This window comes from Pecten maximus, chromosome 9 (genome assembly GCF_902652985.1).
Source record: "Pecten maximus chromosome 9, xPecMax1.1, whole genome shotgun sequence".
In the NCBI taxonomy this organism is placed as follows: domain Eukaryota; kingdom Metazoa; phylum Mollusca; class Bivalvia; order Pectinida; family Pectinidae; genus Pecten; species Pecten maximus.
This window is the reverse complement of record NC_047023.1, coordinates 15,090,287-15,234,465: the sequence shown is the minus strand read 5'-3', so window position 1 is coordinate 15,234,465 and position 144,179 is coordinate 15,090,287. Positions and strand designations below refer to the sequence as shown.

The 144,179-nt window shown below is 35.8% G+C and overlaps 7 protein-coding genes across 9 annotated transcripts; 4 read left to right on the top strand and 3 right to left on the bottom strand.

The window, feature by feature from the left end:
• Positions 1–3,135: 3,135 nt before the first annotated feature.
• On the bottom strand, positions 3,136–5,188 carry LOC117335157 (hepatocyte nuclear factor 3-gamma-like). The gene has a single exon (XM_033895115.1). The coding sequence runs from the start codon at positions 4,978–4,980 to the stop codon at positions 4,213–4,215; it is 768 nt and encodes a 255-aa protein (XP_033751006.1). The 5' UTR covers positions 4,981–5,188; the 3' UTR covers positions 3,136–4,212.
• Positions 5,189–10,986: 5,798 nt separating this feature from the next.
• LOC117334810 (protein PRRC1-like) lies at positions 10,987–26,671 on the top strand. 3 transcript variants are annotated; one of them, XM_033894619.1, is made up of 11 exons: positions 10,987–11,098; positions 11,601–11,645; positions 12,940–13,080; positions 13,226–13,353; positions 19,449–19,486; positions 21,386–21,438; positions 22,888–23,036; positions 23,643–23,697; positions 24,030–24,139; positions 24,295–24,452; positions 24,907–26,671. In XM_033894619.1, the coding sequence occupies exons 3-11, from the start codon at positions 12,984–12,986 to the stop codon at positions 25,220–25,222; spliced, it is 1,104 nt and encodes a 367-aa protein (XP_033750510.1). In that variant the 5' UTR covers positions 10,987–11,098; positions 11,601–11,645; positions 12,940–12,983; the 3' UTR covers positions 25,223–26,671. The 3 variants fall into 3 exon arrangements, with proteins under 3 accessions (XP_033750510.1, XP_033750508.1, XP_033750511.1); XM_033894617.1 differs by lacking the exon at positions 11,601–11,645; XM_033894620.1 differs by lacking the exons at positions 10,987–11,098; positions 11,601–11,645; positions 12,940–13,080; positions 13,226–13,353 and adding an exon at positions 19,060–19,158.
• A 4,800-nt stretch (positions 26,672–31,471) lies between these two features.
• Positions 31,472–43,774, bottom strand: LOC117334809 (proline-rich protein PRCC-like). The gene is made up of 7 exons (XM_033894616.1): positions 43,470–43,774; positions 38,567–38,739; positions 37,719–37,769; positions 36,182–36,808; positions 35,501–35,530; positions 34,678–34,878; positions 31,472–34,461 (listed from the first exon to the last, which is right to left on the bottom strand). The coding sequence occupies exons 1-7, from the start codon at positions 43,711–43,713 to the stop codon at positions 34,375–34,377; spliced, it is 1,413 nt and encodes a 470-aa protein (XP_033750507.1). The 5' UTR covers positions 43,714–43,774; the 3' UTR covers positions 31,472–34,374.
• Positions 43,775–43,840: 66 nt separating this feature from the next.
• LOC117334808 (sugar transporter SWEET1-like) lies at positions 43,841–65,364 on the top strand. The gene is made up of 6 exons (XM_033894615.1): positions 43,841–44,192; positions 49,506–49,583; positions 56,608–56,731; positions 57,731–57,892; positions 61,937–62,056; positions 62,446–65,364. Exons 1-6 carry the CDS (start codon positions 44,125–44,127, stop codon positions 62,533–62,535), a joined length of 642 nt encoding a protein of 213 aa, XP_033750506.1. The 5' UTR covers positions 43,841–44,124; the 3' UTR covers positions 62,536–65,364.
• Positions 65,365–68,527: 3,163 nt separating this feature from the next.
• LOC117334806 (survival motor neuron protein 1-like) lies at positions 68,528–79,989 on the bottom strand. Its single transcript, XM_033894614.1, has 8 exons — positions 79,918–79,989; positions 76,948–77,028; positions 76,631–76,741; positions 74,114–74,314; positions 73,305–73,454; positions 71,137–71,205; positions 70,300–70,425; positions 68,528–69,902 (listed from the first exon to the last, which is right to left on the bottom strand). Exons 1-8 carry the CDS (start codon positions 79,960–79,962, stop codon positions 69,840–69,842), a joined length of 846 nt encoding a protein of 281 aa, XP_033750505.1. The 5' UTR covers positions 79,963–79,989; the 3' UTR covers positions 68,528–69,839.
• Positions 79,990–80,064: 75 nt separating this feature from the next.
• LOC117333869 (formin-like protein 20) lies at positions 80,065–104,900 on the top strand. Its single transcript, XM_033893287.1, has 14 exons — positions 80,065–80,583; positions 85,759–85,922; positions 86,207–87,754; positions 87,983–88,028; positions 88,674–88,756; positions 89,333–89,456; positions 90,994–91,112; positions 92,432–92,551; positions 93,126–93,241; positions 95,578–95,752; positions 97,125–97,222; positions 97,627–97,781; positions 99,820–99,949; positions 100,399–104,900. Exons 1-14 carry the CDS (start codon positions 80,390–80,392, stop codon positions 100,423–100,425), a joined length of 3,099 nt encoding a protein of 1,032 aa, XP_033749178.1. The 5' UTR covers positions 80,065–80,389; the 3' UTR covers positions 100,426–104,900.
• Positions 104,901–110,515: 5,615 nt separating this feature from the next.
• LOC117333868 lies at positions 110,516–143,706 on the top strand. Its single transcript, XM_033893286.1, is given in 6 exon segments — positions 110,516–110,662; positions 123,617–124,391; positions 126,978–127,140; positions 137,468–137,561; positions 140,352–140,362; positions 140,364–143,706. Coding segments are annotated over 5 exon segments (1,635 nt in total). The 5' UTR covers positions 110,516–110,662; positions 123,617–123,687; the 3' UTR covers positions 141,027–143,706.
• The last annotated feature ends 473 nt before the right edge of the window (positions 143,707–144,179 follow it).

The following is a 144,179-nucleotide window of genomic DNA, read 5'->3' as shown; positions in this document are numbered from 1 at the left end:
ACAGCATACAACTTGCTTAAATTATGCTATCAGTCCTTTCAAAATGGCGCCGTCAAGTTGACATGGAGTAACGCCACAAAGAGAAGACGCCATCAATTATGTTACTGATTCCCGCGCTTTTTGACATTGTTGATTTTTCAATATTTCAATTTCTACTCAAGTTGGACTCAATGAAACTACCAAACTTAATCTGTTTCATTTGCCCATGAATTTGACCAGATTAACACTGATAAGTGCGTATGAATACCTAGACAAAATCCTTCCGCGGAACGATTTCACTTTTTCTACATTGTTATCATAAACATGGAATAATTATTAAAATTATCAAATTCATAATGTATTCTTGTATTTTATGAAAGACCAGATGTGCTAAATACTTCTATTTTGACAAAATGATGCTGTTTTTAATCCTAAAATGGCGGACTATTTTACTCGACCGACTCGACATGCACAATCCGGAACTCCTCGGGCTTTTCCCCATTTGGACTTGCACAAGCTTCGAGACATTAATATCTAGACCGACTTTTTTATTCGAAAAAAAAAAACCAATTGAAATATAAGGATTGAATCTTGATTTGGTCGATTTCATGGAGTCATGAATTGAGTTGCTCTTGAGACAAATTCAACATGAACTGCTATAACTAAGCAGTTCATGTTGAATTTGTCTCAAGAGCAACTCAATTCATGACCCCGTGAAATCGACCAAATCAAGATTCAATCCTTAAATGCATTTCTTTTTTTTTTTGTTTTTAGCAAAAGAATGCACTAAAAAGAAAATTGAATGGTTTTCCGTTGAATATAACATATTTCACTCGTATGACAGAATATATCGATATTTTTCGTTCGTGCCTCTCACTCGTGACAATATCGATATTCTGTCATACTCGTGAAATATATGTTATATTCAACGGGAAACCAATCAATATCCTCTATTTATTGCAAACTGATGGAACTTATATCAAAAGACTTTGTGGTGAAAATATAAAATTTTGCAGTTAAAATATAAGAGCGAATCTTTGTATTCCCCTCATTAAAACTAACCAGTCGAAGCGAATAGAGATATATGGGTTGGTTTAATCAGAGACCTATATACTATAGTATATAGGTCTCTGGTTTGTGTAATGGAACATAATTGTCAATTATTTACAATTGTCCCTGTATCGTAGTAAACAATATCAGAGATCTATTTGTTATATAAATATCTGACAATATCAACGATGCAAGTCATATTCTTAAATACTGGATAGAGTGAAAAAAATACATTATTTGTCCCCTACGGCTGCCACAAAGTGAAACGAAGGGATCAGTATCTGATAAAAACCACCGACACACGTGTGATCATGTAAAATATTTTTTTTTCAATTGACAAATACTTGAAAACTTCATAAACGCCTAGATGGAGAATAGATCCTCTAGTCATCCTGAAGAGCATGGAAAAGCCGGTATTATATGTCTGACGTTTACGGAGCTAGGTAGTCTCGTATTCCCCAGACTCTCGTCCTCGCTCGAGACGCTTGAGGCAGTCTCGAGCGAGGACGAGAGTCTCGGGAATGCGAGACTAGGAGCTAGGCGGTTTTTGTTTTTTGTTTTTGTTTTGATTTGTTTGTTTTAAGTAGCTATACCCACTCCACGTGGATATTAACTTATCACTGACAAATGAAGACAATTTTGACTCGTGCCCCTACTCTGGTCCAACTTATACTTTGTTATTCTTTTCCCAATCCAACTAAACATCAAAACAACTTCCGGTGATGGACGGACACGTACAATACAATACACTTACATACGAAATTGACAGGCTCCGATTATCGGGTATTCTCCATCTTAATTTTTACATAGTAAACATTTTTGTTATTGTTACTGATTTTTCTCGAATAAAAGCATTTGCAACGGAGGGATTTCTGTTTCAATTATCGCCTTTGTTGCAAAATATTTCAAATGAATGTGGATTGAAGTACCTGTATTTGAATCCACGACGGGTAAAACCACATGCGTCTGCTTCTGGTTAGTATTTATTGATAGAATATTCAATTAAATTGACTGAGCTTTACAGCTCATCAGTAGATATACAATATAATGGTGATCACTGTATTAGACTTACTACTATACAGGGGCTAATACAAGTGTTCTATACTAACCAGGAACAGACGTCTGTGATAAAGCTAACTGTCAATCAGAGTTATAGACTTTATCAAAATGATTGCAATTTTGAAAAAAATAAATGTTTAATGATATTGAAAAAAATACTAATTTGTAAGTTCAGAATAAAAAACCATAATTAGATAGTCTAAACTCGCAGATGGAACATTGTGGAATACCAAAATAAAATACACGTATATTGAAATATGTGACGAATTTCACTATTTGATTTTTAGAGCAGATGAATATTAATAATATCAGTATCTTACGTTATCTGTGCCAGTTTATAAAAGCTTTGTTTAAAAAAGTCTTATGATTTGTCTTTCTGATTGATTCACCGTACTTATACGTTGAATACTGTATAACATGTTTATTCAGTATATCATATTTTTGAAACGAGAATTCAATAGATAAAGTTAAAACACTAGTGTCTGAAAGCAGATTGACAACGCTACTTTCGATAAACCAGGGGTTCTGACAAAACGGAAGGTTACAGTAAGTTGTACGAGGCGGTGTCATGGACGTACAACTAATGGATAAGATGTATTCACGTGGAGTGAAACGTAAGACTATTTTTATAACGGCGTTAATAAGCCGCGATACAATGCATTCCAATCAGCTGCTTGAACACAATTTTAACATTGCTCCCCAAACGTCAGACATCTTTGCCACCTGCTATGCCATGGCATCACGTAATTTGTAGTAACATTTGTAATAACTGTTCAAATGCCATTTTAAGTAATGAATATCTGAAGATTCGAATTAGATTGAAACATCTGGCGCTGATCTATATAAAATAAATGTAGTTTTTTTTTATTACAACTCGTATCGTTATCATATCTTACGTGATGGCATTTGTACATGTATATTACACTAACAGTTATTGGCACGGAAGATTTTCTTGTCTGGAATACTGAAAACGTCATATATTCACAAATCACCAGTACCTATAGTGTATTGTTTTACGTACATGTAACACGGACAATTATGTTTTCTTTTGCTCAATAACATTTATTATTTCAATTGAAACATGTATTTTTTCAGAAAAGGCAAGTAGTTTAAAACTTGTATCAGTGTAGAAAAAATATTGCACAATATATTATGATAATATTAATTAACAATTCAAACATATATATATATATTTCTACCTAATTTCTTTAAACAATTTGAAAAGTGTACATAAATCAATTAATCAGTACATTGATTGCGATATTAAACAATTAACTGAAACGGAATACTGTTTTAAAAACAATGGCAACTTTTCTTTTAAAATCAAAAATATTCAAATTGAATTTCAAAATCATTATTATAATAAACTGATTAAAATTTTAGATTTTGCGTATCAATAAAACGATGCTGTGTGTAAAATACGATAAAACTGAATGGAACAAAGTCCATGTTCTGATTAGGAGAAAACAAAATGATAAATATCTCTACAGTAACTTCTAGCAAATCTGAAGTCCTTCGCTTTGTGTTTCTTGTTCCTCCGCGTACAGAACGAAAGTATCTACCTCCAGTCGGCCATAGCATAATTAGCGACACATTCATTTGTACGAACAATTATGTCAAACTTTCATCGACGTAATAAAAGAAAAAGATAAATAAAATGGATAATAACAGATTGTTACAAAGGTCAAAATGGAGTTTCAGTGCTTAACTTTGTTAAATAACATAATAAATCTATGAATGCTTTCCAATATAATCGCCATTCTCCCTTCCTACTATTATCATTATTGTCCTGTAATATTAGGATTTTCAAGCAAAGACTATTTTGATAGAATATTGCAAAATATATTAATCTATTCCGTCAAATATATTAATCTATTTCGTCGATGTATGTATAGCATCGTGCAAACAATAAAAAATCAGGCGTACAATTATCAGACTTCAAAATAGTGAATTGATAATGTTAATTTGACATCGTGTTTAAATTAAATATTATATTATATGTACAAGATTACATGAAAAAAGACTATACATAGCACAAATCCACAGGCAAATCACAATATATGCATGATGTTTTGAAGCCCATCAGTTCAGTAACAGAAAGTTAGTTTATTTTGCCGTTCCCCACTACCAGGCAGCCATGTTCTGTGATAGATACGGGTGGGAGATGTGGTGCAACTCGGGTGGCGGCGTTTGTTGGAAAAACGATGGGGTGGACGTTGGCGGCGAGATCCCGACACTACCGCCGTCACTCACTCCGTTCTGAGCGTAGGGATACGGCATTTTGTTATACCCAACCGCAGACGACGTCATAGGGACGTATAGCTTACCGTCTCTAAAACCAGAAATAGAATCGTGCACCTCCTTCATGCTCTTTCTTGCCCGCCTTCTGGCCTGTCTACGCCGGAAATCACCACGGGAAAAGTCCTCGATGCATGCTGGATGAATGGACCAGTAGTTCCCTTTACCGTTTTCAGAGCGTCCTCTCTTCACAAAACATTCGTTCAGAGACAGATTGTGTCTGACACTGTTCCTCCAAGCCTTATTAGTGTTGTTATAAAAACTGTAATTATCCATGAAGTACTGGTAGATGTCACACAGTAGCATTTTCTGTGACGGGCAACTCAGTATCGCCATGGAAATCAAAGCTATGTAGGACTGTGCAGGTTTTGCATCGGAAGTGTCCCCTATGCTCGCCTTCATGGATTTGTCCAAAGATAGAAGCACTTTCACCATGGATTCCGGATTTTCCGACTCTGATCCGCTCGAGCTATTAGTAATACTCGGGACGGGAGAATGTCGTAGGCTGTCTTCACTTCCAGAACTGTTCTGTCTCAGTCCGCGGCGACTTTCCTTGCTCGTCAAGTAATCAATGGAAAATGTTGGAGAAATCATGTCTGAAGTATTCACTGTGCGTCAGAAAGTACAAATGCAGAAGTAGGAAGGCCACGTGGTCACTTTCGAAGACTTCCAAGCACAATGTAGCTTTACACTTGTATCTTAGCCAGCAATAATGATTTGAAGTGGTTGATATATATGAGAGTTCTGTTAACAGAATAAGCTATGACTTATCAAAGATCTAGTTTTATACCTTGAAGTTGATATAACTAGGCACCTTGTGATTGGCTAAGTAAGTTCTCGACTCCTGTCTTTCAAAACGATCAGTTCCGTTTAGTTGTAAACACTTTTCATGCTAGTACGACATCTCTACAAGGGGTACCCGTGGCAGGTGCTAATTACCCGCTAACCTGTACCTGTCAGAAAACACTCAGCCGGGCTGGTTCATCTCAATACGGCTTTCCTCGATGTCACGATTTGTAACTACAGCTAGGTATTCCAACAAATAGAATTTACACCACTCCCTACGTATAAAAAAAAGTAAGTGTCCATGACAACCGTTGCTTTAGATGGCGATGATGTATTACAACATTGACATCTCTACTTTGATCAATCCTCTCTCTCTCTCTCTCAATTAGAATATAGTCTATGGCAACCGTTGTTTTATTTATTTATTTATTCATTTATTTATCTATTTATTTGTTTATTTATTTTAAGGAAAAGATTAATAAGTCAAACATACTGTGACGATGATATATCACAATATTTAAAGCATCCTCTCACATAATCCATTTGTTATGGAGAAGTACAAATTAATAAACAAACAACCCGTGTAAAACAAACAGACATACCATTAAAAGTAGGCGCTGTTAATGACAGTTTTTTATCTGAAAAAAACAACAAAGCAGTTTAAAGGATGAACACCTATCCCATTATATGTGTTAATATGTACCGGGTATTATCGTTTTAGATGAGATTATATAACATTGTGTGTACACATTTTTATGGTTCATTCTCACTTAGCCAACATTTTGAAATTTACCTGTATTACCTGGCCAACATGTCAACTTTTACACCCGAGTGAGTTTCTGCTATAGTCTGTTCTTACTTTTCATGAAAGAAAATATGAAAATGACAAGTTGAATATGACTTATATAGATAATAAAGATTTTAATGAATTTATGTAGGCTACTTATAATAAAGCTTAGATGTTTGCGGTGAATACTTGAACAATACTCAATTTTATTTAATCGACATATATTATGAAACCTAGCTTCATCTCTAGTTTCAAGTTTAAATTGTGCTTTTGATAATAGATGTATTTAGTACAATTGTCTTTAATCACTGTTACTTAAATCTGGGTTTACGGTTGTCTTTTTTTTTAACAAACTGACGGATTTGAAAAAAAAAACCCAAATGAAATCTATTCCGTGCATACCAGTATTTATAAAGCATAGACGTTCGCTCTTACGATAAATAAGAACAAAAGTGGTGAATATTTAAACGTCGACATAGGCTATGTTATATAAAGATAAAGGTCTGACATTTAATATTCAAAGAGAATACATATTTCTTAAAGTGTCTCATAAGCCGAATACGGCTGGACATCATGTACATTTTAACAAGTTTTTACCGTAACCCATTGTACATTTGTACGTGAGGTTTTATATTTACCGTGTATAATCCTTTTTTGTGTGGTTTTATATTTACCGTGTATAATCCTTTTTAGTGTGGTTTTATATTTACCGTTTATAATCCGTTTCTATATGGTTTTATATTTACCGTGTATAATCCTTTTTTTGTGTGGTTTTATATTAAAACAAGCTGTATTTATTAATGATTCACTTTCCTCTCTTAAGCCTATAAATGCTGGTGTCCCCCAATGGTCAGTTCTTGGTCCACTTTTCTTTCTACTATACATGAATGATATTTCCTGTAATCTTTCATCTCTATCTAGGCTTTTCGCTGACGATACATCTCTATCCTACGCGTCATATGACCTCGACCTTATTGAGACGGAGGCTAAACGCGACTTACTATGAAATTTGGTGCAATGAATGGCTTATGTCCTTTAATCCTAATAAAACCGAGGCCCTCGTAATATCAACTAGACAACTTCCTTTTGTTCCGTCCTTTACATTCGACAATACCCCGATTAAAATAACAAACCACCATAAACACCTCGGAGTCATTTTGATGATTGTAAGTGGAACATACATGTAGAATCTATAGTTAAAAAGTAACTAAATATATAGCCACCCTCCGTAAATTAAAACTTATCTTAAACAGGAACACATTAGAAAAAATGTACCTTACCTATATACGACCATTACTTGAATATGCATGTGAAGTATGGGACAAGTGCGGTACAACAAACTCATTGTTATTAGAAAAGATAAATCTAGAGGCCGCAAGAATAGTCACAGGGCTGCCCATATTCACAAAAACAGAGTTCTTATATCTAGAAACCGGTTGGTTACCCCTTTCGAAGAGAAGAGATGCTCGGAAACTCTCCTTGTTCTATTCTATAGTCAATAATCTGGCACCTACTTTTCTTATCGACCTACTACCAATGTATGTTGGCAACATAGCTCCTTATAATTTACGAAATGCAGATTTATTTAGGGAACAACACTTTCTCTCTATGTCACTTATTATATTTTCGTTTCTTTATCACATTTTTGAATATTTGTATATGCCATGTTGTGACTATGTTATTGTTTATTATTTTGTTATTGTTATGGGAGAAGTCGTTTATAAGTTGGTAAAACTTGCTGACTAATCCCTTTGTCATTTTTGTATGTCAATGAAATATGTTTAAACTATATTTACCGTGTATAATCCTTTTTTGTGAGGTCTTATATTTACCGTGTATTTACCATGTATGATCATTTTTTTGTGTGGTTTTATATTTACTGTGTTAAATCCGTTTCTATATGGTTTTATATTTACCGTATATAATCCTTTTTTTATTCATACTATTCATACATATTCTATTCATACTGTCGAATTTCAACCTGATTTGCTTGTTAACATAAATTGAGATTTGAATAAAGTGATAATTACTGAAAGATTTAAGCAATTATAGGAACTAAATATCTCAATTTGAAATATGTAGCACGTACAATGAATGTGTTCGAGTGAAATGTACGTCTATGTACTCGTGAATGTAATTATCGTATCATACCTTGTGTTATTGTGATCAGTTGTAAAACTAAAGCAAATAAAGAATTTAAATCCAACCACACTGAAAATCCGCACGACAATAATTGTGGATGCCACCATCTCATTAACGCCAATTTATTATTCAATTAAAAACGTGTGAATTGGTCCAAGCGACATTCGGAACGATATGGTCGACAACTCTACGGCCATCCGCGACCAGTCCAACCTGACAGACTAATTTACATCGCTTATATTAGCTGAGTTACCGTAAGAACGACCATTGAAAGTCCAGACACAAGAAAAGTTCCCTGTCACCTGTCAAAGCCATGGCAAACTATTGTCACCTGTTCAGCTGTTGAGACACGACGACCGCCGAATTCCATATGTCAGTGCTTATATGACTATTTCACACATGACTGTTTCTGTTACAAACAACACACCCAGAATTAACGGCCGCTTTGTGTAGTACAGAACGTGTTCTAATGATTTAATGATACACGTGATATGATGTAAATACTACGGACAACAAATTTACTTTACTATGTTTTTATTTGTGATAGAAGTACACATTTTGATCAATCATATGTTAATAGTATTGTTGTTCACAAATAAAGCTTACAAATAAACAAGCGTTGTTTATCGGCTGAAGTTCAAATTCTGTGTCTTAATGCTATTTCTAGATTTGTTAAGCTAAAATTTTGTCAAGTGCTTTTTATCTTTTATCCGATAAAGCAAAATTTGTTTAAATAAAGATGCAGCTAAAAGTAATGTTGTTTATCTGATTAGGGTAATAATCATATAAAGCGCTGTTTTCTGTTAAGGTAAAATTCTGAAAAGCGTTTGTTTGTTAGTCTTATATTTGACTAGACTAACAATTTTATAACGCATTATTTACCAGATTAAATTACTTAAAAATTACGCATGATTGTTATTTATCGGATAAATTTATCAAATAAACAAATTACGCATGATTGTTATTTCTCGGATAAATTTATCAAATAAACAAACATGATGGTCTTGAATAAGGGACTATGTTGAAAAACACATGGAAATAAAGAATCTGAATCTGACTAGTCCTCACCAGGAAACTCTTTTGGATTCGAAAGCACTATTTAGTTATTTGAAAGATATTGATCTATTCAATAGACTTCGATGTAATTTTACCTTAATCTCTTGGACGTTATACATGATGTATATACATCACAAAGTTCACATCAACTATTCGTTAGATAGTGTTTACTATTTTATCAAAATGATATAAATAAACAATACGAACATTTAAAAAAAAAAAAAAAGGCCGTAAAACCTAAACAAACAAACTACACCAGGTCGGATATTTACTTCTTTAATTAGACTGTAAAACTTGATAATTGGATAAAATTTAAAATATATAACAAACCATTTACTGCGAAGCAGTTAGCCAAAAAGGTGTTATATATACCTACACTTTAGAGGTGTCTGTAAAAAACGAGCCAACTTTTTAAAGGGGCGTATATACCATTTGAACGAAGGAACGTCCCTTTAATGGAAACGCGTCTAAAAGACAGATCTCTGAATTTGTTAATATATTTCATATCGTTTGATAATAAAACATTCTAATTGTTTATAGAGATATAATAACTCATATAAAGTTTATATACATATTTCCCTACCTTGAGGGATTTCTCTGACACGTCCCTAAATTAGGTAATGCTTGTTTATCTCACATCACATTAAAATATATATACGTGTATATTACAATGAAACGTGACGTTGACGTGATGTGATTAAATTGTCGATATTAGGCCGTTGTCATTGTATTGCTACCAGCACTGAATATCTCCCACAACCTAGGGGTTGACAGAAAAATCTTGAACGGGTAAAACGGTGACAAATCTGTGAATGATATCCACAATTTCGCCGGTGTGAGATTGATAGAATTAGAATCGTTCACCCAATTGGCGGTCAGACAGGGAAATCTCAACCCGAGAGGAAGACAATACCAGGCTAGCTTGATTATTTTTCTCTTACCATGTTTACCCTCTTATGTATCTAATACTGTCGTTATACATCAATGCAAGACACTGTTGACGTGACGAGATAAATTGTTGATTTGACGTCATTGTAATGTTGCCGCGACGTCATACAATTGATAACAATTGATTGCTAAAAAAGACGTGTAGCTTGACTTTTCCCTAGGGTGAGATAAAAAAAATCGTTGAGGCAAGCTACACGTGCTCTTTGTACGTTCTGAACAATTGAATGACGTCACGGCAACAATTAATACAATGACGCCACGTCGACAATTCAATCACGTCAAGTTACATTGTCTTCATTGATGTACCGTCAATATAATTTGCATTAAAGGTAAGCCGGGCAAGAGAAAAATATCGTGTTTTGCAAATTATAATCTTCCCCTGTTTTTAGACATCAATGTCGACGTCTTGTCGCTAAAGGAGTGATATATTCTATTAATCCGTGACCAAATTATATGGGATATCTTTAATTCTTATATATGATTCTTTACATTGATGAATTCAATGTGTTATCGCCATATCCATAGATCCATGTACTATCTTGTTGTACTACAGTTGATTATTGCAGATCTTTAACGTGCCATTAATTAACACATTTAACTTAGTTTATTCTGAACGCAGGCATGATAATTGCCTCTCTATTCAGATCATAGTTTATAACATTAAGTACAGTACAGTAAGTGATTAGAAACCACATACGCTGTGTAAGATACATATATATGATACCAAACCTGAAATCAAATCAATTCCTAACGTATGTGACGCATTTTTGACAAAAAATAAGGAATATACAGTAGAAATATCGAGGCCTATCACGTCTATTTTTAGAACCGGGAAACACCGGATGTTCCAATTAAGATCCCGCAACGTGGCTATGACGTCATTAAGCGAAGGGGCCATCTTTCAAGCAGTCTGTAAACAAGTGTCAGTGTTGCTAAACAAAGTTACCAACTGCATTGTTTGATTTCAGACGTAAATTCGATTGGATTTTTCAGGTATGAGTAATTGTCACGTTTTGCACGTAGGCATCAAACGATGCATAAATCATGTTATGGGTTACAAAATATTACAGGGACTAGCGCAACTCCACAGTAGATAGCATATCCAGTCTCTGAATCCCAAACTGGGCGCACAAGACGCAGTGACCTCATTCTCATACACTAATAGACGAATACAGCAACTGCAAATGTGCTTCCAATTTGGATATAAGATAGGGATAAGAAACAGTTTCTCAACTCATAATATTGGCATGCATATCGACATTATCCCAAACCATATGACACGTACACTGTACAGTATCTTTTTAGCCATAGGAAAGGGACGCGGATAATGAGATGACACCCATTAGATCGACCAAGATACTGTCCCTTTTCTCTAGACAGAATAAATCAGTGTAACATACCAGCTATATAGTTAAATTTTCTATAATTATCACAGTGGGACATCATGTGATCATTCAAGATATATGAAGGTCTGTGTTTGTTGTTTCTCTAACAGGGAAGGAAAAATGCAACCATGCTGACAGAACGCTGGCTATAGTTGGTAAGAAGAAACATAGCAATATTATAGGTGGAGTCATGAAGGTGATGAGTCTGTATACATCTAACTAAATGAAAATGCAACTACCAGACTGTGACTCGAACCAGGGACCTTCAAACTCTAGACGGACATGTAACCATTTGAGCCTGTGTTCACCCCAGTCCTATTCAGTCACATCTCCCAGACTTGGCGCCTCTCCCCTTTCAACAAATTCTTTGAACCCAAAGACACATGAGACCCTTTACCACCTCTGTGGGTATTTAAGTTGGACACCAAATGTGATAGATGAAAATGTGTTGACCAGACGGTGAGACCGTGACGTCTTGAATCAGGATTTTTAAACTCCAGAATGCTACTGCATTCAGCCCAGTCCAGTTCTGCTACATTTCTCAAAGTGGTTAAGGTGTCACGACACTTTATCACTATATAGCCCTCCACTTCTGGGTTGCGAGTTCGAAACCTACGTGGGGCAGTTGCCATGTACTGACCGTAGGCCGGTGGTTTTTCTGCGGGTACTCCAGCTTTCCTCCACTTCAAAAAACCTGGCATGTCCTTAAATGACCTTGACTGTTAATAGGACGTTAAACAAAACAAACCAAACCAAACCAAACTGCTACATTTCGCTGCCTATCTGAGTGAGTGAGTTCTACACATCACCAGCTGTCAAACTTTCAGTAATTGCATCAAATTAACTGTGTATTTCTTTGGACAGAAATATTTCACAGCAACAAAGGGTTCTGTGGAATGCATCAATCAAATTCTTTAGAATTGAATCATAACACATAGGCAATGATTTGCAAAATGTACCTTAAATATTTAAAATCTTTACCGTTTTCACATCCGATCATATTCCATGGGGTCACTTACCCAAATAGGATGTTAAACTAAAACAAACCAAAAACAGAGCTGATCCAAAAAAGTTCATCTATCTAGAGATCGGAGGCCAACGGTTCAAGTCAGAGTGTAGTCATTCTTATTGTCCTGTTACATTTGGTGTTAATATCCATAAACAATCAACCCAGTCTGTCTACTTTCCTTTCTCTTTCAAAAAAGTCTTTGATCATACAGGCATATGTGTATGTAACCCTGGTAAATACTAGCCGCAATATACCGCTCGGCTAGTGAGATCTTCTCTTTAGCCCGATCGGTTGAGCGTAAAACTAGTAAGCCATAGGTCCCAGGTTCGATCCCTAGCGGAGGCAGATTTAAATTTAATTAATCATGCGCTCTGTTACATGTATAACATCCAATACTGTGTTGTTACAATTGACAATTTCTATGATTTTATTTCTTTCAGTACTGACTAACTGTAAAACTACCAATACTCACAAGTTTGAGGTCATGATGATGGAGGAATCTTCAGATGAATCAGCAGAGATAATAACTAAGGAAGAAGCTGAACTTGCTTCCAGGATGCAGGAGGACACACAGACTCTTGGTGTGTAGACATTAAACTAATCATCAATATAGCATTTGTGGATATTATAATAGAGTAGTGGTACAGCTTTTAGTTTGGAATCATTTGCTTCAATTCTACTAGGAATCACAATGTTTCTGTTATTATCGGTGTGTATTCATTTCAGATGAACTGGTCTCTAAACCTGACCCATCAATCCAGTCACCAGGGGGAGCTAGTTTTGGAGTCAGTCCCCCTGCTCCATTGCCAGCATTCATGAATGTCAGCTCTAATGATTCATCACAAACACCAAGTGTAGGTCTAGTATTGGATAATATTACTGACAACATAATGCATATACCCTGGTCATTATAGTGTAGATCTGACAGATGTGTAGCCGTACATTACACACCTTTAAAATTTCACCAAGAGGGGAAATGTGGCACAATTTGAAAGCGATTACAGACTTACTGTATTTGCCGTAATTAGCACAAAGGGCACTTAAAAGTGGTTACAGAGGGGGTGCTTTATTATGTAGTGCTGCAATGATACGCATCCCTCACGATATGATGCGTATCACGATATGATACATATTACGGTACATTTATTTCGCAAATAATCAATGAAATATATCAAACACCATCTGTTTCTGTTACGCGAAACCCACAATGTTTCCAAGTATTTGATTCAATGAAGCAGGTGGTTCTTTCAATTCTAAGCAGTCACTCGATGAAAGTGCTGGTTTTGGAAAATACTAATTACCATGCAGAAAACTGGAAACAGCCTGACCCGGAAAACTGTGGAAGTACCGTGATGCAAAAAAAAATAATGTTAAATGATTAGGAGGGTGTTTGTATAATTTCAATTTCTTCGCCAGAAAGGGGAGGGGCTCTTATTCCTCTTAAGAGAGTAGAAAATTCAGTATGTTTTTTGTTTATTGTTGCCCAATGTGTTGGACCAAAGTTTTTTGCGTTTGTATTTAAAGTGTACCCAGAACGAAAACGATATTCAAATATGTTATTCTATGTAACCACTTAAGAAGAATGTCGCAAACCGCATCAAAATCGGTTGGCTGAGTGCCGAGATATCGCACATCAAAGTACGCATTTTGCACCTGTTGGTCGACTGCTAATCAGCATATCTGTCAGTCACGCTGATTTGGAACTCTTCAGTCTATGACGTCAGAGGTTTAACAGAGTAACTGAAATAGTGGTGAGCAGTATAGATGACAGTGTGAACAGTAGCAACACAGACATGTCTGAATACGATCTGGACATGAGTTTTGAGGTTGATGACTTTGGCAAATATTGACGACAAGAAGTCGGAATCCAACAATATGATATTATATCAGTTTGAGCTTTTAGAAAATTAAATTTTATAGTGAAGTGGACTCTGAAAATGACCACTTGGGTAACACACACATAATCCGAAAATCACAAATAGCGGTATTTCTGCAAGTGGATTTGCAACGTATCCATTGCTTTTTTTTTGGCTAGTAAGAATTCAAATTCTACAGCATTAATAAACTTCTATTACTAGAAGTATTATAACCAAAATCAATATTGGTATGCAACAAACCATGCCCTTATGATAAAGGATATGATGTAAGTCATTACATGTTACAAAAGTCTTATTATTATAGAATATTATTCAAATGTTATACGTGTTATATACGACCAGTTAAAATAGAAAAATATTCAAATTTTACATGTTATATACAACCCGTTATAAATTTATAATAGAAAATTAGTAAGATGATACTGGTTATATTTGGTCCATTATAAAAGAAAATTAGAAAGATATTACATGTTATTTACGGCCCGTTATAATAGAAAATTAGTAAGATGTTACATGCTATATACGGCCCGTTATAACAGAAAATTATACAGACCCGTGTACGTTCGCAGTTCCGATTTAAGCGTAGCGTTTCCGTAGCATTACCGTACCATTTCCGTAGCATTACCGTAGCATAACCGTACCATTTCCGTAGCATTTCCGTACCATTTCCGTACCATTTCCGTACCGTTTGCGTCCACTCACCGTAGCATTACCGTAGCATTTGCGTTTACCTATTTTCACTCACAGTTCGTCTCATAACCGTTCGGTAGAAAATTTTGCGGAATGTGTATTTTTGATCGAAACGAAATTTAGTTAAATATACTTACCGAACGTCAAAAAAGAAATGTAGCGACAGCAAATAATTTTATACATGTAAGGAGGTGAGAATTACATAGATACGGCTATAAATCTGTTTGTATCTTCGTATAGAAAAAATAACACTCTCACAAAAAACAAGTCAAGTCACATGGTCCATCGATCTTAGTGTAATAAAAAATGGCGGATCCTAGTAGTAGTCGACGCATTACGATGGAAACCATGCAAGATGAAGATCGTGTTAAATAAACAATATTACCTTTACTGTGCTATAGTCTAACCTTTAAAACAGTTTCATATAATATGCACTGGTCAGGCTACATGTATAGGGTACAAATGCTCCAGACAGTATCACACAGGTAAACTAGGGTAGTTAGACTTAATTGTCAGCAATGATACAAACAACACAGCATGTTGTATACAGGTAAACTAATTAAGGTAAGGCATTTTGTGGACCAAGTGATATAGGTGTGAAAGGTAGAACAATAAGAGATAATTATAGCCTACAGGTAAGGCTATAGACTGATTCATAAAACGTACAACTTTAATGAGAATGTCATCGTGATCTTTGGAGTTATTCATTATTTATTTCAATTTTAAAACCCAAAGGTCTAATCACAGAATTGATAACAAATTGATAAAATCAGAGACGTATATATTACATGTGATATATATATATATATATGTCTTTGATAAAGTATAACAAGAGTAAATTAATTACATAGTAAGAGCAAATACGGTATATAAAGTGCATACACATGTGAAATAGAACTGATGTCCAAAATAGAAATCATCCAGACAATCAAGTAAGTCTTGTTATGAACAGTAAACAAGAGACCTAATTCTGAAAACAAATCTTCGTTCGACATAAATCTCTCAAGTGAAACGTTAACAAACTGTCGGGAACATGACGAAGGTAGTTAAAATTAATTAGGACTCTTTTAAGAACATTACAATTTCTTACAATAATCCAGCATTTACAGGGATAAAGCAAGGTTGAGATACTCGACCTAGTCAAAAAAAAGATGTGGAACTAAAAAGTAGTATCTTGTAAAAGTTCGATCAAGCAGACTATGTACAGATTTGAATAAAAATATATGTATCAATGCCTTCATACCAGACTAGCTAAGTTGAATTGTGTACAAATTTACATGTAATATAGACTATTATCGTTTAATTTTGATTTAAAACATAGAAATAAAAAAAATTATAAAATAAAAAATAAAACCTGTACAACTTCAATCTGGTGTACGAGTGTTTCTTGCTATGGTGACCATATTTCAGAGCAGTAATCTAACTGACTGCACTAATGTACAGAGAGCGAATAACATTTTGAAAATCCAAATATGTAGATTGGCATGACCTTACCAACCACTTATCTAACATGAAATAAAAAGTTAAGATTCGGAGTGAGCCATACACCCAAGTCTTTAGCATGTGTTTCTTTCTTTAGAGATTCCTCACCCAAGCTGTCGGGATACTCAGTTGTATATCTTTTGTTGCTAAACGTTATATAACAATTTTTTTTTTTATATAAAACGTACATTTTAAAGTTTTACACCCGTCGTAGACTCTGTCAATATCGGATATGAGTCTTAAATATAACGTGCTGCTTTACAAAATTTACCATCATCGGCAAAAAGGAAAGTTTTGAAAAAAAAAAAAAAATGTAAAAGAGAGGGTGAATCATTTGAGTCATCATTTTATAAGTCATATTCAATTTGACATTTTTATATTTTCTCTCATGAAAGTAAGAACAGGCTACTGCTATAGTTTAAACTCACTCAGGTGTAAAATTTGACATGTTGACCTGATAATACAGGTAAATTTCTATCTGTTGGCTCAGTGAGAATGAGCCATAATAGGACCCCGGGGGTTAATTGGGGACAGGTCACCTGGCCAGGTATACCATGTGCCAGACACAAAAGAGCTAGACTGATCAGCATCTTACAGGTAAGGTGTGATAGGATGCATGTCCTCAAGGCTGTAGGGTTGCATATTGCGCCCAGTTGGCCATTGGCAACAGGCTTTTCCCAGATGTTTGGCTTCAATGTAATGTACATGTAGCCTGGACATGTACATTTATTTGTACATGTCTCAAGATCTGTCGACAGAACATACAATGTATAAATCATATAGATGACATGTACTGTAAAAGAAACTTTCAAGTTTCGAATAACAATGTAAAAGCCAAAACTTTAGTGAATTAACATTCAATAAAAATTTAAAATATTAATATTTTGTCCGACAAAATATTTACATGAAGTACATGTACACCTGAGTCAGCCATTATTAGGCCTCTGACACAAACTGATGTGTTTTAATAGACGCATGTAAATGATTAAAATGATCGCATACAACATCAAAATTAATTTCAAAGGTAGATTCTTCACTCTACACTGTTGAAGTCTTTATATATTGAAACAATGTATTACCTGGTTATGTCCTTTGTGACAATAAGTTAAAAAAAAAAAAAAAAACAGTCGTGAACTAATTATCGTGCACTCCTCACTTCTCCTTGGGTGCAAAGGTTAACTGATTGTCACTCAACTGAAGGTTAGATCACAACACAAGTCCATTAATAAAGATTTTCAGAGTGTTATCCATTATCACGTAAACACACAGAGTCCGCTCCATTGCAGACGTGTGATATACACGTATCTGATTGCACATGTACATTGTATATTCTTAAGTATATAATTATTGATGTCTTGTTTTTAGTTTTTATCCCTTCCCTGCCAGAGTTTCCTCTGATCCGACATCAGACTTTTAAACAAATCGTCAATGCATACACACCAGTAATATGTACCAGTGATTGTTATATATAGACTTGCCAGACATGTACATGTACTTGACTTAATTGTCCCCCTAACCTGTTGCCATGGGTACTAATCCCCCTCCCCACCACCGTCAACTTCACCTGATGACCATGGATATACACTTGATTAGGAGTCATCGGGCTCAGGTGTGTAAGTCATCACCACACCTGGTCAGTTTCTCCTTTTTACAATTAGCCCTATACGGGGTCTATTCATAGCCTGGTCAATCTGCGTTCAGAAATCTTGATCTGTTTACCTGTACCTAAATTAACACTTTGATACAAGTTTTTCAATTCAATTAGTTGATTTCTTAAACCTTACGGTTTATCAGTACAAATGCAGTGAATAAATGCAGTGAAAATATAGATAAATACATAAAAACAAAACAATAAAGTTCGGACACACGGAGACAACACATACGCGACCGCAGCGCTAGTGTAGAGAGTGATTTTATTTAAAAATTAGATGCTATCGTCTTTTGTTGTCGAGAATAATCAATTTTCCTAAATTTGAAAGATCCTTATATGACCTTAATATTTCCGGTTTCTAAAAGTTGTACAGTTTTTGCATACGGAGGTTTTCTATAGTAGTACAATTTGATAAAACGTTCTTCCACTTCCCGATACAACATTCACTCCATCAAACACCATTGCACTGTCGTTTCTACGTGTTCGCTTCGTCTAGGATCCGCTTTTTATAAGAACCAGATAATTTATTCAGAAACGGTCGATTATTTGTGAGCGTCAACCGTAGCATTTCCGTAGCATTACCGTAGCATTTCCGTAGCACTTCCGTAGCATTACCGTAGCATTTCCGTACCATTTCCGTAGCATTACCGTACCACTTCCGTAGCATTACCGTACCATTTCCGTAGCACTTCCGTAGCGTTTGCGTTTAAGACGTAACAGCGAACGTACACGGGTCTGTATATCCCGGGTTTTGATAGCACTTGTTATTAACTTATTCACAAATATAACTCAAAAAGTTTATTCAGCACTTATATGATTGTTGTCTAATTCGCATTAATTGCAGACACGTGTTCACGTTTATTTCTATATATTTCCTATATGGCGGCTCTGATCCCGTTAAACCTGTGATGTCACAGGTCAGAGGTCACCGTAACGAGGTCAACGGCTTTGGGCTTCAGGTGTGTTTTCGAGGAAAATCACAATTACTCTAAAACTAAAGTCGCTATAAAAGTCGGACTTTCAGCATTTTTAGTTTCATCCAAAATTACATTTTTTAAGCTTAACATAGCAAATCGTTCCGGGTACACTTTAAATATAGGCAGACATAAGGATATTTCATTTTTTGGAGAGTCTATAGAGCCTGTATTAAATTCCTAACTCAAGTGTTAACAAGTCTGCCTGAAAGAATACATTTAAAAAATGGACAAACTGTTTTATAGTCATTAACAAAGAACCCTTGTAATTTCAGACAGGAATACAGAGCATTGCTAGTGGAGTGCCACAACAGTAAGTAAATGTAGATTTAGTTTATATATGTATCGATCTTAACGATACAGAATTATATATTTTGCATGTAGCTTCCTTGGATAACGCTCTACCAAGTTTGTTTAAATGGATGACCTTTGACCTACTGTCAAGGTCACAGGGGTCAAATAGCTTGAATCTTCAAACAACTTCTTCTCAATAACCAAGAGGCCCAGGGACTTGATATTAGGCCTGTAGCATGCTGGGGTGAAGGGCTACGAAGTTTGTTCAAATGAATGACATTGATCTTCATTCAAGGTCACATCGATCATATAGGCTAAAATCTTTAAAAAAAACTTCTCAATAACCAAGAGGCCCAGGAATTTGTTATTGGTCACCTAGCATGCTTGGGTGAAGGGCTACAAAGTTTGTTCAAATGAATGACCTTGACCTACTTTCAAGGTCACAGGGGTCAAATAGGCTGAGATGTTTAAATGGCTTCTTCTCAATAACCAAGAGTGCAAGGGAGTTGATATTAGGCCTGAAGCATGCTGGGGTGAACAGCTACTAACTTTGTTCAAATGGATGACCTTCACCTACATTCAAGGTCACAGGGGTTGAGTAGGCTGAAATGTTTAAACGACTTCTTCTCTTTAACCAAAAGTGCCAGGGAGTTGATATTGCGTATTTAGTATGCTGGGGTGAAGGGCTACCTAGTTTGTTTAAATGGATGACCTTGACCTGCTTTCAAGTTCTCGGGGGTCATATAGGCTAAAATCTTCAAACAACTTCTTCTCAGTAAACAGGAGTGCTAGGGACTTGATATTAGGCCTGTATCATGCTTGGTTGAAGTGCTACCAATTATGTTCAAATGAATGACCTTGAGCTTCATTCAAGGTAACATTGGTCAAATAGGTTAAATTCTTCAAACAACTTCATCTCAATAACCAAGAGGCTCAGGGGCTTGATATTGAACCTGTAGCAATGCTTGGGTGAAGAGCTACCAAGTTTGTTCAAATGACTGACCTTGACCTACATTAAAGATCACAGGGGTCAAGTAGGCTTAAATCTTTAAACAATTATTTTTTGATAGCAAGAGACTGTTATGTGATATTAGGTCAATAGTATGCTGGAATGAAGGAATAGAAAATCTATTGACATGAATAATCCTAGCCTACTATGATATTTGAATAAAGTGGTAATCAGCAAAGTATTTTCAGAAATGACCTAGATATACTTCAAAGTTGCTGTAGAGCCATGTGAGCAATTCAGGCCCATTTGGCCTCTTGTTGCATCTTTCTGATCTCGAACCAAGAAATGCCCCTTTAATTACTTGCTATAGTAGTATGATGCACTCAAGGTAGTCAGATGACCGTTAAGGCCGGTTGGGCCTCTTGTTACTCTAATTACTTTGCAATCTGTGATGCGGACTATTGAATCCATCCTAATTCCAACCACAGAACTGCATGGACATGGGTCAATAAAAGTTGTTCTTTTTTGCTTCAGAAAATTCCAGTTACGTCAGTATTGTTGGAACAACATGAAAAATTAATAATTTGACAGTATTAAAATCATATTGAAATACATAAAATTGAATTAAATTTTCATGTGACTGCAGTAAAATTGATTTAGAATATGTTATTGAAATTGAATTTCTAATCAACTGGTTGTTTTTGATATCTAATTATTTTTTCCTAATAGCAAAGTGATATTTTTACACTGTAGTTGATCAGTGTTAGGTAAAATGGTTCTCCTCAATATTAGAGTGAAACCCTTCTACATCAAGCAACTGCAGCTTTTTCTCTTCATTAGGCTATGTTAAATCCTTTACTGCTAACAAACTTGTAATGTACTAGAATTCAGTATCTAACCCTGCCATTCCATGTTAAAATATCTCCACTGTTTTCACATCGTTGTAGATTGATTGTTTTTTTTGTCCAGGTTAACCACATCCAGTCCATCACCTGTCACAGTTACACAGGTATCAGCTCCAGGTAAGGAGAAAACTGTTGTTTTTGAGATAGTTACAGGTATCAGCTCCAGGTATTAAGGAGAAAACTGTTGTTTTTGAGATAGTTACAGGTATCAGTTATTGATTTTTTAAATCTGTTAAAGCTAAAATATTCAACTCATCTGTGTGCTTTGACTCTACCCAATTATCTAATCATAAGATCACAGTGTAATCACATCATGTTTTTTGAGTGAATGTCAGAAGTACTGCATGTACATCAAATAAAAATATATATATCTGGGGATGAAAAATATGATGAATAAGGATGTCAAACCAATTGGTTTTTAATGACCGGTTTGTCAGAAAATTTTCCGACCGAGTAACCAGTCAATCGGTTAGCCCAACAATAGGCTAGTAGGTCCTAGCTGGTAAAAATTATAACACACAACCAACAAGAAAGTTTATATATAATAACTGTAATATTCCAATGTAATAACTGATATGAAAGTCCTATATAATTACTTACATCCAACATTCAAATATTGTGTAAGTAAGTACTTTTTACAAATAACAGAGTTAAGCAGAGAACTTTAGTCAGAACCAGTGATCTCTTTCTTAATTACTATTCCACTTTTATTGATCAATTGGCTTCAGATAACCTGAGGCTCCTCTTGGGGAATGTAAATTACCGGTATACATGTTATACATGTATCATACTGAGTAACAGGTTAATTAACTGCTGACAACCCTAAGAATGAATAATAAGAAAACATGGCCGATGTCCACTGTAGTCAGTTTTATTTCATGGCAAAGACAGTGATAACTCTAGCCTCATCTCAGAACAGAAACAACGGGGCTCCGACACCTTAACGTGACACAGCAATTTGATTTCACAGTTTTTTCATCGCAAGTGTGAATATATCTTTTTTATGTGAGGAATAGAGAGCAGGCTGTGAACACCACCAGTTATAGAATCAATAAGTGAATTGCCAACCCCTAGAGAGGTCAACATGGATATTTCAATTTGAAAGATAAACTTTGAAAAAAAAACATTATATCCACCTGGTATTTTCACCAACAATTGTTTTACCATTTTACCGCTAACATAATTGAAGGAAGAGCATTCAAATCATAAAAAAATACAAAATAGGATTTTGTGTTGCAATGATCAGTAAATTGAATAATTAAAATACCAAATAAAAAAAAGAGAAAAGAGGAATACTGGACTAATTCAAACAATAAAGATACAATATATACATACATTTCTGATTTAAGTAGTGATGACAATAAAAGTTCACCAAATCTTATAGATTTTGATAATAAATATCATAACCAACATTCTCTCTTATCCCTTGGACTTGAAAGTTTGTTATTTACTAAAGCAACAGAATTGATAGTTTAAAATTAATTGATTTTGGTATTTACATTGTAAAAAACTTTAAATATCTTGTGTGTCTTTTGTATAATTACTGAGTATTAACTATGCTGGCAGCTCCAGTGGCAACACCATATGAAGTAAGCACACAGATTCCTGCGGAGATGGTCCCTGACTCACCATCCGACATTCCAGGGGGCAGCACTGGGCTGTTTGGCTGGTTCTCTGGAAACAGAATAGTATCAAAAGTCATGGAGAAAACTAAGGTATTATTTTATAAAGATCAACCCACATTATCATCATTGACTTATCAATAAAAAAACTACGGGTTCTGGTTTGCTGTAGGTCAGAATCTCAGGTGACTTATTACAATTCTCATTTGTCCATTGTCGAGAGTCACTTGTCATCCGTCATCCATCCATAAACCATTTACATTTACGACTTCTTCTCAATAACCAAGAAGTCCAGGGTCAATTTTCATCAAAAATGCCCTGAAAATTCACTGCCAGTTTACAAGGTTTAACCAGACTCATATTGAATTTAATGTTGTGATTTTAAGCATTCCTTTTCTTTGCCTTCCCGGAAGCAACCAGTACGTCTGATCGACTGGGGCTTTTGATGTGTGGCATTGATGGCCTGTCTGCTAATGCTTGCATGACATATATTCTGTGACTTATTTACATATAGAGAGTTGAGCACCGAATTAGAGATTCCACGCAATCAGTGGGTGGTTTACTGGGTTTAATTGCAATTATAAAAACCTACAGTATTGATTAATTCTCATATTATATCATCAAATCATTGTATATCTTTTTGTATTTTTTTTCATAGCTTATATGTTATGAAAACTCATTGACCTCTTGTATTTGTAGAATTCTGTGGAAAGTATGATAACCACTCTAGACCCAGGAATGAAAGAAGTTATTCGTAAGTTTAATTGCTATATCTTATTGAAAATTTTGTGAAATATATCTACTGGTGTGTTATTTCTCCCATACCTGTAGATGTACCGTTTGAATAATTTCTGTAATGATATATTTGCGTATAATCTATTTATCACACAACATTTAAATGTCCAGACTGCTGTCTATCCATGTATCTGTATAAACAATTAAGGTTTAAAGTGGAACAAATCACAATTTTATTACCCATATGCTATATTTAAATCATGATGACTAGAAATATACGGGATTGATACTTAAAAAGTTATTTAATAGAAGGACGAACTAAAGAGAGAATTTCTGCGATTTGTTTTGTAGGATCTGGAGGAGATGTTGTAGTAGTGGTTACGTCAACAAAAGAAACTAAAGTTGGAGCAGTACGAGAGGCATTCCAGACAGTGTTTGGGCGTGCAACAGTCCTAGGAATGGTAAATTCCCAAGATACATTAAATTATTTTATTGTGATCCCTAAATATTCCCAAAACTCATTTGTAGGGCATTCCTTTCTAGCTCATTTGATTTGTAAAAACATTTCATGCTTTTTGAAAATCAGGAACCTCAACGGTTTGTTTTGATGTTGTAGGAAAGTCAAGCTAACACGGCTGCCCAACCTGTAGGCTTTACAGCTGGTCTCAAAGGAGCGGAGGAACGGATACAGAACATACGTCATAAAGGATCACTGCCAGAAGGTCACCCCATAGTGTCTGTGGAGGGGTTTATTGTAGAGATGTTACCTGACAGGTCAGTGTTAAATGTGATATTATGATTTGTCAGAATAAAGTGTGATGTTGGGATTGGTCAGTTGGTCCGACAGATAAGTAAAATGCTGAAATTTGTCTGTCAAATAATGTCATTACACATAAAGTGATCAACAAGCATAATGCTGGTTTACACTTGGTCATGAGTTCCGTTGCTATGCATTGAAAATTTTGGAAGAGGTTGTGAAGTCTGTAGGAGTTCTAAACAAATTTTGTCATATGATAAAGTAATATCCATCTCATATTACAACAAAGTTACTCTAAAATATTGCCACTGGAACATGCATTATATGATAAAAACAAAACTAAATTTTCCTAACATAATTGTAAATGAAAATTTAACATGAATACATCAATATAAAGGAATACGTTACTGGTATATTGGTTGGTGTGTAACCCATTTGAAATGGAAAGGTGTCTTTGTTTCAATGTTACAGGTGGTATGAGATCAGCTGTCTACTTCTTCAGGATCCTTCCCAGCACATAGAACTGCAGATGTTTTCTCAACCAACACCAATCCCTGCAGAATACATCCTGAAAGCACAAGATGCCACACCCTCAGACTACCCTCAACGTTGGTCGGGCCTCAAAGTGACCATTGGTCAAGTGATTGAACAGTCTCAACCTCACATTGGACATGCAGATTGGCAGAATGCTCTCGTTGGTGTCAGTAGGCGTGAATCATTATTGATGGCAGCAAAATCCCTTGCCTATATGTATAAAGAAAGACTACCGACATCATTTGTTTCCTGAGAGATCTGTGTACATTTTAGGTGTTGACATTAAGGCCTTTTCGGTTGGTCTTGCCGTATGATAGGAGATTCCAAACATTAACTGTGATCCTGTGCTATTCTCGGTTGTAAATAATCTGGTATGAGAGGTGATTTCTGTGTGAGGAACCAGGTATATTAGCTCTGAATATATATATTTTTTAGAGATTCATACATAAAAAAAACTCAGTATGAAAGTGTGTGTGGTTCATCCTGTACAAGTCCACTTGCCATGATATTACATTAGTTATTACATTGTACTCTGTTGGATATGGGGCTTTAATCTTGTGGAGAGTGACCTGGTATTACATGTTGACCTTCTGTTAGCCTTTCCTTTTCTTTTTTGTTCTGTGCTACATTGTCCTCTGTCGTTGATTTTATGTTGTTTTCATCTCATCATATCTTGTGGGATTCCTTTCAGTCAATAGATCACATGGAAAAGCGCAGACATTGTATATATAGCTAATCAGAGGGTTTATTAAATAGACCAGTTTCTTAGCTTACATACAATTGGAGTGGGGTCTCTATTATGCATGTGTAGAATAGCTGATGTCTTGTGTAAGAAATAGACTCTGACTGCTATGTATCAACTGCTGGTTGTTAACAAGGATTGTAACAAATGTACTAGGGTGGTGCAGTCCCTGCCAACATACTACACTCGACTTTCACCTAGATCCAATATCGAAAGGTATGGGGTGATCTGCTGACAATGTGGGGTTTTCTCTGGATTCCTCCCACAGTAAGACCCCTCGCACGCTTCCATCCGGGCCAACAAGAGTGATTAATGTAAACGGTGATTCACAATTGTTGTAAAATAAATAAAGTTAAATTTTATGAGACACAACTGAATAGAAAGTATGGTACTTCATGTCTTTCTGTCATACTTCCTGTACAATGTTTCCTTTGTCTTTAGTAGGGCTTGTTAATAATTTGTTTGTGACTGATCAGATGAAAAAACATATGCCTTTGATTTTAATTGTTGAAGTTTTTTTCACTATTTCTCTGGAGGTAAACTTGTACATATTCAATTTTGGGACTGATCAGAAGGATAAAAGTACAGTGACATTTTGTCAATATCACCTGTTTGGAACAGGTGAGAGGAAAGGGGAGAAAGATCTAGCAAACATTGTACAGATGTGGGCACAGAGATCCACCTGGGATCTCTGGTATTAACGTTTATTTATTGACAATAAAAATAGCCTGTGTTTAGTAGTCTGTTGATTTTCATTGTCGATAATAATATCATTTGTTACACTTCAGCTAATTTATTTTCTGTTAGGGCAGGGTTTCAATCATCCCATACCTTGGTATTCAATTTTGTTGATCTACAATATAGCAACATTATTATCAACAAATTAGCCAAACTTAATATCATTAAGAAACAATAAAATTATGTGCATGATTATTCATCTAAATAAATGAAGAATGATGATATCTTGACTGAGTTAGTATTTCAGTGATCCAAAGACACAGTAAATGTGACCTATACTACAGTATGTTTATGGGAAATTGTTTTATTTATTAAAACTGTTGGATCTTAGATATTTCTTACCAAAACATTTTTTGCTTTAATTGATGTTTCTATAATAATGTGTAATGCAAAAACGTATGAAACTTCAATCTTAATTCGTATATTATGTGAAAAATGTGAACTTTGTTAAAAATTAGTGGGTACTTATTATCGGTTCAACAAAAAGTCGAATGATACTCTGCCCGCACTGGTGAACTTGAACTGACCCGATAGCTGCATGTGTGAACCTGATGAGTGAGGCAAGTTGTCAACAAAAACCACAAGGCCGTGGTCGTAGCAGTCAATAGAGGACTAAATTCTATTTGATATTTTCGTTGTTGACAAAGCTCCTTCTTTGTCATATGCCTATCTGATTTTCTAAATACATTGTATATTGACACGAAACAATGCAGAAAAAAGAACAAGTTGTATACAAGAAAAATCAGGAAACCCGAGTACCTTTTGTAGCACATGTACATCTGGAACACCTCAGTATCTGTCATTCAGAAATAACAAACACCATATCATATGTATTTGTCAGTTGAAGATTTTAGCAGATAATCGAGTGAACAGATTTCCCATCGTTTCATGATAAGCACTGAAATAATTGTATAAAGCACATTTTGGTGTAAATTACCCATACACTCGTGGTCACCTCTGAGGTTATGCATAGTCTAGCTAACAATTTTACGTTGGTGCTTTGACTTCTGGGATATCATTTATTGATAATCAATTAGCTTTGATTTTCATTAGGCAGAAAAATATCAATATTTCGTCAATTACGATAACGTGAACGGAAATAAATTACTGTAAGGTATTTCTTTATTCATTTATTCAACCTGAAAGAGTTTGTGTAATAGACAGTTTCTATGCATTACTGTAGGGCAGTCTAAGTAGGCAAAGCTTTCAATACCCCCACACAACCAACTCTGTACAACTTTATTACCACATACTTGATACTCCAGCTTGCCACGACAAGGGGTGAAGAGAGAAAAAGAGAACATAACTCCTCGAGTATTGAGGATGCTATTACCACTGTCTATAATATTCTTGACAATAATAGCTGTTAGTTTTACACAATATCATTATTTCAAAACTTATATTACAAAGTGTATATGAATTTCATCATGTTATTACACATTTCAGTCTGACAAAATACTGTTTACACAAATGTTTACAAATAGTCTTGGCTATATGGTAAACATTGTCTTGCTTTTCTTAACATTTCAAAAAAGATTTATATTACTTGTCACAAACAGTTTCACATGCCAGAAGCTCACTAAGATGAAAATTTCTCGTCGATCTTCTATGAAATGGAAACATGTTAACTTCTTAATAGTGACCTCTACCTTGGTGATTTGACTTTGACTTAGCACACCTTGGTGATTTGACATCTTGACCTAGCACACCTTGGTGATTTGACATCTTGACCTAGCACACCCTGGTGATTTGACCTTGACTGAGCACACCTTGGTGATTTGACCTTGACTTAGCACATGTTGGTGATTTGACCTTGACTTGGTACACCTTGGTGATTAGACCATGATTAAGCACGCCTTGGTGATTTGACTTTGACCTAGCAAACCTTGGTGATTTGACCTTGACTTAGCACAACTTGGTGATTTGATCTTGACTTAACACACCTTGCATATTTGATTTTGACCTAGCAAACCTTGGTGATTTGACCTTGACCTAGCAAACCTTGGTGATTTGACCTTGACTTAGCACATGTTGGTGATTTGACATTGACTTAGCACATGTTGGTGATTTGACATTGACTTAGTACACCTTGGTGATTAGACCATGATTAAGCACACCTTAGTGATGTGACCTTGACTTAGCATACCTTGGTGATTTGACATGGCACACCTTGGTGATTTGACCTTAACTTACTTCACCTTGGTGATTTGACAATGATTTAGCACACCTGGGTGATTTAACCTTGACTTAGCACACCTTGGTGATTTATCCTTGACTTAGCACACCTTGGTGATTTGACTTTGACCTAGCACACCTTGGGGATTTGATCTTGACTTTAGCACACCTGATTTAAACAATAACAATGTATTACAGTGATTTGACCTTGAATTAACACACCTTAATGATTTGACTTACCACACCTTGGTGATTTGACCTTGACTTAGCACACCATGGTGAATTGATCTTGACTTAGCACACCTTGGTGATTTAACCTTGACTTAGCATACATTAGTGAATCGACCTTAGCTGAGCACATTAGCACACCTTGGCGATTTGACCTTGTCTAGCACACCATGGTGAATTGATCTTGACTTAGCACACCTTGGTGATTTGACCTTGACTTAGCACAACATGGTGATTTGATCTTGACTGAGTATACCTCGGTGATTTGACTTTGACTTAGCACACCTTGGTGATTTGACCTTGACTTAGCTAACTTTGATGATTTGACCTTGACTTTGGCACTCCTTATTCCAAACACAACTTGTTGGAGTGGCAATATAACCATTTGTTACATTAATCATTCAACCTGTTCTTAGCACACTTTAGTAATTTGACCTTGACCTTGCACATCTGATTCCAAACAAAACTTGTTTTGGTGGCAATATAACAATGTGTTGCTGAATATATTATACTAGTAACAGGTTAATAAAGTGTTTGATCCATCCAGTCCTCATAGTCTGACGAAGATACAATCATAAAGGAACAGTCTAGAATGCTGAGTCACTGAATTAAATCAATATATTCACTATACAGACACACGCATCGTGTGTAACAGAAGATCAATCAGTTAAGATACATTTTGTATGACAGATAAATACACAAGATTAAAACTTACCAAGCTATTTTACCTAGTCCAGAGGGGAGTAGGTGTTAGGATTTGGGGTTTATTGGTTCATTTTGATCTTGTACACTATTTCTACAAGGTACATGTCAAAATGTGATTGGCTTATCTCTTTCATATGAGCATTTTATTCGTTTACATATTTTATGTAATTGTTATATGTCGATGTACAAAGTGTATATATATACCAGGATCTGCTGAACAAGGAGGAAAACTAATGCCCCCTGGTTTTACAGGAAGAGGACTACTAATGAAATAAAAAAAAAACCAACACATTAGTGCAGTATAAGTGCTTTATATCTGGCAGAACTGGAATGGGCTGTACATCAGTTGCCAGGTAAACATAAATAGTAGTGTCCCTATATAGTATGGAGGTCCTGGGTTCGAGTCCTGGTCTGTTCGTTGCATTTTTAGGTCATCTGACCCAAAGGGTCAGGATGACCTATAGCCATCGTGTTCCGTCCGTCGTCGTCCGCCGTGCATAAGACTTTTTCTTTCAAAACGCTACTCCTCCTTAACCCTTGTGTGGATTACTTCCAAATTTGGTTTGAAGCATCATTGGGGGAGAGCAATCATATTTTATATAAATGAGGCTGGTCTTACCCCTGGGGACCGAGGGGTGGGGCCCGAAAAGGGGAACTTTGGTGAATTTTTGCTATAAAATCCTACTCCTCCTTTACGCTTGGGTGGATTACTTCCAAATTTGGTTTCAAGCATCATTGGGGGAGGGCAATCATATTTTATATAAATGAGACTGGTGTGAGCCCTGGGGCCAGAGGGGCGGGACCCCAAATAGGGAACTTTGGTATATTTTTGCTATAAAATCCTACTCCTCCTTTGCCACTGGTGGAAAATAGGTGTTGTTCATGAAAACCCATGATTGCACAATTACGTTACAAAATGGCCTTCGTGGCTGCCATGTCAAAGTTTTTACAAGTCCAAAAAATAACAACACTTTGTTTGACTTCCCTTTCTTAAAATCCTCACAAATTTCAAGCTCAATGGCATCAGTGGAACTGGAGAAGTATTTTAAAATGTGATTTTCAAGATGGCTGCCATGGGGGCCATCTTTGATTTCGGACCGACCGAAAAAATAACAACACTTGGTCAGGACCATCTCAGGTAGGACTTGAAAAGAAGTTTGAAATATGAAATGTTTCCGCACAATGGATGAAGAGAGATTCTAAAGAATTTGCTTTATTTCTCCTATTGCTCCCCCCCCCCCCCCCCCACCCCCCCATCCCCTTCAGGTGGCCTGAACCACTGTTTATTGTTTATGCAAAATTGATTACCCTTCAGCCCAGAATGCTTCATACAAATAATGGAATAAATCCTTTCATTCCTATTTCAGATGAGAGATTTTAAAGAATTTGCTGTACAAAAATGTATTTCCCCAATTGGGCCCCATCCCTCAGGCCCCTTGGTGGCAAAATATAGACCAAATCCTTTCATTCTTACAGAAGGATGATAAAGAATCCACTGATCCACTATTTATACAAAATTGGATTTCCATCCCCAATGATGCTCCAATTTGATTAAATCCACTCAGTTGTTTGTGACTAATAGCAATTTATAGAAAAGTTGACACTGTCACCACTGGAAAGCTGATGTCAAGCAGGGAGCAGTGAATTGCAATTTCAGGGAATTCTGTTTTATGGGTCAGGAAACATAACCTATAAATGACCTCCCTTGGAAAATTTAGATATGGTCTATGTGTGGCATATGTGGATACTGTTTTATATGATCACATTTGTTGTAAGGTCATCAAAAACAAACTGAAAAAATGTAGATACAGTTGTGTACCATGAAATCAAAAATTTGTGATTCATATAAATAGTCCCAAATACTTCTCAGCTGGGGCAATTGAGTTCGTGGTTGTAAAAAAAATGAAACACTCATTTATGTTCTTGTCAAGGCTATTTAATAGACAGAGTTTTCTATCGTATGTAGTACAACTCATGATAAAAAAAACTCAACCTATGTAGTTTAATTAACAATAAAAGTGTGTGGCCAATTCGGCCTGGCTATTACTGAACTTGACTGATAAAAATGTTGACCATGCAGTAAATCCCTGTTTATTTCAATATACACAGATTGTGAATTTTAAATGTAAAACAACAAAAGGAATTCAAATTTCATATCACATTCAATAAATATTTTACAGATTTATAGGGGGGGGGGGGGGGGGGGGAAGATGGTGAAATATATCATGTTTTTAGCTGAAACAGGGTTGACTTGAGGGTTGCATAGGACCAGGTTAGATATTGGTAGGCACATCTGATCAGAGTTCCGAGGTCTTGTGTATATGGAGTTCTCCTAGGATCAGGTTAGATATTGGTAGGCACATCTGATCAGAGTTCCGAGGTCTTGTGTGTCTGGAGTTCACCTAGGATCAGGTTAGATATTGGTAGGCACATCTGATAAGAGTTCTGAGGTCTTGTGTGTCTGGAGTTCTCCTTTGCTTTTCCCCCATTTCTCCTCTCCTGTTACTCTAAATTCACAATTTTTTCTTGATTTTGTGAATATGAACTGTTGAAATTTTACATGTTTATATAAGTGGATCCCACGAGTATTACCAGGGTATTAATCCATAAAATCAAGTCCACATGACACAGTTTTTGTTTTTGTTTTCTTCTTTGCAAAACTTTGGAACATTAGTCAGTAATTTTAAACAGTATCATTTCTGATTATGAAAACCATTTACCCTTGACACACACATATTCCAATATGAAGTTTAAACATTCCTTGTTACAAAAAATCTGTATTGACTGCTACAAAATTCATTTCTAGGGGAAGTTTTCAAAATACTTTAAATGATGATTTTTTTGATATCATAGTATATGAATGCAGGTACAAAATAATATTTAGTTTCCAAATCATGATTATTATCTTTCCAGTAAGGGAAACAATACTGATCTCTTTAACATTATCAACAGATAAAAGTGAATACATGTATACTTGTGCCTTGTTAACACATAGATATGGAGTGCTATCTTTATGTCGAGCTTGAAAATCTTTAAATCTCCACAGCTCTAATACATTTCTAAATTGTTAAACAATTTCATAGAATCTTTTTTTATCATGGATGATGACTATTTTTCTCAATCTAAGTGCATTTAGAATAAATCTACATAAAGACATCTAACAATCTTGTTATTACATAAGCTTTCATTTCAATAGGGAAACCTTTGAAATTGGCCATTTTGTGTGAGGACATCTTATATTCAAAGCCATTTAAAAAGTAAGCAAAGTTTGTCCTTAAGGTAATGAGATGCATTTATGATATCATATTCAAAAGTCACATATCCTGTATTTGGGTTTGAATATCCTGCCAAAACACACAGCTTTAATACATTGTCTATATCAAGGGGAGTCATACTAAATTGCTACCATGTGATGATGAAGTATTTATAAACACATCAATGTGACAGTAATTTATGTAATGTTTATTATGTAATATTAATCCATAAATCATCACACATATTGCTATTGAATACTTTATTGGATCCACAGTTATTACAGGGGGTTAAGTTAGACACAGGTAATACCTATCTGTCTATGTTACATATTAAACAGACAAGAATGAGAAGTTTCATTAAGTCAAACTTGAGGAGAGATTGTATTATTAATTGTTATTGGGAGAATCCGAACAACTAAACTGGGTTGTAATATGTTAACAAAAATACAAGTTAGATTTTGTGGCTGGTCATATCAAAGACAACTGAAACAAGGGTTAGACCCCTGATGAAGTGTCTTATTTTCCCAATCTGTTGACAAGATATATGATAAATGTCTCTGAGTAAAGTACTTGAGTGTATATTTCTATCCCAAGTTACGGACACAAATGTACCTACTGTCAGGTATAGACACCTAATATTAAACATTAAAGCTAGCATGGCTATATTATCATTTCCAATAATAACTGAAGACCTTGTGATATTTACGAAGAAGACAACTATCCAATCTAATTGTAGGAGTAATACAGTGATGAAGATCTGATCAGGTGAAAATGCAAACGGGTTCTTAACAAACTCACTGAATTCAACAGTATTTTCAATAACAAATGTATTACATACTAAAATGGTAAGGAAAGTTCACACATGGTATTTGGGATAAATACAAAATGTATTGTTAAATGGCAGTGTAATGTGTAAGACTGAGGAACTCATATATATTTTACATGACATTTTTAAGTTCATGTACATATTTGTTCTCCCCATTTGTCGTCTTTTAAAGACTTATGATATGTGCAGGATTCATTCAAATGAGCTTACCATGAAAATACAAAACCATTACATTAGTTCACTGATGAAATTAGGATTCACACCTACAGCAAAGAATATCACTACCACTTTCAGTGATCATAGTCCAAAAGGTTTGACTGATTAGACCAGAAGTTTGTACATGTGAGAAATGACAGACCTCATAGTGTTATGCTGCTTTCAGACAAGTCTTGACTAAGATTTTAAGGCCTGTATTAACATCTGCAGGCCCATCAAGATATAGTCCTAAAATATTACAGTTAAAAACAGACAAACCACTTTGTCCACATGACCTAATAGGGCTTGATGGACCCTGGTAGTTGTTGTTGTTAAGAGTAGCAGAGTTACTTCCCTTGTCACAATGTGCTTGGTGAGGTTCTTCACTTGCTGAATACTAAGTCTGTTATGACAAGTGAAGGCACTAGATCAAAACCATCTATATCAAATAATCCATCTTCATCAAATAATTTTCTCAAAAGAAAATATTTAAATGTTGTGATTACCATACAGCAATAACAAACATTGCACTGATAAAAAATTCAAAAGCCATATTTAGCCTGAGTTTGTCGTTTTGTCATTCTGTTCATCGACCACTGGTTTTTCAGATCTAGTTCTGTCTCCTTGGCCTGTAAAAGTAAGTTTAAAACGTATGGTCATTCATAAAATTTATCAATGAAAATAACAGTATCTGTCAAGTAGGTTTGCTTATGATTGATATATTAGTTGGAATTCCTTAAAAACAGTGATATTTTTACTTTCAGTCACAGATAATAACAGCAAATATGAAACACCGGTAAAAAATCTAAAAGATTTAAGTGTTGATTCTGATATCCTTTGCTTACTTGATGAGCTAGGTATGTAATTTGATGTTTGCGTTTTTGCTGTGATGTTGGGCCATCTTTCTTTCTGTGTGAAGCATATTCCTTCGTCTCCTCTGACATAGCTTTTTGAACGTCCACAGTGCTGATGAAATCATCTGCATTCACATCTACAATATTTATCTCTTCTTTCCCTCTTTGTTTCTTCCCTTGCATTTTTAAAAACTGTAAAAAAAGTGATCATAATACATTTAATGTATCGACAAATATCAACTTTCCTACAAAGTAATATACACATTCGTGTTGTATTAATGGATTTTCCTGAAAATTTCTGTGTCAATAGAAAAAACCTTAAATATTTTTCACAATGAATACTGAATTTTCACTCTGCACGTTTATAGACAAGAAAGCAATATATCTATCAAGTGTCTGTATAAGAGAATCTGAATATTTACTTTCACAAGTAATTACAATTCACTGCTATTACAACTCGTCCATTTAAACTTCAATATGATATATATTTTATGTGTTTGAATAGAATCTATACTTAAATTAAGATCTCTTCCTCATAAAAGGATTTGTTGTACATTTGACATTAGCATGTCATATAAATGTTTATCATCAGAGGACAATTAATTGCTACAGAAGTAGTAGGGTTTATAACTAAGCAAAAACATATCTCTCCCCTTCTCCCTTACTAGAAATTAAGATTTTTTTGCACTCAACTGATCCTGTACCTTGAGATCAAAATCACAATGACCTAATTATGACAGAGCATTGCACTTCACCAGTAGGGTGATAAATGTACTGATACATAATTCTCTTTTCTTCACTGCTACAAACTTACCTCCTCATCCTGCTCGAAGTTCTGTGAATACTGTAAATTAAAATGATTCATATCAGAAATAACTGATGCATAATTGCTTTTTTGAAATTACCAAAAGAGAGATTGTGAGTGCTAAAACTTTCGAAAAGAATAAATTGTGCATGTTCAAAATCACAAGCCTCAAATATGTTGATGGACACAACCAAATCAATATCTACATGATATTATTATTTTCTAAGCAGCTCTCTTTGATAAACTTATTGGATTTTACAATTATGAATAAGCAATAATTATATAAGTTTTACTGATATATTTGTCTTTGTTGAGAGTAAAATGGTTCCAGTCCTTTCCAATAGAGGGAAGGTTGTCGTTTTTGGCATGGATGAATATGATGGAAGATGTCCTTGACATTTTCATATATTTTTTTTTCTTAATATTATTCCAAATCTGTGTGAAATCAAAAAAAGATGGGAAAACACCACCTGCCCCACTTTTTATTCCATGATAAAATTTAAATCTATTAACAGTAACTATGGTCTATGACCAACATACCCATAGTCGAAAGTCCAATACAATACATGTGAACTTTTGTAAAAAAAAAGAAAGACCATATTGTCAGTAGCGATGACATTTACTATTTGGGATATAACAAAAATAATTGTGACCACATTCAGGATAAAACACTCCAATCACACCACTTACCTGTGGGCCAGCTTCATACTGAACATAATCCATCTGAGGACCTGTCATTTCTGTTGCCATTGGTGATGGTTCAGAATTAGATCCATATCCACCATACTGACCATAATAGGCTGCTGACAAAGTGTTCCAGTTACCAGATTTAAAAGACAATGGTTCGTCCTGACCTGACAAAAGCGATGGTGCTAACGATGACGTCATATTTAAATGTTCTGTATCTTCACGAACGGTAGAAGTCACGTCACTTATAGAAGTGTTGCTAGCACTTTTAGGTTCAATCGTTTCACTGTTGTCCGCTACCAACTTTGGCGGAGGCAGAGATAATTTACCAAATTTTTGCATAGGAAGTGATTCAGGTACTGCTGGTCCTGCAGGCATTGTTTCTGAACCACCAAGTGAAAAAAAGTTTGCAGATTCTGAACCAGCTTCGTCACTATCACTGTCACTTCCATACCCTGACAAACCTTGAAATTTTGGGTTTGACTTCCGAGACACATGATCTGTTTTTGGTGGTACAGGTTTCTTTTTTTCCTGAGACTTTTTCAGGCTGTAAGGCAGAAGGATTCTGTTGGTTTCCTTGGTGGCTGCATGAACTGGAGCAGGTAGTAAGGCCGTGAGTCCAGATTTTACCTATACAGATCAAAGAAGATTTAGTATATCTGGTTCAAGGACTGTATCAATTATCAGGGTCAATGATTAAATTTGTACATGTCTAACTACAAGTAGGTCCCTTCAAGTATTCTTAAACGAATAAACCTGCTGTAACACGGAAAGATAATTAGGTGAGAAACATGGAGTCCCTCCCAAAATTGGATCTCCTTGTTCTATTTTTAAGTGGATATGTCACCTGCGCAGAAAGTCAGGTGATTACAAGAGCTATCACATGGAAACAGATTTTCTATTACAGTATTATAGTAACAGTACCCTTGACCTTCAGACCTGAAAAGCAATCCCAAACAAGCACTTGTGGTGATGAAGGAAGATCTGCATGTAGTTTGAGTTTACTGTCAGTAATGGGCCCAAGGGAACTTGGTCACATAAAAACAGTGACCTTGTGTTCCTAAACCCCATTGCACATAACATTCAGGACTTGTTTGACTTTTGAATTTTGAGATAATCTATGGAAAAAAAGACGACATCTGACAGATACAGGGACAAATAGACAGATACAATATTATGGTTCACATATCTGGTGTGGGACCTTAAAATTGTCAGGCAAACTGAAGTCATCTTATTTTGCCTTGTGTTGATGGAATGCAATTTTCAAGAATTCCATTCACACTATGTAGCAGGACTTTTAAAAGAAGGCATCAAAATCTTAAGATAATATACAATTATATTTAGTTAATCTTATGTTGAAGAACTGTTCAGGAATCTCATTCAACAATATGGAACACTGAACAACATTTAATCTGAAAAGGACCCCAATTATACAATGCCCATCGGTACCAGAAACTGAAACTTACCACCAAGTAAAATCATTTTTTACATACACTACCAAAGGTATTAGTTACATAGGTGAACACATTATAAAGCTTACATTTGAAGACAGCTTAGGCTTCTTTTTCACTTGGTCTTCCTCATCAGAATCCTGTTGAAGTAAAGTTAAAAAGAATTTGGAAAATTCACAAAAAATTTAAGCGGTAAAAATGAAGTCAAGTTAAAAACAATTTGTAGCATTACTCTCCCCCCCCCCCCCCCCCCCTCCAAAAATGTTACATTTTGTATCACTCCCACCTCTGTATCATAGAAGTATTCATATGTTAGGCAGTCTCTTAGGTATGTCTATTGCTGGAGTGAAGAAAGTACTAGTCATGTCAGTACAACATGTGACATAATCTATAATAATCTATGTATCTATGTATTATCAAATTATCGCTCAGTTTGATAGATTGAAAACTATCTATTTCAAAAGTCAGCAACTTAAATAAAAATTTTAATGAATTTTTATTTATATCTTTAGTCAGCAATTTCTAGTCTAAAATTTTGAATTATGCCTTAATCACATAAACAGTAATTTGATGATATGATATTTCCTTTGCCAACAAATATAATATTTACGTCCAAAATATGAATGGTGCACTTGATCAAGTAAGAAATAACTCACAAATGCATCTATTAACTCTGTTCACTTGTCAAGGTTACACAGGTCTCAAAGTGTCAGAGCAATAGACAGCCAGCGAGGATTTTCTCTGATACTAGTGATAGTAAACATGTACTTAATTATGTTAGCAGATAACTAGTGGGCAATGCACTGAAGCAAGCTATCTGCATATTTTAAATCATAAAACCATTATATCGGCTGGTGTATGTGGACAATCCTACAGAGCAGGCAATACACATGGAATCACAGTACCAATGCTGCACCACTACAGCCTGAATACTTACATCCTGAAGTGCTGGTATGGTGATCTTCACTTTAGCCCTCTTTGGCGGAGGCTTTGGTGCATCCTTGATCTGGGACAATTTTGGTTTCACTTCCTCTTCTAGATCATCTTCTACTTTCTGCCTTTTATCTGATGTGGAAGGTGCTTCCTCATATATCTTTGGTTCTGGCAGTCCTGTTATAATTAGATCATGATCTATAATAACACTAAACTGACATGCATGCTATCTAAATGGATCTTTGAATTTGTTTTCTGGGTTGATCACCCTGTGAACAGACAGGATCATTTTAAGATGGGGTCTCCTTGTAGTAGTTGGTGACTACCTCAATAAACAACGTAAGAGAGCTCGAGGCCAATCACATACCATCCAGACCAATTAGGGCGAACCACATAACTCAGATGTTCAACTGTGGTCACCTGGCAGGAGCTTTTACAGACTGATCATGAGCTACATGTATCATGGATACATGTAGTAGAATATGTATATAACAAGGAGATGTATAAAAATTAGAAAAAAATATGAACTTTTAGTGATAGCTGGGTTCAAATCTTAAACTACACTGTAAATATCTATCCAAATCATGTGTACTTTACCAAAATGTGTAATTTAACAATCTCATGAAAATGAATGAATCTGTCAGACTGTACTACCCTTATTCTTCCGCTGTCAGTAATATTTCAAAGTGAGGGGTGCATAACTTCATAGTTCCAGTGCTAGCTTGAAGGCAAAATTGCAACCCCTTGGAAGCAAGACCTACTGTTTATGCAAAATGGGTTCCCCTTTCATCCAAGGATGCTTCAGACCAAATATACATCAAATCCTTTCATTCCTACAGAAGGCAAAGGATTTTTTTTTAAATGTTATATTTCCCCAATTGGGCCAAGTTGCCCACAAGGCCTGTAGGTAGCCAGATCCACAATTTGTACCAAAATGGTTTCTCTTCGGCCAAGGATCCACTGTGTCATTCATGACGAGTAGCAATTTTTAGGAAAAGACAACATAATATGACATGATTATATGTTGCTTCAGACCAGGTGAGCTAACAATCACTAGGCAAGAAGCCCATGGGCCTTATCTATAAACTGAGTTTACTGAAAGACTCTTAGAATCAGACCAGTCTCAATCTGGAAATTGTTCAAGATCTTTCTGATACAAAGTTTACAACATACCAACTTCCATCAAAATACATTCATATTTACTCAATTCATGCTCACAGTTTCAAATGGTAATAAATTTAAAGATCTAATACATGTGTCACCATGCATGTAACCCGTTGTCTAATCATCACAAAATATGAAAAGCATCATGCTGTCTGTTGCAAATTGGTTGATTGATGGAGTTAAATATCTACACAACATCTAAAGCCATTTGTTGATGGTATCATGATTGCATGATACTATTGTGTGTGGTAACTCCAGCAACAGATGGAATTTGACACAAGGGTTGATTTCAAACTTTTATCCCTCATTCATGAAAATGTCATGTATCAAGTTACATATTGATGTGACAAGTGTTAGTCAAAAAACATAGTTACAGACAATTATATATTCAATTGCAATGGGTTATAACTCTGGAACAAAAAGAATACTGACACGGGATGTCAACTTGAACTATTAATCCATTATGATTAAGTCACAGATACAAAGTTAGAAATTGATATGGCAAGCAGTTCGTCAAAAATAAAATACAGGAAATAAATATCCTATGTGCAAAGGACCATAACTCCAACAAAATAATAATCAGGGCTCAAAGTGGCGCCTATTTTAGTGGCCATGGCACCTTAAATTCACCATTTGCGACCAGTAATTGACCAATAAGGTGCCTGCATGACCACTAAAAAAATTGTGTAAATTTGCGATTTGGTTAATCTTTCAAAGGCTGCAGTCAATGCCAAAATGACGTTCACATTAGGAAAGTGACAGAGATGATACTGATATAAAGAATTAAAAGATTTTTTTTATATAAATTCAAGACAACTATATATATAGGCCAGGCCACTAACTTTTCCAATTGGTGCCAAGATTTTATAACTTGGTGGCCAAATAGCTAGCCACCTGGTAAAAAATTTCACTTTGAGCCCTGATAATATATGGTTAAATCTTGATTTGTAATCAATCATGAACAAGCATACTGGGTATTGCTAGAACAATACATGTGCCCAACATAAACTGGCCCATATCTATATATATGGCCCTTTGCAAGAGTTTGAAACTTCATTCAAACCACTCATGTCAGTCTCTGAAAATATATTTCTTAAATAAGTCATGGTGATATTGACCAACAACCCTTAATCAGTGTGAAGTTTGATAAAAATATATACTTCAAGGAATGAAGTAAAAAATAGTAATAGTGACATTGACCTTGATCATGACCCAACATGCCTGAAACTGGAACATATTGAGATGTCATGGTCCTTTGTAATAGTATAAAGTTTGTGCAATAGCACCGACAAGGATTTTCTAAAAATAGTACGTACACAGTGACCTTGACACAATAACCATGAAACTCAAAGTCCGAGATATTATGATACATTAGGTAGCAGTGTACAGTAAAAATGCCCAATTCTGAAAAATATGGCACATGTTTTAGATATGTGAACATTGCCCAAGGATCTTTCTAACCAAACTGGGTTCAAATCCATCAATAAATTTGACTAGTTACCTCTATTTCCCCTATTGGGGGCCCCGCCTCTCAGGCCCCTTAATTTGGGGGGGGTCGGTCATTGTTTATGTAAAATCTGTTCCCCTTCCCCCAATTCAAGGATCTTTCTGACCACGGAAGGACAGATGCCACGCCATGGCATTATGCTCACAGGACCTTCAGTCCAGGTGAGCTAATGAAATAATGACACTGGGTTCAAACACATACTGTTATTCATTATAACAAAGCCATATTTTGTTTGTTTGTTTTTGTTTAACGTCCTATTAACAGCCAGGGTCATTTAAGGACGTGCCAGGTTTTGGAGGTGGAGGAAAGCCGGAGTACCCGGAGAAAAACCACCGGCCTACGGTCAGTACCAGGCAACTGCCCAACATCGGTTTCGAACTCGCAACCCAGAGGTGGGGGGCTAGTGATAAAGTGTCAGGACACCTTAACCACTCGGCCACCGCGGCCCCGGTTTTTGGTTGACCTGTCATTATTGAAGCTTAATTTTAATTTTTAGTCATTTTGACCCTTTTACACTGCCCCTCAGGTCCCTGAGGGCAGGACCATATAATTCACAATTTTTTAAAAAAAATTTTGGGGGGTTTGTTTTTTGTTTAACGTCCTATTAACAGCCAGGGTCATTTAAGGATGTGCCAGGCGTTGGAGGTGGAGGAAAGCCGGAGTACCCGGAGAAAAACCACCGGCCTACGGTCAGTACCAGGCAACTGCCCAACATCGGTTTCGAACTCGCAACCCAGAGGTGGAGGGCTAGTGATAAAGTGTCAGGACACCTTAACCACTCGGCCACCACGGCCCCGGTTTTTGGTTGACCTGTCATTATTGAAGCTTAATTTTAATTTTTAGTCATTTTGACCCTTTTACACTGCCCCTCAGGTCCCTGAGGGCAGGACCATATAATTCACAATTTTAAAAAAAAAATTTGGGGGGTTTGTTTTTTGTTTAACGTCCTATTAACAGCCAGGGTCATTTAAGGATGTGCCAGGCGTTGGAGGTGGAGGAAAGCTGGAGTACCCGGAGAAAAACCACCGGCCTACGGTCAGTACCAGGCAACTATGCCCCACGTAGGTTTCGAACTCGCAACACAGAGGTGGAGGGCTAGTGATAAAGTGTCAGGACACCTTAACCACTCGGCCACCGCGGCCCCGGTTTTTGGTTGACCTGTCATTATTGAAGCTTAATTTTAATTTTTAGTCATTTTGACCCTTTTACACTGCCCCTCAGGTCCCTGAGGGCAGGACCATATAATTCACAATTTTTTAAAAAAAATTTGGGGGGGTTTGTTTTTTGTTTAACGTCCTATTAACAGCCAGGGTCATTTAAGGATGTGCCAGGCGTTGGAGGTGGAGGAAAGCCGGAGTACCCGGAGAAAAACCACCGGCCTACGGTCAGTACCAGGCAACTATGCCCCACGTAGGTTTCGAACTCGCAACCCAGAGGTGGAGGGCTAGTGTTAAAGTGTCGGGACACCTTAACCACTCGCGGCCCCTTGTCTGTCAGTTATAACAATATCACGAACGTTAACTCTATTGACCATTTCTTGAGTTGCAAAATTGACAGACCTTCCAGGACGGTGGTCATCCTCAAGGCTCTGTCAGCCGCGCTTTAATTCTGCCACCCATCTTTTCACTAGCATATGAAAGGGCATCTTTCCCCCAACAAAGCCATAAGCCTTATACTAAGTTACAAAATGATGTGACAAGCGGTCGTGAAAAGAGTCTGGAAAACGGGTAATTATGAGAAATTCCCATGGTCAAAGGGCCATAAATCTAGATACGAAATAGAATGTTGACACAAGGGTTCAAACTCAAAACTATCATTTATTATGACAAAGCCATATACTAAGTAACAAATAGATGTGGCAAGCGGTAGCCTAAAAAGTCAAGCAAATGATTAATCAAGCCAATTTGCAATGTGCAAAGAGCCGTAACTGCAGCAAAAAATGAAATTTTGATGCAGAGTTCAAGCTTGATCGGTAATCTAATTATGATAAAGCCGCATGGCCACTTGCCAAGTTTCAAACTGATGTAGCAAGCAGTAACGAAAAAGTGTCCAGAAAACAGGTAATTACGCAAATTCCCTACGTTTAAAATGACATAAATGAGTGAAAGTGTCGTGATTCTTCAAAATAATCTAATAAATAAATCTGCAGAGTACACGAATCAGGGGATTGTCGTGAAATATTTTGGAACCAAACTTCGCGCCTTTCCCCTTGAATGTATAGCAGATAAATCAATACCTTTCAAAAGTGAACCTATGTCAGGCTCCTGCATGCTGTTGTCGGTAGCATGGTTATGTTGCTCCCCATCGGAACTGGAGTCCGAAATCTGCCCGGCATCCTCAGAAGCAGGGTTTTCAATTTCACGACTCTCTACCTCAGACGTTGCAAGTGCATCCTTTTTGGTAGTTTCGCTTGCAGTGATGGGTGCTTCGTCGCTCTCGTCACTTTCGTCGCCGCTCGAAGCATATGCAACGAGCGACATGATTTTATACAGATAGATGTTGTTCCACCGAAGTCTTCACTTCGTTGCCGGAAGTTCCTCTGTCGCACCAAACGTTGAAAAATACTTTTTTTTATTATTATTATTTTCATAAGCGGCAACACAGCAGACGAAAAATACGAAAACCGCTGAAAAAGCAAGTTACTAAAATAAGTTTTAAAACAAATGCAGTAATCTTATTAACACTTTTTTAAAAAGTTAATGTAATTCTTTACACGTTAACCGGCCTTATCTGACATCTGATAGAACATCTGTCACCAGCCAGCAGTGTAACGTTACTAGATACTACCTCCAGTACAGTAGTCTAGATATTAGGCTATAAACGTAGATAGAAGTTGACGAGATAGGACGGTTGCACAGAATATTGCAAAGAAGTCGAGGACACGTGTAAACATGGAACTTCTAACTATCGTAGAAGTTGTAACTCAGATAGTTACATATCTTATGTTTGCATGTGGAATGTGAGTATATTGTTTGCAGTTTACTTGTGGTATAGACTAAGTTAGTAACTGATTAATAGTAGCATTCCTGCACCTGACCTGTGCAATAGTAATCAGCTGGTAATTAGTTTGACACACATGACATGGTTCACTGAATATTGGAAATGAAAGACACAGGAAAATTGTACTTTTCCACTGGTTTCGGAGTCCTCAGACTAAAGTTCAAATGCAATTGTATTAAATTAGAACGAATATTCATACCCTGCCTACAATGCTCTTCAACGATGACCATTTGTCAGAAATTGTCCGTCCTTCGTCCAGAGCTACATTATCGCAGCTACAATTGTATATTATGCAATGAAAATTTCACACAAGAAGGTGCTCAGTTCAATATGCCAATGTCAAGGTCAAGGTCATTTAATGTCAAGGTCACACCAACATATGCACAGGCTTTTGTAGTTGCAAAATTGAATGGTAATGAAATATATATATATATATATAAAGTATTGAAGCTACAGTTTTTTGAAAATTTTATAAAGACCTATACTAGGTATTTTAATATTGTTGTTATATATTATTATTCAAGCTATACAGATATGTACATAATAAATATATTTATGTCCATGATTTATAACTACAGATGCATGTGGGTGATGGTTTACTTGAATATTAGCTGTATATCTCAACACTTAAGTATTTTTATACAAGTGGGGCCAGGTTCCTTAGGTAGCACACTACAGTAGGACAGCCTGGCCATGGGCAATTTTTTTGTTAAGCATATAACTCCTGTATTATGATATGCATAAAAAATGAAAAAATAAATGTACACTATAATTGGTATATTAAGTATGAAGAAGTACATACAGGCTTCACATTTGTTAAAACAAAAATTAATAAATTGGTTCCGGTTTTTAAATTTCCGGATTTTCCACAAGTGTGTTTACACAGGAAATTTAGTTTTGCCTACAGCGAAAAATGGATGTCCACAGTAAAGGTGAGATAGCGGAAAAACTCAATTTACAACATATGTCAAAACAAGATTAATTCTGTCTTTGGGATAGAGATATTTAATTTTAAATAGGTTTCAGAAAAAAAATTGTGTAGAGAATTGTGTCATTTTGGGTCAAATATCATAATATTTTGCAATTTTTGAGCATTTTTTAAGCTGTTACCATGGTATTCACAGCTCTAAAAATCACAGAAAATATCAGTTAACTTATCCTTCAGAGCTGTATTAAAATTGCAAATGTTGTACAGATTACAAATATATGTACTTTATTTAAGCATTAAACTGTCTTTTTATGGATTATATGGTCTATATAGACCATATAATCCATAAAAAGACAGTTTAATGCTTATATTTACGTTTTCTATATTGGTTTCTTTTCGATTTCAACTTTAATTTTCATTATAATTTGAAATCTGACTTTTACCGACATTTCCATTGTCAGAGGTCAACAAATTGAACAGCCTATTGTGATTCACGTGCTGATTGGCAAAAAAAAATTAAAAAAATAGTGCATGGAAATAATTAAAACAATACTGAAAACATCATCAGATATTTTAATAACAATATCAATAATATTGGTAGTCAGTATTTCAGAATATACGGATGAATTATTCAGTTTGTTAACGATTTCGGATTTTTTTTTTAATTTACCATCCGGAACAATTATGCGGATGGAAATTTCACCCGTCACCACACGCACGCAACGGCTGACAGCATTGACAGAGTTTAGCTATGAAAGTTGAATGTGCAGTGGGAGAAAGTGGAATTCGCCAAAAAACCAGATGTAAACATGTTCTTTGATTGCATGGAAACCTGATTACAGTTTATAGTAGCTACAACAGCACCGGTGTCAGGGATACGACCAATGTGAGAAGTGACAGTGGCCGAGGGAGTTAGACGAGCTTCAGCGCAACGTTGCTTGTGACGGGTACCATGGCTGTTTCAAGTTTAGGATGCGTTAGACACGATAATGCACCACTTGATGCTTTCTTTTGTGAAGAAGAAACTGTTCTATTGTACGACCGGAGAGAAGCCTCGTTCTTATGATTTGACATAAACATGATGTGTCGGGTTTCAAAATTTTTGTCATTCAAACACTGGATGGCGGTGGCGCGCAAACAATGTGGTGTGTAATGATTTTCCACTCTGGCCCCGGAACAAATATCTGTCAACATATGTGTTTATTAAATCTTGTTTTATTTCCATTTTCGTGATTGTTAACCATTCTTACCTTTATTTTCGTTTTACATTTTAAGATTTGTTTTCTGGTCTCGTACTCTATCCGATAGCATGATGAGCAATGATAAGATGCCATTTGTTTACATTGGTTGCAAGTAGTTCCGGGGGATCCGGTCGCGTATGAATAACACCCGAATGCACGATTTGGGTGTCAGTTATGCATAGAATGTCGTCACGCTTTGGGTGTCAGTTATACTTTCATAGACTGCAAATTTGTTTAGTTTGTTTATATCATGGCTTTGCCATCCAAATGTAAATATTAGAGTTTATGTGTAGGGTTAACTGGCAATGTTTACATATCTAAGACATGTGTCATATTTTTCAAAATTGGGATTTTTACTGTACACTGCTACCTTACTATAGTTTTCAAACAAATTTTGTGAAACTTCTCACAAAATATAATTATTTCTTAGATGTTGACCTGACTTCTAACTCAGAGATGAAGATCAAGGTCATTATGTTTAAGGTCAGGCGGGATTTGTCAAAGGTCGTTACATAGGGGAATGTACCAGGATAATTAATGATATTATTGAAAAGACGGAAGTTAATAATCAATCGGGTATTTTGCTAATGTTAGATTTTGAAAAGGCATTTGACTCCCTTGAGTGGCCATTCATAGAAAGAATTTTACGTTTTTTTGGTTTTAACGACTTCATTGTAAACTGTTTTAAAACTTTATACTCACATATATCTGCCTGTGTTGAAAACAATGGTCACCTCTCTACTTTTTTTCAAGTTACACGCGGAGTGCGACAAGGGGATCCTTTGTCTCCATATTTGTTTATTATTTGTATTGAATTATTGAGTGCAGCAATCAAATATAACCCTGATGTCAAGGGCATAATTTTAAATAATTCTGAATATCTTATAAGTCAGTACGCAGATGACTCAACATTAATACTTGATGATGATGCAAGGTCCTTAGCAAAATCTTTATTTTTGATCGACATCTATGGAGAATGTTCTGGTCTAAAAACCAATTTCGATAAGTCTCAAGCTGTATGGATTGGGGTAAAACGGGGCTGCGGAGAGGAGATTGAAACGGAGCAAAATTTAACCTGGAATCAGCAAGGGAAATTTAAGTTGTTAGGGATAAGATACGATTTATCTAAAGATGATATTTATGAAGATAATTTTGTCGAAAAATTAAAATCAGTGAAGTCACTTCTCTCAGACTGGTCTTTTAGGAATCTTTCCATCATTGGGAAAGTGACTGTTATCAAAACATTAGTCTTTCCTATTATTGTGCAAATACTAACTGTTATCCCTAGTCCACATATTAAGATCCTAAAAAACTTTCAAAGATTATTTTTTCATTTTATATGGAATAGTAAAGTTGATAAATTGAAAAGGAACCTTTTAATTGGTGATTATAAAGATGGAGGTTTGAAAGTTCCGGATATTTTTTCTTACTGTAAATCTTTAAAACTTATATGGATAAAGAAATGTTTGGATTCTAGTAATCATGCAGATTGGAAAAGGTTATTAGTTGATGATATAGAACATGTTGGAGGAAATAAAATATGGAGTTTAACAAAACATGGACTAGAGGAAGTTGTTAAGAAGTATAGTTTTGGGAAATTTTGGAAGGAAATTATGTCTATTTGGGGAAATCTATACGAACTCCTCCCGACAGCCCCGGAATATGTTCTCTCTCAGCCTCTATGGTTTAATAAAGAAATAAAAGTTAATAGACGAACCATCTTCTTCAAAAATCTGTGTAATGAAGGCATATATTTTGTTAAAGACTTAGTAGATGAGCATGGTAACATTATGTCTCTAGATAGTCTTATTCAGAAATACCGAGTAGATATGAACTTTATGACCTACAATAGCCTTATTAGTGCAATACCGAGAGGCTGGAAGAGAATGATCACCAATTATGGAAAAAATATTGAAAATGTTTTGCATGATAATTTGAGGCAACTGAAAAATATTGAAAAGCCAAATAAGTTTTTCTATCAGAAATTACTGTCTACTGTATTAATATTTCCACAACAATCCCATGAAAGGTGGCACACTATTCTGAATATCTCTCTTAGCCAAGATAACTGGGAAAATATCCATGCACTTCCATTTCGTGAGACAAAGGATTCAAAATTACAAAGTTTACAATACAGAATCACCCATAGAATTTTTTTTACAAACGCTATGCTATTAAAACGAAAGTTATTAGAACATCAGGAATGTAGTTTTTGTAGTGGTGCACCAGAAACAATATACCACCTTTTTTGGGATTGTACACATAGTCAATCACTCTGGACATGTTTTATAAATGCAGTTTTTATTAAATATAATGTTGTTTTAGAAAGAAAACCTGCTACTTTCCTATTTGGCATAAATGATGATGTTCAAGTGATAGGTTTAAATATATGCATATTGCTCATTAAGAAATATATATCGTTGATGCGACAATATAAAAAAATTCCAAACTGGGAAACATGTAAGACATTTATTCGAAATTACAGAAATCTTGATCTCTATTCGACCTATATGTTGACCCAAAACGTAGCGAACAAGATCCGGCAAAAATGGGAAAGTATCAAACTTATTTTAGAATGAACTTTGATATTTTGTCTATAATGTGTGTTTTCATCAACAACCTTTGTCAAAATTGTACCTTAACTATGTGATTGATGCAATTAAAATATCAATTAAAAAAAAAAAAATGTTTAAGGTCAATGCATAATAATAATTCTAACATGATGACAATAACTTGTTTGTCCAATCAGTTATATCCATGACATTTTTTTTAACTGAATTTATTTTCTTAAAGTGTAAAAGTTAAAAAAATTTAGTTTACTATTTTAAAATTGATGATTCTGCAAAAATGAAGAAGTGTGCTTTATGGTGTGTGGACATGGGCTTATTTACAGATAAATATTGTAATTCAAAATTCATGAAGCTTCCTGCAATAATATTACTGCTCTCTATCTGCTGTGAACATGAACATGACATCATTTTTTCCCCTTTAAACAATATGAATACAATATATCATATTGAGTGTTACCATCTCCATCAAAATTCGATTACGATGTGATGTCTCGTCTGAGTAACTAATTTTTTATTGATTTATGATTTTTCAGACCACCATGCATTGATATGTACAGAACCAAAAGTACCAAGAATATGCCTTTCACTTATTTCGCCATTGGGTTACTGAAGTAAGTATAATTCTTCATTGACAACTAGGCACTACAACACACACTGTCAATATAATGTAATATTAACTTGAATTAGGTTTAACCAACATTCAACAGCATGATACCCCTTTTCAGTTTTTAGGTCACCTGAGACAAAGTCTCAAGTGACCTTTTCTAATCCCCTTTTGTCCGTCGTGCGTCGTGCGTCGTGAGTCCGTAAACAATTTACATTTTCGACTTCTCCAAAACCTCTAAACCAAATTCAATGAAATTTGGCTGGAAGCTTCTATGGCTAAAGGTCAACCAAAATTGTGAATTATATGGTCCCCACCCCCCAGGGGCCTGAGGGGCGGGGCTAAAATGGGTCAAATTGACTAAAACTTCAAAAATCTTCTTCTCTACTCTCAGATATGGTGGAATCAAACACTCTTCATAAATGGAAGGGTCTTAAGGTGCTTTACCAAAATTGTGAATTTCATGACCCAGGGGTTTCACGTTTGCCCCTGGGGAGGGGGTAAACTTTACTATAGTTTATATAGGGAAATCACATTTTTGACTATAATTTGTTTGATTTCGATTGGAATTCATTCTAACTTGGTTAACATTATCAGCATTGGATGACAGTTTGATGGTATGCACATGTTGGCCCTGACTGACCCCCAGGGGCTAATGGGCGGGGCTAAAAATGGTCAAATTGACTGAAATTTCAAAAATCTTCTTATCTACTCTCAGATTTGATGGAATCAAATACTCTTCATAAATGGAAGGGTCTTAAGGTACTTTACCAAAATTGTGAATTTCATGACCCTTGGGTCTCATGTTTGCCCCTGGGGAGGGGGTAAAATTTACTATAGTTTATATAGGGAAATCACATTTTGGACTATAATTTGTTTGATTTCGATTGGAATTCTTTCTAACTTGGTTAACATTATCAGCATGGGAAGACAGTTTGATGATGTGCACATGTTGGCCCTGACTGACCCCTAGGGGCTGATGGGTGGGGCCAAAAAGGGTCAATTAGATTAACTAAAATATTTCAAATCTCAGATGACCGTTAAGGCCCTTTGGGCCTCTTGTTTATTGTTACCAACTGATCTACTGGTACTATATCTATCAAAATTAACTCAAAAATAACTTGATAAATAATTCTAAACATAACTACCTATTTATATATATAGAAAGAGGCTTCCCTTGAATCCATTTTTCCATATATGAAGCTGAAAGGGTACACAAAACACCAGTTTAATTAAAATACAGATGATTATTATACAATATGTTAAGTCTTAAGTAACAAAATAAAGATGATGATGTATTTTGATCAGAATGATCAACAACACACTTTCTATATTCAATATACATTATTGTATATATGATCATACAGATCCAACAAATGATTTGCGATCTTCACAATATGTTGTATCTATTGAAATTTTGAAAATCCTAAGCATACTTTGTGCCTTATGAATGTCAAAGATCAAAATATAGTTAACAGTGACTTAATTCTGATATGGAAAGCACTGGTTTCCTAAGATGTAACCTACCAAAGATCCTGCATACACATGTTAGATATAGTATTGGCGACATTTTAAACTTTCTGGTATGTGACACTGTTTTCCTAAGGTATAGCATACTCGTACACAAGGTCCTATGCAGAAAAATATTTGAGATCGGCCCCAGAAAACTTTGCCTATTGAAAAGCTAAATATAAAAATATAGGTCACCTGTAGGATATAAGTTCAAGATTTATTTTATTTGAGTGTTGTATGTCAATATACATAATTAAAATTATTACATGTACGTCATAAGATCATTTGATTAAATAGTTAGATATATTGACATCCAGCCTATATTGACTTATGAGACACTAGTGTATAGAACAAGTTTTCAGACTTCATCATTAAAACAATTAAGTTATCCGACTTCATAAAAAGATTTTTAGCAGGAACTTACAAGGTTGGAGACTATCACTAGTCTGCAATTAGGTAAAAAAACTACAGTAGGACAGCCTGGCCATGGGCGATTTTTTTGTTAAGCAAATAATCCTGTATTATGTCATGCATAAAAAAATGAAAATAAATGAACACTATAATTGGTATATTCAGTATGAAGTAGTATATTCAGGCTTCACATTTGTTAAAACTAAAATAAATATATTGGTTCCGGATTTTAAATTTCAAGATCTATATGAATAATAAAGGTCAGTCAAGGTAAGATAGCAGGAAAACTTAATGTACAACATATGTCAAAACAAGATTAATTCTGTCATTGGGATAAAGATATTTAATTTCAAATGTTTTAGAAAAAAAATAGTGTAGAGAATTGTGTCATTTTGGGTCAAATATCATAATATTTTGCAATTTTTAAGCTATTTTTAAGTTGTTTCCATGGTATTCACAGCTCTAGAAAACATAAAAAAAATTTATTTTACTTATCCTTCAAAGCTGTATTAAAATTGCAAATGCTGTATAGATTACAAATCTATATACTTTAATGGAGGTAATATGTAGGGTTAACTGGCAATGTTTACATATCTAAAACATAAGGGTTGAAAAATTTCATTTTTTTTTTTTTAAATGTGCTGAATTAATCTTGATTAAGCTTCATTTTCATTCAATATTGCCCATGGTAACCACTAAACCAGGGCACAAAACTTAGTTTTTTGGTCTACTCCTCTTATGGTTACCATGGTAACCAGGGCACAGAACTTAGTTTTTTCATGACAATAATCCTTATACATTGTAGGTGTGCGTAATCTATATCACATCGTAATTTTTTGGTTACCATGGTAACCAGGGCATAAAACTTAGTTTTTTGGGCGAGTTTGACGCAACGATGTACCGGCTACTTCTCCTAAACTACTTATCTGATTTCAACGAAATTTCATGACAATAATCCTTATACATTGTAGATGTGCGTAAACTATATCACGTCATATTTTTTTGAATAAATCCCATTCACACTTTACCTTTCTCATAACCTTTTTAATTTTTTCTTTGTTATAAATTGATCAATTGAAAAGATTTTCTCATGTGAAATCATTTCATAATGTCATGTACAACAATTTATTCATAATATAGATAAAAAAAGAATTAGGGTAACCAAGAACACTGAATACGACTAAGTGAGATTTTACTGTATATCTCGTTTATTGTATAAATGAACACATAGTAACGATGGGGGTTGCAGGAGCGGGGGGTATGAGTTGGCTCTCTGGACGACAGTTCTAGTTTGGTTTCTACATGTACATGCACTTCAAAATTACCTATGGCAAATATTGTTTGAGACAAATTCAATATATTAGGGTAGTTGGGTTGTGTAGTGGATACCAGGATTTAACATTTGCCTTGCCTTAAATCAAAGTAACTAGCTAGGGTTCAATCCCTTGGTCAGAAGTGAAATGGGTTTTATGTGGGTATTCCAGTTTCCTTCCACATTAAGACCTCTGTACCAATTAGAGTGATAAATGTGAGATTATATCATGATTTCATAGTATAAAAATATTTTTGTATAATAAAAGTTTTATTAAAAAATCTACATATGATATATGTTAGAAGATTTTCAGACCTGTTGACCCTTATTATAATAAAACACATACTCAGTCTTGACATCTGTTACATTTTGTCAGCAGTAAATTTAAATGTCAGCCTTTTTGCACAGCTGTTTATTTTGTTTGCTGAGACAGCTGTAATTTAAGTATGCAATAACTTTAAACTCACCATTTCTAAGCTATATAACTCACATTTTACTTTGCCGCAGAATTTATTATTCAAATACCTGTTACAGTGTATTAGATTTTTTACTTTTAGGTCATCTGAGACGATATTGAGACCTATTCGGAATCAATATTGCATATTGACCAGCTATTGTGATCACCTCTTGTGGTGCATTGTAAACAATTTACATTGTGGACTTTTCCAAATCATAAGAACCAAATTCAATGAAATTTGGCAGGAAAATTAAGCTTCAATAATGACAGGTCAAGCAAAAACCGGGGCCGCGGTGGCCGAGTGGGGGGTGTCTTGACACTTTATCACTAGCCCTCCACCTCTGGGTTGCGAGTTCGAAACCGACGTTGGCAGTTGCCTGGTACTGACCGTAGGCCGGTGGTTTTTCTCCGGGTACTCTGGCTTTCCTCCACCTCCAAAGCCTGGCACGTCCTTAAATGACCCTGGCTGTTAATAGAACGTTAAACAAAAAACAACTCCCCCCAAATTTTTTTTGAAAAATTGTGAATTATATGGTCCTGCCCCCAGGGGCCTGAGGGGCAGTGTAAAAGGGTCAAAATGACTAAAATCTCTTCTCAACTCCCGCATATAGTAGAATCAAATACTCATCATAGATAGGAAGATCTTAAGGTTATTTACTTTAGTTTATATAGGGAAATCACATTTTCAATTATCAACTGACCCCCAGGGGCTTATGGGCAGAGCCAAAAAGGGTCAAATTAAATGCATTTCAAAACTCAGGTGACCGATAAGGCCCATGGGCCTCTTGTTTTTATATATGATGCATGAATAGAATATTAAAACACAATGGGTTTTAATTCGCTCAAATGTTCGGCAGCTTATAAAGAGAAAAGACTTAGAACTGCTAATGTTTTGATTTATGTGAATTTCAAAGTTGATTTACTTCATGGATATTTAGTTTATTAGGTCACCTGAGACAAAGTCTCAAGTGACCTATTCTAATCCCCTTTTGTCCGTCGTCGTCCGCCGTGCGTCGTGCGTCGTCCATCGTGCGTCCGTAAACAATTTACATTTTCGACTTCTTCTCCAAAACCCCTAAACCAAATTCAATGAAATTTGGCAGGAAGCTTCTATGGCTAAAGGTCAACCAAAATTGTAAATTGTATGGTCCCCACCCCCAGGGGCCTGAGGGGCGGGGCTAAAATGGGTCAAATTGACTAAAACTTCAAAAATCTTCTTCTCTTCTCTCAGTTATGGTGGAATCAAACACTCTTCATAGATGGAAGGGTCTTAAGGTGCTTTACCAAAATTGTAAATTTCATGACCCAGGGGTCTCACGTTTGCCCCTGGGGAGGGGGTAAACTTTACTATAGTTTATATAGGGAAATCACATTTTTGACTTTTATTTGTTTTATTTCTATTGGAATTCATTCTAATTTGGTTAACATTATCAGCATGGGATGACAGTTTGATGGCATGCACATGTTGGCCCTGACAGACCCCCAGGCGCTGATGGGCGGGGCTAAAAAGGGCCAAATTGACTGAAATTTCAAAAATGTTCTTCTCTACTCTTGGACAATATGGAATCAAATCACTCCATAGATGGCAGGGTCTGAAGGTGCTTTACCAAAATTGTGAATTTCATGACCTCGGGGTCTCAAGTTTGCCCCTGGGGAGGGGGGAAACTTTACTATAGTTTATATAGGGAAATAACATTTTTGACTTTTATTTCTTTTATTTCTATTGGAATTCATTCTAATTTGGTAAACATTGTCAGCATGGGATGACAGTTTGATGGCATGCACATGTTGGCCCTGACTGACCCCCAGGGGCTGATGGGCGGGGCTAGAAAGGGCCAAATTGACTGAAATTTCAAAAATCTTCTTCTCAAGACCGAAATAAGTTGGAATCAAATACTCTTTAAAGTTGGAAGGGTCTTAAGATGCTTTACTAAAATTGTGAATTTCATGACCCTGGGGTCTCAAGTTTGCCCCTGGGGAGGGGAGGGGGTAAACTTTACTATAGTTTATATAGGGAAATCACATTTTGACTTTTATTTGTTTTATTTCTGTTGAAATTCATTCTAATTTGGTAAACATTGTCAGCATGGGATGACAGTTTGATGGCATGCAGATGTTTGTCCTGACTGACCCCCAGGGGTTGATGGGCGGGGCTAAAAAGGGCCAAATTGACTGAAATTTCAAAAATCTTCTTCTCAAGACCGAAATAAGCTGGAATCAAATACTCTTTATAGTTGGAAGGGTCTTAAGATGCTTTACTAAAATTGTGAATTTCATGACCCTGGGGTCTCAAGTTTGCCCCTGGGGAAGGGGTAAACTTTACTATAGTTTATATAGGGAAATCACATTTTTGACTATAATTTGTTTGATTTCTATTGGAATTCATTCTAATTTGGTTAACATTATCAGCTTGGGATGGCAGTTTGATGGCATGCAGATGTTTGCCCTGACTGACCCACAGGGGCTGATGGGCGGGGCTAAAAACGGTCAAATTGGCTGAAATTTCAAAAATCTTCTTCTAAAGACCGAAATAAGTTGGAATCAAATACTCTTTAAAGTTGGAAGGGTCTTAAGATGCTCTACTAAAATTTATTAATTTAATGACCTAGGGGTCATAAGTTTGCCCCTGGGGAGGGGTTAAATATTACTATAGTTGATATAGGGAAATTACATTTTTGACCGATTTGTTTGATTTCTATTGGAATTCATTCTAACTTGGTTAACATTTTCAGCATGGGATGAAAGTTTGATAATATGCATATGTTGGCCCTGACTGACCCCTGGGGGCTGATGGGCGGGGCCAAAAAGGGTAAATTAAATTAACTGAAATATTTCAAATCTCAGGTGACCGTTAAGGCCCATGGGCCTCTTGTATAAAATAACCCAACAATTTTCATATTCAGGAAAGTAGTCCTTCATTCAAGCATGCTACTTTACCAATATTACTATTCTGGACTGTTTGATTTTTGAGAAGAATTAGTTTTTAATTTGATCGGATAGATACCAAATGACCTAACAAAGATATAAAAGCTCATTGGCTTTCAGCAAATTTTCAGTGCTTATCACATTGTGGTCTTTAAAATCCTAATCATATTATCATTTGAATGTAGATAAATGCCATATTTACATAGATAAACATTTATCGGTAATTGCAGTGAGCTGCATACACTGCATACAACTTTCATACCACATTACTCTACCTTACCTACTCCCCAGCCAATGACCTTGGATTTAATTGTTTCTCACTCCAAGTATTTCAATTGGTAGAGTAAATTTGATGCAATTAAATTAAGTTTCACAGTTATTTGTAATTAATCTGAAACTTTTCATTTGTTTTAGTGCCTTGTCGGGTTTGCTGTATGGCTACTTAGCAAATCTTCTACCGCTGGTGTATGTAAACTCTATTGGTTTGAGCTTCAACTGTGTCTACATTCTAGTATACCTTGTCGTCACTCGGTCGAAGGTAAGTAAAGTCCCCTACCAGGATATGCTGTGATACATCTGGGCCTTTTTTATTTTTTCATGGTCTAAAATGGCAAATGGTTTATGAAATAAGGACAGACCTGGTAATGTTTGTGTATTTTTTAGTGAGCCTTAATTACTAAGGTTTTCAAGGCCTGTATCAAGACGTCCAGGTCCAACATAATTTATTTATAAATTTGTTTCTTTTTAAATTGATGAACTGCTCTGTTTTCAATTTAAACAAACAGCTCCCAGTGACAAAAACATCTATCCATATTAAGATTCTCCATGGTGCAGTATGAGAGCTTTACTAAATATTTTCTATTCATAAACAGATATTAACTTGTATTTGTACATTGTATATAAAAACAGGTTAAATTATAATAATCAACTATTGGTAAATAACTTTTCATGACAATAATATAAATAACACTGTTTAGTGGTTATCTTTGTTATGATGCTAGGACAGAATTTGTAATTTGGTTTTTAGCTCACCTGGCCTGAATGGCTGATGAGCTTATGCCATGACACAGTGTCCATCATCCGTTAACATTTGCTTCAAATATCACTACTTGTCAAAATGTGCTGAATGGATTTGAATTTGGTCAGAAAGATCCTTGGGAAATGGGGAACGTATTTTGGATAAATGGTGACTCTGACCCTTATCCCCAATGGTGACCTTGACCCCTGCTTCCTAGGGCTAGAGGGGCAGGGCCCAATAACCACAATCATGTTCTAAATCCCTGGGGACTTTTCACACTCCTAGGGAATCTTGACTTAGTTTCTGGGTTTTATCTTTAAAGTAGTTGAGATCCTGACGCCATAACTATATGTATATAGCATTGTTCGACATGAACAAATAAAGCTATTAATGAATTGAACATGAACATTATTTTGACGTTTGGTTTAATCCAACCAGGTGAGTGATACAAGCCCTCTGGGCCTCTTGTTCAATTCAATTACCCATTACTATCTGTCACAAATATATTTTTTTGTCCAGGGTACTGCTATAATGCAGTTGGTGTCCGTGTGCAGCCCACTGGCACTCTACTACAAGTACATAACCTCTCTAGGAAGCAGTGAAGAAGTTGTACTGAATCAGCTCGGGGCCTTCATGTTCTGTGTGACTGTCTGTCTCATGATGTCAACTTTCCTTGATGGAGTAAGTTATTGCTAGACAAGCTTGTTTTTTTTCATAAATTTGATGAAGAACAAAGTGTGCACAAAGGAATCTATCAACGTCTGCAATTAAGATAAAAGTTACGCAAGGTTTGGGATTTGTCATAACAAAGATGGATATTGTAGAGAAAACTAGTGTTGAGTATCACCTGCCTTTAATCTATAGAAGACTAATGTCTGCTCCCGTATACCAAAACCTGCCAGTGTAGTGATAGGTACTCTCGTATACCAAAACCTGCCAGTGTGGTGACAAATACTCCCGTATACCAAAACCTGCCAGTGTGGTGACAAATACTCACGTTTAGTGGCTTCACATAAACCATTGTGGGGTTCAGGATCCAAGAGACTGCTCTCTTCACACAATACACCCCAAATTCAACATTCGGTTTAACCCAAAAAATTTCAACTAATATACTCTAGGTAGTGGGTAATGTCAACCGCTAACTAGATTCTAGATCAAGTTTGTACAGGAGAAGAGTGTGACTGCCTAGGTACATGTTGTCTGTCCTGTAGTCTGTAATTGCTATGTAAACTCTCCCCTAGATCCAGTGTGTACAGGTAAAGTGTGTGACTGTCCAGGTACATGTTGTCTGTCCTGTAGTCTGTAATTGCTATGTAAACTCTCCCCTAGATCCAGTGTGTACAGGTAAAGTGTGCGACTGTCCAGGTACATGTTGTCTGTCCTGTAGTCTGTAATTGCTATGTAAACTCTCCCCTAGATCCAGTGTGTACAGGTAAAGTGTGTGACTGTCCAGGTCCATGTTGTCTGTCCTGTAGTCTGTACTTACTATGTAAACTCTCCCCTACATCCAGTGTGTACAGGTAAAGTGTGTGACTGTCCAGTCCATGTTGTCTGTCCCGTAGTCCTACTTACTATGTAAACTCTCCCCTAGATCCAGTGTGTGACTGTCCAGTCCATGTTGTCTGTCCTGTAGTCTGTAATTACTATGTAAACTCTCCCCTAGATCCAGTGTGTACAGGTAAAGTGTGTGACTGTCCAGGTCCATGTTGTCTGTCCTGTAGTCTGTAATTGCTATGTAAACTCTCCCCTAGATCCAGTGTGTACAGGTAAAGTGTGTGACTGTCCAGGTACATGTTGTCTGTCCTGTAGTCTGTAATTGCTATGTAAACTCTCCCCTATATCCAGTGTGTACAGGTAAAGTGTGTGACTGTCCAGGTACATGTTGTCTGTCCTGTAGTCTGTAATTACTATGTAAACTCTCCCCTAGATCCAGTGTGTACAGGTAAAGTGTGTGACTGTCCAGGTCCATGTTGTCTGTCCTGTAGTCTGTAATTGCTATGTAAACTCTCCCCTAGATCCAGTGTGTACAGGTAAAGTTTGTGACTGTCCAGGTACATGTTGTCTGTCCTGTAGTCTGTAATTGCTATGTAAACTCTCCCCTAGATCCAGTGTGTACAGGTAAAGTGTGTGACTGTCCAGGTCCATGTTGTCTGTCCTGTAGTCCATAATTACTATGTAAACTCTCCCCTATATCCAGTGTGTACAGGTAAAGTGTGTGACTGTCTAGGTCCATGTTGTCTGTCCCGTAGTCTGTACTTACTATGTAAACTCTCCCCTACATCCAGTGTGTACAGGTAAAGTTTGTGACTGCCCAGGTACATGTTGTCTGTCCTGTAGTCTGTACTTACTATGTAAACTCTCCCCTAGATCCAGTGTGTACAGGTAAAGTGTGTGACTGTCCAGTCCATGTTGTCTGTCCTCTAGTCCATACTTACTATGTAACTCTCCCCTAGATCCAGTGTGTACAGGTAAAGTGTGTGACTGTCCAGGTCCATGTTGTCTGTCCTGTAGTCTGTACTTACTATGTAAACTCTCCCCTACATCCAGTGTGTACAGGTAAAGTTTGTGACTGCCCAGGTACATGTTGTCTGTCCTGTAGTCTGTACTTACTATGTAAACTCTCCCCTAGATCCAGTGTGTACAGGTAAAGTGTGTGACTGTCCAGTCCATGTTGTCTGTCCTCTAGTCCATACTTACTATGTAACTCTCCCCTAGATCCAGTGTGTACAGGTAAAGTGTGTGACTGTCCAGGTCCATGTTGTCTGTCCTGTAGTCTGTACTTACTATGTACACTCTCCCCTAGATCCAGTGTGTACAGGTAAAGTGTGTGACTGTCCAGTCCATGTTGTCTGTCCTCTTGTCCATACTTACTGTGTAAACTCTCCCCTAGATCCAGTGTGTACAGGTAAAGTGTGTGACTGTCCAGTCCATGTTGTCTGTCCTGTAGTCCATACTTACTATGTAAACTCTCCCCTACATCCAGTGTGTACAGGTAAAGTTTGTGACTGTCCAGGTCCATGTTGTCTGTCCTGTAGTATGTACTTACTATGTAAACTCTCCCCTAGATCCAGTGTGTACAGGTAAAGTGTGTGACTGTCCAGTCCATGTTGTCTGTCCTCTTGTCCATACTTACTGTGTAAACTCTCCCCTAGATCCAGTGTGTACAGGTAAAGTGTGTGACTGTCCAGTCCATGTTGTCTGTCCTGTAGTCCATACTTACTATGTAAACTCTCCCCTACATCCAGTGTGTACAGGTAAAGTTTGTGACTGTCCAGGTCCATGTTGTCTGTCCTGTAGTATGTACTTACTATGTAAACTCTCCCCTAGATCCAGTGTGTACAGGTAAAGTGTGTGACTGTCCAGTCCATGTTGTCTGTCCCGTAGTCTGTACTTACTATGTAAACTCTCCCCTACATCCAGTGTGTACAGGTAAAGTTTGTGACTGTCCAGTCCATGTTGTCTGTCCTGTAGTCCATACTTACTATGTAAACTCTCCCCTAGATCAAGTGTGTACAGGTAAAGTGTGTGACTGTCCAGGTCCATGTTGTCTGTCCTGTAGTCTGTACTTACTATGTAAACTCTCCCCTACATCCAGTGTGTACAGGTAAAGTTTGTGACTGTCCAGTCCATGTTGTCTGTCCTGTAGTCTGTACTTACTATGTAAACTCTCCCCTACATCCAGTGTGTACAGGTAAAGTGTGTGACTGTCCAGTCCATGTTGTCTGTCCTGTAGTCCATACTTACTATGTAAACTCTCCCCTAGATCCAGTGTGTACAGGTAAAGTGTGTGACTGTCCAGTCCATGTTGTCTGTCCTGTAGTCTGTACTTACTATGTAAACTCTCCCCTACATCCAGTGTGTACAGGTAAAGTGTGTGACTGTCCAGGTCCATGTTGTCTGTCCTGTAGTCTGTACTTACTATGTAAACTCTCCCCTAGGTCCAGTGTGTACAGGTAAAGTGTGTGACTGTCCAGGTCCATGTTGTCTGTCCTGTAGTCTGTACTTACTATGTAAACTCTCCCCTACATCCAGTGTGTACAGGTAAAGTGTGTGACTGTCCAGGTCCATGTTGTCTGTCCTGTAGTCTGTACTTACTATGTAAACTCTCCCCTATATCCAGTGTGTACAGGTAAAGTGTGTGACTGTCCAGTCCATGTTGTCTGTCCTCTAGTCCATACTTACTATGTAAACTCTCCCCTAGATCCAGTGTGTACAGGTAAAGTGTGTGACTGTCCAGTCCATGTTGTCTGTCCTGTAGTCTGTAATTACTATGTAGACTCTCCCCTAGGTCCAGTGTGTACAGGTAAAGTGTGTGACTGTCCAGTCTATGTTGTCTGTCCTTTAGTCCATACTTACTATGTAAATTCTCCCCTAGATCCAGTTTGTACAGGTAAAGTGTGTGACTGTCCAGTCCATGTTGTCTGTCCTGTAGTCTGTACTTACTATGTAAACTCTCCCCTATATCCAGTGTGTACAGGTAAAGTTTGTGACTGTCCAGTCCATGTTGTCTGTCCTGTAGTCCATACTTACTATGTAAACTCTCCCCTAGATCCAGTGTGTACAGGTAAAGTGTGCGACTGTCCAGGTACATGTTGTCTGTCCTGTAGTCTGTAATTACTATGTAAACTCTCCCCTAGGTCCAGTGTGTACAGGTAAAGTGTGTGACTGTCCAGGTCCATGTTGTCTGTCCTGTAGTCCATACTTACTATGTAAATTCTCCCCTAGATCCAGTGTGTGCAAGAGAAGAGTGTTGATGGATTGTCCAGATCCATGTTGCTGGGTGGCCTGTCCTGTGCTCTGTGCTGGCTCATCTATGGACTCATGCTCAAGGACTTTTACATCTATGTAAGTTCTACATTTTGATCAGTAATAGCGTATTCTTTACACTTTAATTAATATACTATGTGTAGTGGGTATTAAAATCCTCCATACTCCATGCTCTCTAGAGAGTATATGTGATCGTAATCTCTGGAGTATCGAGGACGATATCTATTGTGGTGAATGCTCCATAAAAAACTATACTGCACAAGACTTTTGGCAAGCCTCAATACCACCATCTATGATAGGATAGATACATATACTATAACTATTTCATTACTTGTACCGTACCATCTTGATTTGAATAAATTTGTGTGTATTTCAGTAACAAAACCAGCTGTATTTTAACTGGCTTGACTTTTGGCTGAGTGTTTACCAAACTTATGTCTTAATATATTGAATGCTTATCATTTCAGGCACCAAATGTGATATGTATTGCCTCCAGTATTTGGAAAATTTTCTTGATTTTTATATATGGTGGAAAAAAATCAAAGAAGATTGAGTGACCATACCAATATGTTAAGAACAGGTTCAGACACGAGGCCATGGTTCTTATAGCATATATCACATAAGTATATCTACTGTGGAAAACTCACACAGAATTACCTATGACATCTTATCTAAACTACTTCATATTTCTTGTGTGCCTCTGACAGGATTTGAACCCAGGACCAAAGCTATGGTTCATAGCTAAAAAAATTTGTTAAAGTTTTCTGTGTGTATGTCAAACCTTTCTATAAAGGCCATTCTAAGAAGCATAAAGTAGTGAGCTTTATAGGCAATGGATTGTAATATATTATCCATTCTCTAATTGGGCTCCCGGGTCTGTAGATTTGGAAATAAATAAACATCGGTAATAGAAACAGATAGCCTTTATAGACAGGTTTTTGTTATATAGAGGTGGCCTTTAGAGTAAATTGACATGGATTTGTCCACATTAATATTTGTCTCTATTAGCATTGGAACCCAGGACCAAAGATTTGGATTCTTATACAAGATTGTTATTAACTACATGTATGTGTAATACTTAAGGTATCATATACATTTTTGTACTGAAATATTGTTTACCAAGTACATTTAAGATTTATTTAAACTTAACATATATATATATACAGCAATGTATGTGTGTTTGCCTTCACCAGTATACCAAGTAGAGTACACTCTATGACAAAGTCTAAAGTGACCTATTCTAATCACCTGTTGTCCGTCGTCGTGTGCCATCCATCGTCTGTTGTATATCCATAAACAATTTACATTTTCGACTTCTTGTGAATTTCATGACCTGGGGATCTCACGTTTGCCCCTTGGTAGGGGGTAAACATAACTCATGTTTTTATAGGGAAATCACATTTTTGACGATCATTTGTTTGATTTTTATCGGAATTCAACAAACTTGGTCAACATTATCAGCATGGGATTTGATGGTATGCACATACTGACTTTGACCGACCCCAAGGGGCTTATGGGGGAGGGGCAAAATGCATCAAATTAACTGAAATTTAAAAAAACATCTTCTCAAGATCTAGACCGAAGTAAGGTAGAGTCAAATATTCCTCATAGTAGGAAGGGTCTTAAGGTGCTTTACCAAATAGTGAATTTCATGACCCTGGGGTCTCATGTTTGCCCCTTGGGAGGAGGTAAACTTAACTATAGTTTATAGAAGGAATTACATTTTGACTATCATTTATTGGATTTCTTTTGGAATTAATTCTAACATGTTTAGAATTAGCAGTTTTATGGTATGCATATGATGGTCTAACTGACTCCCAAGCTTCCCAGGCTGATGGGCGAGACCAGAAAGGTCAAATTGACAGAAATATTTCAAAACTCAGGTGACCGTTAAGGCCCATGGGCCTCTTGTTTATTTATTTAAAACAATAGTCATACAATTTATTTTCATACACTGGAAGATACATGTTTTTGAACTTTTCTACACCAAGAAGTTATATCATACAGGAATATACTACCAATTACTCCATTATATTGATTTAATCCAATCAATACCCATACATATTGTTTTGTGGCCCTTTGATATAAAACTTTTAAAATCAAAAGAAATTGTTGAGGATTGAAAAAACAGCTTTTATATGAATTTTGTCCTGTTTGTATATACCAATCCTGGGTAAAAATATTTCTGTTTTAACTGGTAAAGGGGATGCCTATGTGAGATAAACATAATATTTTCACCATTTTTGATCAGTACATAGAACAATATCAGACGCTAAAAAATGGATTGACACCCAACATCCCCTCACAGAAACACCTGGTAATTGATGAAATAAGCATTTTCACCTGTAGTACAGTGTATATACGGCCCCGTATATACAACACTTAGATGGTGTGCCATATTAGTTACAGATGTTGATTAAATCATTTCAACCATATACAATCATCACTTTCATATTATATTGAAAAATTATAATAAATCTATCCCAGAGATTTGTAGTGATCTATGTACCAGTGTATGGTACAAAAAGTTATTTGCTTTATGCATATAATGTATAAACAATGTAGTCATAAGTGTTGGTGATAGGATATTTTAAATGGATTGGAGAGAGGAAGGGCTTGTTAAAATTTTGGGGTGTGTGGTTAGATCAACATGCTGTTAAAATGACACCTGTTAATCAAATTTTATTTCTGGATTTCTGATACTGTAACTTGATTTTGTTTAACCCAGGATATTGTTATATTTGTAATCTGATTAATGAAAGCATATCACATATATATATGTTTTAATTGAAGGGCAACCACTATAGCACAGCTGGAATGTGATGATCAGAAGGAGTACATGGTACCTGTAACATATATTACATACATAGCCTCTTTACCCTTGTTATGAGATTGAAAGACACTGATATCAAATTGTTTAAACAGACCATTTTTCATTAATGAATATTGAATATTCGTTCCCGTTATCCGTGCCTTTAAAAATGTGATACACCTGTTGATATTATACAGTTTATTTAGTCCAGCAACAATCAATTGTCATGTTGGTTTTGTGGAAGTAGCAATATAATATGTGTACAGGTGGACATCTCGGCTACATCATTTATCATGGTCTAAATAGTCAAAAATTTTATGAAATCAAATAATGATGGGCAAAGTGATCTTATGTTGCATTCTGATTGGCCATGACAAAGTCTGTATAATATCTGTAGGGCAGAAATGTTAAATTTAAGAAATTTGCAAATCAGTTTGTCCACATCAACCAAAAAGTCTCTTGGTAGATTGTTCTATTAAGGGGCATCTAAACAGCAAATCCAGCCAAAACAGTTGATATTTTACAAGGCTATACATCCCTACTAGGATGCAATTTAATAGAAGTAACTTGATAAAATTTTGATATGTATCATGTCAAACTTTGGGCCTTGCTGTTGACATTCAATTTGTTCAGTAGTTCGTAAATTTCAACAAAACATGGGAAAAATGCATGTTTCAGGGGGACATAATTAACTAATTTGTATCGCATTTATCGTTTTGCTCACAAGGGTCTAAAGCACAAACTAGGAGCATTGGTTTGACTAGATTGGACTTTATGATATGTATTAACACTGATTTTATTTAGACCTTGAAATGCAAATGGCGGTTGTGAATAAGATCAGACAATTATGGCATATAAGAAGGTATTTCAAACGCCAAAAATGCTCAAATTAGATACTATAGAGAACTCTAGACATGGCAGGAAGGCTGTTTTTAGGAAAAAATGTTCAGCCGTTGAGTTTGGGGTAAAAGACATATTTCTGAAAAAGGCCCAAAACTCACCAGTTTGACAATTTGTCTTAAAATGGTCATTCGTACTATAATCAGATGTCTTAAATGTATTATATAGGAGAATTTTTAATGGCTGAAATGCCTCCCTTTGTGCCATATTTGTGTAATATCATCCACAGCCGCCATTTGCATTTCAAGGTCAAAACTAAATATGTGTTTATACCTATATAAAGTCAAATCCAGTCAAACAAATGCTCCTACCCTGTGCTATAGACACCTGTGAGCATAACAGCTGGGCTATTTTTCAAGTTTGTTTATTTTTGTGGCTTAGAATTATTCCATGCTACAACTTACCACAAAGTAACTCTATAGAAGAAATTGTTAGCATCTACATCAAATTAGTTGTGATTTTAAGACACTACATGTCCAAACAAACATTTTGGTATATTACATGACTATTTTTGTGCAAATTTTAAGCTTTTTATTCGTGTTTGAAATTCAACATTATTCTGCTATATAGATGACCCTTAAACTGTCACCAACTGTTGTTATAATATACCTGTAAAATAGACACCAGCATGACAAATTAATGCCAGAATTATTTTTTTATTTCATTTTTGTGTGTGGATGTGAAATAATTATGATTGTTTATTTTTTCAATTTTTCATATGTATTAATATTATACAATTATGGCCCTCTGTGGAGGGATATATCCAGAATTATGTCCCTGGGAAGGGTTATTTTCACGAGGGCGTAGCCAGAGGGAAAATAACTCTTCCCAGGGACATAATTCTGGATATATCCCGACACAGAGGGTCATAATAGTTTTATTATACCGAAAAAGAGCATATTTTGTGGCCTTTTTGGTGTTTAAAGCATCCTTGCTGTCCAGCATCGCTGTTATTTCTACTTCTGTTGATCGGCCAAATCGTGATGACACTGCCATTTCAAAAGCCTGTGTTGTTGTTTGTGTTTTTGGAACCAGACGACAACAAACGCAAAAGAGTTCCACTGCCCGACTTCCGATGCAGGCGCGTTCGATGACGAAGGGTTATTCATCGGGCGGAGGGGTTATACACCGGGGTATAATACTCTGCTGCCATGGTTACATGGTTATTCGACGGGTTATACCCCAGCGACGGCATTTGTCGGGGGATATTCGATTTATAAAATGTCAGGTGATATGTTTTCGTCCAATGAAAAGAATTCTAACAAAAGCGAGGTATAATAATAATTGTTGTCTCCTTGTAACTTTGGGGATGAAAAATGACAGATATGACATCAATATTACATTCATAATAGGGTAAACTGGTAATAATAGAAAAATAATCTCCTCTCAGGTTGAGATCCCTGTCTCACCCCCGAGGGGATGAAGGATTTAAACCCAACACACTACCAAGTGCTGGATTTTTCTGACATGCACCTTTATTTGGTATACATGTATAGTGATGTCATAATTAAATTGCTGTTATTTCCAGTCATCTTAAGTGCATAACTTACAAGGGTGGCAGTTGTCAAATTGAAGAATTTTGAAATAATCATGATCACAAGGGTGGTAGAATTTTGCAATAATCATGATAATACATTTGATTAGTACTAATATTTTTTTGATATTTTTTTCTAATAATTTTGATACATTTATTGACAAGAAAAATAACTTATTACCCATGCTTGAGATGGACTTATCGCAGTCTATTAAGGCTAATATTCTGTGATAACACCAAACAAGATTAAATGACCAAAATGAAAAATCAATCCCAACCATGTATCAGGAGCAGATTTTATTAATCATGGGTGTTGGTAATTATGTTTTCATTTATTGATACTTTAAGTTTCAGTTACAATAAAAACTTTGATATTGCACATTAAATTCACTTGTCCATTCATTTTCCATCAAAGTTTTGTGATCCGAGTATTTGCTCATAATACCCGCCTATGTGATTTTAAGTGTCAAATTGATAAAAAGATGCCTATATATGTTGAATTTTAATACCAAAATAATCAGATAAAACAAGGACATCTTACATAGTGATTGTTACAATACAATTCCTGTATATGTATACAATTACATATATCTACATACATGTGCCTGTAAACACTAACACTTATCCACAGTTATATATATCTACCGTTTTCTTGTTTTCAGGATTTTGTAATAAAATTTTTAAATTTATTAAAAAGCTTTTTATGATTTTTCAGCCATGATCAGCTTTTAAATTGCCCTTCGTCAATAGCCTGTCAATCTGTATACAATTATTGTTACCTCTATTTCTCACTGTATTGATCTTTCTTGAATTTCATATGTAGGTTCCCTTTGGTCCTTAGTTGTGCATATTGAATTTCGAGACTGGTCAGAAAATAAAATTGGTCAACAGGCAACCAATATTAATGTTTACAGGTTTGTTACCTCTATCAGTCTCTTTTCTGATCAGTCCGTAGATCACAAGGAGGGACCTGACCAAGGGGGCCTACATATTATATTTGAGAAAGATCCATCCAGTACTTTTCAAGAAATAGCATTTACAAGTTTTCATTGTGAAAATCCAAGATGGCTGCCTGTCAGCCATGTTGTTTTTATAATCCCTCCCAAATTCAAAAGAGCACAACTAGGACCAAGGGGTACCTACATATGAACTTTGTCGAGGAAAAAAACCCTGGTACTTCTCAAAGACAGTGAGTTCAACAAATGTTTAAGGACAGACAGATGGATACGCCAATTTGAACACAGTTGTTATTATAACAAAATGTTTTTTTTTTAAATAATACAAAAAAAACATAAAACAGTGGTAAATCAAGATGTACTTTATTAGACACAGGTAGCCCTGTGCAGGGCCGTTTTATAGTTCTTTTTTAAAAACATACACATTTATTCGAAACTCTATAAGTGGCATACACATCTAGGAATATGTCTAGCTTTGCCAGTCCACTCTGATTACATGTACTTCAGTATGTTAACTCTGTCCTATATTTTAATTTAGTTTCTTCACCATAGTACATGGTTACACTTTGAAATACTGATAGTTGACAGTACATTATGCTTCCTCCTGGTCTATTAATGATTTTACTAAAATAAAATCAGGATGTGAGTGAGGACAAGACCCTACAATTCTCACCATGTGCCTTTTTTCCTACCTTCAAGTTGCATTGAGTCTTTTCATGATATTTATAATGGATTTTTTTTTATCAACTTTCAAATCTGGACAAAACATTTTGTTTTATGTCCTGTTGAGATTTATGATTATCATAAAGTCTTCACAGTGAGTTAAGAAAGCGAGCATGTTTTTTTCACAAATTCTGAAATACAAGTATGAATGCATACTCAATTAGCTTCAATTATGAGTTAAAACCATTTCTATTGCTTTGCCTTGCTAGACAGTTCCATCGAGCAATGACCACATTAACTGTTTAGATCTATGAAATACAGTCTGTACAGAAAGCACCATATCAATATATTCTTACATTCATAATACAATTCCCACATTCACTCACTCGCACTAGATCATTTATGAAAGCGTTAGCTAACAAACTGGTAAGTACACTAAAAGGTCATTAATTTCCCTGTAAGTGAGTGATTGTAATGATCAGTTAATTTGACAGTGTATTCCCAGTTCGAGATTCATTCATACTAGTAATGGTGAGGACAAACAGCAGTAACAACGTCTCCAAAATGTCATATTTGAGTGTATGTCAATCTAGAGAAACATCCAAGATTTCATGAGAAAGATATTTTGTAAAAATCCATTGGCACCACTGACCATAAACTCATAAATTTTGTTTTACAACTGTTACATTAAAACTGTTCTCTTTCACCACAAATTGAGTATGGAGTATGATCCTAAAACGGTGATAATTTCAATTCACACTCATTTAATTACAGGATATAACATTGACCGAAACAAAATTTGTCTTAACAGATCAAGACAAACTACATTCAGCACTTTTTTGACATGCAATGCTAGTGTACTGCCATAGTGTGTCCATTCTCTCCAGTGGATAATGAGGGTCCACTTCTGTTGATAACAATAATGATGATTGTTTCACACATTACATATGGTACACTTTTACACAACCATTCCACAAACAATCTAATGACTGGGTGTTATCTTCCTGATTCAGACTGTGAGGCCGTTGATGCTCCTGACTGACGGGCATGGCGTAAACCCTGAGGAAGAAAATCATATAACGTAACCAGATAATTTCTTCTAAATCAGGCAAATATACTTAAGCCAGTATAGGCTATTTCTCCATTTGGCTATTTCTCCATTTTGGAGATTTTAGATTTTAGATAACTGTTGCCTATGACTATAAAAGTGGGCAAAGGTCATTCATTTGAAGAAATTGAAGACCCCTATGACCTTAAAAGACGCTGAAGGTCTGTTCCATTTGAACAAATGACAGCCCTTGGCCTTTCTGTTATTAAGAATTGTTTAAAAGAGAAGTTAACATATGATGGAGGATGAAGCTGAATGACAACATAACTAATCTCAGCAACAATCAATGTAAAACGAGAAGAACATGCCTTGTGAAGTTAGACAGAGTTTGTATATGGTGTTGTTTACCTGATAATACCCTGTATGGTATCCGCTCATGTACCACGACATCAGCATGCTACAAAGAGCCTCATTGTCACCCTCCATTAGGTCATCTCCAATAGGTGGTGGGGGTGGGGGAACCGTCGGCAAACCCTGCACATAGAAATATACATATATGTCAGAAATTTACATTTCTCAGACCAACATACAACTGATATTTCAGTTACATGTACTGGCATTTTCATTGCCATATGATATTTGTTAGGCATCAGATATCATGGGCCTAGGTATTTACTGAATGTAAAGACATAACATCAGAATCCCACAACAGCTACCTGGGTACAAATCAGGTGACATTTAGTAGATCCGTCATACTTGTCATTATAGTCACAAATCCTCATCAGATCTTGTCAGCACATCCTAACCTCTATACAACAACACATTACATAAAAACATTATTTCCAAACTTACTGCTACAGTTCAAATCTATAAACTGTTTATAGTAAAGTTCTACAATAAATTAAATTTTGGATCAACTTGTCAGATGAATCATAGAGAGTCAGACTTTCTGAATTACACTGTACTGTTTTCATCATATTGCTATCTTTCATTGTGAGATTGTATAGTTACCAAATCTGAAATCGCATTTACATGCACATTTGTGATATTTTGCCGACATTACAGTCTCAAAGTAAATGTAAAAATATTACTTATTAAACCATAATTATGTGTCCTGTTATAGATAAGTCATTATACAGCATTTCTATGCATGTTTATTAAACTGTTCTAGACATGGATGTGCCGTAGCTATAGGTTTATTGCCAGATATACAGCAAAATAATGCTAGTTATTCTTAAAACTTACAGCAGGATGAGGAAATCCACTTGGTGGGAAGCCAGGATATGTTGGCAAAGATGAAAATGGAATCTGTGGCTGAATAAAAGCAATATAAATGTATTACTAAATTGTTGAAACATGCACTGAAGATGATAATATAGTTTAAATACATTGATATTGATATTGATATATTGATTTCTCCTGATAAAACACGCAACTAAACTAACGGAATAATTAACATGTAACTATACATTTGTATATGCCCCATACAAGGGTTGGTCGAATAATTAACAGGTAACTATACAAGGGTCCATACAAGGGTCGGTGGAATAATTAACAGGTAACTATACATGGCCCATACAAGGGTCGGTGGAATAATTAACAGGTAAATATACATGGCCCATACAAGGGTCGGTGGAATAATTAACATGTAGCTATACATGGCCCATACAAGGGTCGGTGGAATAATTAACAGGTAACTATACATGGCCATACAATGGTCGGTGGAATAATTAACATGTAACTATACATGGCCATACAATGGTCGGTGGAATAATTAACATGTAACTATACATGGCCATACAATGGTCGGTGGAATAATTAACATGTAACTATACATGGCCCATACAATGGTCGGTGGAATAATTAACAGGTAAATACACATGGCCTATACAAGGGTCGGTGGAATAATTAACAGGTAACTATACATGGCCCATACAAGGGTCGGTGGAATAATTAACATGTATCTATACATGGCCCATACAATGGTCGGTGGAATAATTAACAGGTAAATACACATGGCCTATACAAGGGTCGGTGGAATAATTAACAGGTAACTATACATGGCCCATACAAGGGTCGGTGGAATAATTAACAGGTAAATACACATGGCCTATACAAGGGTCGGTGGAATAATTAACATGTAACTATACATGGCCCATACAATGGTCGGTTGAATAATTAACGTGTAACTACACAACGGTCAGTGGAATAGTTAAAACAAAAGATACAATGAAAAAGGAAGGCTGTGTTATAGACACTGTTCAAACTGTACAATGTACAGTGGACCCGCGAAACTCACAGTCCGGACGGAATAGCACGGGAACGGATTTCCGTAACGTTATTTGTACTCACCAGTCCGGAAATTCGGATTCCGATTCCGGAAGTCCATTTTGGGAATGGAACGTACTTTTTATTAGTAAATTTCCCGCAATGATCCGGACAATTTTTTCACGAGGAGAGAAAAATGGCGGGGCAAGTCACCTGTGTCGACAGCTGTACAGACTTTCGCATGATACTGTGTGTAGTCATAGCGACCGCTGCCAGGTCATAGCCCCGGGTGTTTACCTGTGTTACAATGTAGCTCTGTTTTTATAGCAAGAATCCATACACTAACATACAGTACTTGATACGATAATTAATCAATCTCAAATACATGTAATAAATTTATGATCGGTAATTAACATCATTAACACTTGTATTGGGTAAACACGGATATCGGCTTGTAACACTGTTACGTGAAACGACGACTCATTGAAAGATGCATGTTACACATTTACGTATTTCATTTCAGGTTTCTAATTTACGTAAAAAAACGTTCATTATACATAGCGGGTCTTTCATTTTAGGGTTTTAAATTACGGTAAAAAAAACCAAAAACATGGACTGTTGGTAAGTTGTAAAATCCGGGTCTTTTATTTAAGGTATTTAGGCCTAACGTTTGTAATTTCTACTTGTTTGTGAACCTCCGGGACGTGACACACGTGTGTTGTTTGTAGGTCACATATGCCCGCTATAAATAAAACAACTTTCACTTTACATGTTCTTTTAAAAACATAGTTTATTCTTTAGTTTCTACAAAATAAAACAAAACAAGAATCATATCAGAAACATAAGTATATTTATTGTTAAAAAGACTGACAATTAGACGTGTTTATGAAACGTCCCGGATTGTATATAGTCAAGAGAGATAACTCTTACACGACAATTTTTTGTGACCTGGTAGACGAAATTCGGCAGTCCGGAAAACTCGTAATCAAGACGGTTTGGACTGGGAACAAAGGTGTTCGGATTATCGAGGGTCCACTGTAATGTATCACAATTAACATTTCTAATCAACTTACACTATAAAGAAATCCTAAGACAGCCTATTTAAGTTGTCTGTACTAAAACAAAACTTTCTTTAGTTAACTCACTGGCGCCATTCCTTGGAATGGTGGGAACATAGACGATCCTGGCCAAGAAAATGTGTTGTTTGGTATTGAACTTGGTTGTCCAGGCTTTTGACCTCTCCGGTTTGACTTTGGTGCTGGACTTGGCCTATCACTCCAGTCCATACTGTCAGTCTACAATGACATTTGATCCAATAATTTTACTTCTTTTAAAACTCCAATTACAATAACATCCCAAACATCCCAATACAAATACATTCTTGTATATGAATATTCATTACCCATCTCAATACAAATACATTCTTGTATATGAATATTCATTACCCAGGAATTTGCATGATAAATAACAGCTATATAAAGAATTCTTTAAAATATGTAAGCGTGTGTACTTGGTCTAATTCTTTGCAAAGTATGTTTTAATACCAATTATGTTCATAATCAACAAATCATTCCATCAATAAGTTAATAACTTAAACTATAACACATCACATACTGTTTTACAGACATTCATCTCTTATTCCCTTAATACTGATACCAGTACTGTGTATTATGCACTTAGATTTCACACAACTGTCAATGTGAATGTCTGCCAAATTCGAAGAAAAGACATCTTTTTCGATAGTTATAGTCTGTAAACCATTGTAAAACATTAGTTCTGAGGATCAAATTCCTGTAGCAAAGATATTTGGGGGGGGGGGGGGGGGGGAAACATACATAAATAAATTATATTGTTTGTAAATGAGAAAGAAACTCTAAGTCATATACATGTATATACAGAACAATCTTAAACTCTTCCTCATAAATCAAAGATTATATATACATGTATTATATACCTCCACATCTGATGCCAACTTCTGCTTGCGCTGTCTGCCTGTCGACAGGAGAAGGTCTGATAAGTTGTGCTCCTCTTCATTTCCATAACCTTTATAGCGAACAAAACATGTAGATGTCTCTTCATCCACAGACAAAATCTCAGCATCGTAAATCAGACCATCTTCTGAAAATACTGCTCTACACTGGTCTCCAGGACTCCACTGAAAGGCAAAATATACTGGTAGTACAATAATCAATTCTCTGTCAATCATTCCTTCTCTTAGCTATCGGGTAAATTTTATGTAGTAGAAACAATGAGATGAACACCCTTATCACTTAAAATTACCCGAGATTAAAGTATTTGAATAAAGAATTTCTTGGGAGTGAAGGGGGCCAATGAAGTTTATAATCTCATGTGACTTAAAAAAACATAAGTAAGTAAAGTTAGCTAAAAGAAAATTTACAAACAGATTTCTAAAAGGAAATACATAAATAGTTTTCCAGAAAAATAACAAGAGGCCCAGAGGGCCTGTATCGCTCACTTGGTTTCAGGAGATATGAAACAAGAATGATGCTTCAGTATATTTGTTGCTGGTATTGCTATGTCAATATATATCATAAGCATTTTATATGGGAACATGTACATTGGTTTTATTTTAATACTAAAAATGCCAAAAGTGCATTAATCCCTGAAATGAAATTGACTTTTGGTGCTACCCCATAGGGATCCTACCACACAAATGTGAGTGATATCCATTGCTTAGTTTCAGAAAAGTTGTTTAAACAAATTGACCAATTTTGGCCCCGCCCCTCAGGCCCCTGGGGGGTCAGCCCCACCATTTGTACAATTTTTAATCCCCACCCCATAGGGATGCTTCCAGTAAAATATGAGCGATATCCATTGCTTAGTTTTAGATGAGAAGTCGTTTATATCAATTCTGCAAACTGACCCCTTTTGGACCCGCCCCTCATCCCCCAGGGGGGTCGGCCCCGTCATTTGTACAATTTCAAATTAATTCCTACCCCAAGGTGATGTTACCAGTAAAATATGAGAGATATCCATTGCTTGGTTCAGGAGAAGAAGTCAATATAAATATAGCTCGACTGACCACATTTGGCCCCGCCCCTCAGGCCCCTGGGGGGTCAGCCCCATCATTTGTAAAATTTTGAATCCCCACCCCAAAGTGATGCTACCAGGCAAATATGAAGGACAGCCATTGCTCGGTTTCAGAGAAGTCGCTTATATCAATATAGCCGGATTGATCACATTCGGCCCCGCCCCCCAGGCCCCTGGGGGGTCAGCCCAATTATTTGTACACTTTTGAATTCCCATCCCATAATGATGCTACCAGGCAAATATGAGCGATAACCATTGCTTGGTTTCAGAGAATAAATCGTTTATATCAATATAGCCAGATTGACCACATTCCGCTCCACCCCTCAGGCCCCTGGGGGGTCAGCCCCATCATTTGTACAATTTTGAATCCCCATCCCATAGTGATGCTACCAGGCAAATATGAGTAATATTCATTGCATAGTTTCAGAGAAGAAGTCGTTTATATCAATAGCACCAAATTGACCCCTTTTGGCCCCGCCCCAGAGACCCCCAGGGGATCAGCCCCATCATTTGTACAATTTTGAATCCCCACCCTATAGTGATGCTACCAGGCAAATATGAGGGATAGCCTTTGTTCGGTTTCAGAGAAGAAGTCGTTTATATCAATATAGCCGGATTGATCACATTCGGCCCCGCCCCTCAGGCCCCTGGGGGGGTCAGCCCCATCATTTGTACAATTTTGAATCCCCACCCCATAGTGATGCTACCAGGCAAATATGAGCTATAGCTATTGCTTGGTTTCAGAGAAGAAGTCGTTTATATGAATATAGCCGGATTGACTACATTCGGCCCCGCCCCTCAGGCCCCTGGGGGGTCAGCCCCATCATTTGTACAATTTTGAATCCAGACCCCATAGTGATGCTACCAGGCAATTATGAGCGATAGCCATTGCTTGGTTTCAGAGAAGAAGTCGTTTATATCAATAGTGCCAAATTGACCCCTTTTGGCCCCGCCCCAGAGGCCCCCAGGGGGTCAGCCCTATCATTTGTACAATTTTGAGTCCCCTATGGATCCTTCGGACCAGGTGAGCTAATAATGACTGACTCATATGTGGAAAGCAATTTCTGTAAAATAAGCATTAAGATTTGGTTTATTAGGTTTTGTTTATTTTCGTTTAAAGTCCTATTATAACAACCAGGGTCATTTAAGGACGTGTCTGATTTTGGAGGTGGAGGAAAGCCTGAGTACGCAGAGAAAAACCACAGACCTACGTTCAGTACCAGGCAACTGCCCCACGTCGATTTTGAACTCGCAACCCAGAGGTGGAGGGCTAGTGATAAAGTGTCGGGACACTTTAACCACTCGGCCACTGCAACCCCTTCAGGATAAAGATAAGCACTAGCATAATGATGGCCCCACTCCTGTTACCCTGTGTACTGATCTGTGATACAGATTATCATACTGTATGTGATAATTATACCTTTCTTTTCTTGCTTTTGCTTCGTTTTTTCTTGTTCTTCTTTTTCTTTTTCTGTTGGAAAGTTTCTGGGACAGCCTCCTCTTCTTTGCCATTTTCACTTTTGATTTTTGACTGAAATTACACCTAGTATGTTACAACCGGGCCTTAGATATACCATCGTGACAAATATACACTAATATTTTAATATATATATATACAGCATGTCATTAATATACATTTGATTTCAGTACTGTTTGCCTGTATAATATAGTACCAAACAGGTCATATGAATACAAATATTTTTTACCTTTCCAATAGTTTGATAGATGATCACCTACCTTCATCAACTTCACTGCATTATCATAGGCCTTTATGAGTGCTGTATCATCCCACAATTCATTTTCACTACCAGAACCCGCCTGAAAGAAATACCAAATAACTTATAATCATATTTGATTTTAGGATTACAGACAATAAACAATACAAATGTATATATGGTTAACATAGCAATATTTTTTTTTTAAATGTGAACATCAGAATTTTTTTAATCAAATTTTTTTTTTTTCATTTTACTTACTGACATACAGGATGTGCATTACAAAAGTATACAGAACAATACATTCAATTAAATCAACTGGAAAAAGCTACAATGCTGAGTAAATCCCTAGTAAGATGATATGTATGAAGTGAAGTGAAGAACAATATCAAGATCTAGAAAATTTCTGTAAGATATAAATGCCACCGCTGCCACTTGACACCTGAAACTTCAACAGTTCCTGAGATTAGCTAGTTACATTGCATCAAGATAGGACAGGACGGGACGGCATGGGTAACACTATATGCCCCCCCCCCCCCCCCCCCCATTATGTGGCGGGGGCATTAAAAGAAAACAAGTTGTCCTTTCATTGACCTGTACAGTCCATGTTTCCCTATCGAGAATACTCAGATGATATATGCAAAACTTTACTTAAATTGAGTTAAATGTCGGTACCAGCGTACTAAAATAAGACAGGATCAGTATAAGATAAATGTGTGATGTGATTCGTCAGAGGCCACCCCATATAAATAACTTCTCGTAATAACATTTAGTTGTGCGAGTAATACAGAAATGAAACTCAGGAAAGTTAGCACAATGCGCATCCCCACCCCCTTTCTCTTTCCCGGGCCTTCTTGTCAAATGGGTTTACAACATAATTATTCTTATATATATTCTGCATGTGGATCTGGATGGTATGTCACCAGGACCCAGTAAATGCGGCAGGAGAGAGGGAGTACTGTCCGAGTCAGATTTACATATCACAGGTTTGAACCACTCTGAATTGTCAAATTGGTTATTTTTTACTAGATTCTTGGGGTCGTTATCTTGAAATTGTTAAGGTTTAAATAATTAATTTGAGGTCATCCTCATCAAATTGGTGTAAGTAAATCTTGTGAGGGTATTACTGGCACCTTTGACAAAATGAAGTCAATCATTCTCTACTTATCCATGAATTAAAACATTGTGTTATAAGGGTGAGTTAAAGTTTCCTACATGGTAGAACCCAAACAGTTGTAGTAGTAGAGGGAAAGAAGACACTGTCAGTGTTTATTCTGGAGTACCCCAGTGATTGGTGTTGGGATCCATTTTATTTCTTTATTACATAAACGACATCCCTGAGGGTCTAAATATCAAAATAAGACTATTTGCAGATGACACAATTGCATACCTAGTTGTCAGATCTAACAGTGATGCAAACACTGCGGAAAGACTATTACATGTTAGCATTCTGGGAACAAAAAATGGTAGATGACATTCCACTGGAGTAAATACAATATGTTATCTGTGACCAAAAGTAATATAAAAGCATCAGCCCATTGTCAAAAATTACACCTTAAATGGGTATATCTTAGAGCTATTTATTATGGGTGTCACTCTCCAATCAATACCATCTGCTCTAAAGTTAATTCCATTCTTTGTTTTTTGAGGAGAAATCTCAAGATTGGAGCAATATCAGTCAAACTGCAGGCATATAAATTATTAGCTCACCCATCATTAGACTAGTATGGCTGATAGTATGGGATCCCCACATCTAAACAAACATTGACAAACTAGAAATGGTACAGTGCCAGGCCCCACTGTATGTGCTCAGTAAACAAAGGTATAACCACTGTATGTCTATATGTGTGTGTGGAATGCTTGACCACTCAAAATGCCCCCCCCCCCCCCCCCCCCCTTGCTAATAGACGAAGAGATGCCTGTCAGTCCATGCTTTTTTTATATTGTCCACAACAAAGTTGCTGTCATAAAATCTGACAGACTAACCATTCATATCAGACACCTCATTCTAAAACTCAGACAAGAAAAAACATATTTCTTTCCTAAAGCTATAACTGAATGGAATAAGCTTGCTATTGTAGCGGAACTGGACCGGGTCGATCATCCGCGACCAGGTAGCTCAATCGGTAGAGCAGCCGGCTAGTGTTCGGAGGTCCCGGGTTCGAACCCCGGTCTGGCCGTGCATTTTCCCACTCCTATTACATTTGGTGCCTGTGACCAAACCTTGTTTCAAGTGGGGTGAGTACTTGACAAGGAGATACCCGAACCTGGGTTGTGAGTTGTGAAGTCTTCGGGGTCGAAGACTTAAAAAAAATAGGAGGGAAGAGTGTAGCGGAACTGGACCGGGTCGATCATCGGCGACCAGGTAGCTCAATCGGTAGAGCATCCGGCTAGTGTTCGGAGGTCACGGGTTCGAACCCCGGTCTGGCCGTGCATTTTTCCACTCCTATTACACTATGATATCTTGTCCCACCACAGATTTATTCATGTCGGCCATCTACCACAATTATTCAAGCACCAATTAAATTGGATTATTTTCTCTTTTTGTTAACCTTTACGATTGAAAAATCCATCCCACTTCTTTCTGGTATTCCCCTTCAAATGTTACACGGTGTCTGTCATAAGTTTCTTGCTGTGTTATCCTCTAACATTGTTGGAGTAGCCCAGTACCATGTAGAAGTAGAAGTAGACATTGGAAGGCCCTCAGGGGATAGGGAGTTTACGTCCAGAATAACTATTAAAGAAACTGGTGTGTATTGCTGGGGTTAATGATATTTTCCTATCGGACGTGTACGTACACACTACGTTTTTCTGGGTCTTTATTCTAAGTAAAACCTGTGGTGACACTGTAAATACTGAAATGAAGATGTCCTTAGTCAATGAACCAGTATACTTCCTAGCTAATTAGGATGTAACAATAGTCTGACTTAAGTTCTTGTGCATATTTAATGGCATGTTAAATATTCAAACCATTAAAACTCGAAAAACGCACCTGTCCTTTCTTAAATAAAACCGTGCCCACACCGGAGGTAGCCATCTTCTAATTGAGAACGACTTACGGCTGTAATGCATGCAACGATTGGGTATTAGTTCCTGCATTGACCAATCAAAATTGATCTTACATAGAGTAACTCTTTCGTGCTGGAGGTTCAAAGCGTTATCATCCGTTTTGTATGTGGAAGCATTTTTATCAAAATTAGGGAACTTGTTTAATGCATTTTTCCAGATTTGTGTTAAAATGATCAAGTCAAAAGGTAGCATTTTAGTGACGCATGGAATATGGAAGTAAACTGAAGATGCTGTGGACAGATCATTACTGAAAAGAAGACAAAACTTGGTCTGAAAGACCTTGCAGTTGGTTTGTCTTGCACACGTGTTGGCGAAGGTGGACTATGGTCACTGTGCAGTTTAGGCCTATACATAAAATTCTATGACCATTTAGTTTAAAATAATAATTTACCAAAATGGCTGGACAAAGCAATCAACAGTTTTCTGGTCTGGGTTACACCAGTACTAGCTACAAAGACAAAATGAAACAAATGAGTGAACAGGAGAGAATGATTGAAGAGAAGAAGAAGAAAATTTTGGAAAAGTTCAAAACAGAGACGAAACCAGCTTCAACACAATCTCCTGCATCAAAACCAGTTGGAATGCCATTGTATGTGTAATGATATTTCTCCTAAACCAAAAATATGTATTGTATTATTTTGTCAGTTGTTTTGCATTTGATAACTGGTTTTGTAAAGAGTATAGCAGGTCTAGGGCATCCATTGGACACAAGATTTTTAACAATATCAGAAGACAGATCACTAGTTCTCTGAATTCTGAAGTGTCAAACCATGTCGAATTCCAAAAGTCAAATATGACTTTGGGTAGTCAAAAACATACTCTCAAGTAGGGGTGAAACGGTACTTTCAGCACGGTTCGGTACATATTGCGGTATAGTGTTGATGGTTCAGTTCATTTTAAGAATATAAACCAAAATACAAATAGATGAATAGCTGATGTTGAATAAATGTAAAACACATTCAGCAAGTAGCTTAGCTGCTGCGCATCCTTTATCAGAAACCAAAATACGTAAGATCGATAGGAAGCCGGGGAATCTCAGCATTAGCGCCATCTTCCTGTCAAAATATCGCTTTAATGTAAAGCCTCTTCCTATTGGGGCTCATCAAATTGCTTGACCAATCAGAAACCAGCTTTTGTATATATCATCGATCTACCTTCCACTGGTGCATATTGAAATAGACACCCATATAAAAGTACAAAAAATGTATACCACACAGTGCATGTGCCGTTGCTATACCGTGTACCGAACCGAAAGAAAAGTATTGCGGTTCAGGTACACCGCTGTAAACCCTTTCACCCCTACTCTCAATGGTTTACTGGATGCCTAGAACGAATATTCATACCCTGCCTCCACTGCTCTCCAGCTGGGTATGGAGTCCCTCCCATTGCCAATAGTGTAGCAAGCCTCATTGTGATTAACATACCGCCATCTTTGATACAAGTGTAAAGGTAAATTTGTTATAAAGAAATCAAAATAAATAGATGCTAATGAGATTTCCCGCGAGATTTCAACAGAGAAATAGATTCAGAGTTATCATACATGCCATGCTTTCAGGAGACCAATAAGGGAGATTGATGATTATTAAGGGAGTTTTGCCTAAAATAACTTAAAGGAGATTTGTGCGCGACATGAATATCGATATTTTACTCAATTTTAAAGCAATAAACTAATTTTGAAAGTGATAAAGAATTTTTATATTTATTTTGGATATTAATCATATTGCAAACAACAAAAAGTTGTATAAGGTAAAAAATGCAATAAGTATACATTCAGATTCTGATGATATGAAATTATTTTTTGATTTTTTTTATGTAACACAAAAAGCTCCACATGTGCAGCTTTATGCATATTACATAACAGCATTTGAAAAGGGTATATTATAATTACTGACATGTAGCTAATATAAAGATTAAGACAAGCAAGTTAATCATTTATCAGTTTGGATTTTCTTAAAATTAGAAGGCTTGATCCACTCTGAGGGAACACATCAGTTGTAAAAATCACCATGAAATGTCCTTTGAGATCCCTTATGTTGAATTGGACCATTTAGATATAAAAATATTCCAAGTGTGCAAGTGTATACATGAAGTCATGAGAACTGAAGATGTTCATGTTAATTAGGAGACTGCAGTAAATCTTATCACGATCATTCTAGATTTTGTATATTGTCTCTGTCATGGACGGTAAAGTCATTGTAAACATCATGATTGACCACTACGACAAACAGATGTGCTAATTTTGATAGTTTTCTAAAAGAAAATATCGGATTTCATCTTGCTATCACTGATCAACGATACACATGTTATATGAAAAACACGTGTGATTTTGCGTCTGACCAGACTCTGTATCACATTACCATCATCAAAGTATGGTCCTAAAAGAAAACAAACAATAATTCAAGTCTGTTAGCAAAGAGGGTTTAAGTTGTTTGTAAGCGACTTGCCTTTATTTCATGGTGATAGATATTCTAGCGCAAACATTACACTAGCCAGAGCTTTGTGTGAAAGCCGTGTCCAACAGGCGCCATTTTGATTGAGTGATCACGTGAACAGATGGATCATGTACGTATGTGATCGCTAAATTTAGCCAAATCTCATAAAATCTCGAGAGAAAAACTACTGAATTGTAAACAAAAATGGTGTTGGCAAAAATACCGGAGGGAATTACAAAATACAGGAATTTGGGCTATCCTCCCGGGAGTAAAATAAATGACTTGAAAATAAGGGAGATTTTGTCTCACGCCGGGAGGTATGGCATGTATGAGTTATATACCTTGGTGAGCAAGGTCAAACATTCCGAAATTAAATAATTACACCAAGTAGTATGCACTTTCTTCACAACTCTTACAAAAACTGGTTAGATATCTCTGATAATGTTTTTAGCCCACCATCATCAGATGGTGGGCTATTCAAATCGCCCTGCGTCCGTGGTCCGTCGTCCGTCCGTCCCTCCCTCCGTCCGTCCGTCCGTCCGTAAACAATTCTTGTTATCGCTAATCCTCAGAAAGTACTGAAGGGATCTTTCTCAAATTTCATATGTAGGTTCCCCTTGGTGCCTAGTTATGCATATTGCATTTTGGGACCGATCGGAAAACAACATGGCCGACAGGCAGCCATCTTTGATTTTGACCATTGAAGTTTGTTATCGCTATTTCTGAGAAAGAGCTGAAGGGATCTTTCTCAAATTTCATATGTTGGTTTCCCTTGGTGCCTAGTTATGCATATTGCATTTTGGGACCGATCGGAAAACAACATGGCCGACAGGCAGCCATCTTGGATTTTGACAATTGAAGTTTGTTATCGCTATTTCTAAGAAAGTACTGAAGGGATCTTTCTCAAATTTATATGTGGGTTTCCCTTGGTGCCTAGTTATGCATATTGCATTTTGGGACCGATCGGAAAACAACATGGCCGACGGGCAGCCATCTTGGATTTTGACCATTGAAGTTTGTTATCGCTATTTCTGAGAAAGTACTGAAGGGATCTTTCTCAAATTTTATATGTAGGTTTCCCTTGGTGCCTAGTTATGCATATTGCATTTTGGGACCGATCGGAAAACAACATGGCCGACGGGCAGCCATCTTGGATTTTGACAATTGAAGTTTGTTATCGCTATTTCTAAGAAAGTACTGAAGGGATCTTTCTCAAATTTCATATGTAGGTTCCCCTTAGTGCCTAGTTATGCATATTGCATTTTGAGACCGATCTGAAAACAACATGGCCGACAGGCAGCCATCTTGGATTTTGACAATTGAAGTTTGTTATCGCTATTTCTGTGAAAGTGCTAAAGGGATCTTTTTCATATTTGTTATGTAGGTTCCCCTTGGTGCTTAGTTATGCATATAGCATTTTGAGACCGATCTGAAAACAACATGGCCGACAGGCAGCCATCTTGGATTTTGACAATTGAAGTTTGTTATCGCTATTTCTGTGAAAGTATTAAAGGGATCTTTTTCATATTTGTTATGTAGGTTCCCCTTGGTGCTTAGTTATGCATATAGCATTTTGAGACCAATCGGAATACAACATGGCCGACAGGCAGCCATCTTGGATTTTGACCATTAAAGTTTGTTATTGCCATTTCTGAGAAAGTACTGAAGGGATCTTTCTCAAATTTCATATGTAGGTTCCCCTTGGTGCCTGGTAATGCATATCGCATTTTGGGACTGATCGGAAAACAACATGGCCGACAGGCAGCCATCTTGGATTTTGACCATAGAAGTTTGTTATCGCTATTTCTGAGAAAGTTCTGATTGGATCTTTCTCCAATTTCATATGTAGGTTCCCCTTGGTGCCTAGTTATGCATATTGCATTTTGAGACCAATCACAAAACAACATGGCCGACAGGCAGCCATCTTGGATTTCGAAAATTGAAACTGGTTATCACTATTACTAAGAAACTAATGAAGGGATCTTCCTGAAATTTCATATGTAGGTTCCCCCAGGTGCCTAGTTATGCATATTGCATTTTGAGACCAATCGGAAAACAACATGGCCGACAAGCAGCCATCTTGGATTTTGACAATTGAAGTTTGTTATCACTATTTCTCAGAAAGCACTGAAGGAATCTTTCTCAAATTCCATATATATAGGTTCCTCTTGGTGCCTAAATCTTAAATTTTATATATAGGTTTCCCTTGTTTGAAAAGTACTAGAGGTTTCTTCTGAGTTTACACAGATTAGTAAGACTTAGAAGAAGAGAAAAGTAGAGAAAAGATCAATCTGACATGGAACCTATAAAGAACATTCAATGGTGGGCGCCAAGATCCCTCTGGGATCTCTTGTTTTTAATCGTAGTAGCTTCATCCATGCATGTTCACACATATCATATGTGGATTAGCATCCTCGCAAGAAGTCTTTGAAAAGTATTTGGCAAATTTAGGAGACAACAATATCGGAATGTGCGAATTAAAGATTTCGAGATTTGGCGGTAGCTAGGCTAATACATTGCTAAATTTACATTAGAAATGTTTAATTATACTAAATATTACTCCAAAGTTACAGGACATCCAATATTTGTAGCAATTTAAAGGTTCATTGTTTTGCAACACTATCGTCAATGGAAGGGAATTGTAGCTCTGACGCCGGCCATCTGTCTGAAATTGTCCGTCTGTCATCCAGAGCTACGTTTTCGCAGCTACTGGATACCCTGTAGAGTGTCAAATAGTCAGCAGCTGTCACTCATCTGATGGAGCATGCATCTTGCACCCATTTGGATAATGGTAGATCCAATTATCACATTTTAGAGTAGACCGAGTGTACATGTGTTGCAGTCCTGCTTAGCTTGCATTAAATTGAGTGAGACAGCTGGATAAACATGTCTGACAATCTGAGTACATGTACATACAAATTTAAGTGATGAGACAGACTTATTGTGGTATACAAGTTAAGGGACTGCAGTAATGAATGATACAAGGTTGTTAAATTATGATAGGGGTTCATAATCGACTATGGCTAATCAATTAATGCCTCAAGCTCTTTATAGGAAGAAGTCATAGCTTGTATAAATTTGTTGTAATTTATTGGGGCATGGCCCACTTTCTGTGCGTTAGTGATCGCTGTATGCTTCAGCAAATCATGTCTTGTCTGCAACAGTTAAATCTTGTCAGCTTTGCATGTTTACTTATCATGAATATACTGTTTATTCATATATACATATATGTGTGTGGCTTGGGATGTTCATATATGTGGGATTCAATATTATTAAGAAAAAATAAATCCATATTAATTATATATAACTAATACTGTTTTTGATGATTTTAGAATTGGAAAGCGTCCTGGGTTTAAACCATCCAGCTTCAGCAGCAAAAAGCCTAAAACTACAGAGACAACAACAGTTAGCTCCTCGCCAATAACATCAGCCCATAGCTTCTTTGCAAATGATGGAAATTTCATGGAGAGATTCATCCACATGAAAGGGTCTAAAGGTAACTGAATATTTGTTGTGAATGAAGTATATGATTACATGTTAGCCATAAGAAATTTCATTTGTGTAAATTAAAGCTTTTAAAAACTTTTGACTAAAAATATTACACTTCTTCAATCTGCTGGATATGTCTTGACATCCAAAGTGCCATTGATTATTTATAATTAATGACGGATCAATTTGTTCTAATCAGATGTAAAAATTCATCATGGAATCTTGTAAATGTAGTAATACATACTCACCTTTACAAAATTAACCATTGAAGTATTTTCTTTTCTTTAATAGCATCCTCTGGAGCAAAACCAAAGTCAACAGATAGTGTAAAATCTACTGACACAAAGACAGATTCTAGTTCAGCTCCAGCTATGTCAGGAACACAAGACAGTGATTCTGTTAAAGCTAGAGCTGAAGTTAAGTCAGAGGCAAATATCAAAATGGAAAACTCACCCATAAAGAGTGAGTCTGGTATGTGGGTGCAACAACCTTCATCAAATTCTGAGGCTCCGAGTGTCAGTCAAGGACAGTGGACTACAACAGCTGTTGTGAAAACAGAGTCCAGTGCTTTATCTGTAGGGAATTGGAATCAAGCAGTGACGTCTGAGACAGGGCAAATACCTCCACGACCACATCCTCACAGTGCTAATGTACACGGACCTGAATTCAATCCAAACTTTAGTAAATCTGTAACTTTCCCAACACAGCCAAGACCCCCGGCTCCTCCAATGTTGCCAGCCCAACAGAACATTGCAGGTCCACTTCACAGGATGCCTGTTGAACCACAAAATGGGGCTGGTCCATATGGTCCGCCACACGGTCCACCACACGGTCCACCACACGGTCCACCACACGGTCCAACACACGGTCCAACACACGGTCCTCCAGTTGGCCCTCCCACATCAGTCTCTAGTCCCTTCCCTCCTAATTCAGTTGCAAGTTCCTTCCCTCCTCAACCTCCTCAACAAATGCCACACCAGCATCTCCAAATGCCCCAGGTCACTTTGGCTCCTCCCCCTCAGATATATGGCACATCTCATCAGGTTGTGAGAGCTCCGCCACCTCCACAGCCTCCCCAGCCTCCAATGATTAGACCTGGACCTCAGCCTCCATCCCTTGTAACACAGCAGCTCCACCCTGGCCCACCACCACCTGCTGCATCAATGTATGCTGTACCAAGGCAGCAGCCTCCCCACCCACAGGATGTAAATGCCTATGGAAGTGTACAGCCCCCAATCAGTCATTCCCATCCTCAGGGGATCAATGAATATGGATCTCCACTCCAGCAACCTCCCCAGCCACGACAGCCGTACCCCCCTCCTCCTCCACCCCAGCCTCCAGCTCAGGAAATCAACTCCTATGGACAGCCTATCAGGCAACCGCTTCAACAGGAAATGAATGTGTATAGTACAGCTCCGACCAGAGCGCCACCCCCTCCCCCTCAAACACAGTATCCTGGTGCCCCTCCCCCAATATCGCACCCTCAGTCCCAGCCTCCACCACCTCATCCTTTCATGAGTCAACCTCACTTAGCTCCTCATCATCAAATGATGCCTGGTCATCCTCCATCTTGCCCACCTGGAAGGCCTCCAAATGTGCCACCCCATACAACTGTACCCAGTCAGGCTCCACCACATCCTCCTGCCCCTGTACAGATGCATTTACATCCACGTCCTCCACAGACACAGAACTTTGGTCCCCCAGGACAGAACTTACCACCCCCTCCAGGGATAGACATGTTCCCCTCTGCTCCTCCTCCTATCAGTGATCAACGGAACCAGCAACAGTCATCGGAGAGCGAATACGACCCATCCATGCCCACAGAATCTGAGTCACCAGGTCTGAATTTTTTTTTTTTATTATTTAAAGCTGTATATTTTGGAATATTTATTTCTTATTTATTTTATACAATTTGTTTAGCTCATTGAAACCAAGTTCAAATCTGTTTTGTTTTCAAAATATTACTTATGATTTGAAGCAGATGTTTAGATGTGACTCACACATGATTTGTTGTCCCTTTGATATAGAGATGAAGACATTTTTTACATGTTTGTGTCTTTGTTTCAGTTAAACCCAATTATGAAACAAGGAAGGATGATTCTCCATCATCTAGGTAATTGTAACTATCTTGTTAAATTTTATTTTTGATTTTATATAAACGGTAGAGAAGTGCTAAAATGTTGTGTGGCGCTTCCTTATGATTGGTTATAGATGAGTACAGTTTACTTACAAAAACAAAACAAAACATTATGTGAATTCATGTCCTATCAAATGCAGTTGTACATATTGGAACAAATAACACCTCAAATTAATAAACAACATAATCATCCCTATTTTCAAACATACTCTTACACCTAGCTGCAATATTGTATATCAAGTAAGACCAGAGCAGGATATACTAGGGTGAGGTATAAGTGTGCTATATTTGCCCCATATTCTGAATCAGTTGATGTTATTTCACACCTGTCAATCAAGTTTATATAATCATTGCACAGATTTTACATCTTATTGACATTTATCAGAAGAGTCGACTGATGATTTTCTATCAGTGCTATGTAAGTGTCTTCATTGACATACATGTCACAAGATCTAATACTTGGCCAATAAATAACATTGCACAATTCACTATCAAATTTTGATGACCATATGTATGGACATCAGTATGTATATTACAACCACATCTAGTTAAGACTGTAATGTGTGTAAAAACTGTTGACCTTACTATTTGATTATCAAATATTTATTTTATTTGTTTTAGGCAACCAACACAAAAAGTGAAAATGAGCGAAATGTTTGATTTACCAGAACCTGAAAATTCATCAATAAAAAGAGACAATGAAGGTACTACCAGTGAAGTCACCTGTATTAATCATTTTACTAACCAAGGGTGAACAGATTGATATGAACACAAGGGTTCAACCCAGGTCCTTTTCATAGCATTATCTGTTAAATATTTCACTTAGTATGAAAGGAAATTGTTTAAGAAAGTCAAGTTATGGAAATAATTTCCATAATAATATTTTATCAGATTTCCTAGATTCTTCTTAGGATATTCAAGTAGGAACACAATTTCTATGATTGTTTAAATAAAAATAAAACAAAAAAAAATTCCTCCTAAAATACAGGTAATGTATTTACTGGGAACTTTAAAACTTCAACTGTTCTGTAGATTTTCTTCAAAATTTTATAAAAAAAAAAAAAAAAAAAAAAAAACACATAGGGATTGTATGAGAGGGTGGTAATGTTTGAACTTTATAAAAATTTGTGTTACTGAACAGTCTTGCCTTGTGTTGCAAGGAAGTCAAGTACATATGCGTTAGAAGGAAAACATCAGGTTTTTCAAGTGCGAATTTGTTGATTCTGATACCAATGAAGGTTAAACCCCAAGAGAATTCGATACTGATAAGCTGCTTCTAGTTTCTCCACCAGAGGACCCACACACGCTAGAAACTATTGAAAGATTTGCAGCCCAAGTCGCAGAGAATGGTTCCGAGTTTGAAGGAAGAACCATGTGTGAAAATGTCAACAATCCTTTATATTGGTAGGTATTTAAAAAAAAAAAATAAGGAATTCTAATCTTTGATAGTTGAGGGTATTGAATTTGAAGGTACTGGTAGATGTACTTTGTATGTTTATAAGTTTTATGCCGAATTCAAAGTTGAAGGAAATTTAGAGTAATAATGCAGCCTTGATCTCTGAATGACCTTCAGACCTTGAAAACAAATTCCCAATGTCCCATGCAAGACTGTAAAATCAAACTAGTTTACTTAAAGTATAGAATAGATATTTTAATGGAAAAAACAAAGGTAACTTTTTTCTATGCCTGTAAAATTTGACTGGAGTATTATGGTATGGCATTGTCAGTTTGTCTGTCCATAATAACCTTTGTTTGTCTGGAGATTTCTCCTTACATTTTTCAACTGATGTCTTAAAGTTTGAAACTTAGTATACAGTATACTCATGATATGAAGTTGTTTTCCCAAAAAGAATTTTAATTCGGCTATTTTTGAGAAAGTTATTGGCTATGTAAGGATTTATTTTACACAACCAATGAATGTTATACATGACGTTTCGATGACAAGCACGGTATGTACACTGTCACCTTTATCAAACACAACCAATGAATGTTATACATGACGTTTCGATGACAAGCACGGTATGTACACTGTCACCTTCATCAAACGCAACCAATGAATGTTATACATGACATTTGATGTCAAGCACGGTATGTACGCTGTCACCTTTATCAAACACAACCAATGAATGTTATACATGACGTTTCGATGACAAGCACGGTATGTACACTGTCGCCTTAATCAAACACAACCAATGAATGTTATACATGACGTTTGATGTCAAGCACGGTATGTACACTGTCACCTTCATCAAACGCAACCAATGAATGTTATACATGACATTTGATGTCAAGCACGGTATGTACGCTGTCACCTTTATCAAACACAACCAATGAATGTTATACATGACGTTTCGATGACAAGGCACGGTATGTACACTGTCGCCTTAATCAAACACAACCAATGAATGTTATACATGACGTTTCGATATCAAGCATGGTATGTACACTGTCACCTTCATCAGAATCTTCATTATGTTTCCCCAAAAAATTTTGAATATATTTGCAGAAGTTATTGCCTCATAAATTATCAGCAATCCAGAAAATGAACACAACATTTACAGTTATTGTCATTTGTTTATATCTAATATTAGAATCTTCTCCAGAGATCTCCTTTTACAGTTTTCTATCTATTTCTTAGAGACTTGGTAAGCTTTACAATCAGATATCAAGTTTTGTTTAATGATGTGGAGACTTTGGATTACTTGTTTTCCTCAAAGTGTTAGGAATTTAAAAATTACTTGTGTACTCATTGAAAGGTCATATTTATAGGATGTCAGTTAGCCACTCTTAAGGTGATGTGAGTTTTATCTTTTTCATGCAAGAAAGTATGTAACACTATATGGCATTAGAAGAGCATACACTGTTCCACCCATCGTACTCTTATTTGTAGTTTTGCAAGAAATATCTTACATGTTTATGGTGTTTATATTTACATTTCCAGGTTTCTGTTCAACCAAAGCAGTGATGCCTACAAGTACTTCCGTCAGCAGGTTCGACAGGCAACAAGAGCCATGGGACGACTGGATGATGGCAATGACGGAGACACTGAAGATGTTGAAGGTGATTTGTTATTTAAGTGGATAAGAGTCTATTCTACATTACAACATATTAGTACTACATACTAGTAATCAAATCATCCTCAATAGTGTTATTTATACCTACTTTTACCTGTAAATTTCCCCTTTCACTAGTAATTGACTGATATCTCTGTTCACTTTAACACCCCTTTTCTGACTTTTCTAACTGTTGTTCACTTTGGCAACTAGTTATTAGTACACTTCTGGTGAACTGGGGGAACTGAAGTTCATATGTACATAACACTAATGTTTGTCAGGACTCTGGTCACTTCATTCCTTAAGTGATTTTTATCAAACTTAGTCAGAATTACTAAACGATTCACAAAACTTTGTAACTAACCAAACAGGTTGTTTGGATAGAACAAAATGAAGTTCATTGTCTGTGTATGGTTATACCGTATATGACCTAATAAGGGCGCAGGCACGGATAATTGACAGTGGGGCGCCCTTATTAAGATTCGTTATTCTGAAGTTTTATGAAACGGACTATACCTTATAGCAGAATATCCAAGGCTGTCATGTGGAAGCGGTAAAATATTCAGTCATAAAAATATTCCAGATGAAGATATCTGTTCATTAATCATAAACATATTAGGCTTAATTATCACTTGAATATTCCTGTAAACCATGCCAGCTGTTCATAAGACCAGAGAACGTGTGTCCCACCATTTACAATGTATGATCAAATGGAACTCTTTTGTGTTCTATTTATAGTCACAGGTGATTTCCCAGATCAAATCAGACATCGTTTTCTTTGACCTAATAATTGATTTAAAATGTCTTTTACTAGCTTTCTGTTCTGAACAATAGTTAGTTAACAACATAAATGAAGTATTTTACTTATCTTCAAATAACGATGGCAAGTTATAATTTGTATGTGTGTTTAGTTTCGGGTGTACTTTGCACTGACATCTGTAGGAATAGGCAAAATGTGGCGAACTTGTGTTCCAGTGACTTAATTTGCTGAAGAAAATTGAACACATAAAGTAGCCAAACATTTCACATGAATTATTACCATTTTGACACTCAGTCAAATATGTTTTTCTTTGAAAAAAGGTAGGGGCGCCCTTATTAGATCATATACGGTAGGTATAGGACCCGTATATACTTTTCACCCCAAAAGTGTCATCTTTTTTACCTCCACAATAAAGAGTGGTATAATTTTACTGGGATAACATACAATATATATACAGATATATATGAGAATTCATAGGTTACGGAGCTTTGTGAAATGGTACACTGATCTTGCTGCCACTAATACTTGTTATGAAGTTTTAAATGTTATGTGACCTGTTATTTTAGGTATGGAGAGGAGAGGAGAAAAAGTGAGGAAGAAGCGTAAGAGTAGATGGGCCGACTCAGACAATGTAGCTGACTCTGGTTCAGGTCAGTCTGCCTCATCTCAGGACATCCCAGGACCAGGTGAGAACTGTTATTTATCAGTAGGGTAAAAGTTGGAGTAAGAGAATGTTACTCTCATGCTTGAAAATCTTAAAAAATACTGTGAAAGTATGTCAGCCATTATGTTTGATACAGATACTATGTATTTATGGCCCTAGCTCATGAGGATACATAAGTGTATGGGAACAACTAAACAAAACCTCTATCATATATCACTGGCACAGCCGCTAGTTAATGAAATCAGGGCATAGTTTGCAACATTTATTGTAATAGGCACTGACTGCTTATATTCATCTGGGAAACAGATATAGATTAACTTATAGATGCAGGCCTCTATATCCCTATCTTTACATAAACTTAAAATTGATATTTTATCAAATCTTCACTATGTACAGTAAATATGTCATAAAAAGGGGGTTTGATATCATGAATTGCTGCACAAATAGTAGACCACAGAATACAACAGATGGTTCAGTATACATAAGTTAAGTAGATTTTCGGAGGCGTACACATTTTGTCTCAGACTGGTCCTTATACATGTATATATTGCTTTAATACGATATTCTATATAAATGTATTATTTAAATCTTAACAGCAACTTCCAAACAGCAACCTCCACCACAAGTGACACTTCAAGATTTTGCCAGAAAAATGGTGGGCAGTGACACTCTGAATGATGATCAGATTCAGCAAATCAAAGAACAGCAGGAGGTCTGTGTAGATACAAATGACTGCAATTGTAATAGAAAAAAAATACCTTCATACTGTGTTGATAGAGAAGTGTTAGCAGTGTGATATGTTATGGGTATTAGGCTAAATTATTTTACAATTTAACTTAAACACTTTCATTGTTTGTTTTAGCTTTTATGACACTCATTTACAAAATGCAGCTTGTTGAATTGTTTGTATTGTATTCATTGGTTGAATTTTTTTTGGAATTTTAAGTTTGAAATAAATTCAATGCATAGAACAATCGTAAGTCCATATTATACAGTACATGGACATACTGCTACATGTTAGAAAAACAAATTTAATTGATTTTGGAAAGTAATCAGGAATATATGTACAGCATAACAATATTAAGTGTAATGCCAACTTTTGTACAATATAACTCACATACCTCCATTAATTTTGATAAAACAGATATCCCTTCACTTAAATGCACTTTTTATAACACCAAACAATCTTGCTGCCATTTACTTCTAAGTTATGAGAAAAAACAGCAATAATAGGAATCCTGATAACACCATGGCCACAACTGTGTCATAGAGATTATGGTAAACCTCCAATTAATTCGAACACGCGGATAGTTCGAACACACATTTTTTCCTAGAAAAACAATATTTTTTTAGCTAGTAATAGTTCGAACTCTGGCTGTTTATAACTGACACCATTTCAGATAGTTCAAACTTGTCAAATGAAGAACGTAAAGTAAGATTTTTTTCGGCAAACTCCATTGAAAGCGCGCGACGACTCGGCCCCGATGACTGGCCCAGAAAAAATGCCAAGATTTAAATTTGATCAGCAAGCACGTTTATGTTATTAGATTGTATGCGTGATCATTAGAATGCGTCAGTGATTTAATATATGCCACATGTTTTAGCGTTATTTCAGTTTTTTACATTGCAAAATGCACCACGCACGAGACAGCTGATTGCAAATTTAGTCCCCGATAATGTATAAATAACATGCGATATTTGTATTCGCGCTGTATGGCAAACTAAGAAATCGTCCGTGTATTTTCACATATAACTAGTGTTAACTTAGCATTATGATTATTTAATTGTGACTGGACATCTCTTAAGTATTGCCAATCAAGGTATTACCTGAGAACCTGCGACCTCACGTGCTGAGTGACGTGAAAAGCATTCATATCCAGTCAAAACAATCCACAGGTGTCCCAATTAGTGATGGATTATTTTGCAGGTATCAACTTTGTTTGGTAGATAATACGACTGGGCATATTTAAAAACAGACATGTTGATGTTCTGACCTAATTTTACCAACATATATCGCCTATTTTTACAGTAGTGCTTTCGTAAACGCAACAGGTTATGAAGACTGCTTTTGATATATTGAAGAGACCAATAATTATATTTATTACAATGATATAGTTTCTGATTCAGATAAAATATATAACCATGCAAAGATTATACTGTACAAATGTTTAACTTTTGTGTCACAAATGAAACGTGTACTGTACTGTTTTGTTACGTATCAGATTTACGATGGATGTGTTTGTGTCTAATGATTTTACTCTGCCGAGATTTTCGCCGATATTGACTCGAATAGTTCGAACTCACGCTTATTTTCTGAAGCATAATTTCGAATAATTCGAACAGGTTCGTCAATATTTATTTAATTTTTTGTTCGAACTAACCGGAGGTTTACCGTACCTGTGATGTTCTTATTGGCTTCATGGCTAATGGATTTCTGGGATACAAGCCCAAATCACTTGATATTACATTGTTTGTCACTATTAAAGCTATTTCTTCACAAAATGGCTTCTCTGGAAAGATAAAGTCACATGCTGTTAGATAATACAAAAATTTAAAATATTGAAAAATAGATTCAATAACAGGACTGCATTAAAATTGATTTTTCTGGTAGTAAATAAAATTATCAATACATTGTGTATTTCATATCCCAAAAAAAGCACTTACTGTTTTTCTCACAATTTGTGTTGATTTTGATATATCTAGCAATCAATATGACAGTAATGAATACTTCACAGCTACACACTGGGATGTTTGACACTCTAATATAGAAAATGTAAGCTGAGGAGGGGAGATTTGTAAATGATTGGAAGGTCAGCTGGGTATGCAAAAAAAATACACATTTATTGAACATTCTTCAGGCTATCCTGGCAAGGTAGACAAAGAGAACATTTAAAGTAATTTCATAGGCACATTTTGTTTTACCATTAAACGTGTTATACCTCCAAATCTCATTGGACAGAAGGTGAAGTGTAATCAAGGTTATACTGTATATTATAGTTACTTGTCATGTGTAATGAGACAGGTTAATGGGATATTGCTTTATTTCAGTTAAATATGATGTACCAGTTGATTCTGGCCCAAAAGAAAGCCAAGGAAGCAGCCATGATGGCAGAGCTGCCAGGGATGAAGGCGAGTCAGAAGTACGAGTACGACTCTGACGAGGATACAGAGGGAGGCACATGGGAACACAAAAAACGTTCCAATGAAATGTTAGCCACCAGAGGTATATACAATATGAAAGGATATCAAAAATCAAGTAAATTGAAGATTTCTATTTCAGTAAAACACCGGTAAGTCAAAGGGACCAAGTATAAATATTGGACTTATTCGGTGGTATGATTTAACCATGTTTCTATGTACAGAGATGTGTAATGATGTAAGTGACCCCAAAAAAAATTTACTGTGGAAGTTTTGAGAGTATACATTTGTGGAAAACATCATTAATAATGCATGAAAAATTACATGTAAATTAAGTGTGCCGACAATCAAAATGATCAATCAAAAAAGGAAAAACACAGATTTGTCACAATTTTTTAGATTTTTCTCAAAGGTTGTATTTGATATTCTATTTCCGAGTTAGTCTCCCCTTGCCAACTCTTCAAAAAAGGAGAAAAATACACTTAAGATTTGGCGCTTGGTTGGGCAAGAACAATATGATATACTGTGGATGCATGATGTCAGGACCAAGTAGAAGTAAAGATGTTACCTTGAAAAAACTTGAGTAACACATCTCAATTTTTGTGTCGCCTTCAACGATGTCGGAAAGGCGGTACAGATGTTGCTTTTCTGATGGCAGCGGTGTTAGCAATGTTAAGATTTTGCATTTAGCTATGTTTCAGACAAAGCTAGACCAACAAAACCTAAATCATAAATGTAGCATTTGGATAGTAGAGCCTATTGCACTAAGAATATTTCATTTTTGGGGTAAAATATCTTAAATTTTTGGATTTTGGAAAAAAATCAATGAATGTCATTAGTCTCTTTAAATATATACTTGAGTACCCATATTAAATGCTTAATATATTGACAAAGACAGGCAACACATATAATTACGTGTAATTCTTGTACTTGAAATTAAGTTACAGACATCTTACATACAGAAAATCTGATACACAAAACTATACTAAATAATGAGCAAATATGAACTCTTCCTAAGTACCGCGTACATGTTGGTAACCTCCAGTTATTATAAGGGAACAATGTTTGGACAGGACTTGTCTCAGGCCGGGTTTTCCATCCGCTAAATGACAAAAGATATTTGCCAAATTTTGTTCGAGACCAGTCACGATCAGTGAGATTCACTTTCTTGGTGCCACATTACAGCCAGGCACACAGCAGAAATGTGCCAACATTATGACAACAATGGGACAACAGATTGCCTTCCAATTCTAGCCCTAGCTCCAGTGTTGGCACGCTACCTCGCCCAACAGGAGGGTTCAGTTTAGGGAGTAATAACTACTGTAGAAAGCACAAGTCAGAACTCGGAAATTGTGTATTTTTGTTTTATCAAATTAAATAGATAAAATCATTCCCTCAATGTCATAATATGCCTGTTCTTGTAAACCTTCATCTAACTGATAATGTTGATCATACAGAATGGGCTGATTCTTTGACCGAAGCAAACAGAGGAAAGCATTTCATCGGTGACTTCCTTCCCCCAGAAGAACTGGAACGCTTTATGGAAACGTACAGGGTATGGTCATATACCCTTTTTTATGTGAATGAAGGTCTTGTGTATTGTGTTGTATCTTATGATAAATGCTTATAGTCCATAATGTCTGGGCAAATTTTCTGTCAATGAAATAGTCCATAATGTCTGGGCAAATTTTCTGTCAATGAAACCAATGAATCCATGTGCTATGCTATGCTGGACCCTCGTTGAATCTGGACTACAAAGCTTCAACAAAACTTTCTGTATATGGTCACTTCCTCCTGTTGTTATGCCATCTCTTGTTTAGATTCTTATTTCAATGTAAAAATAATCATTTAACCATGACATATGGCGAAAAATTGTATGACATTTTTTTTTTAATGATTTATATAAATCTTCAGTATTTTATATAAACCCAGGTTTAATTAAAATCTGTAATTTACCAGGCCCTTAAGGAAGGACGAGAACCAGACTTATCTGACTACAAAGAGTTCAAGATCACATGTGAAAACCTTGGCTACCAGATGTTACAGAAGCTTGGCTGGAAAGAAGGGGAGGGGCTAGGATCAGAAGGACAGGGCATCACTCAGCCTGTCAATAAGTAAGTATTGTAAGGTAGGGAGACAACAAAAGTCTGTCAATAGGTCAGTCAAAGGAAGGGGAGGCAAAACAACCTGTCAATAAGGCCATGTTATATTAATTAGTTGGTTCTCAGGCCAGTTTTTGAAAAATTAGATGAGGGAGGGAGGTATTTTTTATCATTTTATTGGATACGAAACAGATGAGGGTGATTTTTTTTTGATTTTTCATTTGCATCAAAATGAAATATTTTAATAAATGCAAATTTTCAAAAAAAACAAACATGGCATTGAGAACCAATTAAATATATTTTTATGGCCTAAGTCAATATTCTAAGGTAGGGGAGACAGCAGAAAACCTGTCAATAGGCAAGTTTAAAGTAAGGGAGACAACAGGAAAGTAGCATCAGAGGGACAGGGCATCACTCAGCCTATCATTCTAAGGAAGGCGGCAAGACAAATTAATCGGCCTCTCATTCTAAGGAGGGTGGTGAAACAGAAAATCACTCGGTCTGTCATTCTAAGGAAGGCGGCAAGACAGAAATTACTCAGTCTGTCATTCTAAGGAGGGTGACGAAACAGAAAATCACTTAGGCTATCATTCTAAGGAAGGAATGGGGGGACAGAAAATCACTTAGGCTATCATTCTAAGGAGGGTGACGAAACAGAAAATCACTCAGTCTGTCATTCTAAGGAGGGTGACGAAACAGAAAATCACTCAGTCTGTCATTCTAAGGAGGGTGATGAAACAGAAAATCACTCAGTCTGTCATTCTAAGGAGGGTGACAAAACAGAAAATCACTCAGTCTGTCATTCTAAGGAGGGTGATGAAACAGAAAATCACTCAGTCTGTCATTCTAAGGAGGGTGACGAAACAGAAAATCACTCAGCCTATCATTCTAAGGAGGGTGACGAAACAGAAAATCACTCAGTCTGTCATTCTAAGGAGGGTGATGAAACAGAAAATCACTCAGTCTATCATTCTAAGGAGGGTGACAAAACAGAAAATCACTCAGTCTGTCATTCTAAGGAGGGTGATGAAACAGAAAATCACTCAGTCTGTCATTCTAAGGAGGGTGACGAAACAGAAAATCACTCAGTCTATCATTCTAAGGAGGGTGACGAAACAGAAAATCACTCAGTCTGTCATTCTAAGGAGGGTGATGAAACAGAAAATCACTCAGTCTATCATTCTAAGGAGGGTGACGAAACAGAAAATCACTCAGCCTATCATTCTAAGGAGGGTGATGAAACAGAAAATCACTCAGTCTGTCATTCTAAGGAGGGTGATGAAACAGAAAATCACTCAGTCTATCATTCTAAGGAGGGTGACGAAACAGAAAATCACTCAGTCTGTCATTCTAAGGAGGGTAACGAAACAGAAAATCACTCAGTCTGTCATTCTAGTCTGTCATTCTAGTCTGTTCTGTCATTCTAGTCTGTCATTCTAAGGAGGGTGGCAAAACAGCAAATCATGCAGCCTGTCATTTAAAGGAGGGTGACAAAACAGAAAATAACTCAATCTATAATAATGTAAGGAAGATGGTGAAACAGAAAATCACTCGGTCTGTAATTCTAAGGAAGGTGGTGAAACAGAAAATCACTCAGTCTGTTATTCTAAGGAGGGTGGCAAAACAGATAATCACTCAGTCTGTCATTCTTAGGAAAGGGGACAGGACAGAAAATTACTCCGCCTACGGGACAAAAAATCACTCAGCCTGTCATTCTAAGAAGGGGACAGCACAGAAAATCAGTCTATCGTTCTTATAAAGGAGTTAGTACAGAAAATCACTCTGCCTATCATTTTAAAGAAGAGGATAGGACAGAAAATCACTCAGAATTTCAATAATTTGCCTTTCTTTTTGGGCTCAAAATTAGGATTAGACTTTAGTTGAGCTCCATTCCCATCAAAGAGGGAACATTTATTCCACAAATATCCTTTAGTTTTGGGAGTTACCCCCCTTCGCTTAGCCTACGGCTACAACTTGGAAGGATATTTTAAGATATGAAAACTGTAGAAAATATATCCACTATCCTATAAACTGTTTGATTAACCTACAGAGGCCAACAGTCAGTGGAAGGGCGAGGACTCGGCACAGAGCGCCCGGCAAACCTGTCCCGAGATGATGACGAGTATGACGCCTTTCGTAAGAGGATGATGTTGGCTTATCGCTTCAGGCCTAACCCCCTGGTAACTGTTTACTTTTTCTAAGGCAAATATTTCCCATGATACTTGATTTTAGATTCTTTATAGAGCTACTCTCCTTTGTATTGAATTTTCTGGCAAATATAACTCTTAAATTAGAGTACCATTTGTTTTAAAGAAGGCTCTTTTATGATATTGTTTACATTTTGTCCAAAGTATTCCTGCCATACTTTTTCACCCATAAAACACTTCATCTTGTTAAATTGTGGTATTCATTAGTCAAAATTAAAAGGTAAAAGTTCACACTTGACAAATTAATTCATATTTACACCACTGAGATGTGTCATCACCTAATAAGGCTAATTAGATGTTTGGTGTCCATGATTGACGTTTGATGAAATTTTCATTGAGCGTAATTACTTATACTATTTCCTGATGAAGGGGTTGGGGGTATATATATGTTCTCCTGCTGACTTTGTTTACCTTTGTTTCAGAACAATCCCAGGAGACCATACTACTAAGGTTTATGTCAGCGTTAACCATGGACTCACCTTGTGCTATGTTAGAGGAGATGATACAAACTTCCACATCTAGGTGAAGATTAACACATCATATACTAATGTCGTCATTTATATCAGATCGCTTGTTAGGTCTTACATCTGCAATCCTAATGAACGTTCAGAGTGCAATAGTTGTTTAATTTAAACAAAGGAATGGAAGAATGATACTATATTAAGAATTCCCCACAAAGCAAAAGGTGTAACATTTCTCTGTTACATGTAGACGTTGGTCTATCTGGTCCAAACAGCCAAGCAAGCATATGATGTTGACAGGATCTTTATTCCATCTTTAATAAGCTTATTATTATGTTTCAAATGCCAGAAACTCTGTGTATACATTTTTGTTTAATGGACAAGATGAGTAAATGAAAAGAAATAAAGATTATCTGTTCCTTGATAATTCTAAACTTATTTACGAAAATCTGATTGCATTAAAATAATTCCAGAAATAAAATATCAAGACATTTTCCAAGAGAACTTAGTTACTAGACAGGTTTTATGTTAAATGGTTTGAATGCAATGGAAAATTGTGAAGAATTGTCATATACATAGACATGTACATGATTTCATCGCATTTTCAACAGGAGTCTTCTCTAGCCCGTGTTTAGGAATGGAAATCGGATTCCCTTTTCAGACTCTTCAATACAGACAGGAAATTTGACATGCTTTTCACACATTAAATTTTCTATACAGAAAGAAAATATGAAAAGCAAGTCAAATTTCCTGTCTGTATTGAAGAGTCTGAAAAAGGAATCAAATTTTCATTCTTTTATTGAACCATGTGTTCTGAATGAAATGTGTATTAGATGAATTTTTTTCTGTATAGAAATGCCTGAAAAGGGAGTCAAATTTTCTTTCTGCATTAAATGTGTGTTAAAAGTGAGCAAAGTTTTCTTTCTGTATAAAAATGTTTGAAAATGGAATCAAATTTTCCTTATGTATTTGAAATGTCTTAAAATGGATTTTTTTTCTTTCATGTGTATAAACGTATGAAAAGTGAGTTATGTGGATTATTGATCTAGTAAGATGTTGGTGTTGACCTTGTGAAAAAATGATGACATTTAAGAAGCAATTAAGAAATACAAACAGTATTATGATGGTGCTGAGATTCAGACTATGATAGGTGTAATATGATTGTTTCTTATGAAGAGTTGTAAAATAAGAATAACTGTGTTATGTAAAAAGTTAAATACATAAAAAATGCAATATTTCTTTTTTTATTTCTCTTTTTTTCCCCTGTTTTTTCATAAATTGTCTAAAGGTTTCAGCATTACCTTTTAATTCTTGGTTGAGATCTGCTATTAAATTGTAACAAAAACTTGGTTTATATAAACGCCTACCAAATAACAATGCTGATTGTATACTATCGGGACCAAGTTTGATTGAATGCCAATCTTCATGTAGCCCTATGGAAAACGCATGTTGACTTTTTTTTTCAATGTAAGCTTGTTCATACATTTTTTGGACGGTATATGTTGATGAGACTTTGAGAGTTAATAATGCATACAATTGTCTTGTAATTTGTTATTGATTATGTTCCCTATGGTGAAATTGTTTGTCATGGTAAAGTTTCATTTAATAAATCTCTAATGTATGATGTACATATAATGGTTAACAAACCCAGACATACTGAGTTATCTACTAGTAGTGTGGTGGGATAAGTGCTATCTACCAGCATATGGAATTTATGTTATTGCTTTATATATAAAAATTTGCTCATTAAATTCTGAGTTATGGAAGTGTTATTACTATTATTCAAGTCACAGGTACATTTATAAGATAGAACTCTAACAAAGATTACAGGTATGATGAGTAAGGTAGCATATAACCTAAATTCTAACACAGATCATAGGTATTATGAAACCATTGTACATATTATAATAATCTGTTATAAAGTGACTTCAGTTTCAAAGTGGTACCCGGTAAATGACCCAACTTCCCTGAACATTTGTTATCCTGCGCTTTCACTGAACGAGGAATATCAGTTTCGGTTTGTCCGTTTATCTTTCACGCTTCGTTTCCGTGCAACGACTGCAACAAATGTTAATGGATTTTCTTTAAACTTGGTAACAGGGTTAAATGCCCTAAGAGGTTGTCCAAGTTGAATTGCCACTTTTGCTAGACTTTATGGAGTTATGACCCCATGATTAACTGAAAACTTCATTTTCTGCCATTACCGTATAATAATTGCAACAAATATTACAGTTTTTCTTCAAACTTGATAACATGGGTAAATGCCTTAAGGGTTCAGCCAAGTTCAATTGCCTCTTTTGACGAAAGTTACCTGGCCTTGATTAATGAAAAAATGTTTTCTGCTGTTCCTATGAAATATTATGCGATTATCATGAAACAGAGTGGTTTGGTGATCGCAGATGAGAAGAGAAGTCTTGCAAAATCAGTTTACTTTATCCCATAATAGATGTTCAATAAAACATCTCACTTCTGCATTTTAAAGGCTTTACTTTTTTCTGTCCAGTTTCATGCACTACATTATGGCTCAGCAGAATTGATCAGTCTGTAGAGCTGTAATGACGTGCTTACTCCTAACCTCAAAAATGATTATCTACATCCGGAGAGTGGGGAATATAAATTTCATGAATTTGCTTGTTTACCTTATATTGTGTATTGTAAAAATATTGTGCTATTTTCATAGTGCTTTATACATATTGTTCAGATTGTACTACTAGAAAGAGGACGAGAGAAATTGAATGATTTTGGGCATACCAAATTATGAGATGCATGAATGAATTTGAAGTTGGTGATTAAAGATATTGACTGTCTTTTAATAAACTGTTTTTAAAATCAATGGTCAATATCTGTACATATATATATATATTTACATACTCAAATGTCAATACTATGGTGACTATTCCATTTTGATTTTGCTTTTTGTTTATATTTTTATTATACCACTATTGAGTCGAAGTTTGATGGGCGTAAGAGAATAGCGTCTGTTTGTCTGGGTTAAAGTTTGGGTTCAAGGTTCTTCAGTGGTGGACAGTTCCATCAGGTTATGCGTTATTGTCATAATTTTTGGCGTGGATGTTCATATAGTGTCTTAAAATGACAATATGCATTTAATTTTGGAAAGTAATTCCTATTTCTGTAAATTTTGCACATGTGTAGAACTGAACTTTTCTTGTTCAATTTGTCAGTAAAAGTTTTAGTGCAAGTTTCTTTGTTGAGGTACAGTTCATTCAGATTATGCTATTGTCCTAATTTTTGGCAGGGATGTACATGTGGGGTTAAACAAGGACAACATGGATTTTAATTTTGGAAAATTGTTTCTATTTTGTTTTGTTTTTGACAATATTGATTAAATATTTGGTAATGATTTTTTTGGTTTGCCAATTTTGGACTTTTTGGGGCAATCTTTGCAGGACAAGATAACTTTGAATATCAAACAAACTATCTAAACATTGTTGGATAGGGTCAGACAGGTGTATTATCCATCGGTTTGGGGCGGACAGATGTTTATGTGAAAAGGTAAAAAGTACTTTCTCTAGATGGTGAGGGGCACTTAATATGATGATGTTGCATACTAGTCGAATACAAAGCAGTTGTATTACATGTAAGCTGTGGGATATTGGAGATATAATTTGTCTTTGTTTAAGGATGATGTTTTCAATTGATCTGCATTAATATTGTTAATCATATAAAAAAAAGTATATACATTTGTAGTCCCTAAATATCTACTTTAATAATTTGAATTTGTTAGATGTATGTACATGTATATGAATGAAGTAATAAGATTAACAATCTGCCCAGACCCTGATGATAATCAGTAAGGCATATCTCAGTTGTTTAATTTTTGTTTTAGTTTTTTCTTATATAATTTTGATTTAGTAGTCACGTTTGGTCAAATAATCTTCAATATTTGCTGAACAACATGCCTTAAATGAAAAAAATGGAGACTGATAAATATAAGGGATATTTTTGTAGATTGTGTGTATGTACATATGTCATGTTTTGAAAGTTGAAACTTTTAAATATTGATTCATTACTTTTCTTAAAAAGTTGTATACAAAGGTGTGGAATATTAAGTAACAGTATATCTTTCTGCAATGTGAATAAGACGTAGAGATTTGTGGATAGCTGAGTTGTATATATGGTAGTGTCTGTAACTTTGTATTAAGGCTTTTTTCAATACATGTATTCCATTTCCAGTTTCTGTCACTCAAATAGAAAAAAAAATGTTTTCTGCACTAGAGCTAGAGTTTATGTAGTTTGATAACATTCAAACAGCATGTTATTGATGACTCCGAGGATTCTGTTTAAAAATGGAGGGCATGGGTTTATTAGCAATGTCAAATGTCAAGGTACACCTGCACCCACCCTTCCACCCACCTTTTTTTTTTTTTTTTATCTCAGAAGAGGTAAGCATGCTGTTTTATGCTAAGAAACTACATGATCTCAGTTTATTTCTTCACAATTAATAGAACAATAGGGAAAATATGGTCATATAATGATATCCACTATGGGGCGCCGTTTTACTATTTATTCCCATTTGGTGATATCACCTATTCAAATGAGTGATATCACCTATTTGAATAGGTGATATCACCTATTCGAATAGGTGATATCACTCATTCGAATAGGTGATATCACTTATTGAAACGAATAGGTGATATCACCAATTCGAATAGGTGATATCACTCATTCGAACAGGTGATATCACTTAATGAAACGAATAGGTGATATCACCAATTCGAATAGGTGATATCACTTATTTGAAAAATGAATTGGTGATATCACCTATTCGAATAGGTGATATCACTGATTGAATAGGTGATATCACCAAATGGGAATAAATAGTAAAACGGCACCCCATAGTGATAACACTCATTCGAATAGGTGATATCACTTAAGAATTTTACAAGCGATATCACCTATTCGAATAAGTGATATCACCTATTCGAATAAGTGATATCACCTATTCATTTCATTAAGTGATATCACCTATTCGAATGGGTGATATCACCTATTCGATTAGGTGATATCACTTATTTGAAAAATGAATTGGTAATATCACCTATTCGAATAGGTGATATCACTGATTGAATAGGTGATATCACCTATTCGAATTGGTGATATCACCAAATGGGAATAAATAGTAAAACGGCGCCACATAATCCACAAACCAGGAATGGAAGCATTTGTCAGATGTTACTACTGCTTTCTTGGTTCTGTTTTTCTCTCGATTCCGTTGCCGAGAGCACTGTAATAAGCACAGGGGCATGTAAAATGTTCCTGTTGGATTGTAGTACTCTGTAAACTATCATTACTCCTAGTATCCTAGACTCCACCAGAGACATTGTTACATGCCCCTGTGGTAGAACTTTATATCTGGCATTAGTGGTAGTCAGTGTTTACATTCGTGTTTATAGCTTACTTAGACACATGAATTTGACCGGTTTTTCAGTGATATGTGTTGACTTTTTTGAAAGTTAATTGATTTGCATTTTGTTTCATCTAATAAACAGAAAAGTGTCAATTACAGAAATGATGTATTTATTGTTATTTTTCACTTTGTCAATTGCTAGTCTTGCAAAGACTGACCTAACCAATATTGGTGTATGGAATCGGTCAACATATTTGGCAGAGAAGAAAAAAAGAAGAAAAAGATGCAAACTTTTTTTTATTTTACAACAATCCTGAAACATGAAATATATTGACTTATATTGATAATGCAAGTTGGTGCGGATAGAAGTGCCTGGGTGTGTCTTCGTTACGGTGGGGGATAACCAGCGTGTCCAGAGAAAAACCCACATGGTCAGCCATGGGACCTCTAACCTTTTCATGTCCAATCGGAAATCAACCCCCGGCCACAAAGGTGAAAGACAAAAGTGTTGTCAATATGCCACCTGACAACCCATACGTAACCAGGTAAATACTAGCTGCAATATACTGCTCGACTAGAGATCTTCTCTATAGCTGGAGTGAAAGAGTATTATGGTATGGTGTCATTTGTTTGTCATGCAATCTCTAACATTTCTCTACAAATCTCTTAAAAATTTGATAGACAATATTTATAATCATAATATGAAGTTTCGTTTAATGAGTTGGTGACTTTTGCCCTCAAACTGTCAGAAAATTCAACATTTACTTTGAAGTGAAAAGTGAAATTACAGCCTGCCAGCTAGGCACTCTTAAGGTGATGCAAATCTTATTTTGACACTTTATGGCAATCGATGTATTGTTCCACTCCATGGTACTCTGGTTAGATTACCTTTAATTCCAGTGTAGATGAACTGATTATTCCCGTACTGGAATTAACTATAACTAACGATTACGTAAGACATTAAGTGGGCTACAATTAACTGCATAAGGGCAATAACTCTTAAGCTTCAGATCACTCTCTCCTAGAACATGGGTTCGAGACATGCAGGCGGCAGGTGATGATGTCTGTTGGGTAAGTCGTAAGTAACCTTGTAATACTTAATATGCCAATACATGTACTCGCCGAAGATGGCAAACAGCCAGATTCATAAAGGGCCATAACTCCAAAATAACAGTAGGGTCGTTATTGAACTTAGATTCATGGTGATACAAGTTCTGATAAAGTGAATACGTCGATAATATTATTATATTCAGCGGACACGTTTGTCTTATTACATCTGCAAATACATGGAAACATGCATTCTGTCTTGGACGGGTTTATTAAAAACTGCAAACTACACAAAACGTAAGAACAAATTCCTCAACCAACAACCATGGACGGGTTTATTGAAAATTTCAATCAGCACATGACGAATTACACAATATGTCGGTACAATTCTATAGTCATGTACATTAACAGTATTCGATACCCATATTGGAGATGTAAAAACTTTATCATAAGCAGAGACTTGTACATTTGTGATATACAAGTCTCTGTCATAAGGGTTTTAAAAAAAATTATCTTTTTTTTTCTCTGAGTGTTTTCGGGCCAATAATGGCCCCATTCTCAGTTTCAGATTGTCTCGTGTCAAAACAAATTTCGGCAGTTTACATTCCTGAACAAACTTTCTCAATTCATCATGCAGGGTTTATTCTAAAACTGAGACAAAATCCGAAACGAGTGACAAAAGTAATGGTGATACAACATCCAGTTCAGGTAATGAGTTCATGTAATTAACATTATCTACACACGAAAAGGTTAATTGCAGGGAGTGGGGAAAGTACACGCATGTAAATGTTAAAAGGGGTTTTGTTTGGCTATCCAAAGGCGAAACGTAGTCCATGGTTATAGCGAAGATGATGAAACTATTCACAGAAGATGAGATAAACCACAGGAATCTGAGAATTTTTACAATCTATGTGTATTTGGACCTTCCCTAGTGTGTATGGCACACAAAATTATTGCAAGCAACTGTTACATTAAATGACAATATGGAATACGTTTGTCGTTAATAACATTATATTTCCATTTAACATATCATTAATTAGTTTGTGTGCTTTTTCCATTTACATTGCAGCACCCAAGCGACCTTTATACTTCGAAGGGAAATAGCTATAAATTATTTAGAAATTAGCAAAATAACACCTGAGTTGCATATATATGCAAATGATGATGAACACATGAGAAATAAACTGTATAGGGTCAACACGACATGCCTTTGGGATCGAATTTACTACTTCACAGACGAATCCATTCCGGTTTAGGGATCAGCCACTTTTCCAGAACAGACTATAGCCTTACCTGTAATTATAGTACCCATTGTTCTCATCCTGTAACAACACTACCTGTGTCCAATGTTAAATAAGATATGTTGACTGAGTGGGAAGACACCTTAAAATCAATGGACATCGATCTTTATAACTTTGCGCCTTTCGGCTCATCAGTAGACAGTATAGACAAATCATTAACAATGCATTAGAAACATTAATTGCTTTCGCACCACACCCACACAGACAAATAACGTATTAAATTTATCTAACGCTTAGTATAGAGATTGACCATAACATTATAAAGTAAAGTAAAATACTTATACATGTACAATGATAATGCCTTGCATATTGTAGAATAATTCTAAGTATGTTAAATACCAAGTATAAATATATAGTAAATTCATACGCAATACACTATATATACTAATTTCAACATGCTAGCAGAGACCTAGTATATAGGTCTCTGATGCTAGCATTTCTAAAATAATGGTAATATAATTATGTTGTCGAACAATGAACCGCCCCAATGAACAGGCTGTGTTTACCCTTGGAAGTATATAGTCCCTACATTGGTAGGTTTGTCGTTCCAATACTTTACAGTCAATAAAATTACATTTGATTAAAATTGTGTTTAACATTTTCAAAAATATTGTGGATAAATAGAATCAACCCGAAGGTGAAAAGTGACGAGTGACGTCATTGTATTGTCTCCGTGACGTCATGGTATTGTTGACGTGACTAAATGCACATTGTTGTAGCTTGTCTCAATCTATGTAGAAAATACAAATCAGTGGCGTTGTTGCCATAACCATCCGTCTTATCGGACCAATCTATGGTCAGAAATGGCCAGCAACATGATCGGTTTTCCTTCAAATATTTACCGTATCGCATGCAATTTAATATACTTTGGTTTCGATTGACGCTCAACGTTGAAAATGGCGCGGGTATGGTTTATAGTGGCATATTGAAAGGTCAGTATTAATTTGTACGTGACCAGATGTTTTTGTATTAATGTGAATAAATACTTATCATGCACGACGCAGAACATCAGTCGCTGAAAAAGACGCCAAAAGAAAATATCGACCATGTATGTTAAATAAGTAAATTTATACATTGGTTTCTGGGCAGTCAATTATAATGTGTTTGTTTCTTTACCTTCGTGAACCACATCATATATCCAATTGTTTTATTTATTACATTGTTTTTAGTTTGATTTATTCGGTATTGTTCTCTCTAAATGACTTATTTGTCAATTTGTCATTTGGTCGTAATTGTAAAAACAAAATAAACCTTGACCTTATATAATATATTAGTGAGGACGTTACACCCCTTACGAAAGTATAAGTAAATATGTTTGTGGTTTTGCGTCATTGAATCGGCAAATGTCATACTGAAGACAGACGGTGTCAGCTGGGAGCATTATCACGGGCTACGTAAACACACATATGACATTTTTACACCTCTGATCATTAAAGATAACTAAAATGCCGTACTCGTGGGATCAATTTATCATCAGGGCTTGTAACATTTTGAATCATTGTCTTTAATTTCGCAACCGTCTGCTGGACAAACTGAGTACTTGATAAAGTCGCTGAATACTTATCTTGAGGTGAGTATTTATTCATAGATATTTTGTGGCTCATTTATAGTAACCCTGAAATATATATAAAACAAAAAACAGGGCGATATAATTTTTTTCATTTTAGTGTGAAAGGGTGTATTATTTTTTTCCTTTTTCTTTCTTTTTCTTCTGCATTTTTTCTCGCATTAAATCAGAGACGAATATATCAGATGTGATATGTCTACGTCTCTGATTAAATATAATAAATTAGAATACCAAATGATATTTATAACAAACATAAGCTTTATTTCATAACAAATCTAAAGGTAATGCTCATATTTTAGTTTGCGGCGCCGTTTTACAATTTTGAAAAAAATATGTAAAAATTCTATTTCCTTATTTGAAAAAATCAAGCATATTTGCTGATAGAAAAAATCACCATCCTTTATTGTAATATAATTATTTTTTTTTTAGTGAAGATCATATGCACTAGAAATTGTATTAATAGACACATATATAGGCCTATATATATATATAGTATATAGGTCTCTGGTCTATATAAGTGCAAAGATTTAAACAGGGAAATGTATGTACGTCTCTGATTTAGCATTTGCCTCCTTTTGTATTCATGGAAAATATCACTGGGTATGAGGTTTTATTAGGGGAGTCAATGTAATACAATTTTTTTTCCACAAATTCCAATGTGATGTCGTGGACAAAAGGGGATTTCCTCATCTGGCTTGAAACATTTGTCAAAAATAGAACGGATACTCCCAGTTTTGACGTCATCCCATGTGACAAACCCTTTTATGGAAGTTGACACAGTTCACAGCGCCACCGGAAGCGAGTAAATACACACAAAACTAAAACTGAAGTAGGTTGTGGATCGATGCTGCAACGATTTCAAAATAAGTTGAGAAAACAGTTCTGCGAATGACGTCTCAAAGATGGATTAAATGACGGACAAGGTGTTACTGAAGAATACGTGTAAGTTTTAGTTCACATTTAGTCATAATGGTAAAATTATGTAGTGTGAAAATATAAAGCGTTATTGACAGGTGCCCGAATGGAGTGAGTCACCGGTTTGTCGGGTACCCCTATAGTATAGTATAGTATACGGATATTAGCCTACACAAACAAATTCATCGGTAGTAGCTATTGACATTGCTGTACTTTTGTTGTTTAACACAATGATGCTCTAGTACTGCTCCCTTTCGTTGAAGTTTTTATGTTGAATTGTTTTTATAAACAACAAGCATTACTACAATCTTGAGGGCATTCGGTACGGACTGTTCGTGTTCCATTTTAACAATTCACTTAAGCTTGTGTAGAGATAGACGCATGTGTTAAAGTCAGATCGAGCGAGGGAAGCTCATCATGTCCCTTTCTTCATTGGTACCACTCCCATCAATATAATTTTGTTACTTGGGCCAACAGTGCAGTAAATATAACGGTTTATAAAGTTATGAATTAAAAGTACTTATTAAAACTGTCTGTCTGTATGGATTTTGTTTCTGGACAACTTTGTGGCTGTCTCTCAGACTAAGCCATAATGTAACCAGAGCCATAGAGGTCTTCATAAACAGTATTATATATTGTACGTGGTGCAACAAAACTTAGTCAAATGAGTCTGACCAAAGATTGTAACCGTCCAAGTTGTCGGATACTCTATCTGTAAATATATATCAGAATCCCTTTGAAAATACCCTTTATACTTTAATATAAAACTATATATATATATATTATTGTGTGCAAGTTATTTTTTTATAGTGGCTTTATACAGTTTTTTTAATAGGGATTATTAGATATTCTTATATTGATAGAATGTTAAGACTCCTGGATCGATGCTATGGACTATTTAATCAAGAATGGACAAGTTCTGCTTCAAAATGTGAAACAATGTATGTGTAATTTGGGAGCATTATGAAAGATACCCTGCCCTCACAGGGGCTTGAACAAGCAGATACACACATTTTAACCACTATCAAAATTGTAAGCTATCAATTTAAAGGAATTTCACCAATCTGACCTGGCAGGTGACCTAGGTCTGAACTCTAAATTTTAACACTTGAAGTCTCCTCTCTAGGAACCATAACAAAAACAACTAACCTAGGTTTTAAATTGAAAAATATCAAAGAAACCTACACAATGGTGACAATAACAGTATTAACTTTGTATTGCATTATATAATGTTTACTAGCATTCAAATTCAAAACATGACTCATGATCATAAACTTGTGTGGAACCAGTGTATGAAATGCATGGATATATATTAGATCTATAAACAAGTCTGTGATGAAAACCAGACTTTTGAAGTGTAATTAAACTTGTTACATCATCCACGTAAATACACTTGACTTAAATATGGAATAAATCTGGTATTACCAAAGCTCTACACGTTTTTCTACACTGTTTACTAATGGTGGGAACATTGCCAAGTATCTACAGCTGCTGTCGTAAAAACAGCGCTCTCATGTGAAACATACTTCGGTTTTATACGTCTTAGAATTTTAGTTAATTTTTAGCAAGGTAGATCTGTGTTTGTATATTCGCTATACATGTCCAATGAATTCATTTTCATGTGTGTTGACTGCTTGTAGTTTGTATAGGCATAAAGTATACAAGATACAAAGTTTATTTTCTAAAGAAATATGTGTACATAATATGAGATGAAGACGATGTATTAATACAGACCTGAAGCATGATATAACCTCATGATATAGTCTCAGTTGAACCCATCCTTGTAAAACCTTGATCAGGTTAGTAATAAGTATTTATCATAAAGATTCTGCTAAGACAGGATTTTGGGCTGACTGTAGATGACTACACCATATTTATAAGTTATAATTACCAGAGTTAACATATTTTTACAATTATAACCTACACTGAGGTTTAATTTTCACTCATTATATTTTATGGCCGAGGCAGTAGAATCATAGATCTTCATAAATATACACAGACAGAATGTAATGAAGACTGTAATGGAAATAAATGGTAAAACCCACTTACCAGGTAATAAATAGTATGCCTGAATTCTCCAGGTCTTCTCATGATCACCAATTCCTGATCTACCATTTAAATCAATCCATCGTTTAGGAAATTGCCTGCTATACCTCCAAAATATAGCATTTTAAAATTTATAAAAGACAAAAAAACAATAATTTCATTTTCTCATTTAATTACAGGTGTCTTTTTACATCAGTAACCATTGGTATGATTCACACATTTGAACTGAGACCCCAACACATTGCCACGTATTCGGTTTATTTTTATATATATATATATTGTAATGATATTAAGTAGATGTAACAATAAAAGTGTCTTGTACTTAGACAGAATTTTATGGTTTAATGTAATTTTAGTTCATATAGCTGGCTGAGAGAATGCAAAATTGTAACATTAACGGTACATCTTGTTAAAGAGGTTTGATATTACGTTACGATTATCTTAATGAACAGTAAATAAAAAATAAATCTTACATATGAATAACTTAATTTTCTGTAGAATGACATTTATGACATATATATATTTAAATTTGTCAATTTCATTCAATGGAACCTCAATCTCCAAACCCTAGAAAGAGTGGTGCCCATGACTGTATATTGGGCATGAGGATACCGGAGAGCTAATTGTAATATGTAACAGAAACTTATATTTTTGCAATAAGAAAATCTGACTCGAAAATGTTTTGAGTAGATGAGGACAGTCTGGAGATAAGTTCATCATTTACCTCAAATAGACCTTAAACATAATAAAACAAGACAAGATGTATGTGTCTGTATCTCAGTTTGAGATTTCTTGTATGTTGTAAATTTGTAATATATTTGCCTAAATAAAACTAGCTGTCGGTCCTCTACACCTCTGTCTAATTATTTCAATTATTCAACTAACATTTCTCTTCAATGACGTCAACTGTACAGACTGTCTGTCTAGAAATTGTACTTGCAGATTTCTAAAAAAAATATGGCATTATGATTATTTTTGGTTGTACCGGGTATTTAACTTAATAAAAGGAAAGCTATGAAAATTTCACCATAAGTTCAGCGACATTTTGGTATATGATCTGAGAAATCTTACAAATCTTTTAAATACATGTACAAAACATTATGTTAGGAACAAAAGTATTAATGACATTATACTCATGAGTTATATTTTCTATTTTTGAATATTTGAGAAATTTCTGAACTACAATATATATACAGAATAAAGCTCAGAAAATTGACAAGCTATATAAGGCCACAATGATTTTAAAAACCGTCTTTTAAAGCTAGAGCCCTTAACACAAGTTGATATACCTGGACAGTGTATTCCTGTACAGATAGGGATCAGGAGTGCTAACCACTTCTATAAAGTTACGTAATGTAGGGGTATTAATGGCATCACCTGGAGGTATATAGTGGTAAATTTATTGACCTTCATTCAGTTTAATATGTTTTTGACATTTATATATCCAGCTAATTAGCATATCAATAGTAATATATTTGACATTTTCCAGATTTATATTTGTCAAGTGTCAAGTTTGTGCTTAGGGTTTATATGTACAAATGTACTATGTTAAACTTCTTGAAAGTCAAACCAAGAAAGGTGATTTAGATTGTTCGATCTTTTATGATTTTAGACATTAATACATTATTCCATACAAATCATGATTAAAACATGTTAATATCATAAAACAATATCACATTATTATTTTTTTTATTTCAAATACTTTTTTTTGAATTTTTGAAATAATGAAATTGTCACTATCAGAATACATGTTTATATATTAAATATAAATGCTAATCATCTATGAAATTAAATTCTTAAGAATGATTGATGTTCATATGAGTACAATTTTTTAGCTCACCTGCCCGAAGGGCAAGTGAGCTTATGCCGTGGCGCGGCGTCCGTCGTCCGTCCGTCGTCCGTCCGGCGTCAACTTTCCATTCAAGCAACTTCTTCTCAATAACCAAAAGGCCTAGAGACCTAATATTGGGCCTGTAGCATGCTGGGGTGAAGGGCTACCAAGTTTGTTCAAATGAATGACCTTGACCTTCATTCAAGGTCACAGGAGTCAAAAAGGCTAAAATCTTCAAACGACTTCTTCTCAACAACCAACAGTCCCAGGGAGTTGATATTGGGTCTGTAGCATGCTGGGGTAAAGGGCTACCAAGTTTGTTCAAATGAATGACCTTGACTTTCATTCAAGGTCATGGGAGTCAAAAAGGCTAAAAAAAAATTAGACGACTTCTTCTAAATAGCCAAAAGACCCAGGGACTTGATATTGGGTCTGTAGCATGCTGGGGTGAAGGGCTACCAAGTTTGTTCAAATGAATGACCTTGACCTTCATTCAAGGTCACAGGAGTCAAAAAGGCTAAAATCTTTAAACGACTTCTTCTCAATAACCAAGAGTCCCAGGGACTTGATATTGGGTCTGTAGCATGCTGGGGTGAAGGGCTACCAAGTTTGTTCAAATGAATGACCTTGACTTTCATTCAAGGTCACAGGAGTCAAAAAGGCTAAAATCTTTAAACGACTTCTTCTCAATAACCAAGAGTCCCAGGGAGTTGATATTGGGTCTGTAGCATGCTCGGGTGAAGTTTGTTCAAATGAATGACCTTGACCGTCATTCAAGGTCACAGGAGTCAAAAAGGCTAAAATCTTTGAACGACTTCTTCTCAATAACCAAGAGTCCCAGAGGCCTAATATTTGGCCTGTAGCATGCTGGGGTGAAGGGCTCCCAAGTTTGTTCAAATGAATGACCTTGACTTTCATTCAAGGTCACAGGAGTCAAAAAGGCTAAAATCTTTAAACGACTTCTTCTCAATAACCAAGAGTCTCAGGGAGTTGATATTGGGTCTGTAGCATGCTGCGGTAAAGGGCTACCAATTTTGTTCAAATGAATGACCTTGACCTTCATTCAAGGTCACAGGAGTCAAAAAGGCTAAAATCTTTAAACAACTTCTTCTCAATAACCAAGAGTCCCAGGGAGTTGATATTGGGTCTGTAGCATGCTGGGGTGAAGGGCTAGCAAGTTTGTTCAAATGAATGACCTTGACTTTCATTCAAGGTCACAGGAGTCAAAAAGGCTAAAATCTTTAAACGACTTCTTCTCAATAACCAAGAGTCCCAGAGACCTAATATTTGGCCTGTAGCATGCTGGGATGAAGGGCTACCAAGTTTGTTCAAATGAATGACCTTGACCTTCATTCAAGGTCACAGGGGTCAAAAAGGCTAAAATCTTCAAACGACTTCTTCTCAATAACCAACAGTCCCAGGGAGTTGATATTGGGTCTGTAGCATGCTGGGATGAAGGGCTACCTAGTTTGTTCAAATGAATGGCCTTGACTTTCATTCAAGGTCACAGGGGCCAAAAAGGCTAAAATCTTTAAACGACTTCTTCTCGATAACCAACTGTCCCAGAGACCTAATATTTGGCCTGTAGCATGCTGGGGTAAAGAGCTACCAAGTTTGTTCAAATGAATGACCTTGACTTTCATTCAAGGTCACAGGAGTCAAAAAGGCTAAAATCTTTAAACAACTTCTTCTCAATAACCAAGAGTCCCAGAGACCTAATATTTGGCCTGTAGCATGCTGGGGTGAAGGGCTACCAAGTTTGTTCAAATGAATGACCTTGACTTTCATTCAAGGTCACAGGAGTCAAAAAGGCTAAAATCTTTAAACAACTTCTTCTCAATAACCAAGAGTCCCAGAGACCTAATATTTGGCCTGTAGCATGCTGGGGTGAAGGGCTACCAAGTTTGTTCAAATGAATGACCTTGACTTTCATTCAAGGTCACAGGAGTCAAAAAGGCTAAAATCTTTAAACGACTTCTTCTCAATAACCAAGAGTCCCAGGGACTTGATATTGGGTCTGTAGCATGCTGGGGTAAAGGGCTACCAAGTTTGTTCAAATGAATGACCTTGACCTTCATTCAAGGTCACAGGGGTCAAAAAGGCTAAAATCTTTAAACAACTTCTTCTCAATTACCAAGAGTCCCAGGGAGTTGATATTGGCTCTGTAGCATGCTGGGGTGAAGGGCTACCAAGTTTGTTCAAATGAATGACCTTGACCTTCATTCAAGGTCACGTCGATCAAGTATGCTTAAATCTTTAAATGACTTTTAGTGAAAAGCCAAAGTGCAGAGAGACATTATATTGGTCCTGTAGCATGCTTTCAAATAACTGCAGGATCCATATATGAAAAGATCACTGCATTGCAGGTGAGCGATTTGGGCCCATTGGGCCCTTGTTTATATATATTTCTCAACATGCCACAGTAAAATTTGCACAATATTTTGTATACATATTATACTAGTTTTGAGTACACATATTGTGACATATTGTTATTGTAGTATGATAATATGTAGCTATGATGCCATTTAGCTGCCCCTTTGAAGCCCAGGAAAGGGTGAAAGCCCTAATATGTTGGTCATTGAAATTTGCTATTTTTTCTTTATATATATTAAAGTCACCTAGTTCTGACTTTGTACTATTACACTATTTTAGATTTTTAAGAAATTGACAGGCATTCATTAAATGGCTTGCTCTGATCGATGGACCCACATGATTTTTGTATGGAGTGATATATCTGCAAGGGCACAGCATTGACCCACTGACCTTGTCTCTGTACTTCTCGATTATCAGCTGGTTTGTGGATGTCTGGGTCACTGGTATGATAAGTGACAGGTATGTGGACTGGTATATGGACATTATACTGGTATATTATGTCTTTTTATTAGCAGATATATCGGTCTCAGGAAGTGTTTCCAATAATATCACATGAACGGTCAGTGACAGTTGATTCACAGTCATTGTTCTGTACTGTAGAATTAGTTATGTACATGTACACCTGTGAACATTTTTTATCCATGAGAAATCTAGTATATAGCAAGGCCACTGATGTATACAAAAGCATGTATGTTGTACATTTTAAACTTGTTTTTTGTTATTCCATTGAAGTGAATTTTGTGCAGTTTCAATGTACATTTGTCATGTATTTACCAAATGTGACTGTTACACAAAAAGTTTAGCTGAGTGAAAATAAAATCTTATTGAAATCTTGTTAATAATTTTGGGTTGAGAGCTAGATCTAGCTGAAAGACTGGAATATGAACTTGTGAAATATCTAATTTTGCATTGGCCTATACTAAAGAACATAAAATAAATGTATGCAGTTGACAACGTATATATTTGAGTCATCGACAGACTCAATTTACGCATTTGTTGTGAATTGTCACATTTTTTGGAATCCAGCATAATAATAATATATCTGATATTTAATTAATGATCAACAATTTGCATTTTGCTCAATTTCCTCAGAAAAAGTAGGGAGGTATAGAGGCTAGTAATTGCCACTAGTTGGGGCATCAGGTTACAGCCAATGGTATTAATATATATGTCCAATCAGCAGTTTCACTTATAAGCAAAGTATAACCTGGTACATAAGCTTTACTCGCCTTGACATTCTGTTGACCCAGAAATAAGACATTTCACGGATTATTTTCCAGGTATGAAGAAATCTTTTGTGTAGGGTATAGTGGGCCAGGTATGTTGTCTTTTGTTACGTATTTGATATTTGGACATTTAATCGTTTGACCCCAGGTCATTTCACTCACTGTATATGATTGTACACATGTATTTCCAAGGCCAAAGAGCTCGAGATTGGTACCTATATGAAGGGGACAGTCAAATTACATAGACCATTAAAAGACACCCAATACAATACCCAGTGGCCCTGACCATTATATATGTCTTATGCAAATTTTATCCTTGTCTATAGGCCAGTGTTCATTTAAATTCAGAACTAAGGATCAGAGAGAGGTCAGGATGTGGTCAGCAAAGGTGTGTGTATATATAATCTCATTTAAGTGTATCCTGGATATCCAATGTACACATGGGGATGAAAATTTACTACTCAGGTGTTGGTATTGGTAGAGAGGTGATTAATTACCAGGCCCATGTTTCATCAATACATATGTATTCCATAACTTTAAGAATTAGTCTCTATTCATAACTCAAAATTTTCATGAGAAGCATTGATTTTAAGGAAAGGTTCCTAAACTTAAAAAAAAAAATCCGTCCTAAAGATCGCATTTTATTGATTGAATTTATGAATATAACAAATGGATATTAAAGAATATCAATTGGAAAGTATTATTCATGTAAATGAGAGTTCTTTTCCTTAAATTCTCTAATGCTTTCCTATGGAAAATTTCGAGTTAAGGATTTGTATGTTTGTTTGCTGGATTTATCGCCCCATTAACAGCCAGGGTAATTCTGTGGCGGGGTCTCTTTGTAGTAGTTTGTGATTACCTCACTGAACAACATATGGAAGGCCTGTCGAATGCCATCTAGAACAATTAGGGTAAAATGTCTTGCACAAGTACAAAAACACGACAGCACAGACTGGCTATTTCTTGGCTTCGAGAGAAACATAAACTGTTAAGTTAAGGAATTTCTTTTAAAGAATAGTGATGAAACTGGGGCCAGATCTGTGGTTGAGGATTTACTAATACAGCATCATAGGTATGTAGGACATAAAAAGGTACATAATAGGTCATAGATGTTATCTAATTTGACGTCAATATGTACGTATGTTTGTATACACTAATACAAGGACCAGATATCCACAAAATGGATCAGTTCTAAAAGGTCAGTCAAAGCCTTTTTGATTGAAGGATATTTCAAAATTTTATGGTTAAAGTAGAAAAATATCATTTCCGGATTTGAAAGTACTAGTACTAGCGTGGTCATCATTGTTAATTGTTCTGAAGATCAAAGTTAAAGGTCACTGCATGTTTAGGTCTGTTACTATAAATAGAAAATCTGCATTCACAAAATAACTGGAACAGAGTCTGCCTGCCCTATATGCTACAAATCACAGTTTTCCATGTTACATGTTCTGGACTTGAAGCAAAATGTGGTATCTTTTTTGTTTGTAGTTTTCAGATACAGATAATGGGCTCAATGGTTTCTGATTAAAATTATTTCCCATTATAGCTAAATTCCTATTTGCAGTTTACTTACGAAATTGTCATTCCCAATTTGAAATATCTTCTCTACTTTTTTTACAACAATTGTTAAACAATATAATTATATTAATTACAAATGTTGGCCCAGAATGGATCACACAGGCTAGGGGTCTTACTGTGGGAGAAACTGCAGAGTACCCAGAGTAAACTTATGAGGTCGGACAGTTGACCCCATACTTTTGTGAAGTCTGTCTGTCTGTCAAGGTGAAAATCAAGTGTGTTACCACTGTGCATTTGACCACCGGTATATCATAATTCTCAATGTTCTTTTAAGTAATCTAAAATAGCACAAAAAATAAGACAAAAATGTGTTGATATCTATTTTGACCTTTTGGTACTGATGTGTTGAAATTACAGTAACTTCACTGTGTTTGTTTCTGCTATGAAATTTGCGGGTAAACATATCAGGTTGATGAACGATGAGGACAATTTTAATGTCATTCAGAGGTGAAGCAGTACTGAATAATAGAACTTCAGAGAATCATTTCCAGTTAGTATGCTTTCAGTTTACAATGTGAACTAAGGATTTCGAAGAGTAGTAACAGAGACCATGGTAGATCATATTTACTGTACGTTGTGCTATTATCCTACTCGACCCAGTTTGTTTTCATCTCATTTCTATGTGTGTGTATCTGGTAGCTCAGACAAACATTTCAGACTTAACGCCTGAATGAGTTGCTTCTATAAAGGTATTATACAAGCTGCAAGAGCTGAACCTTAGGGACTAGTCAATATATCTGAGCTCCCTGATATATACAAAGATAGATTTATTTTTACACTGGAAAGTCAAGCAGACAGACATATATTTTGTACACAATAAAGGCCCATTTTTGTGAGTCTGCAGACTAACATAACTGACAATTACACAAAGTGACAGGTAATTGTTATTTCATACCATTTCTTCTTCCTACTAGTTGGCTGTAATGCAACAGTTCTTATGAATTATTTAGAGTGATTGCCAAAATGTGGCTAAATAACCATTTACAATAACTATGATAATTTAGACCCTCCACATTTAACTCACTGTATAACTATACTTTTTTTCTGGTTTTATAATATTGTGAAGGATACATGTGGACACTAAATTTAGTTTTGATTTTTTTCTGGATTGAATTAGACATGTCGGGTTTAACAAGAACTATTTAATTGTACCCTTGGTTACGAGGGTCATGCAGATCTCTATGTAAACCATCTGATATAGTTAATGATTTTTATCTGATAATATCAGTGTAATATCAATATAATCCAGGTTATATAAATACTGCCCTGTAATATCGATCAATCCTGATTGGAATGCTACAGAGATTGAATTTCTGTACCTAGTAACATTAGCAATTAATCCATACTTGTGGATTTACTTTTGAGCTGTGTGTGAATAGGTCAGTTTATGTATATAGTGGTCCTCAGGACTGTGAGGTCTGTTACTGCAAAACATGGGGGGTAAAATAATATAAGAAATGTTTTCCGTTTTTGTTGGAGGTAAAAAGGGTTTATACATGCAGGTATAGAAACATGTAGCTGCTAGTAAAATTCTGTATACATTTATAATGTATGATATAGGATGTGGTGTATGTAATAATTAGTGTGATGTGTAAGATACTTAGTAACAGAAGGATGCCTCATTTTCCTTACAGTACATAGGTTGCTAGATGGATATTATATCATTATTACCTGCAGGCCTAGCTTTTCCTCCTGGACATAAGTTGGGGCGCCAATGATTACATAATCAGCATGTGCTGGAACGGTTGCCAGTTATCAGTGTTTAGACAGGGTAGGTGTGAAGGTATATTGAGTTGTCTCTGGCCAGCAGAATCATAAGATAGGGAATCTACTTAGGCCGGCCAGTGTTGTTTTGGTGGTTATACGTGATGCCAGGATAGGTGATTATTGTGGGGTAAGTTTATCTTGACATTCTAGCAAGTATCTTTGATGTTGATAGGTTTCCCACCTGTAATTGTGAATTATCAGCTTGTATGTAGTAATTATAGATCAGGCAGGATTAGTACAGGTGTTCTAATTATATAATGGTTCATGGTATGTGTGCAGTGTACATATACACGACCATGGGTCAGTTTTATGGATCTGACATATATGCATTGATCCAGATAAAATACTGACAGAAAATAGTCTACAGTATATACATGTATTGCAATTTGTGTCTCGTTAATAAGTAGGGAACAATGGCGATATGATTTGGATTTACAGTACTTCACAACCATAATCGGTCAATTGGTCTTTCTGTATAAAACAGTTCATAGTCAGTGTTGTTATAGAAGACAGGTGGGCCTCTATGTACCGGAAACTAATATATAATCCATCAAAGTAGCTGGATTATCCAGGGTTCATAGTACATGTATTACACATGCTCAACTGCGAAACGGTAAGACATTTGTGGCAATCATTTACTAACACATTATTTTCTGATATTATAATCTATTTGTTTTATGGCTATATGATATATATGGTATTATTATGAGATATATTAATATAGATATTATCTTATATCATGACAATTGAATATAGTATTATTACTTTAATTTGGAGTACTGATCATGTGTTGGGTTTAACTTCCCACACTTGTTATGCTTGTCAACACAGAAGTGTGATGATATTGAACTTGTATTGAAAAGCCTGCTGATATATGTATTAAGTAATTGGTTGAGTTGACAGGCCTAGGGCAGTTACATTATAAGGCCATTATAGGGTGTCCAGTCACCGATGAACCTGGTGCATGGACCCGTGAATAACTTGATAAATAGCTCGGTTCATGTGGGTATGCTGTTTATATATGTACCTGAATGTGTGGGAAGAAGTGTCCTTGTTTTGGTAAGGTCTACTGTTTAAAACATATTAGTCACTCTGTAAAGAAAGAAAAAAATGTTGTTATGAACATGTAAACAGTCTTTTTAGATATAGGTGATCAGCTGATTTGTATAGAATGATGATGTAGTTTGATTACACACCCATGTACCTGTAATTACAGGTAAATACATTTTAAGTATTTAATATATATATACACAGAATACATGTGTACATCCCTGGATCTGCTGCAGCTGTTTATAAGTTCACGTCATCGTTTAGTTATTAATGCTGATGTCGTCACGTCACGGTTCCTTACCTCTATCTACCTGTAACAGGGCTATTTCCTGTATGTCGTCACGTCACGGTTCCTTACCTCTATCTACCTGTAACAGGGCTATTTCCTGTATGCTGGTATATATATATGTTACACTGTCACCTAGAAGAGCCAGTGTCCCGGGCACCTCTGGAGAGTGTCGGTACCAGCAAGTCTGTTGGTTCCGGATAACTTGACAAAGCCCGACCGGCACTCATCGAGCCCCTGACACCATATTTGCAAGAGGAATTAGGACCTCCGAAGAATTGATTCATCAAGTGACATTAAGGGACAGCGATTGTAGACATTACGTTCGGGTCCCACGAAGGTTCATATTGGTTTTTTTTAAAGAAAGTGTTTCTGGTTTCCTGTAAATGTGCTGTTAAGTGCTGAAACCTCTAGTTACCACTTCAGGAATTATTTGGATATTTGTGAACTATTAGATACATCTTGTTGGATTGTTGCACTACTCCTTAGGTAAATATTGATTGCATGGGTATACAATGTGTGTAAGTATATGTGTACCCGATCAATAAACGATTGAAACGGTTCAGCATTTTTTATTTGTTTTAATTTGCTTCAGTTTTTCCCAAAGATGCATTTTTCACACAAATACATATATGAAGGTTTCTGCTTTTGCTATTTTCGATAAAAGTTTGCCCTAATGACTAAGCCATTTCAACACAATCTTGTCATTTTTGCTCCAGCACAGGTATTTGTATTTTTAAAACTTCCTGGAAATTTTCAGGTCTGATGAACAGTTGTTAATGAAAAGTTTCAGTGATTCTAATCAAAGTTTTCTGTTGTTTCAGCCACAGTGATGTGATTTGGGAGTAAGCGTAACAATCACCTGTCTTTGTGTAACCTGACCAACTCACCAGTAATGCCGAGAGTTGGTCCCAATAAAAGCATGGTCCAACAGCAGATTGACTCCAACCTGCTGCGGCAGGCATCCGCGAAATCCCTCAAAGTCGGCATAACACAATTTGAGATTCATCGAAACAAAGTACCCAAAAAAGTGAAATTATTGGATGTTAAATTATCTTTTTCCTATCAAGAAGATTTTACCACAAAGACTGAGCGTCTCGAAAGACAGCTTGTTCGCCATGGAAAGAAATGGACATGGCAGCCAACGGATGGTGACAAAAGCATCCTGACATTTTCGTACGCACCTGGAGATCGGGTGAACCTTAATTTCGGACTCATTGTGCATAAAACAAAGAGAATGGGTGTGTTTAGTAGTGAGACCCTCACTACACAGGTAGGGAATGTTACTGAGTGTATAGTTCTGGCCAAGAACAGCGGAGTCGGGGTAGCACTTCCTATCAATACCACAATCCACCACCATTTTCGTCTTAACTTCAATCTTGGAGGCTATGGCCACCACATGACTGTAAAAATGAGGTTGGAACAGTTGGGGGAGACAAAAGCAAATCCATCACTTTGGCTACGACCATGTTCGATGGAGAAACCTTTCCGAAGTGCTGGTTCCCTTCTGTCAATCCTAAAGGATTCTGATAGCTTTCCACCTCGACAAAAAGTAATCGATGAAGAGAATGCGAAGAGCTACATCTGTTCTAACCAAAGGTAAGATAATTGTTTATTATACCTTATGTATTTCACCTTCTTTGAACTCTAATCTAAGGTAGAAATTTAAGAGTGTGGTATCCTTATATTCTATTTCATTTTAATTACTTCGTGTGGCCTTTAATTATATATATATACTGGTTTAAACATTAATGGCAGTTACACGTAGGTGTTTTTAACCACAGATAACTCATGCCTGTTTTTTCAGACAGTATCTGTTTCTTTGTATATATATATATCATAAAATCAAATTGAATTGTCAAATGAATCCCACTTTTTCCCTGATTAATGATGAATAAAATTAATAAGAGATATTTGGACACCATTGCATTTGACATTAAAAAAACTAATGATGAATACTTACATCAGTTAGATGAGAGATTCTCGACCACCATTGCATTAATATGGTAATGTGCATGTGACATGTCACCTTTATGTAGATTTGTCACATGACTAATTAATGCTAGTTATTCAAATTAAATAGCATGTACATGTAGTGATGATTACAAGATGCATTAGCAGGTCAAATAGTGCACATGTAAATTCAGTTAGTCAACAACGACGATTACAAATTACGTGTTAAGTCAACAGCGACAAAGCCAAAGATAAAAAAATACATGTTAATAGCTGGTGAAATAATGTAAAAAGTCAACAGTAGTGAAGTTGACAATTATAGAATACATCTTGATAGCAGGTCATATAATCCAAAAAGTCAACAGCGACAAAGCTTAGCATTACAATTATCTGTAAAGTCAACAGTACAAAGCTTAGCATTACAATTATCTGTAAAGTCAACAGCAAGGACGCCAAGGATTGTCAAAATTTACCTGTTAAACTTTGTTGATCAGATATAGTTCATATATGTAAGTCAACTGAGAGGAAGGCAATAGTTACAAAATACATGTAAATAGTATGAAAATTCAACATCAATGAATTCAGAGGCCAAAAGTTACCAAATGCATGCTAATCTTTTATGATTTCAATGCGTGTTGAGTACTTTTCCATCCCTGATATGGTGCCTGGTGGAAAGTACATTTTGTTACAGAGTGTAACATCAGTTGTTGATAAAGTACAACCCCATGCTGACATAATAGTGCTAACATCCATACTAGCCGGCGCGATATAATATATAGGTTACAGGGCCTCTTCACCTGGCTTTGATCGATACACTACATACCCTTATAGTCTACTTGTCTACAAAGATAAAATGTTTCAATTTTTCATCATCAAACGATGATTTTAGCCCATATCTTGCAGGGTGCAAGTCATTCTACCCAGTTTTAGAAAACAGTAATGTAAAATTATATCTCTGTTTTCCTCACCAATGTTACAAAAAGAAACTGCTTGAAAGGAAAATAAAGTTAGTTTAGCTGTAATGCTGAAAACTATGAGTTGCAACGATACTATGTTTAATTCTCCAGAAATTCTGCGAGTCCCATTCACATTATTCTAGTTGTACATTATAGTTGTTTCCATGTTGGTGTTGATAGTAATTGTTGATACATGGTCTTGATGATATCTTTTGTCTTCTTAAAATGTATTGACCTGTGTCTATAATAAACAGACAGTATTCTGGTGCCATACTGCCGATACCCCCTCCAAGCATGTTGCCACATTGCCACTAATACAAACAACAAAAATATTATTACCACATGTACACCCGTAGAAAAAGAACAAAATGGTGCACCATTACGGTATGACAGATCTAGAGCCACATGTGAAAAGTCTTCTCGCATAGTATCATCTGTATAGTTTGTATAAAGTACTGATGAGGTCCATACCAGTGTGTATTGTAGGACAAAAAAAAATAGAAAAGAAAGAAAACTGCAGTAGATGTAGGTGAGCTTATTCTGATGACAGTGTATATATATATATATCTAATAATTGACTTCAGAAATTGACAAGACACAAGGATTTGCCATAAGTTAAATTAATTTTTTTTTTAGACTTATTGTGGAAAAATAAGAAGACTTTTTGCTTTGGTGACAGTACTAGTTGTAGTTGACATTGGCTGAGACAGGAAATTACTAAATTGTGTCTCAATTGTAGTTCCCTGAATGCACATATACATGTACATTGTAGTTGATATTTTCACAATGCTATGCTTTTATAATTCAATTATAGTTTTATTAGCTGTATTATAATTACAAGCATAATTTGATGGCTAGAAAATAATAACTTTGAAATAATAAGATATTAAATTAAACTTGATGCAGGCCTGAATAATGTATATAAAGTATTTTCAGTTTGCCAACAGGAAGGCCAAGAGGAAGACAGTATTTTAGTAATGCTATAGTATATAAAGTAATGCTTTCCTATGGGAATTTTTAATTCAGAACATATAAAACATGCCAAGGCTTCTAAAACTAAAATTTGGTCCCGCAACATTCATTGTTTAATATTTTTATGGGTCATCTTATAATTAAGCGCTAGCTTGTTAGTCTTATTTAATTTGTATTGTCGTGAAAATTTGCCATGCATTCATATTTTTTTTTTTTGGCGGTTGAAGCAGCTTAGTTTTTTTGTAAAGAAGTTTAATTCCAAACATTGAGACTGGTTACCATGGTGAATTTTTTGTGTCCACAGATTGGTCAACAGTAACAGGTCAGCAGTATTGGAATGCTGGTCAGTTCGACCATGTCTTAGTGAGTCTGACATTCCGTCTGGTATCCAGATCCGACAAGTGGCTACCAACAAACCAGTAGCATGTCTTATTCCTGTTGTCGAGAACATCAGCGGCACAAATGATGTAAGTATTATTATAGTAAATTATTTTAATGGAGCAAAACAGCGGTCTGAAATCTGCATACTTGGCAAACCAGTCTTTTTATACATTTTGTTGACTGCATGCTCTATGCTTTGCACTTGTATATATCACTTTATGTAGTGCACTTGTATATATCACTTTATGTAGTGCACTTGTATATATCACTTTACGTAGTGCACTTGTATATATCACTTTAAGTAGTGCACTTGTATATATCACTTTACGTAGTATATTTTTGTAAAGTCAGATATTTTTAATGAGTTCCCACAAAATGGTCAAGGCACAATATTGCCCTCCGCCTGTCTTGTGTCTCAATCCATCCGATTTGGGGAAGAAATAAAAAAAATTGTAACAACAAATAAAAAAAATGTGAGATAGTTGCTGTACAGTTATCTTAATGTGATTTTGTTTTTTTGTTTAAGCTTTTAACTTAATTTGGTCAAAGTGGGAGGGGGAACATATTTCACAACCTTTCTCTTTTTGGTGTCCATATATATACCTTTAATGATAAAATCAAGTTAAATTATACTGTTTTGGAAGGAGATTGCAAAATCTGCACTCACAAAAAAAACCCCATTGAAACAGTCTTTATTGAAAATTGATGCAAAATAAAACATCTGTGAAATAGAAATTTAAACCATTTCATATCATACTTATGCCACCAAAGGGATCTGTCTTATTTGTAGATTGAATTTTATTTCATGACTCACAACATATACACTGTACATGTATGTATATTTGCACGCGTATCCTGCATGTCTATTCCGATGTCACATTGGAGTTCAAGACGGTATCTAAGGTCAGAACTTCATCAAGCTGTCATTTCTTGCCAAGGAGATGTTTTACGAGGCAGATTTAATTAATTGAATTTCCTCAGTGACAAATACAAAGCGTTAAGAAGTCTGTACCGACACTGCGATTATACTGTTAATTACATCAGTGGTGATGTATTATCCTTTCAGAAATTGTAAAACTTTAATTTTATCATGTCTTCTTGTTCTTCAGTCATGTAAAATGGTTGAAGCGTAAATCAGGTTTATGATGCAATTGACAGTATAATGTGTTATAATTTAGTTACAATAGAAGTGTTCTGAAAACTGCTGCAATCAGCAAAATCCTGGTCGTCTGTATGTGGTGATTGATTAATGGTGTATCATCCTTCATGTATTAATGTGACGTGAGACATTGTCTAACAAGGCAACTGTCACATATACCATCCTGTGATCCCTTCACACACTTTATTTAGATTTATTTATTCATCATTCATGGACATTTACATCTAATAGCTATAAGGAGTTGATATCAATATCCTTATAAGGCGAGAAACAATGACATCATCGTTCTTTTAAGCTGCTTTTTGATTGGATTACACAACCCAGAACATGTGATGAATGAATGATAATTATGTAAATGATGAAATTTTTTTGAAAATTTTAGATTTGCATTTTATTTTTTACCCTTTTTGAAAATATTTTCAAAGGAAACCTGTCATCAATAACTCTCTATTTTGTTTAATGACAAATGATTCATCAAATGAAGTTGGAAATGAGAATATGTTTTTGACACCACATCAAATATTATGTAATATCAGTCATATATCTCATTAAAGGTTGAGCCTGTTATGAATGTACAAGTTAAATAGGCCTGAGTTTTCATGCAAGCTACTTCTGTAGGGAAACCTATCATGAGTGTAAGTCATAATTGTTGAATTTACACTCGACCAATCTGTGATAGCTTAGTAATGTGTTTTTTTTTTATGTCTTTGATCACACATTCATATTTACTGTCTGGAAATTCTACGTAATAAAGTAATATATTTTTCCTGTAATAAACCAGCAGGGGGAGGCAAAGTAAACTACAACTCAGTTTTTGAGTGTGGGTTTGATGGAAAATCAAGAAGCGTTTTTAGTATTTTTATTAAACTGCAATATAGTTGTGGATGATATTAGTGCCAGATAAACCCCATATAGATCTTCCAACACAAATATTTATATAACATGTACCATTATTTTAATTGTGAGTTGGTTTGATTAAAATGTTTCAATTTGATAATTTGTTCATTGTGAAAACAATAATAATTGACTATTGAAATAATTGAAATTGTTAAGACACAAAGTTTTAATTCAAATTAAATTCTTTTTCTGATTTTCTTTAGTAAAAATCAGAAGACTGTTACTGCGTGACTGTCATAGCCGACGTCGGCTGTGACAGTATTTACTAAATTGTGTCTCCAATGTATAGCTCCCTGACATCAGAATGCACATAATGTAGTGGACGTTTTCACAATGCTATGCTAGCCATCCAAATTAATAAGGTAATGTCTGCCTTAGCATAATTACTATTTGTATGCAAAAAATTAGTAAAAATACGCTGAATATCCAGGGATACAGTTTGTCGCAAAAAAATCCAGAACATAATTTAGATTATATGCTAATACAATTATGAAATTGAAGTTGTCTGTCACTTAAAATTCAAATTAGATATGTATAGACGTAACATATATTTGACATAACTGTTAATTCACGTTGCCAAGAGGCTCTTGAGTTGTCTGAGTGATGGATGATATGACGTCATCCGTCTCGAGTGCTTCGGCAGACCTTGCTACTGTCCTTGTAACGTTGACGAACAGGGATATCAGGGACAGGTATTTCCTGCTACGTACAGATCGATAGTGTCATTGAGTTCTGATGCTTTAACACGTATGGATTCATCTTTTTTACATAATGAAGATGTCAGCTTTGTACTAAGATGACACCCTATTTAAGAGCCATGTTAATTGTCATCAATCTTCTTAAAATTAATACACCTGTACTTCTTTAACATTGTAAACTTTTGGCATGTTAATGTTGACAATGCAAAAGTGTAGGTTAATTATATACAGCTGTTGTACAGGAAGTAATAGATCAACTTCTGTTATAACCCCATGTATACTGCCTGTCTGAACCGGAAACGTATACCAATGCCTCTCTGAACCAGATACCTGTAACAGTGCCTGTCTGAACCGGATACCTATAAAAATACCTGTCTGAACCGGATACGTATAACAATGCCTGTCTGAACCAGATACCTGTAACAATGCCTGTCTGAACCGGATACCTGTAACAATGCCTGTCTGAACCAGATACCTGTAACAGTGCCTGTCTGAACCAGATACCTATAAAAATACCTGTCTGAACCGGATACCTGTAACAATGCCTGTCTGAACCAGATACCTATAAAAATACCTGTCTGAACCAGATACCTGTAACAATGCCTGTCTGAACCGGATACCTATAAAAATACCTGTCTGAACCGGATACCTGTAACAATGCCTGTCTGAACCAGATACCTGTAACACTACCTGTCTGACCGGATACCTGTAACAATGCCTGTCTGAACCGGATACCTATAACAATGCCTGTCTGAACCAGATACCTGTAACAATGCCTGTCTGAACCAGATACCTATAACAATGCCTGTCTGAACCAGATACCTGTAACAATGCCTGTCTGAACCGGATACCTATAACAATACCTGTCTGACCCGAATAGCTGTAACACTACCTGTCTGAACCAGATACCTGTAACAATACCTGTCTGAACCAGATACCGGTAACAATGCCTGTCTGAACCAGATACCTGTAACAATGCCTGTCTGAACCAGATACCTGTAACAATGCCTGTCTGAACCAGATACCTGTAACAATGCCTGTCTGAACCAGATACCTGTAACAATGCCTGTCTGAACCAGATACCTGTAACAATGCCTGTCTGAACCAGATACCTGTAACAATGCCTGTCTGAACCAGATACCTGTAACAATGCCTGTCTGAACCAGATACCTGTAACAATACCTGTCTGACCCGAATAGCTGTAACACTACCTGTCTGTATTGGATACCTGTAACACTACCTGTCTGTATGGGATACCTGTAACTCTACCTGTCTGTATGGGATACCTGTAACAATACCTGTCTGAATGGGTTAGCTGTAACACTACCTGTCTGAATTGGTTAGCTGTAACACTACCTGTCTGAATTGGTTAGCTGTAACACTACCTGTCTGAATTGGTTAGCTGTAACACTACCTGTCTGAACAGAATACCTGTAACACTACCTGTCTGAATGGGTTAGCTGTAACTCTACCTGTCTGAATTGGTTAGCTGTAACACTACCTGTCTGAATGGGATACCTATAACACTACCTGTCTGTATGGGATACCTGTAACACTACCTGTCTGTATGGGATACCTGTAACACTACCTGTCTGTATGGGATAGCTGTAACACTACCTGTCTGAATGGGATACCTGTAACACTACCTGTCTGTATGGGATACCTGTAACACTACCTGTCTGTATGTGATAGCTGTAACTCTACCTGTCTGTATGGGATACCTGTAACACTACCTGTCTGTATGGGATACCTGTAACACTACCTGTCTGTATGGGATACCTGTAACACTACCTGTCTGTATGGGATACCTGTAACACTACCTGTCTGTATGTGATAGCTGTAACACTACCTGTCTGAATTGGTTAGCTGTAACACTACCTGTCTGAACAGAATAGCTGTTACACTACCTGTCTGTATGGGATACCTGTAACACTACCTGTCTGTATGGGATACCTGTAACTCTACCTGTCTGTATGGGATACCTGTAACACTACCTGTCTGTATGGGATACCTGTAACACTACCTGTCTGTATGGGATACCTGTAACACTACCTGTCTGTATGGGATACCTGTAACTCTACCTGTCTGTATGTGATAGCTGTAACTCTACCTGTCTGAATGGGATACCTGTAACACTACCTGTCTGTATGGGATACCTGTAACACTACCTGTCTGTATGGGATACCTGTAACACTACCTGTCTGAATGGTATACCTGTAACACTACCTGTCTGTATGGGATACCTGTAACTCTACCTGTCTGAATGGGATACCTGTAACTCTACCTGTCTGAATGGGATACCTGTAACTCTACCTGTCTGAATTGGTTAGCTGTAACACTACCTGTCTAAATGGGTTAGCTGTAACTTTACCTGTCTGAACAGAATACCTGTAATTCTACCTGTCTCAACCTGACACCTGTAGAACCTGAAAGCCTGTATAGCAGACTCTACACACTCAAACAGAAAACTATTCATGGTTGTTGGTGCAGACCTCTTTCTATAAAGTTTATAACCTTATAACTATCTTATTCATAATAGTAAAAACAAAAAAGCATGTTTATGTGAAGTGATAATCAATGGTGATGGGTTCTAACATGTATTCCAAGAATCCTAGAATCAATGTCATCATTGATGATATGTAATACAAATAGATGATTGGTAGGCAAATTGGGCAAACAAGATTGAGGACTTGGGCAAGTCTACAGGTTTGCCTGCTGGACATGGTGAACACATGCAGGACAGGAATGTACATTATGTATATTATGTTAGCAGTACTATGACTGATTCTGTGTAGATTGTATATAGTATCACACACTGTCTTTCTCTATATGATCGCTCATCTTCCACATCTCTCATTGCTCCTTCCTCTCCTTCACCACATCTTGAAAGAATTTAGTCAAACATGCTGAGAGCACATAAAAAATTGACAGAAGTTATTGATATCAAGCATACACAATATGTCTGGTACCTATATGTTGTATGTGTATTGGACCACAGAACTGAGTCATACAGAAATACAGACATGTATTTATCCTTTCTTGTTTTAACCACTAATATATTAAGCTTGGAAAAAAAGTCGATATTTAAGAAATTGTCAAACACCAAAGTCAATGAAAGCATAATAATAACTGTAAAGAGTTTCATAAAAGAAGATGTTTTGGTATAAACCTCCATTATGATGCTTTGCTCAACTAAAGTCTAGGGTTGTGTTATATGTACGTCAGGTTTACTGTATTAGTCACAAGGATTGGTAGGAAACCTTTGTGTGTAATCACAGGAAAGCCACAACTATTTAGTAACTATTACAATCTGTCACCGCTTTTTTACCACGGGTATTTCGAAAATTGCTATCCAATCTTCACTTGGGGATATTGAATGTAAGAGCACAAAGGATATCCACCTCCGTAGTGACTTGAATGTGACCTGATCTACGTGATCTACCAGATAGAAATGTAGGTATACTTAAATCACAGGTTGTGTTACAAACCCATCAAAACCTTTATTAGTTTAACACATAAATTTCTGCTCCTAATGGACACCTTTTCCAATCTTGTAATACGACATATGATTTATCCATATTTCCAGTTTGTGTTAGGTTAAGTTCTGATCGGTTATAACGAGTATCAGTAGGTACGATTGTACCAGTGTGGAGAACAAAGATGGAACGGAAAAAGAATGAAACCTAGTTCTGTTTGGAACCTAGGGGAGGGAATGTTAGATATAATAACTAGATGTTTATAGTCTTAATGCAGTGTTCTACTCCTTACTTCCAAGTATATGTAGTGCTGAGGGTGTATGTAATAAAGTTTTCATATTCTTAACAGTCTTGTAAACGAACCCAGCTGTCTATGAATCATTTTTTATGGAAGCTACAAAATGTAGTTGTAGATTTCTTTTTTCTAATTTGCTTATGTATGGAAATATTAAATGTCTGTGTGATTTAGTCTGTTTTTTGTAGACTAGGAGATACCTGTCTCGTCAGTGTAATTAGGTTAGTAGGATATACCTATATAAAGCTAGTTGGCTACCATGTAAATACTTTTAAGTGGGAGGCAGAAAATAAAAACTGTGAGACTGGTATGGATATTGTCAGCCAGCGACCTTGACTATCTATAATAGAGGACAGTTAAGGTGACCTAAAGATTGCTGGGATTCTTGTTACCACTGTAATGTCCCTTTTCATCCCTCAACACTTGATACTAGAAGTTAAAGACGACCCTAAAGAATACTGGCGTCTGGAGCCAAATGAAGAAAACTCGTGTTCGTACATGTGCCTGGAAAATTTCTTGCTGTCATCCACCTACTTATATTTACATAATTGTCCTTCAGTTTACCTTGGGATCAAATTCTCTGTAGCATTTATCTGAATAATACACAGTATCTATATAATGAAAGATATCTTAGCAGGAATCATGTGACAATAAAAACATCCTAAAACAATGTGAAATTAAATATGAACAGATTTAATGCTGAAGTAAATTTATGTTGATTTTGCTAAAGAATGCCGATGACCACAGACTGTACCAGTCTGTACCTTTTGAATAGCAATGTGTATTAATTTGTCTTTTTGAACTCTTTAGCCTGGGGGATATAGCATGTCATATAGCAGGAAGAAAGCCATGACCTCTGTGCCAGATATATAATATGAATCAATGCATTGTTATTTGTTGAATCATATTCAACAACCACGATAGAAACATATTTTTATGCTCCCACTATAACACAAAGTGGTCAGAGGCATCACGTGTTGTCTTGTCCCGTCATCCGCCCGTCAAATCTGTGGTTAAGAGGTTTTGTCATACACTCATTAGTAGTGATAGAATAGTAATACTTCTTGTGAAAGTAGTTCAGGGGCTATGTATCAGTGCTATGCAGTCATATTGGATTATTTTTTTCCTCGCCAAATTTTGATAACATTTGATATTTTGACACAACTTTGGCTAAGTTGTGTGTGTAGCTCTAACGCCAACAAAAGGATCGAGATAGCATGTCTCGGAAAAATTCTTTCTTTTCTGAAATTCAGTCCTATCCACCATTCTTTCTATTCTGAAGTTCAGTCCTATCAATAATTCATTGATACCATTTAGTTACCATTACAAGGATGGGCGTTTTAGAACTGACCATCACAAAGGGAAGAAAGCTGTACTCCCCCTCCATATCTCATACACATGTTACCTGGTACAAAGGTAGACAAACCAACCTGGGTCAGATTACAACCATTAAACTATAAAAAGCCTCCATTGACCATTTTTACCCCTATTGGATGCTGATCATCTGTATCTGGACAAAGGTCACTTAATATACAGTATAAACCAAGGTCAACTTGGAGCATGAACACTTAAAGCAGATAAAAAGTTTGTAATATACTCTTTGAATTTGTTTATTTTAGGCTGATTATTTGTTAAATAGTGGGCTAAGTGTATTGCCCTATCAACAATTTGGGTTATTTGGAGGCAGGGATCTCCTTGTAGTAGCTGGTGACTACCATCATGGAGCAACATACAACTATAAGCCTAGTACATGCTTTACAGAGCACTCAGGGTCACCAATCTTGCCCAAGAACACAAACATTATTTTAATTTTCAGAGGAACTACATGCCTGACCTCAGTCCTTCCCCTGAGGTAGTGTTAGGATGCTCGGCCTATATACCTACCGAGCTATCCCTCTGTCACATTATTTCTAGTACCAGTGGCTAATTAACATCAGGTGGTTATAAAGAAAATGTTTTGATGACTAATGTATTTGCCGGTAAGAAATATTCTCATTGAATAATTTATCAATCTATATGAGTTGGAAGTTAAATTAGTCATGCAGTGGTGTTTTGAGGAGGTGTAGCTATAGACTTTGCTTTGCTTGCATTCAACCATACAAAAATAAAATTGAGATGCAAAGGGGAAGGGGGAAATCTTAAAACGTGCAGCAATTTATTAATGTCTGAAGGTTGATTTACTCTTCTGAAGAAAGCATTAAATATTCTGTACATATAAATATGTACCTGTTGTTCCTAGTAATTGACAGGTAAAGATCGAGTCTGTTATTTTTTACCATACTGTTATTTAATTACCCTGATCTTACACCTGTTAATAAGCCCGCCAAGGTCTATTACAGCTCAGTAAAAATCCTAACAAATATTTCATTGTCCTGTAATGTCCTACTTTTTTGTCAAAGTTTGTGTGGAGGCTTGACTGGGCTTATTATGGGATGGATATATGATGTGTTAATTTCCGTTGTTTTCCTTTTATGCTCTTTTGATTTTGTTGCTGACCTACTTATTGTTTAGGTAAATTGTGAGAGGAAATTTATGGGGTGGAATTATTACCACACAGTTCACATATATACCTGGTGAAGCAAGTTTTCAGAATTTACTTGAATAGAAATGTATTTCATGTGCATAATTATTTCTATCTTGATGCAGTCATGTGCATTTTTTGTGATACAATCATGGACTAGATAATTTTATTGTTACAAATAATGTGTTTTTGCTATAAACCTTGACACTAATGTTCAAGTTCTACAAGCCTTCAGCTTTTCATTTAGTTCATATAGGCCATGCGACAACCATTCCCTATCTTTATCATTAAAGAGATCTTTTTTTAGAAGAAAAAAATACAATGGATAAAGGAATACATAAGTTTTATTGAAACTCATTTACATATCATAACCTTCACAACATTACTGATAGGAAGTTTGACCTCTAAAGTATAAAATGACATTATATATCTAGAGGAGAAATTATGAGCTGGCAAATTTTGACAGAAAATAGATCTTGTATCCAGAGGATATATCATTATGTTAATGAGATTTCAATGTACACAAAGGGAGGCGAGTTTATTTCAGTATAAGATGACACTCCTCGACTGTGTATATATATATGAATAGGGTATTGGGTGCAAACTTCCTGAGGCTGACTAGCTGACCTTTAGATGTAATTGGTTTAAATTCATGGTATATATCCTCTCCTATCGATTTATAGGCTGAGAAGATAAAATGCTTGCTGCAGGGGACACTGCAGCTTACCCGAGATCTACAGTCTCTTGTCTGCTTGATTGAACTTTGATTTAAACAAATTCTCATTGTACAAATATATTTTTGTTTAAATTGATTTTTGGTTTATGGCATATTATATATATATATATGTATATATGGAACTTAATGAAGAGCAACACATCTAATAATGGATAAAACTGCTGGATATCATAAATCATTTACCTACATCATAATAATGAATAATTCATTATAAGGCTTTTTCTCACTGGTTTGGGATGGGGCCTTTTTCTCTCATTTTGGGAAGAAAATTGGTGAACTGGGAAAGAATTTTTCAGGAGTATAAACTGCAAATTTTGGGAATTTGACTTAAATATCAAATAATTTCAGTTGGAAATAGAGCCAATTAACAGCCCCAAAAACCCTCAGAAAAAGACCTGCAGTACCAATAGTGATGATAAATATTGATTGCGAATTTGGTACATGTTTAATGATAAAAACACTTTATTTGAGATATATTAAGAAAATGCAACTGCTTATCGATAGTAGTATTTCGCATTTATTTCCGGATGCAAGAATTCATACCTAGGTGCAGGTTTTATTCTGGACTGAATCAGCCAAAGCTGACCTTTATCTGACCTCTGTATTGATGGAATTGGTTTTATTTTGACAGGGATCAGTGAACCAGAGACACCTGAAGCTGTCGATTTTGGTCATGTGTCCAGAGGGTCCATATTGCCTGTGTTCAACCAAGTGGAGAAGTCCAGGTAAGACCATCAACAACATTCAAGGGTAGACCTGGCTAAAACTGATACACGTACATCAGTTTAATGTCATCATGTTATTTGTGATAGATCTAGAATGCAAGACAAATACTGTATATTTACATAGCAGGCCCTTTTTTAGTCTCAATTTAGATTTAGTCTGATGGGATGTTAATTCATAATATAGATAAATATATGGAGTGAAGTTTTTTCCTTGAGACTGGTAATTACCAAATCGACCATCTTTTGTGTTGACTATTAAGCTTAAGTTGGTGGGATTTCCAGTTCCTATAATGACTGTGACAGAGTGACTATAAAGTGGGTGATTATGTAATGAACACACAAAGGATGTCAAGCTGTGTTATAATACAATGTAAAGTGGTCAAATACCTGGGTAAAAGGCTGTCTATATATAGTACATTCCTTTATACCCGTGTCGTTGTTATGTAGCTCAATATACACACATGTATTTACCGTAAAATATTACATTGTGACGTATAGGGAGAAAAGTAAATGTAAAATCAATGATTTACCTGTAAATAACAACAGATGTTTACTCAGAGACAAAGTTACCTGTACTGGCAGGTAGTAGCTTATTCTAGTAGTTCCTTTGTAGTCTATGTACCTATAACATTAACAGAAACACAGATCCAGTTACCCTTGTAAAGGTATAAAAATCTCTTGTAAAATTAGAAACCATAAATACAACCTTTATAAAACTATTTACAGCCACTTGTTGTGTTATAAAGTGACTGCAGACATAAGCCACCTGTTGTAAACCGATAGATCAGTTTTTGATCTGTATACCTCTACAACAGGTGATACAGTATACTTTAATCTCCCAGAAATATCGACATTTTGATTGTCAGGGACAACATGCTTAAGTCCTGAATCACCTATATAAACCTCCTACTCGTGGGACTGTAATTTGATTGACCATCCATCAAATGTAAACTAATTGACCAGTTTTTGTTCTCGACCTCCCCATAGATGATAACTTTTAATCTCCCACTAAGATGGTCACTGCGATTGTCAGTGACAACATGCTTGAGTCCTGAATCACCTATTTAAACCTCCTACTTTCGATTGGGATTGGATCGATGGTGGTACTGTAATTTGATTGACCATACACCAACTGTAAAGTAATTGACCTCAGTTAAAATTGGTTCTTGACATATAGGACATATATAATAATGGCCATGAGGCTGTATAATGGACATGAGGCTGTATAATGGACATGAGGCTGTACTATGTAATATACATGACCAACAAAGCCAGTGGTAGTTCAGACCTTTGTGTGGTTTGGTCGGTCATTTTGTTTACCAGGTGCTGGTACCACCTGCTTACTGGCCAGTACTTATTTACTCTAGGGGACGGTGATAGGTACCTGTCTACTCACAAGTAGACTGATATATATGTACACAGTTTGGATGGTCATTTTGTTGGTCAGGTTCTGAATCACTTACTTCCTGGTGTGTACTTTTAATTATCTACTCCCGAGGACAGGTAGACAGTACTATATGTAATTTAGGTGTGTCATAGAATACACAAGTTAGCCATTGTTTGACTGTCCAGTAAATGTTAGATGTACAGAGATACACAGTGCAGTATTCCTATACCTGTAGGCTAATTCCTCTACCTGCAGGCATATATATGGTATATATCTTTGTGTGAATGCAGGCACCAATGTATCATGTAAATTCGTTAGATTTTATGATTGAGTTCACAGGAACTTGAATAGACGTACTGCACATCATTAAAAATAAATACGGGAAACTGAAACTCATAGAATTTCTGTTATTTCAAACAAAAAATTACAGAAGGCAATATATCAGATGCTACTGTGAATGCCCTTTATATAGTGTGATGTAGGTACTGGCTAGACTTGTATTTTTATCATGTTTGATTAAGTGTGTCAACTTCGACAAGATAGATCTAGATCAAACAATACTTTATCAATTTTAATGAGTTACACCTTACAACTTCAGTTAATTGTTTTAAATCCAGAAAAATATTTTTTTTCCTTTCAAAACATAAGCTGAATATATAATCTGATCTGCTGTACATTTAATGGCCAATATTCCAAAGGGACAATTTTGTCAATTTCTTGAAGTTCATTTTTTCTCTTCAATCCTTAATTGTCAATTTTGATTTTTTATAGGTATTCCTAAATAAAATGCATCATTATTAGTCATATCACAAAGAATTTTTTTTTTTCATTTTCAGAAAAATATTTAGAAAGTGAAAATAAGTTGCTGTACATATTTCATACTGTTGAAAAATACCAAGAATGTAAAACAAAAAGAAGACATTTTATGATCAGTGTGCTTTAGAGTGAATGTTGTGTAACCAGTTTATTTTTACAATTACTGTTCCACTGAATCAAGTAGGCCAGAAGTACATTCCTCCTGTATATCGTATGATAAAGGTTGTTATTAATGTAGAGGGAAATGAAAAAAAGCCATAATTTATAGCCAAATTAGTGATGATTAATGACATTTTGTTTAGTACACTAGACATAAATGACATCTGTAAAACTAGGTAGTACACACAGGTAACTTACCACGCAAAACTCACATGTGCATATTTGAAATAACAACTGTTACACATTTGATTTAGTAATATTTGAAAAGAAATTTGAAAAAGTCATAAAATGGCATCCATATGTTTGTCAGTCAGTTGTTTAAGATTTGCCACTTGCTTTAGTAGATATTTATAATTCATTAGAACTCTGGTAACTATGTTGGTCTGTTGTGATGAATTTTAAGTGGCACCTTTTCTTATTTTTTTCAGACAAGTTTGACTTTCAAACTTCACTACTACGGTGATGATGAGACGTGGGGTCAGCGCATCAAGTGGGCAGCACGAGACTTCCTGGATATTGACCATATCATAATGAACAGTACTGGCCATCAGTACTACTTCAAACACGACACAAAAACACCTCTTCAGGACCTATGTATCGGGCTCTGTGTCAAATACCTGGTCCGATGGAATGATGAAACTTTGCCATGGAAACGTGAAGGTTCACGACCTCTTTCACTACATGACCTTGAACCCGACCTTAGTTTTGGTTATAATAGCTCTGAATCCCTTCCAAACAAATCATGTGCTGCAAATCCACTGGAATGTCACATGGAATCTCTTCCTTCATTTTTAGAATCTCAGAACTTGGCTCTGTTTTACGAAATTGAGTCCAAAGTGTCCGTTACCAAGGTGATAGGATTACAGAACGATACTGCTAAGTCACGTTTAGCACGTAAGGGAAGTGGCAGTAGTTATGGAAGTTTCCATGGTGGTGGTGACCGCTACATCAAGAATGAGAAAAGACGGAGCATCAAGAAAAAGAGTGCAATAGAAAGTAAAATTGACAGTGATGGAGATGACTTTACTTCAGGGTTTGTTGATGATTTCGCAGGGTGTTCAGAAACACGAACTGGCTCCTACATCGAGTCATACATTGATTGACACAGAACATGTATATATATATAATGTGCACAGTGAACTTACACAGCTGATCCAATATGAGAGGATCCTCATGTGCTCGTTATTATCACCCATACCATTACTCCCATTCATCATCATAGTAATATAGAACATCTATAATATATTGATTTACAAATCTGTATTGGTAATACGCCAGTTTTATATTCTACCATTTAGAAATGAAAGTCTTTTATAGACACGCAAATGATGGTTGTATTGACTAAATAGGTTTAAGACCATTTTCTTTTGTCCATTTACTTACGACCTTGACCTTATATGCTGTACAGTTTGGTGTACAGTATTTTTCCTGTGATAATTAATCTTGGGATTATTTAATAATTTTACAAATGAGAACCAGTTTGATAGTGAAATTTTAACTCTGTGTGTTAAAAATGTCGAGACCAATGTAGTTTTGTTTAATACCCATTAACTGTGGTAATGGACAGAATGGATTTCATACAGTGCTATATTTTTATGTTTTATTGAGAAAATTATACAATTTTGGGCAGTGATATCTGTACATAAACAAACACTCTTCTGTCAATATCACAGTCATCCACTTTGGGTTTTAATTTCGTGAAAATCTAACATCTGCCGCTGGGCCTAGGCCATGCAGTGACTAACAATCACTTTAGGTTGATAATAAACAGAAATTAATAAAAAGCAACATGAAATAATTTGAACCAATTACTGGTAATAGATTATGAATGGTGTAAACAATTAATTCTCCATTATAATCAACCATATCATATTAACACTAAAAGATTGTAGTTCAAAAGGACTAGAGCTCTATTTTATAGAGCTGAAGCAGCAGATGTGTAGATTCTGTAAATTTTACATGAAAATTCAATTTGAGTCCATTTTGTGCCTGCGCCACTTGTTGTCAGTTTAAACAGATTTGAGACTGTTTCTATGTATTTTCATGTGGTAATTTGTATTTACCTGGTGTGCGACAGACAAGCATGTCAAACAAGAGGTCCCATTATGTGCATGATGTTTGTCCTGGTAGGATCTACAAACACAAAAAAACACAATATACTTTTTAGCAATTAATCAACATTTTACAACAAATGCAATCTTCAGCAGATTTTAAATGAAGCAATAATTCATGAATTATATCTGTGTATGATATTAAAACACAACACGTTATGATAATACTGAGTTGTGGCCACGCGGTTACGACGGTCACCTGTAAATACACGTGATAAATGTATGTTACATGTTTTAGCTGCAATGTTGTCTCATTAAGGAGATGTGTATATATACTGACTTAGCCATGCTTTTAGCATTTAAAAGATAATCAGACCAATGTGATAACTAGTTTCAGTGCATATCCTTTTAGCAATATCTGTTTTGTTTCCAAAGTGAACAACATTTTTGAGGGGAAGCTCGAGTTGACTGGTCATAGTGTTAACAAGCTTAAGGGGTAGCATAAAATATAGGTACCACTCTTGAAACTTAATTTTAATAATTCAGATATATTAATTCAGTTGTTCTATTTTTATATTTACTGGCAATCTTTATAGCAAATTAAAGACAATATTTGAATAATTTATAGTGGACACTGAATATATAATTTATGTTTATGTAATGGAAACCATGCTTTGATGTTGGGATGTGAATTGCTGAGCTGTCCTAGGAGGTATATATATACCAAGTAGATTGTATAACTTATGTGGCCCTGAGCTGACACATTGATGCATGGTGTAATTTATATAAACGTACATCAGTGTATCCATAAACGGTTTGTACCGTTAAAAATAGCTCTCAGATGTCCACAACTGAAAACATAGACCTAGGTCTAAAGTAATGCTGTATTTTTTCTCTTTTCTACCTACAAGTGAATGTAAAACACAATTGCCTTATTGAAACAAATTGTCCATAAAATTTCAAAAAAAAAAAATTTAGCTTTTATATTTTTTGTACTGGTGAAAAAAATAGAGATTAGTCAACAGAGGATTAATTATTTATTGTGATTGAGGTATACTGAATGTTAATATGTCTATGTTATATAAACATGTGTATCACTGTTAAATGTTATTACTTACATCATTGAAGTCAGTATTTTTATATATCATCCTGGCTGTTTCATGAAACCTCAAACACGTGTTCATATTGTTCAAAATTATTATTACACAAAAACCTGCTGTTGAAATTTAGATAATGAATTTTATTTTCAAACCTGGTTATTTGTATGAATAACTCTATTATTTGTCCATGTTATTTAATTGAATTATCCATTCTTGACAGATTTTTTGTGGTGTCTCATCTTTCAATGTCTGTGATATGTGTAAAAGAAAATCAGAAATATTTCATACACAGTATATACAGTTTTAGACATTTATTAAAAGGTCAAAAGGTATATGAATGTATGAAATTCAGTCTCTGACCTTTTAATTACATACCCTGTGTGTATGACTGTTGACATACAACCAGCACTTTCGTATTGAAATACTCACATACTGTTACAGTATTAAAGTATAATACTGTGTATGAAATATGTCTGTTGTACACTGTTGGTATAATTTGTTTTCCTTGTATAAGGTACAAATGAAATGGATATCATATTTCGGGAGTCACCTACAAATAAATCTGTCATAAACAATGGATTCGTGTTAAAACTTTATATGAACAAAAATAAAAAGTGTATATTCTTAAAACATGTTTGTGTAGTTTTCTTGTTTTACTCTTGGTCTGTTGTATTATGAAAATCTTTCCCCAATGAACTAAAAGCGTTAGTGTATATAATATCAGTCTTGTATGGAATACATATATTTGTAGTTTGGACATGATTGGAAATTTTGAAGCAGTAAATATTATTTACATTTACAGAAATCAAAATTACTGTAGTATTTAACAGGTAATTAATACACGAATTGTGTTTATTATTACTCTTTGATCTATCAAAACAGTCTGTCCAGATAAGTGGTTTAATTATTATACACTACATGTAAAAATATTATCAAAATTATTTATTGGCCTACTGCACAATAACATTTCCATTGCAAAACCACGTTCTGGTTATTATCCTTATCGAAATGTTTTGTGCCAAATAAATGAGTAGAGGTTACACAACAAGTGGTTTTTGGATATGGAATTTATTTGGAATTATTTTTCAAAAGTTACAAAAGACAC

Bases quoted from the DNA above. Each gene is read 5' to 3' on its own strand.
- LOC117335157 (XM_033895115.1), bottom strand. From the start codon at position 4,980: ATGATTTCTCCAACATTTTCCATTGATTACTTGACGAGCAAGGAAAGT.
- LOC117334810 (XM_033894617.1), top strand. From the start codon at position 12,984: ATGATGATGGAGGAATCTTCAGATGAATCAGCAGAGATAATAACTAAG. The intron at 23,037-23,642 runs GTATTATTTTAT...TTGTATTTGTAG, and splicing joins AAGTCATGGAGAAAACTAAG to AATTCTGTGGAAAGTATGAT. The intron at 24,140-24,294 runs GTAAATTCCCAA...TTGATGTTGTAG, and splicing joins GTGCAACAGTCCTAGGAATG to GAAAGTCAAGCTAACACGGC.
- LOC117334809 (XM_033894616.1), bottom strand. From the start codon at position 43,713: ATGTCGCTCGTTGCATATGCTTCGAGCGGCGACGAAAGTGACGAGAGC. The intron at 38,740-43,469 runs GTATTGATTTAT...TAATTATAACAG, and splicing joins CATAGGTTCACTTTTGAAAG to GACTGCCAGAACCAAAGATA. The intron at 34,462-34,677 runs GTAAGCAAAGGA...TTACTTTTACAG, and splicing joins TTACATACCTAGCTCATCAA to GCCAAGGAGACAGAACTAGA.
- LOC117334808 (XM_033894615.1), top strand. From the start codon at position 44,125: ATGGAACTTCTAACTATCGTAGAAGTTGTAACTCAGATAGTTACATAT. The intron at 49,584-56,607 runs GTAAGTATAATT...CATTTGTTTTAG, and splicing joins TTCGCCATTGGGTTACTGAA to TGCCTTGTCGGGTTTGCTGT. The intron at 56,732-57,730 runs GTAAGTAAAGTC...TTTTTTGTCCAG, and splicing joins TTGTCGTCACTCGGTCGAAG to GGTACTGCTATAATGCAGTT.
- LOC117334806 (XM_033894614.1), bottom strand. From the start codon at position 79,962: ATGGCTACCTCCGGTGTGGGCACGGTTTTATTTAAGAAAGGACAG. The intron at 71,206-73,304 runs GTGAGTTAACTA...GCTTTTATTCAG, and splicing joins CATTCCAAGGAATGGCGCCA to CCACAGATTCCATTTTCATC. The intron at 69,903-70,299 runs GTAAACAACACC...TTTCTTCCTCAG, and splicing joins ACCATACAGGGTATTATCAG to GGTTTACGCCATGCCCGTCA.
- LOC117333869 (XM_033893287.1), top strand. From the start codon at position 80,390: ATGGCTGGACAAAGCAATCAACAGTTTTCTGGTCTGGGTTACACCAGT. The intron at 91,113-92,431 runs GTGATTTGTTAT...CTGTTATTTTAG, and splicing joins AGACACTGAAGATGTTGAAG to GTATGGAGAGGAGAGGAGAA. The intron at 93,242-95,577 runs GTCTGTGTAGAT...GCTTTATTTCAG, and splicing joins AAATCAAAGAACAGCAGGAG to TTAAATATGATGTACCAGTT.